Source organism: Rhinopithecus roxellana, chromosome 2, assembly GCF_007565055.1.
Source record: "Rhinopithecus roxellana isolate Shanxi Qingling chromosome 2, ASM756505v1, whole genome shotgun sequence".
Taxonomy (NCBI): Eukaryota; Metazoa; Chordata; class Mammalia; order Primates; family Cercopithecidae; genus Rhinopithecus; species Rhinopithecus roxellana.
Genome location: NC_044550.1, coordinates 26,327,251 through 26,471,429, shown reverse-complemented (window position 1 = coordinate 26,471,429; position 144,179 = coordinate 26,327,251). Strand labels below are relative to the sequence as shown.

General features: G+C 36.8%; 1 protein-coding gene across 3 annotated transcripts; it reads left to right on the top strand.

The window, feature by feature from the left end:
- Nucleotides 1-34,758: 34,758 nt before the first annotated feature.
- ARSJ (arylsulfatase family member J) lies at nucleotides 34,759-134,668 on the top strand. Of its 3 annotated transcripts, none has more exons than XR_749946.2 (4): nucleotides 34,759-35,125; nucleotides 35,503-36,158; nucleotides 109,068-110,723; nucleotides 134,600-134,668. XR_749946.2 is itself a non-coding variant. In XM_010381490.2 (4 exons), the coding sequence occupies exons 2-4, from the start codon at nucleotides 35,761-35,763 to the stop codon at nucleotides 110,554-110,556; spliced, it is 1,791 nt and encodes a 596-aa protein (XP_010379792.2). In that variant the 5' UTR covers nucleotides 34,759-35,125; nucleotides 35,503-35,760; the 3' UTR covers nucleotides 110,557-111,612. The 3 variants fall into 3 exon arrangements, 2 of the variants coding, with proteins under 2 accessions (XP_010379792.2, XP_030782002.1); XM_010381490.2 differs by lacking the exon at nucleotides 134,600-134,668 and having other exon boundaries at nucleotides 109,068-110,434; nucleotides 110,531-111,612; XM_030926142.1 differs by lacking the exon at nucleotides 134,600-134,668 and having other exon boundaries at nucleotides 35,512-36,158; nucleotides 109,068-111,612.
- Nucleotides 134,669-144,179: the final 9,511 nt, after the last annotated feature.

Sequence of the window (144,179 nt, the reverse complement as noted above, 5' to 3'; positions counted from 1 at the left end):
TTTGACAAGGCATTTCTAAGTGGCATTTCAGGATTCTTATCAATTATTTTATCGAATGTAAAATTACATTTAGTGACTTGCTTAGGCTTTCTCTGCAAATCAGGAGTTAAAATCAAATCCTTGCTGTACTTAATAATACTATTTCTGAACACCATAAAATTTTTCCAGTTATAAAAAGCACTATTTTATCTGTTATATGGTACAGCTATGGATTGTAGTAAAAACTACAGACTTTTTACCACTTTTCTTGATCCTGAAGGAAAGGAGACAGAAGATGTCCACGTCTGCTTCATAAAGCATTAGAAAAGGTGGTCTTATAGATGGAAAAACATTCAATTGAGATAATTGTAAAATTCAAGTCTAATTAAACCCTGGCATTGAGAGGTTTATTATTGCTGCTTCTTATTTAATGTATAATCATTGATAAAGAAATACCTCTAAAATGGACGTTTGAAAACTAACATGTGCTTACTTTTTCTGTAACAAAAAGGTGAGGGAACTTGAAAAGTTAGCTTCTTTATATGTTTATGTGTGTGTTTTGAATGTGTTTAATTTCCTGTTTATTTAGTTTTCTTTTATAATTTAATTTTGCTGCTTATTAAAATACTAAGTTATATAAAGTACTTAGAAAAGACATACAGATATTTTTAAATTATATACGTGTCATTAAATCCTCACGACAACCCTATGAGATAATAAATTATTATCCTTATTTAGTGAATTGAGAAACTGAAGCACAAAAATATGTAAATAACTTGTCCTGAACATTCTCATTTTATATTTCAACAGTATCACTGAAATTTGCTGTTCAAGTATCACAAGTAAACTATTCCTTGAAGGATTTTCATGTAATATAAAAATAACAGGCAAGGAAATTCTCCTTTCAATTGTTGATTTTTAAGTTAAAATGTAATTCCTGAGTTAATTTATTTGTCTTTCTTGAAGTTAGACAGCCAATGTGCATTTTTGTTTAGGACTGAATTCAAGCTAGGAATTTTCATAGAAATTAACATATACAAATATAAGTCATTATTTAAAAATATTTCTCCGCTATAAATAGAAAAGATTTTTAAATGAAGTAAGTAGATACATTAACTATCTTTCTTTTTCTTTCCCTCTAGATATTGATTTTTCTTTTTTCCAAACATAAGTATCTTTAAAAATTATATTTGTTTGGCCGGGCGCGGTGGCTCAAGCCTGTAATCCCAGCACTTTGGGAGGCCGAGACGGGCGGATCACGAGGTCAGCAGTTTGAGACCATCCTGGCTAACACGGTGAAACCCCGTCTCTACTAAAAAAATACAAAAAGCTAGCCGGGCGAGGTGGCTGGCGCCTGTAGTCCCAGCTACTCCGGAGGCTGAGGCAGTAGAATGGCGTAAACCCGGGAGGCGGAGCTTGCAGTGAGCTGAGATCCGGCCACTGCACTTCAGCCCGGTAGACAGAGCAAGACTCCGTCTCAAAAAAAAAAAAAAAAAAAAAATTATATTTGTTTATAATCACTGATTTTACTTCTTTATCAAATCCAAAGCGGGGGGAGGGGCATGGTGGAAAGATATCCAAATAGAAACAGCTCAGGTCTGCAGGTCTGCAGCTCCTAGTGAGACCAGTGCAGAAGGTGGGTGATTTCTGCATTTCCAACTGAGGTACCCAGTTCATCTCATTGGAACTAGTCAGACAGTGGGTTCAGCCCACAGAGGGTGACCGGAAGCAGGGTGGGGCATCCTCTCACCTGGGAAGTGCACGGGGTCAGGGGAACTCCCTCCCGTAGCCAGGAGAAGCCTTGAGCAACTGTGTCTTGAGGGAGGGCGCACTCCAGCCCAGATACTGTGCTTTTCCCATGGTCTTCTCAAACCACAGACCAGGAGATTCCCTCTGGTGCCTACACCACCAGGGCCCCGGGTTTCAAGCACAAAACTGAGCAGCCCTTTGGACAGACACCAAGGTGGATGCAGGCAGTTTTTCTTCATACCCTGGTGGTGTCTGGAATTCCAGTGAGACAGAACTATTCACTCCCTTGGAAAGGGGGCTGAAGCGAGTGAGTCGTGTGGTCTTGCTCAGCGGATCCCACCCCCACAGAGCCCAGCAAGCTAAGATCCACCGGCTTGAAATTCTCACTGCCAACACAGAAGTCTGAAGTCGACCTGGGATGGGATGCTTGAGCTTGGTGGGAGAGGGGCGTCTGCCATTACTGAAGCTAGAGTAGACGGTTTTCCCCAAATAGTGTAAACAAAGCCGCAGGGAAGTTCAAACTGAGTGCTGAACCCACTGCAGCTCGGCAAAGCCTCAGTAGCCAGACTGGCTCTCTAGATTCCTCTGCGGACAGGGCATCTCTGAAAGAAAGGCAGCAGCCCCAGTCAGGGGCTTATAGATCAAACTCCCATCTCCCTGGGACAGAGCACTGGGAGAAAGGAACAGCTGCGGGCACAGCTTCAGCAGACTTAAAGGTTCCTGCCTGCAGGCTCTGAAGAGAGCAGAGGATTTCCCAGCACAGCGCTCGAACTCTGCTAAGGGACAGACTGTCTCCTCAAGTGGGTCCCTGACCCCCACGTCTCCTGACTGGGACACACCTCCCAGCAGGGTTCCACAGACGCCTCATACAGGAGAGCTCTGGCTGGCATCTGGTAGGTGCCCCTCTGGGAGGAAGCTTCCAGAGGAATGAGCAGGCAGCAATCTTTGCTGTTCTGCAGCGTCCACTGGTGATACTCAGGCAAACAGGGTCTGGAGTGGACCTCCAGCAAACTCCAGCAGACCTACCAAAGAGGGGCCTGACTGTTAGAAGGAAAACTAACAAACAGAAAGCAATAGCATCAACATTAACAAAAAGGACACCTAGGCAAAAACCCCATCTGAAGGCCACCAACACCAAAGACCATAGGTGAATAAATCCACGAAAATGAGGAAAAACCAGTGCAAAAAGACTGAAAATTCCAAAAACGAGAATGCCTCTTCTCTAAAGGATCACCAGTCCTCACCAGCAAGGGAACAAAACTGGACGGAGAATGCGTTTGACAAATAGACAGAATTAGGTTTCAAAAGGTCGGTAATAACAAACTCCTCCAAACTAAAGAAGCATGTTCTAACCCAATTCCACGGAAGCTAAGAACCTTGATAGAAGGTTACAGGAACTGCTAACTCAAATAACCAGTTTAGAGAAGAATATAAATGACCTGATGGAGCTGAAAAACACAGCATAAGAACTTTGCAAAGCATACACAAGTATCAATAGCTGAATTGATCAAGTATATCAGAGGAAGAAAGGATATCAGAGATAGAAGATCAACTTAATGAAATAAAGTGTGAAGACATGATTAGAGAAAAAAGAATTAAAGGGAATGAACAAAGCCTCCAAGAAATACGGGACTATGTGAAGAGACCAAATCTATGTTTAACTGGTGTACCTGAAAGTGTTGGGGAGAATGGAACCAAGTTGGAAAACAAACTTAAGGATGTTATGCAGGAGAACTTTCCCAACCTAGGAAGACAGGACAATATTCAAGTTCAGGAAATACAGAGAACCTGACAAAGATACCACTTGAGAAGAGCAACCCCAAGACACAACATCGTCAGATTCACCAAGGGTGAAATGAAGGAAAAAAGTTAAGGGCAGCCAGAGACAAAGGTTGGGTTACCCACAAAGGAAAGCCCATCAGACTAACAGTGTATCTCATTGCAGAAACCCTACAAGCCAGAAGAGAGTGGGAGCCAATATTCAACATTTTTAAAGAAAAGAATTTTCAACCCAGAATTTCATATCCAGCCAAACTAAGCTTCATAAGTGAAGGAGACATAAAATCCTTTACAGTCAAGCAAATGCTAAGGGATTTTGTCAACACCAGGCCTCCCTTACAAGAGCTCCTGAAGGAAGCACTAAATATGGAAAGGAACAACCAGTACCAGCCACTGCAAAAACAAACAAAAATGTAAAGACCATCGACATTACGAAGAAATTGTATCAGCGAATGTCCAAAATAACCAGCTAGCATCATAATGACAGGATCAAATTCACACATAACAATGCTAACCTTAAATGTAAATGGGATAAAATGCCCCAATTAAAAGACACAGACTGGCAAATTGGATAAAGAATAAAGACCCATCAGCATGCTGTATTCACAAGACCAATCTCATGTGCAAAGACACACATAGGCTCAAAATAAAGGGATGGAGGAGTATTCACCAAGCAAATGGAAAGCATAAAAAAGCAAGGGTTGCAATCCTAGTCTCTGATAAAACAGACTTTAAACCAACAAAGATCAAAAAAGACAAAGAAGTGCATTACATAGTGGTAAAGGGATCAATGCAGCAAGAAGAGCTAACTATCCTAAATACATATGCACCCAATACAGGAGCACCCAGATTTATAAAGCAAGTCCTTAGAGGCCTACAAAGAGACTTAGACTCCCACACAATAATAGTGACACACTTTAACAAACCACTGTCAATATTAGACAGATCAATGAGACAGAAAATTTACAAGGCTATTCAGGACTTGAACTCAGCTCTGAACCAAATGGACCTAATTGACATCTACATAACTCTCCACCCTAAATCAACAGAATATACATTCTTCTCAGCACTACATAGCACTTATTCTAAAATTGACTACATAATTGGAAGTAAAACACTCCTCAGCAAATGCAAAACAACAGAAATCATAACAAGCAGTCTCTCATACCACAGTGCAATCAAATTAGAACTCAGGATGAAGAAATTCACTCAAAACCACACAACTACATGGAAACTGAATAACCTGCTCCTGAATGACTACTGGGTAAATAATGAAATTAAGCAGAAATAAGTAAGTTCTTTGAAACCAATGAGAACAAAGACACAACATACCAGAATCTCTGGGACACATTTAAAACAGTGTTTAGAGGGAAATTTATAGCACTAAATGCCCACAGGATAAAGCTGAAAAGATCTAAAATCAACACGCTAACATCACAATTAAAAGAAATAGAAAAGCAAGGGCAAATAAATTCAAAAGCTAGCAGAGGACGAGAAATAACTAAGATCAGAGCAGAACTGAAGGAGAGAGACACATGAAAAACCCTTGCAAAAAATCAATGAATACAGGAGCCAGTTTTTTGAAAAGATTAACAAAATAGACAGACAACTAGCCAGACTAATAAAGAAGAAAAGAGAGAAGAATCAAATAGACACAATAAAAAATGATAAAGGAGATATCACCACCGACCCCACAGAAATACAAACTACCATCAGAGAATACTATAAACACCTCTACACAAATAAACTAGAAAATCTAGAAGAAATGGATAAATTCCTGGACACATAAACCCTCCCAAGACTAAACCAGGAAGAAGTCGAATCCCTGAATTGGCCAGTTACAAGTTCTGAAATTGAGGCAGTAATTAATAGCCTACCAGCCAAAAAAAGCCCAGGACCAGACAGATTCACAGCTGAATTCTACCAGAGGTACAAAGAGGAGCTGGTACCATTCCTTCTGAAACTATTCCAAACAGTAGAAAAAGAGAGACTCCTCTCTAACTTGTTTTATGAGGCCAGCATCATCCTGATACCAAAACCTGGCAGAGACACAATAAAAAAAAGAAAATTTCAGGCCAATATCCCTGATGAACATAGATGCAAAAATCCTCAATAAAATACTGGTAAACCAAATACTGGCACATTAAAAAGCTTATCCACCATGATTAAGTCAGCTTCATCCCTGAGATGTAAGGCCGGTTGATACACAAATCAATAAATGTAATCCATCACATAAACAGAACCAATGACAAAAATCACATCATCATCTCAATAGATGCAGAAAAGGTCTTCAAAAAAATTCAACAACCTTCATGTTAAAAGCACTCAATAAACTAGGTATTGATGGAACATATCTCAAAATGATAAGAGCTATTTATGACAAACCCACAGCCAATAGCATACTGAATGGACAAAAGCTGGAAGCATTCCTTTTGAAAATCGGCACAAGACAAGAATGCCTTCCCTCACCACTCCTATTCAATGTAGTATTGGAAATTCTAGCCAGAGCAAGCAGGCAAGAGAAAGAAATAAAGGGTATTCACATAGGAAGAGAAGAAGTCAAATTGTCTCTGTTTGCAGATGACATGATTGTATATTTAGAAAACTCCATCATCTCAGCCCAAAAATTCTTTAAGCTGATAAGCAACTTAAGCAAAGTCTCAGGACACAAAATCAATGTGCAAAAATCACAAGCATTCATATACACTAATAATAGACAAACAAAAAGCCAAATCATGAGTGAACTCCCATTCACAATTGCTACAAAGAGAATAAAATACCTAGAAATACAACTTACAAGGGATGTGAAGGGCCTCTTCAAGGAGAACTATAAACCACTGCTCAAGGAAATAAGAGAGGATGCAACAAAATGAAAAAACATTACATGCTCATGGATAGAAAGAATCGAGAGTGTGAAAATGGCCATACAGCCCAAAGCAATTTATAGATTCAATGCTATTACCATCAAACTACCATTGGCTTTCTTCACAGAATTAAAAAATTCTTTAAATTTCATATGGAACCAAAAAAGAGCCCATATAGCTAAGACAATCCTAAGCAAAAAAAAAAAAAAAAAAAAAAAAAAAAAGGCTGGGGGCATCATGCTACCTGACTTCAAACTATACTACAAGGCCACAGTAACCAAAACAGCATGGTACTGGTACCAAAATAGATATATAACCCAACAGAACAGAACAGAAACCTCAGAAGTAATGCCACAGATCTACAACCATCTGATCTTTGACAAACCTAACAAAAACAAGCAATGGGAAAAGGATTTCCTATTTAATAAATGGTGTTGGGAAAACTGGCTACCCATATGCAGAAAACTGAAACTGGACCCCTTCCTTACACCTTATACAAAAATTAACTGAAGATAAATTAAAGCCTTAAATGTAAGACCTAAAACCATAAAAACCCTGAAGAAAACCTAGGCAATACCATGCAGGACATTGGCTTGGCAAAGACTTCATCACTTAAATACCAAAAACAATTGCAACAGAAGCCACAATGGACAAATGGGATCTAATCAAATCAAGTTTCTGCACAGCAAAAGAAACTATCATCAGAGTGAACAGGCACCCTACAGAATGGGAGAAAATTTTTTCAATCTATCTATGTGACAAAGGGCTAATATTCAGAATCTACAAGGAACTTAAGCAAATTTTAAGAAAAAAAAGTCCCATTGAAAAGTGGGCGAAGTATATGAACAGACACTTCTCAAAAGAAGACATTTATGTGGGCAAGAAACATATGAAAAAAAAATCATCACTGGTCATTAGAGAAATGCAAATCAAAACCACTGTGAGATACCATCTCACACCAGTTAGAATGGCAATCATTAAAAAGTCAGGAAACAAAAGATGCCGGAGAGGATGTGGAGGAATAAGAACGCTTTTACACTGTTGGTGGGAGTGTAAATTAGTTCAACCATTGTGGAAGACAGTGTGGCGATTTCTCAAGGATCTAGAACTAGAAATACCATTTGATCCAGCAATTCCATTACTGGGTATACACCCAAAGGATTATAAATCATTCTACTATAAAGACCATATGCACCTGTATGTTTATTACAGCACCATTTACAATAGCAAAGAATTGGAACCAACACAAACACCCATCAATGATAAACTGCATAAAGAAAATGTGGCACATACACACCATGGAATACCATGCAGCCATAAAAAAAAAAAAAAAAAAAAAAAAAAAAAAAAAATGAGTTCATGTCCTTTGCAGGGACATGGATGAAGCTGGAAACCATCATTCTCAGCAAACTAGCACAGGAACAGAAAACCAAACACCGCATGTTCTCACTTATAAGTGGGAATTGAACAATGAGAACATATGGACACATGGAGGGGAACGTCACACACCAGAGTCTCGCTGGGGATGTGGGGCAAGGGGAGGGATAGCATTAGGAGAAATACCTAATGTAGATGACGAGCTGATGGGTGCAGCAAACCAACATGGCACACATATACCTATGTAACAAACCTGGACGTCCTGCACATGTATCCCAGAACTTAAAGTATAACTTTAAAAAAAGAGAGAAACAAAAATAGAATTAATAGAACATAAAGTAAGAGATGCAGAAAGCATAGTCAAAATGTATAAATCTGTTTAATTGAAGTACTGGAAGGAAAGGAGAGAATAGGGCCAAAGCAATATTTAAGCTAAAATAGCCTGTTCCACAACCTTTTCTCTTTATTTCTGAATTCATTATTCTATCCTTCAATGACAATTTTTGCCTCAAGTGTGTTATCTGGTAAACATTCTCTTCTATTTTTGAATGCCTGCTGTGTGTATTGAGTAAATGGAAGAGCTGAGCTTGAAGGACAAGTCTTGCTGATGCTGGAGTTTAAGGATTGCCCTTTCTCCTGTACCATGCTGCATTCTTTACACCCTCTGGCCCCTGCTCCGATGCTATATTCTCTCTCAGCGATACTCTTTTCATCTATGCAAATAGAAAGACAACTTTTCATTTGCCACATTCCTTTCTTTTCTCTCAGGAATCACTGTCCTGTGCTGCCTGGTGTTCAAAATCTGAAAAACAGTGTTTTACATACTTTGTTTTTCTAATTGTTGCTTGAAATGATAAATCTGGTCCCTATTGTTTTATCCTGGTGGGAGCTGTTCAAGTCCATGCACATAATTTTTGTAACTACAAATGGTTGTTTATACTTTGTAAGGACTTCTTACAAATGGGATATTTCACATAAAGGCAGTTCATGAAAAAAAAGAAAAAATCCAAAAGATATTGAACTAGTACCTGTGAATAATTGTATAAGGCAATTTCTTGTTAGAGTGATCATGCTTAATAGGTATTACACAATCAGATAAGGTTTAGGTGAGCTTTTCACTCATCAGACTTAAAAGAACAGAGTCCTACTCAGGATGTTAGTGAAAGCACACCTCTCCACTCAGGTGTGGAGATTTCCTGAAAGAGGGCTTTAGATCATTCTTTGCTGGTGCTTCAGTGTTTTCTGGCAGTCTTTTCTATTTGCCTCCTCTACAGGGAACAGCAGAATTCCATGCATCTCACTCATAACTTTCAAGGTAGGTCTGCTTACCATTTGCAAAAAAAAAAGGGATTTTTTAAAAGCTACTGCCAAGAGTTTTAGAACATTTACTTAGAGCCGACTGTGAATCACAGGAAGTCATTTTGTGGCCAAAGGCTGACTCTAACAATCTAACTAGGTTAGTAGGTCATTGAAATTTTTTTCCTTCACTTGAAGCTGATCTTTTTGGTGGTGCCGGGTGGGGGGAAATGCCATAATCAAATGTCAACATGATTCATTTTTCATAATTAGCTAGGAAAGAGTTACAGTCCGTGAATTACATTTTAGAGTCTAAAAAGAAGCCCCCATTTGCCCATCTCTTTCAAGGTATGCTGCCAACAGTAGTGTGACTTAGGGCTCTTTTCCTAGCTCCTGTCTTCCCGTAACTTGCTGTCTTCACTGAACCAACTCACAACATAGGTAAATATATAGTCTCTACTTTTATTTTACCATGATAATGGTGAAAATTCCTTAATTTTCCCCTCAGTGCTTCTATGTTCATCTGCATGTTTTAGCACTGAGATGCATGTTCTTGGTTTTTCTATTTACACAATTCATTTTGACCAATTTAGTTTTTGTCACTTCAATTATTATTCACCCCAAATTTTTAAATGTGAAGTTACAATTATTTTGTTTCTTTCATTTTTAAGTAAAAGATAGAAGTGTTTAGAAGAGAGGAAAAGGCAGCAAAATGCAGTAGAAGTAGTAGCGGACAAGAGGGTAAGGGACCTGAGTGTAAAGCACACTCATTCATTCAGATATTCTGTAAGTGTTTCTATATCTCAAATTCTGTGCCAGATACTGGCAACAATAATTGTGTGCAATGCTTTCATGATCCCTGCCCTCATAACACTAACAGTCTGATGGGGAAGGCAAGAGGTAATCACATAATCACAAAATAAAAATGTAACTAAAAAATCTGATAAGGGCATTATAATGCAGAAGAACTTGAGAGAGGTTAAAGAATGCTTCCTGGAGGAAGTGTTATCTAACCAGAGATATGAGATATAAGGTGGGGTAGGGAGCAGGGAAGGCTGGTCCAGGCAGATGGAAGAGTTTAAGGAAAGGCCCTGAGCCAGTGGAGTGGTTTAAAGTAAGGATGAGAGTAGTTTAAAGTAGGTAAGGGGAATAGAGGTTCCAGAAGGGACAGGAGAAGTCAGATCTTGCAGGACCTAATGGGACTTCTTAGTGATTTTGGTCATAAAGCCAGCAGTATTTCAGAGGAATTGAATTGATGTGATTAGATTTTCATTTTGAAAGAATTCTTGTGCCCATTCTGTGGAGAATAAATTAGAAAGGTGCAAGAGCAGAAGCAGCAAAGAGACTTTGCAGGATTTCAGAATGTAGCCTGTGGTCCTTTAGGATTTCATGATGGATTATATGTAGTGAATGAGAGTGTCAGCTGAGACCTGCATCTTGCCATTAACTGAAATGAGGAACATCTTTGTAAGGGAATAGCATGGATTTGGGTTTAGACTATTAACACTTTAAATATCTTTGAATATCTTTGAAACTGAGACTTTCAGGGATTCACTTTCTGTATCTATAAAATGAGAAAGTGAATAAATCAGCCCTTAGATATTTCTTTTTGCTATCTACTTTGGCTTTATTCTGTCTCCTTTAATTCTTATCCATAGAAGAAACTGGGATACATTGCCTGATTATAACCAGAAAATTTTAGAATTGGAAAAGAAGGGACTTCATGCTAATATTGACCAAGTATATTTTCAAAGTTAGAGGAAAAGATGTTTGGGGTCCAAACTGTCAACTATAGTTTATTGTTCTTGTCTCTAAACTGAATACAGCATTAAATTCCCTATCTGATTTATTTGCCACCTGTTCTTATTCATTACAGGTCTCTTTTTCAAAGGAAGTGTGGGTATATTAGTTTGCTCTCACACTGCTAATAAAGACACACCTGAGACTGGGTAGTTTATAAAGGAAAAAGGTTTAGTTGACTATTTCACATGACTGGGGAAGCCTCACAATCATGGCAGAAGGCAAATGAGCAAAGACATGTCTTACATGGTGGAAGGCAAGAGAGCTTGTTCAAGGGAACTTCCATTTATAAAACCATCAGACCTCGTGAGACTTACTCACTACCACAAGAAAAGCATGGGGGAAACTGCCCCAGTGATTCAACTACCTCCACCTGGCCCCACCATTGACATGTGGGGATTATTACAATTCAAGGTGCGATTTGATTGGAGACACAGCGAAACCATATCAGTGGGAGAACCCCAGTTATACCAAAGAATTTTTTAAAAGAAAATGCCTTTAAAAAATAGTTAAAAGGTAGTCAATACACAAAAATAAAAGATCAATAAATAACTTTTAAGGTCAAGTCTACAAATGCATTCATTAATGGTGCATATATCTCAGAACATCTAAACCATCATTAGCTCAAGACAATACTGCATTTGCAATGATAATACAGGATTCTTCCTGAAAATAGTGGCAATTGCAGCCACCTACATGGGAATACTGAAAGTAGGAATTCAGCTAGTGTAGCAGGCAGCCTCTAAGATGGCCCCTAATGATCCTACCTCTTCTCATTTACACAGTTGAATGAGGGCTATACTTATTGACTCTCTTCTAACAAACAGAACATGTCAGAAGTGATGGAATGTCATTCCAGGATGCAGTCTTAAAATCTCAAGGGAACAGCAAAAAATGTTCCCATGCTACAATCTCTTCCAACTTCCACCTCAGGCAAGTCTTGAAACAACATTAAAAAATCAAAATCAAAAAATCAAAAGACCATAATTTCTTGAGAGACCTTGACCTACAGGCAACCAGCCAAGGCATGCTGGGATTTTGTACTCAGAAAGTGTGACAGAATACATGTTTATTGTTTTAAAACACTAAGTTTTAGAGTAATTTGTTATGCAGCAATAGATAGCTATTATAGCTACAGGAAATATTCACCAGACATCATTATAAAACACTAAATTAGATTCTTCAGTTAACTGTAGTAGAACCATGCCAGTTTGGCTCATGAAAAACAAAATTTTATTATTCCTAGTAACTCATTTTGCTGTACTAAGTCATCCTTGGTTGTATTAAACCATGAGTTTGTAGAATTCCCAAGCCATTTTTCTATAAGAAATGAAGAGGGGATGCAAATTTCTGAATCAGTTCTTGATTTCTTGGCTGACACTGACTGCCTACCAGTGGGCCATAAACTTTACTTAACACAAGAAATAAACAAAAAAACAAACACATTAATCTATATCATCTGTGCTTTCTTTAAAATAAATGCAAAGTGGAGAATCTTGGGCTGTGGAGATCAGTATCTTCTGATAAGATGATCACTTTTAGTTGGAGATTGAGTACAGTTTAGGAAGAACCAAATTAGTGTGTTTCCCCAGAGAGCAAGATAATATCAAATGGAAGTGAAGGAAAAGGGCCACACTTCCACTTAGGATGTATAAATATGCAAAAAGAGCATCACTCGCAATATAACAATGAGAAAAACCTGGATAATCTATTATGTAAAATAGTCATTTTAATTGAGAGCTTACATCTCAAGGCAATCAGGTGAACTCCATTCCAAAGCGTGCCAAGCCACTCAAGAGAAATAAGACACATGAACTGTTTACCTTTGGCAGAGTATGGGAAGAAGAGGTGACAGTCACAAAAGCAGTTAAGAAAAACTCTGCAAAAATTGTAACAAATTATTAAAAACTGAGGGTTGGCTAGCATGAGTATTTAGAATCTCTAGGAGCCCCAAACACAAGGAGAGTCCCTATCCATTCATTAGCTCCACAAACCTCCTTTAGGTGCTCAGAAGAAAGACTGGGGACAGGGCAGGAGACCTGAGAGATCCTCTCCTTGGTAGCGAAGTTTTAGTGCCTGCCAAAGATTGAGGGAAGAACAGGAATACCTAGAGAAGCCCATCCAAACTTCAGGTTCTGCTGCTGGGAGACAGAAACAAAACCCACCGATGCACCAAACTTTTCTCAGATATGAAGCAAGACTACGAGAAGAGCGAGAAATCCACTCATGCCCAGGATCTGACCATACTTTGACATGAGGCCAAAGGTGTTTGCAGCGGTTGTATGGGCATTCACACCTCTCTTCTTTAAAATCTGCTCTTACCAGATTTGCATTCCTTTCATGTTATTGAAGTTTTCACATTCTGGTTTTTTTTTTTTTTTTTTTTTTTTTGGTTTTACTTCCTCCATTAACTCCAGCAACTCTCCAATCTCTAGAGCTGTGTGCGATGTGTGGAGAAGCACTCCTTAAGCCCTTTCCCCTTCTCAACCATTCTCTCAGCATCTCTCAGATGCTGATATTCACCTTTGGCAGGAAGGAGCACTCTCCAGCCAGCCACCCAAGCAGGCTTCCAGCTTCCATCCTCTTTGTTAGGGTTGACATTCCCAAAGAAAACCTTGTCCCTTGGGGTTAGCCCTTAGCAACTTGCTTGGTAAGGTGTGCAATGGGAAGCAAATGCATTGTCTTCCACTGAAGCTGATTTGAACAGAACTTCACTGTAAGCTTCCAGAGGGAGATGGAAATTCTGCCATGTGGGTGGTAGGTTTTGTTTTATTTTTCCACATGGGCTCCACATTCCTAAAGAGAAAAGAACATCTGCTGTACCAGGAAAATTGCACATTAACTCTTAAAGCCACCCTTTCTGGAAAGGAAAAACAGTTCTCCAAGGCAAGACAACCTCTGATCAGGGAAGGTGGCCTGTGGGCCAAAGTGTAATTGCATTTTGCTACAATATTGCCATTGGTGAAAGAGGACTTGGCTAAAAAGTCAAAACTCTATTATCCTTTATTCTAGTGGATGGTGTGACATACTTCTTAAATGTTTGTCGAATAGAAATAGAAGAAAAAAATAATGAATACAAGAGTTATGTTATTTTAGTGTTCTTGTGAAAGGCGACAGCAATCATTTTTCAGCCAGACATTTGGTAGAATTTAGCAGCAAGAAATAGCAACAAGACTTTCCCAACTAAGCTTTCATTTCTAAAAGTGGGATAGTGGGGTTATTCAATGAGGCATTTTTAGAAGCTAAGAAGCAATAAGAAACATGCCAGAACTTTCATATTTGCTGAAGATACTTAGACAAGGTAGGAAGGACTCTGTTTCATGCAACATCAATTTCCATGGTCCCTTTTGATTCAGCTAATATTTATGAAGCACTTGCTATTGAACAAGCATGGTATTAGGCCCTGGGACTAGAATGGTGAACAAAAACTGACCTAGTCCTTACTCTAGTGTGTGTGCTGGCGGGGATGAGTAAGGACAGGAATTAATCAAATAACTACGCTATCTTTATACACTGAAATAAACATTGTGAAGAAAAGAAACATGGAGAAAATAAAGGGCAGAGCTGATGCATGGTCAAATATATGATTTTTTAAAAAATGTAATTGCTGATTATAGAAAATGGATTCGAGGAAAGTCAAATAATTACAGACCTCAGTAAGTAGTAAAATATTCTGATGTCATTTTGCAAGAGGATTGACTTTTATATTAGGTTAACAAAAATATACATAGAAGAAAACTCGTGCACTTGTCTGAAACTTTGTAAGACAAACTATATACTATGTGGGAAAGCAGTAAATTGGGCAGTGTTGATGCAGAGTTTTCCTATGTTCTTAGTGCTTTTGATGTGTTATTATATATTCTTTTCATGCATGTCTTAACTGGAATAGGGACTGAGTGGGTGGTAGGCAAATACCCTTTGTTAAAACTTGTTCTAATTATTTGCTCCAAAATACAGTTCCCAGTGAGACCAGATTCAACTAGTTGTTTGTTACTTCTGAATCAAAGAATTAGGTCAACAACATGAATCCTTAAAAGAAATCGCAATACAATATATACCCTATAAAATAGATTCCTCTAGCTATTTACTGAAAATAACATTGGTTTACAAAATGCAACTGATAGACATGATGTAGAAATGTTAAAACTAAAATAGTATATGAAAGTGTTATGCTTTTATTGAAAGTTATTTAAATAAAACATGTTTCAAAATGTATAATAAGACAGCTATCACATTTTTATCTTTCCATCTACAGTATTCTTTCAATTTTATCTTTTCCTATATAACCTAGAATTATTTAAAACATTTGCTTACCATTCCCTATCAGTCTTGAATTAAGAAGTCTTCAAGCATCACAAAGAATTTACTTATTTTCCTAGCACTTTGGTCTTTTACTGTTTCACAAGGTTTGAGCAAAAAAATTCTTTCATTTCAAACATCATCAAAGTTGACAGCAGTGCAAAAAAAAGAATAATTAACCAAAATCAAAATTTTCCACTTAATAGTTTATGAAATTGAAAAGCTCCCATCCCACTAGCAATACACATATAATTATTGATTATTTTATTTTAAATTCAAATACACGTAATTGGATGATTCCCCAAGGAGAGACTATATATTTAAATGTATATTTACATGTAAATTTTTTTGCTAAAACTATTAACATACCCTCATAAAGAAAGTACAGGTTTCTTAAATGATTTCACACAAAAAGAAATTCATGAAAGTTACAAAACTAGTTTCTGTGTGGCATTAAACTGAAAGAAACAGAAGAAATACATTCAGTTTATTCCCAAGAGTTTTGAAGGTGGATATTTTTAATTAAACTTAAGTCAGACTTTATGGCTCAGAATACTAAATATGCTGATAGAAACATCTGCAGAAAATCTGCTTTCTTATTTATTGTGGCAAGAAAACACAAGATAATCACAAGGGGAAACATTTCCCATAAATTTATTTCTATGAGCCAGATCTTTGATATTAAAAGGAAATTATATCAATTGCAATAATGTTTAAATCAATGGAGTAATCAACATATTTCTCATGAGATTATTTTAATATAAAAATTTGACAAGCCACATTTTAAAATATGAAATGCTGTTTTAAAAAGTATCTCTAAAACCTTATCGACGAAATAAGAATTCCCTCTTTTGGACAAGAAATGTTCTAAAACATCTGCTTTTGTTTTAGTATTGCCAAACCACAGTCTTATTGGTTCAGTTGACCCAGTGATTTAAGATTAAATGGTTCCTAAGAGGCTGGGGTGAGGGAAGGAACAGAGAAGGGAAGGAGGGGTACCCCCCAAGACTTTCATCATCATAGAAAGAATATTCCTTGAAAATTCGACTTGCTTTTTGTTGTTGTTTTTTTTTTTTTTTAATTTTTTTTTTTATTATACTTTAAGTTCTAGTGTACATGTGCATAACATGTAGGTTTGTTACATATGTATACTTGTGCCATGTTGGTGTGCTGCACCCATCAACTCGTCAGCACCCATCAATTCATCATTTATATCAGGTATAACTCCCAATGCAATCCCTCCCCCTTCCCCCCTCCCCATGATAGGCCCCGGTGTGTGATGTCAACTTGCTTTTTGAAAATTAAATTCCTTCTGAACTAAGTGTAAGAACTGACCTAATAATTTACCTATAAAATGTTGTGTTTTAAAAATTTTTCTAGATTAAACTCTTCTGGTTAATTTATAAAACAAGGAGGAAGACACATACTTTAAAATAATAATAATCAAGACAATGACATAATGAAAAAGCAAGCATGGAAGCCAAGGCAAGAGGCCCAGACTTTTATTATCACTTAGGCAATGGTTTGCTATGTACTTTGAGAAAGTCATATAACAATTCCTAGCCTGCCTTTGCTTATCCTGAAGCAGATATATGGAAATAGTTATCAGCTGTTTCCAGGTTTAATGAGCCTGGGTGGGGTCTTCCTATGTTACATAAATACACTCCTGCCGCTAGGCCTGGCCAGGCCTGTAGGTAGCAAAAAGGGATAGGCTCGATCACCACAGAGCAATGGTCCCAAGCCGGAAACCACACAGGATGGCGCCAGGCAGCTCAGGTGAGAGTGTGCAAAGATCGAGGCTGGGCATCCGGGGAGACAGACTCTCAGTCACCGCAGAATCATGAACAGAGAGGGCAAATATGGGCAAGGGACAAAAAGAAAAAGGCAGGGCACACAACCAGCACATTTTCAGCATCTGCTGTAAAGTGCAAATAGCAATAGTATCTTAGAGAGAAATTATGAGAATTGAATGATTTGACTTTTACTCATTAAAACTCTAGCAAATTCCTGAAATAAGAAATACTAAAACATTGTTGGTTTTTGAGGAGTGGCTTGGAAGCCACACTGACTGGGTTTAAATCCCTATTCCAATACATTAGCTGTGTAAATAACTTCCCTCTGGCTGAGATCCCTTCATTATAAACTGGAGGTAAAGATATTACCTACTCCTAGGGCTAATGCAAGGATTAAATGTGTTAATGCATACATAACACAAAGAAAACAGTCCCTGGCACCAACAAGCCATTCGATACTTGTTAGAGGTACAATGAGCACATCACATCTTGCCAGGTACTGTGAATGATGCTTTTACAACTGCATCTCATTCCCTATGCCCAATTAGTGTTCTCTGGGGGGAAAAAGGTGATATGGTAATTTGAACTCTCTCAAAGCAAGATATTATGAAGACTGCATAGTGTTTCCAACTCAAATAAATATGATATACAATATTTTTAAATGGAGACTATTGCACAATATACTATTACTAATCTTGGAGTATCCCAGTAGAAACATGTCCACTGAATTCACTTCTTTTCCACAAATATTTACTAAATAGCCACCATGTGGCAGATGTGGGCTGAAACTCCGTATATATCATATTAAAGGAATCTCTTTCTAAAAGGACCATTTTATTATTTTACAAAGATCAGAACAAACTTTCTTCCCAGTTCAGTATGTTATTACTTCCATTCCCAGAAGCCTTTTCTCTGGATGTGATTGTTCATTTGTCTTACAAGTTCTTCTTTTTGCATCTTCTTTCAAAGGAGTTTTGCATCTACTTTCAAAGAAACTATTCCACTCTATTTTCTCCTCACTCTGGTCCCTGGAATCAGTTCTCACTGGTCTTCCCATTCTCACCTCAGGAGGCTCCTCCTTTAGGACGAGCCTCCACTGATGCTGACCCTTTGCTGTCAGGTATGATGTCGGTGTCGTAACCTGGGCACAGCCAGAGCCAAACTTCCCACTCAGCAGGAGGACGGGTACTGAGTAACAACCCCACCCAAGCTGGGTAGCATAAAGCAACCACCAGTTTATATGGTGATTCTGTGAGTAAGCAGGGCAATTCTTCTACCCTGGGCCAACTTGCTAAATCTCTCTGGTCACCTAGTGACTCAGCTGGGATGATGATCTGGGGTGGCTTCATTCATAGCCATTAGCAGGCTGGCTAGGCCTAATGAACCTCATCTCTGAGACAAGGGACAGCTCATCTATGCCTCATGTTGTCTCTTATCCTCCCATAGGCTAGTCCTGGTTTCTACCCACAGTTGTCTCCAGATTCTGAAACACAAAAACAGAGAAGCCAAATCTCAAAGTACAAGCATGTTTTAAGCCTCTACTTGCAAGTTTACTCATGTCCCATCAGCCAAAATGAGTCAAATGGTCAAGCCCAGATTCAAGAAATGGAAAAATAAATGCCTTCTCCTGATGGGAGGAGTTTTGCAAAGGGTCTGCACACAGAGATGGGAAGACTTTACAACCAGTTTGCATGGGAGACAAAGCCAAAAAAAAAAAAAAAAAAAAAGACAAGATGTTACAAATCTTGAAGGGAAAATTAAATTTTTGATATTTGATATTTCAAAAAAGCATTAAAGTGGTTATAATGGGAAAATCTGCACTTAGCTGAATTTCCTTATACTTATGATGGCACAGTATCTTGATGTTTTAAATTATATGTGGAGCAAAGTTAGGCACAACTTCTTTTCATTACTTAGAAACTCTCTTTAGTTATCCTCCTCCTCTTCTCCCTCCTCCTCCCTCTTCCTTTTTTCCCTCTTCCTCCTCCTCCCCACTCCTCATTCTCTTCTTTCTTAGTATCCATAGTTGATACAGTTTTAGAAGAAGCAATTTCAGAGTAAACCTAAAACTTAACAGCTCATGCTAGTTTTACAGGTCAGTAATATTAACATGGATTCATGATACATTCTTAGTATTTTAGGGTCAGAAGCTCTAGCTCTATTGTATTATTTCATATAAGCATGAGTGGGTAAAAAAAAAGTATGTGTAAGCAATTTACACTAACTAAAACAATAAGAAAGTGATTGTAAAAGTCAGAATGGGGCCCAGTGTGGTGGCTCATGCCTATAATCCCAGTGCTTCAGGAGGCCAAGGTGGGAAGATCACTTGAGCCCAGGATTTCCAGGTTTCAGTGAGCTATGATTGTGCCATTGCTTTCCAGCCTGAGTGACAGAGTGAGACCCTATCTCTAAAAAACAAAAGCAAATCAGAATGCCAATTTATTATTTGGTAATGGATATATCTTTTCAGTAGCCAGACAGATTGCACTTTCTATTTGATATGGTTTGGCTGTGTCCCCACACAAATCTCATCTTGAATTGTAATCCCCATAATCCTCACGTGTCTAGGGAGAGAGCCTGGTGGGAGGTGACTGGATCATGGGAGCGGTTTCCTCATCTTGTTCTCGTGATAGGGAGTGAGTTCTCATGAGATCTGATGGTTTAATCAAGGACTCTTTCCCCTTCACTCTTCACTCTTCTCTCTCTTGCTGCCAAGTGAAGAAGGTCCTTGCTTCTCCTTTGTGTTCCACCATGATTGTAAGTTTCCTGAGGCCTCCCCATCCATGTGGAACTGTGAGTCAATTAAACCTCTTTCCTTTATAAATTACCCAGTCTTGGGTATTTCTTTATGGCGGCGTGAGAACAGACTAATACACTATTGAAGGTAACCGCTTTTTATTTTCCTTGTACTATGAATACTAACAAAAGGTCAATTTGCATGAAATAAATCAAGACAAACAGATGTGATGATTCTTAGGAGATATTTCACTAAGTATAGATAGAAGCTCAGAGTAGCAAGGCTCCAAAATGAAGAGAAAAACAAATCTATGTGTTTTCTTTATTAAATTTAGCTATATCTTTTTGGTATGAGATTAGCACATGCATATAAGCATGAATTATATCACAGCCTATCTTACGTTGATTACATTTTAGCCTTTCTTCTTTGTTTTTTTTAAGATGAAGTTTAGCTCTTGGTGCTCAGGCTGGAGTGCAATGGTGTGATCTCGGCTCACTGCAACCTCTGCCTCCCGGGTTCAAGCGATTCTCCTGCCTCAGCCTCCCGAGTAGCTGAGATTACAGGCATGCACCACCACACCCAGCTAATTTTGTATTTTTAGTAGAGACAGGGTTTCTCCATGTTGGTCAGGCTGGTCTCAAACTCCTGACCTCAGGTGATCTGCCCACCTTGGCCTTCCAAAGTGCTGCGATTACAGGGGTGAGCCACTGCCCCCCGCCTTAGCCTTTCTTTAGTTCTTTCTAAAGCTATGAGAGCGAACCTTCAAAATCATTAAGTAGCAAGGAAGACCCAGCTGTGATTGAGTAGCATTAAATCAAGGAACACACAGCAGCATGGAAACAAAAGTAAAGGAAATAGAGTTGTTTACCTAAAGTTGAGATGCAATTGCTCCCACATTACATTAAGATCCTGTTTTAGACTCTCATAGAACTATATACATCACCTTCACAGCACTCATCAGAATTGTTTCTAATCACCCAATATCCAGTATTGGTGTACAGTTTACCCCCAGTAAACTGTAATCTCCATGAAGGCATGGGCCATGTCTGTCTTCTGTCCTGCTGTATTTATCTCCAATGACTGACTCATGGTGGACCTTAAATGGAAATAGTAGAATGAAGGGCAAGGTAGGAGGAAGAAAAGAACAAAGTGAAGACAGAAGCGTATCTCAGAAATTGATTGAGAGAGTTTGGGGAGGGTGTGGCTGCATTGGGTGAACGCGTAGCAGAAAGGCCTGCCTGCATAAGTTAATAAAGGAAATGATCATCCACTGTTCTGACAGGAATGAAAGTAGAGGAAAGGCATGAGCAAAGATTTTTCATTTTGAGAGATTAGGAGGCCGAAAGTGAAACTGAGCCTAAGGGTGGTTAAAGTGGAGCTAAGTAGGAGCTTAAGCAATTAAACAGGTTAATCAATTAAGGATCCAGGAACAGGACTTCAGACTTGGGCAAGAGAGACACTCGCCCCATGTCCCACCCTTTAGAGGGGCTACTTTCTGTCCCTCCTCCAGTCCTGTTTCTCCACAGAGGACAAAGAGCACAGAGTACACATGCCCCCTTCAAAATCACATTTTCAATATCTGAGACTCCAATATTTTATACACAGTTCCCTTTTCCAGGTCTGTCCCCCTGAGAGGGACCACACAGCTATTGTCTGCTCCCTGGATCAAGAAGAGAACAAGAAAGGACTGTCTGGGGCAGGGATGGTGGGATGGTAGGAAAGTTTGGACATGTGGTTAGGTTATGTATGCCTTTGGATCCGAAGGCCTCAGGAGATGCAGAGCAGGGACGGAAAGAGAAAGAAGTGAGCTTGGGCTGTTGACCAACCACCTGTACCACCAACTCATGATGTGGAACTCCAGCAAGTCCAGGAATTTGAATCTTGAACCAGATCTCCAGATCATTCTGAAGGGAAATACAGCTTCCCTTTCTTCTAAACATACTATCTAATTCGAACTAGAATTTGAACCTGGTCTTCAACAACCCTTTTATTTTTCAATTAAGGAAATAAGTAATAGCTTTACAAAATGTGAAGGTTTCTGTTAACAAAACAAGGTATGTAAATGTAAGTGAATACATATATGTCCTTTTACCATGAGACTATGGTGTGTTAGTCTTTGAAAAGATCAATTTCTCAGTTGGCTTCTGTTTGAAATCTCTCTGACTTCATCAATGTAACTGGAGTCCAACTGGCTTCTGCCCTAGAAATCCTGCACTTTGCTTTATTAAGGGGAGAGAAAGGAATATAAAAGGAAATCAAAGAATATAATTTTAGGGCTGGAATTCAGTAACTCTTTATATTTACTTGAGGTCACTGAAGTTCAGAAAAGTAAAGTGAATCGCTGTGTATCTCAAAGAAATAAAATAGAGAGCTGGGCCATGAAACCACATCAGATTTAGAATTCTCAGGTTTCCCTTTTCTCTGTGTCCTGTGAAACAAACTTTACCCACCCCGTGAATTTTATTATCGTTTCCTTACTTTTATACCATCCACTATTCTGTTGAACACTGTCTCTGTCAATTATTCAAAATTACCAATTTGAAACTATATATATCTTATGTAGAAATAAATACATATGTCTTATATAATTAGCATATATTTAATATATGTTATAGTTCTGATATACAAAATATATTTTTCAGTTTCCACATGTATTACATTATAAGCATATTTTAGGTTTATTTATTCAAAATGATCACTTCTAATGGTCATAGCATCACATCAAATTCATTCATTTCCTATTATTTAATATTAAGGTTACTTCTTTTTTTTTCCTTCTTAATGTTTACCAAATATTAAGGTTATTTCTGTAGTTCTGTTATAGATGGTACAATAACGACCACATTCATGAATATACCTTTGAATTCCGCTGAATCATTTTCTTGAGGTAAATGTCAAAGGATGTTATTACTAAGCTAATGTGTAGAGATGTTTGTATTCTTTGTGATTATTGCTATGTTATTTTTAAAAGGACTGTATCAAACCAATGTTCTCAGTAAATTATCAGTTTCACTCCAATATTACCACTATTACATATCATACACCATTATTTCTACTAACTTAGTAGATATAAGTATATGCCATAAATTTGCTTATTTTATATTTCTTTAATCATAATAAGATACATATTTTTACTTTTTTATGCATTTCTATTTGCATTAATTGTTTGCTCAAGCTCTTTACATATTTATTATTGGTGGTTAAGATATTTTTCTTATAAATTTAAATGAATTTTTTAATGAAATGCATATTAAACTCTGTTAATTTCCTGGAAATATTTTTCTAGTTTATTTTCTTTTTTGGGTTTAGTTTTTAAATTAATTTTCATACAACTAAAAATTTTATCTAATTGTTACACTGAACAAGCACAACCAGTTACTCAAGCAACTTTGTTTTTATTTCTCAATGTCACACTGAATTCTGTGGGCCTGATTTCTCTGACCTCTGAGACTTCTGGAGTCACTTACCCAACAAATGATCTCATGAGTGCTGAACATCACAAAACCTGATCTCAATTTAGAATTCGGATGTCGAAAAAGACATTTTGTAAAAACTGTAGAGTTTGGTTAAAGTAAATCTTTTGTCCTTTTCCCAGGTCAGCACTACTTCAGTGTGGACAACTAGAGTATGTCTCCCTTTCTCTGCCTAGTATTGCTCCTCCTCATTCCCTAGCTTGACAGCCTCATGAGGAGCCAGCCAGCTTCTGTAACTGCCTCTCTTCCTCTGGTTCATCAGCAGCCAGTCCTGAGGCTTTCCTAGTATTTCCTAGCTTGTTAACTTGAACTTCTCCTCCTCCAGGATCAATGTGCAGACAGAGACAAAAGTTCTTAAATGACCAATATGGTGCAGTCTGGGGCTGGTAGGTGTACAAAGGTGATCTTTTGAATATAGGCTCCCCACCAACCTCTGAGCATCTCCTATTTACAGTTCCCTTGAAATGGGACAAGGTATCTCCAAGTATATTCTGTGGAGTCAACCCCTTAGAGTGGAGAACTACCCTTGATTCTCTTTATAGAGGGTTGTTCATGACTGCAAGAAGCCCTCCTGCACAGGACCAAGGGCAACCCCAGGCCAGCTTTTTTCATATGTGGCCCACACCTGGTTTCCAGGAAATACTCAAGTATCCTTCACCCCAACAAACTCGTGGAGAGCTAGCCAGCTTCTATAACCTCCTCCCTTCCTATGCTTCAGCAGCAGCCAGTCCTGAGGCTTTCCTAGGCAGAAGCCAGATGCCACTTGAATTTTATGGGTCAGGTCAGCACCTTCCATCTTGGACTATGTAGGCAAGTGTAGGTGTACTCAGGGCACATCAACTTTTAAAAAATGTCTCTCATAAATCTTCTGTGATGTGACCCTTTTATTACCTTGATATGGGTAGGAATTTTAAGAGTTGTCCAACTGGTTTTTAATAATCTTTGAAAATTGGCACCTTGTTCTGGCACACTTCTTTGGAAAATCACAGCACTGAATCTTGGCACCTCAGTTAAGACTTCTGATTTAATAGTCCGTTTAATGTATTTTATAATCAATCATGTGCTATTGAAATTTCTGTATCATTTAGAAACTGAAAATAGAACAGTTTACCCACATATCTTTCAATTAAGTTTTCTGTTGGGTTTCTTTAATTTAATATATTTTCATTTAGATTTCCAATTTCAGCTAGATATGTTTTTCTTTTGGCATGTGCTATAAGATGTGGATCAATTTTTTTAGGATAAGGTGTCTGGGAATGGCTAACTAATGCTTTTTTCTTATCTGTGAATTCACTGGCATTAACAAAGATACAGATCCAAAGTGTCAAAGTATTGATAAGTACAAATGATCTTGAAAAGAAAACAGGGTTTTACCTTGAAATCTGCACAATTATGCAACACATATCAACACATTTATTCAAATGTTGTGTTTATTACTCAGAATGCTTACCCTTTATTTCATTTTGAAAAGTTTATGTTGACATATTATTTTCTTATAGCATGAGATTTATTTTTTTGTCTCTCCTTTCTTTCATTAACCAGTATTTTTTATTCTTGTATAATATTATGTACTACTATATAATAAGGTTGGGACCTTCTTGTTACTGCTTTGAGATTACCATGTGTTAGGTTCCAAATTATTGTCATCAGATTGAGGTTTTGATGTACATGATGTTAAGCTATAAGTTAATTTATGAAGAATTATAATAGGAATAGCAAATTAAAACAAACATTAATAGTGCTTACAATAGACCTAGCACTGTCCTTATGTGTTTTTCACATATTAACTCATATAATTCTCAAAACAACCATGGTAGATGTAATTATCAGTCCCAATTCTTCCCTGTTTTCTATGTCCATAGCTTTTTTATAGCCTCTTCTGGGAGGTATGTATTTCCCATCTCTTGACGCTGGGCTTGGTCATGTGTTTTGCATTGGCCAATGGGATATAAGCAGATACTCTGAGTCTGATATGTGCTTCCTTGATGGGGCTTGCTCTCTTATACTTCAGCCATTGCCATGAAAGAACATGTGTCTACATCACTAATCTCAGGAGGACACAGGAAACACTTGGGGCCAAGCTGGCCCAATGCTTAGATTTGTAAGAATAAATTATTGTTGCTTTGAGTTTGGGGATGATTTGCTAAGCAGCATTATTTGGCAATAGCTAATGAGCATGACACACTATGAAGTAGACACTATTATTATCCCTATTTTAGAGATGAGACAAATGAGGCAAAGGGAGGCTAAATCACTTAGCTAGCAAGTGCAGAGGATGGCTTTAGAGTCTATGCTCTTAACTATCTTTATAATATTTAGTTCTTAGTTTTGAAAAAAGTTTATTCAAACAAGTTTATTCAAATTCTTTCATCTCCCTGTATAAACATATACTCTTATGAAATACATATTAAATTTGAGGTCACTGAAGCTCAGAAAAGTTAAGTGAATTGCCATATATCTCAAAGACATAAAAGGAAGAGCCATGCCATGAAACCACATGTCTCATCTTGTTTATTTTAATGTTTATATTTTTTGGTGGTTATCAGTTCTTTTATACAGATTTCAGGGTAAAACTTTGGTTTCTTTTCAAGCTAATTTCATTTATCAATACTTTAACACTTTAGAACTCTATCTGTCAATGCCAGTGAACTCCCACATAAGAAAAAGGCATTAGTTAGCTATTCACAGAGACCATATCTTTGTAAAGTAAAATCTGCTAGAATATGTGCCTTATGACACTGGTCTTCTCGATTACTCTTGACTCTATCAACCTCTCCCACTCCCTGGTGTGCTGGCTTACTGTCCCTTGGCTATATGATATCCTGCTCTCTTATGATGTTCCTATTCTGCCTCCTACTCTTTCTACAGTCACCTGGTGTAACTCAACCTTGATTTCCTCATATGTCCCTACCTGCATAGGGTGGTTACAAAGAGTGTGGGGATAGTTCACATAAAACCACTTAGCATAGTTTGGAACCATACCATTACTAAGTAAAGCTCAATAAATGCTGCTATCTTTACAGTTACGTTTCTCTCATGACTTCTTGTCTCCTTATGGACAACATGTCATCTTCCCTATCCTTAAAGAGTTATCTCCCAGACCCCGTTCTCACTACTTATTCTTCACCTTTCCCTGGAAATTTTGTCTAAACTATCTAGAGTCCAGCGGAATTCCTCGTCCTGCCCTCTTTCCTGAGGTGAAGGCCTATATATGCACCTCCCTACTGCACCCCTCTATTGGGATGGTTCATAGACCTCAAAATCAAAGTACTTTTTGTCCACCTATTCACCAAACCTGCTAAATTCCTTCAGGATTTCTACCATTATAAATGGCACCACTATTTATAGTTACCCAAACCAGAAACTAAGTATAATCATCTATTCCTCCCTCATTTTTATTCTCCAATCACCAAATTCTATTGATTTTATCACTGGGTATCTTATTAATTCACATTATTTTTTACTGCTTCCTGGATGCCACATCAGGCACTTACTCTTGTTGATTAGCCTGACCCTGGATTCCACATCTGTCTAGACCCATTGAAACTAGACAGCAGCCCACTTCAATCTCAAGAGGTCGGTACCTCCCACCTCTGGCCCATGCCACAAGGAGAATGCCAGGAATCTTGCCTAAAGACTTCACTTTGGAGGAGCTGGATTTATAATTTAGCTTGTTACCTGGTCTTTTGTTTAAATGTACTCTGAATCCAGCAATGCCTGCACGGACTGTTGCCTCTGGCATTCACCCACTTAGGCTTTAATGCCTCTCTATTCTTTTCTTGATCCTGGTGACTTGGCCATGTCTCAGCCTTGCTTCTTCCTGCCATCTGACAGAAATTAGGTGCTCAGCCCTCAGATGTTCCAACTCTAGACTTGCCCATTTGTTTTTCAGCTGTTTCCCATATTGCATTTGGTAAATGACTCCAACTTTACTGAGTAAGCAGTCCCATTAAAACTTTTTCATGATTTAGATTGTAAATCAGTGGTTTTCAAAACTCAACACACACAGGATCATCTGCAGCACTATCTGTAACGTAAATAGTTGCAGACTGTGGGTATTTTGATTTTGGTCTTAGGTATGGGAATTTTCTTTTTTAAAAAAAGATCCTTAGGCCAGGCATGGTGGCTCACTCCTGTAATCCCAACACTTTGGGAAGCTGAGGTGGGCAGATCACCTGAGGTCAGGAGTTTGAGACCAGCCTGGCCAACATGGTGAAACCCTCTATCTACTAAAAATACAAAGTTAGCTGAGCATGGTGGTGGGCACCTGTAATCCCAGCTGCTGGGGAGCCTGAGGCAGGAGAATCACATGAACCCAGGAGTTGGAGGTTGCAGTGAGCTGAGATCGCGCCATTGCACTCCAGCCTGGGCAACAAGAGCATAACTCTGTCTCAAAAAAAAAAAAAAAAAAAAAAATCCTTAATGGATTCTAATGGCCAGGTAATTTCAGGAATTGATAGTCTAAACAGAAAATTTCTATGTAAAGAATATAGAACTTTATTTACAATTTAAGTAATAGGAGTGGATTTTTAAAATGCAGAAATTTTAGGATTTTCTCATCATAAAAATTTTGTTTAAAAGTCTGCTTTTGGGTAAAGATGTTTGTTGAATGAAAGAAAGATCTTTTTGACAGTTTAAATTTTCTGAGTTTCTGATGTCAAAAACCTTGCTACTTTTGGGTAACTACATTTATACATGGTTGAAACTTTAATTCTCCCACATCATTCATCTTTTCTTGACAAATTATTACTGTTACTATTCAACAGAGACTTTCCAAAAGAAGGAAGCTGTATTAGTCTGTTCTCATGCTGTTAATAAAGACATACCTTAGGCTGGGTAATTCATAAAGGAAATAAGTTTAATGGACTCAGTTTCACATGGCTGGGGAGGCCTCACAATCATGGCAGAAGGCGAATGAGGAGCAAAGTTATGTCTTACATGACAGCAGGCAAGAGAGTGTATTCAGAGGAACTGCCCTTTGTAAAACCATCAGAGATCAGGAGACTAATTATTTACTGTCATGAGATAGCAGCACAGGAAAGACTTGCCCCCATGTTTCAATTACCTCCCACCAGGACCCTCCCTTGAAACATGGGAATTATGGGAGCTACAATTAACATGAGATTTGGGTGCAGACACAGCCAAATCATATCATTCCACCCCTGGCCCCTCCCAAATCTCATGTCCTCACATTTTAAAACCAATCATTCCTCCCAACAGCCCCCAAAAGTCTTAACTCATTTCAGCATTAACTCAAAAGTTCACAATTCAAACTCTCAACTGAGACAAGTCAAGTCCCTTCTGCCTATAAGCCTGTAAAATTGAAAGCAAGTTAGTTACTTCCAACATTCAATGGAGGTACAGGCATTGGGTAAATATAACAGTCCCAAATGGAAGAAATTGGCCAAAACAAAGAGGCTCTAGGCCCATGCAAGTCCAAATTCCAACAGGGCAGTCATTCCATCTTAAAGTTCCAAAATGATCTCATTTGACTCCATGTCTCACATCCAGAGCACATTTATGTAAGAGATGGGCTCCCATGCCCTTGGGTGACTCCACCCCTGTGGCTTTGCAGGGTACAGCCCCACTCCTGGCTGCTTTCACAGGTTAGTATCAAGTGTCTGCAGCTTTTCCAGGCACATGGTGCAAGCTCTCAGTGGATCTACCTGATCCACTGGGGTCTGGAGGATGGTGGTCCTCTTCTAACAGCTGCTCTAGGCAGTGCCCCAGTGGGGGCTCTGTGTGGGGGCTCCAACCCCACATTTCCCTTCCACACTGCCCTAGCAAAGGTTCTCCATGAGGGCTCTATGCCTGCAGCAAACTTCTGCCTGGACATTGAGGCATTTCCATACATCCTCTGAAATCTAGGTGGAGATTCCCAAAGCTCAATTCTTGACTTCTGTGCACCCACAGGCCCAACACCACGTGTAAGCCATCAAGGCTTGGGGTTTGCACTGTCTGTAGCAACAGTCTGAGCTGTATGTTGGCCCCTTTTAGCCACAGCTAGAGCTGATGCAGCTGGGACGTAGGACACCACGTCCTGAGGCTGCACGCAGAAAGGGGGCCTTGGGCCCAGCCCGGGAAACCATATTTTCCTCCTAGGCCTCCAGGCCTGTGATGAGAGGGGCTGCCCCAGAGGTCTCTGACATGCCCTGGAGACATTTCCCCCATTGTCTTGGTGATTAACATTCTACTCCTTGTTACTTGTGCAAATTTCTGCAGCAGGCTTGAATTTCTCCCCAGAAAATGAGTTTTACTTTTCTATTGCATAGACTGCAGATTTTCAAAACTTTAATGCTCTGCTTCCTCTTGAATGCTTTGTGGCTTAGAAATTTCATCCCCCAGATACCCTAAATCATCTTTCTCAAGTTCCAAGATACGCAGATCTCTAGGGTAGGGGCAAAATGCCGCCAGTCTCTTTGCATAGCAAGAGTGACCTTTACTCTGTTCCCAACAAGTTCCTCATCTCCGTCTGAGACCACCTCAATCTGGACTTCATTGCCTATATCACTATCAGCATTTTGGTCAAAACCATTCAACAAGTCTCTAGGAAGTTTCAAACTTTTCCACATTTTCATGTCTTCTTCAGAGTCCTCCAAACTGTTCCAACCTCTTCCTATTACCTAGTTCCATAGTTGCTTCCACATTTTCAGGTATCTTTACAGCAACATCCAACTTTTCTGGTGTCAATTTACTATATTAGTCTGTTCTCATGTTGCTAATAAAGACATACCTGAGACTGGGTAATTTATAAATGAAAGAGGTTTAATTGATTCACAGTTCCACATGGCTGGGTAGGCCTCACAGTCATGGTGGAAGACCAAGGAGGAGCAAAGTCATGTCTTACGTGACTGCAAGAAAGAGAGAATATGCAGGGGAACTCCCCTTTGTAAAACCATTAGATGTTGTGAGACTTATTCACTGTCATGAGAACAGCACGGGAAAGACCCTCCTCCATGATTCAATTATCTCCCACCAGGTCCCTTCCACGACACATGGGAATTATGGGAGTTACAATTCAAGATGAGATTTGGGTGAGCACACAGTCTAACCATATCAGAAGCAAACTCAACTTAACATTTACTAAACCAGAAAGTTAGCCATCCTACTTGGTCTTGGTCAGAAAGTGAATGTTGCTTGTGATAACTTAATGGCTCAAAGCAGCCTAAGTTCCATAGCCTAGTAAAGAGTTAATAATACTTAATAAGGAGTTTATTATATGTCATCCATGTCAAAACAATCATATTAGGGTAAACATCTGTTTTAGACTATTTGTGTATTAATTTAAACACAGTGACATTCCTTTATTTTCAGTAATGTACTTGTAAATGCAACCAAGCAGCAATTGGATTTTAAATCTTTTTAATAGTCCATAAATCTCTGGATTGGCTGTGTTCACTATTTTTAAACCTACACTTAGCCGTATCTTTTTGAAATTTGAGTATATGTTTAGTTGAAAATAAGTACCTACAGAAGAAACAGAAATGGTGTGGCAGGCATGCTGTCCTACTAGGCATCCCTTCAAATATTTTTTTAGGTTTATGAAATTCATAAGCTATTCAGTCCATGCATACTGGGAGGCTGTGGGAAATGTCATTTTAATGGTGAGATTTAACATGGATGTTTCAAAGAAATAGTGTTTAGCTACCCACTTTACTGCTTGCTTGTGATTTTCTTAGCTTTTATGTTGACTGACAGGCTCCCCATACCCAATCCTTCACTCCACCCTCCAACCTCTGGGCATCCAGTACCCTTTGTCCGCCTCTTGAGGAACCCCAGACACCCTGTGGTGCCTTAATCATACCATCCCTTTTTGTTGGCGGTCATTCTCCCAATTTAACCTATTCATTCTTTTTTATTATCCAGTCAAACAAGGTCCTATCTTGGGTCCCTTATTCTTTTGTCCATTTTGCCCCCCTCCTAGTTGATTAAATCTTTCTGAGTTTTTAATAAATGCTCTTCTCCCATCAGGTAACAAAACCAAAGCATAGTTTTTTAACCTAAGGAATATTTTGCTGCACAATTTTTACACACCGTGGCAGTTGTGTGATTCTAGTCTTTACTCCCTCAAGTCTCTCCCTGAAAATGCCCTGGGAATTCTTTTCCTATATTTTTCATCATGTCTTACTCTAATCAAGGAAAAAAAAAAAAAAAAAAAAAACAAAAAAAAAAACACTAAGAAGTCAATAGGTTCAGTACCCTCAGAGTAAAGTTACAACTCTTCAAACTTTGACGGACTGAAGCAGCTCATTTGTAACTTCTATCCCTATAAATCTATCCCAGAAATCACCTCACTAAAATAGTTTATCATGTTATATCCTACTCAAAGGATTTCATTCCTCCTAATGCCCTCAGAATCAAGTTCCAGCTCTTCATACTTTTCCAAAGTCTCTCAAATCTGGTGTCACCTGAACTTCCTAACATTTTTTTCCCATAATCTTCCAATCCAAATGTGTTCAGCAAAACTGGCTTTCTCTTTTCTTTAACTTGAAATGTCCTTCCTTTAACTTTCTCTCCTACTTCCAAATTTTTATCATACTTTAAGGCATAGCTTCATCTCACCTCCTGATTAACCCTCACTTGAAGACTCAATCCATATACATTTCATTTCTAGGCAGTTCTATTTTTCTTTTCTTTTTTTTCTGAATCAAATAACAGCTTAAATTTTTATATAATCACCCCACAACTAGAGTTTGTGTGTAATATAGGCATATTTAAGCTGAAATAAATCTAAGATGCACATCTGTAAGGCCAGCTGATGCCTGAATACTAAAATGCTGATTCTAAAATCAGGAAAGAACTAGTAAGTTACAGAGGGTCTTTAACTGGAGACTTCATGAGAATGCTAAAACTGTTGCTTAGAGCACATGAAACCCAATCCTATAATGAGAAATGCAAAGCATATGTACTCATAATACCAGTATATGCACTATAAAGCTTAGGGCATTCAATAGCCTCTGATGCCATTCTCCATGTCTTCCTTAGGGATGTGAAATAAGTCTTACCTACTGTGGGTAGGGCACTCAGCTGCCTTTGATTTTCCTCTTTGAGTCACATCTCATTTGGCCTACTGTGGCATGGCCATTCTTGTTTCTTGGCTCTTATTAGTAATTGTAAGTAGTTCTTAGTCTTTCTTAGTGTTAGTGCTGATTAATACTGAAATGGCCTTTTAGGACCTGACTTCTGTCCTTCTATCCTGAGCATAAAGTGTCTGCATGCCTCGTGTGGGGACTAGAATTCTAACTCTGGCAGCTGTTTTATCTCTGTGCTATGTGGCTGGCAAAGACTTTAAAGCCCATTTGTAGGAAGAATATCTTTTGTAAACCATCGGCTTTGAAATCAGATTTCTAAGTCTAACTTTTCTGTAGAAAGACAATGACAAAAAAAAAAAACATGTCCTCAGTTTAAAGATGACTCCCCTGAACCACCCCACCCAGTAGTTGTACCCAGTCTAAATTGTTTTTTGTGTTTTAAAATTTCTTTGAAAGTGTTCCTTTTTTCAGAATATTTGTATAGTAAGTAACATAGTACGTAACTATTGGAGTTGTAGGGTGATTCATTGATGAATGTATTTCTTCTCCACTCTGGTGTATATTTCAACAGAGCAGAGACTGATTTATTTCATCATTACCTTCCCGTCCTCTAGCATTGGCCCAGCTCCCCAAATACTTGTTGAATGGAAGAATGCCTCATAAGGTTGATACAGAAGGAAAATAAATAAACTGTATACAGCACTATATAAACAAACATACCCAGTCAGCCCTCCGTATTCCCAGGTTCTACATTATGGGACTCAACCAACTATAGACTGGAAACATTTGAGAAAAGAAGAAAACAATAAAAAATGACAATACAACAATAAAAATAATACACTCTAACAACTATTTTCATAGCATTTACATTGTATTAGGTATCATAAGTAATCTAGAGATGTTTTAAAGCATAGAAGATATATTAATATGTAGGTTATATACACATACTGTACCATTTTACATAAGGAACTTGAACGTCCATGAATTTTGGTATCCCTCAGGGTTCTGAAACTAATCCCTGATAGATGCAACTGTATATGTGTGTATGTGTCAGTATAGAGTGCTATGGTTAGTACATGTATTCCAAACATTTTGATTTATTATTATTATTATTGCTTGGAACCTCAACAGAAAATGTGCCTCCTTCTCACACAGAACATGGATACTTCTTGTGCTATGTCACAAGAAGTCACTATCTCCCCAAATAAAAGGCTAGATTGATCAGAATGTTTGCATCTTTCCCATTCAAGCACCTGGCTAGGTCCATTAAGCCTAGAGCCCTACCTCTCAGTGCCTTTCAATCCCCTGACACTCAGTACTCTCATTACATATTTAGTGACTTAATTTACAGAACTGCTAAACTCACCTTTCTGAACATGTCTTCTAAAACTGACTCTCTCTCCCCAGATTAGCCAGAAGGGCTACAGGGTAGAGCAGAGACTAGAAGGCCTACAGCAGCTAGCAAGGTTAACTTCAGGGAGCACCATCGCGCCTTTCAAAGTTCCCATTTCACAAAGTTTTGCCTGGGAACTCTGCAGGAACTTTAGCAACAGGAGAGAATTAAAAATAAATGACTAAATGAAACCTAGATTTATGTTTCAGTCAATTGAGAGAATCTGACATGGTAATGTGCCAGCCCACAGTAGGTGTTCAGTAAGTAACTGTTGAATAAATTTGGTGCTAGAAAAAATGTCTCAGTGGCTCTTGGAATCCATTGCCTCTTCTATAAAGAGAGACTGTACTAGACATCCCTCTCCTGCCTTTGAGCCGGGCTTTAAAACTGTGACTCTGGTAAAATCAAGAGTATTTTCACAACCAAGACAAGTTTTTACAATGGTTTTACTCCACACAGTAAAAAAGAAAGAAAGAAAAAAATGATGAAGCTCCCCGAATTACTGGATGGGAAACACTGGCTTCTTTAATGCAGGAATGCAGACTGGCTTTGTGGTTCTTGAAGGAGAAACGCATAACTCTTCCTCTCCACGCTCTTGGCTGGAGACACCCTGTGGGTAAGTTAGGGGAGAGGTAAGAGGGAGCAGGCAATTCCAGTATCTTCACGTAGGGAAAAGGTAACGAAGAATCAGGCTGTAAAAGCCAGCTATTGGGAGAGGAAATAAAACTTAAAATTTGTCATCGTTAGTCAAAAAAAAAAAAAAAAAAAAAAAAAAAAAAAAAAAAAAAAAAAAAAAGAGGTAGGGACAAAAGGAATAAGAAAATGATGGGGGTGGGGGAACTAGTAAAGGAAAACCTGAAAAGGAAGTTGGAAAGAGGAAAGAGTGTCCTACGCATTTTGTTTTTACTCCTGCTCCTTCTCTCTGACTCCCTCCAGAAGCTAGAAAAAGTTTGCAAGCGCAACTTTAGGGATAGGAGACAGGGCTCTTCACCAACAGACCCACGAAAAGAAGCGCTCGCTTCACCCTTCCCCATTCGTGCCGCCGTCCTTTCCCTCTCGCGGGGTGATGGGCAGGAGGCAACACTCTTGGGACGCGGTAGCTCAGGCGGATACCCCGGAATCCCGTCAGGCTCCAGCAGCACGCAGCTCTCCCTCTGGCAAAGCCTCCTCTGCCTTGGCCATCCACCTCCCGGAAAAGAAAAAGGAAAGATCGAGCCTCTAAACCGTCCTTTCCCCCTCCCCCTCTTCCCGGAGGAGCTAAGGAAGAAAGTACCGTTCTGTGATTCACTGGAGAGAAAAGAGGGAGGAGGCAAAAGAACTCGGAGTGCCAAAGCTAAATAAGTTAGCTGAGAAAACGCACGCAGCTTGCAGCGCCTGCGCCGGGTGCGCCAACTCCGCAAAGGCCAAACGGGCTCCGCGCTGGCCGGCGACGGGGCTAGGGACCCGGGTTTGGCCTTCAGGCTCCTCAGCAGCCGGGAAAAAGAATTGCTGCCCGGAGTTTCTGCAGAGGTGGAGGGAGATCAGGAAACGGTTTTTTCCTCACTTCGCCGCCTGGTGAGTGTTGGGGAGATTGGCAAACGCCTAGGAAAGGACTGGGGAAAATAGAGAGCCCTGGGAAAGTGGAGAAGGTGATCAGGAGGCCGGTCCACTACGGCAGTTTATCTGTCCGATGAGAGCCCGACGCGACGCGTCCACTTCGCAGTTCTTTCCAGGTGTGGGGACCGCAGGACAGACAGCCATTCCCACTGCCCTCCGTACCAGCACTCCCAGGACAGTCAGCCTTGCTCCCCAACGTCGAGGGCGCTCTGGCCACGAAAAGTTCCTGTCCAGTGTGATTCTCAATTCCTCGCTTGTTTTTTTTTCTCCAGAGAACTTTTGGGTGGAGATATTAACTTTTTTTTTTTTTTTTTTTTTTTTGTCCTTGGTGGAAGCTGCTCTAGGCAGTGAGGAGGAGGAGGAGAAAGTGAAATATGCTGGAGAAGAGCGAGCCCTCCTTGTTCTTCCGGAGTCCCATCCATTAAGCCATCACTTATGGAAGATTAAAGTTGTCGGACATGGTGACAGCTGAGAGGAGAGGAGGATTTCTTGCCAGGTGGAGAGTCTCCACTGTCTGTTGGGTGCATGTGTGCGCCCGCAGCGGCACGGGGCGCGTGGTTCTCCGCGTGGAGTCTCGCCTGGGACCCGAGTGAATGGCTCCCAGGGGCTGTGCGGGGCATCCGCCTCCGCCTTCTCCACAGGCCTGGGTCTGTCCTGGAAAGATGCTAGCAATGGGGGCGCTAGCAGGATTCTGGATCCTCTGCCTCCTCACTTATGGTTACCTGTCCTGGGGCCAGGGTTTAGAAGATGAGGAAGAAGGGGCCTTACTAGCTCAAGCTGGAGACAGACTAGAGCCCAGCACAACTTCCACCTCCCAGCCCCATCTCATTTTCATCCTAGCCGATGATCAGGGATTTAGAGATGTGGGTTACCACGGATCTGAGATTAAAACGCCCACTCTTGACAAGCTCGCTGCCGAAGGAGTTAAACTGGAGAACTACTATGTCCAGCCTATTTGCACACCATCCAGGAGTCAGTTTATTACTGGAAAGTAAGTGTTCCTACTTCTTATATTTATTCTTTGGAGAAATCTTAAGCATTTAATTAAGATCCAGCTCCAAACATAAGGGAGTAACAGAAAATATGGGGAACAACTGAATGAATGAATGATATATGGTATTGGGGTACCGTGTTAAAATGGATACAATGTTAATGATCTTAATTTTCTAGTCACTAGTGTAGTCTAGTTTTCCTTTTTACAGAGTCAATTGTAAGTTTTTAAATGAGATGAGAATGTATAAATACCCACCAACCAGAGATTTCCAGAAATGGTCTCCTATTCCAAATCTATTCTACTTTTGAGCATGCTCAGATTTTGTTTCAGATGTCATACTAGAAGTCACACTCACTATCACTGATAAGAAAGATCAAAATTTTATTTTACTCTTGGTGCATTTTTAAATCTAGAATTGAATTATCAGAGAAAATGAGCCAACGAAACAGATATAATGTAAAATATGACCAGTTTATGTACGACTCTGCTTTGGTCTTTGATGGGTCATTTTCTCTAATGAGACCCCCTAATGAAGGCCATATTTAATTACCAAAGCAGTTCTCAAAAGGCAAGGAAATACAATGGAAAGTGCTCAAGAGGAGTCAAAATTCATCTGCAGTTTTCTGCTGCTCTTCACAGGTCTGGAATTTTCTGACTAACCAACAGAAATCAGACTATTTGTATGCTTAAGTAAAGTGCTTTTCATATTGTTGCTGTTTTGCTAAATAGCTAAATCTTCTACTTAAAATTGTTCACACATTTTCATATTTTTACTCTATCCTATCAGAACATAGGCTACTGTAATTGATTTGGATGTACAAATTCGGCCTGTGGAACAAAGATAAACTAGGAAGGACAGGGGTTAAGCTGGACAGAGGTAGAAGAAAAACCTTAGCCATTTCAATCTATGTCTTGTGATTTCAGTTGCAGGACAGGGAACCCTTGCTTCTGTGAAGTTGTTCTTGGAATTGGATCCTATAAAAGTAGCCAGTATCCATTGGAAAAATAAAGACTATTTTGTAAGAATCTCTGTCTTGCAGAGACTTTTGCTTACAGCATGATTTCCACTGCTTAGCAAACTGTCAGAACTTAGCATCATTGCCAGAAAAGAAAAAAATTATTATCCTTCCCTCTCCTGAGAATGAGAAAAGTCTCACTGTACTTCAGAGTCATTTTAAAGGTTAATTGTGGCATCAGAAAATCAAGGGTATTTGATATTTATAAAGGAATAGATTATTGGCTGGAAAATAACAAGTCCATCTGGTGGCCTGGAGGTCAAGTTCTTCATGTTTAATCCCAAACACGCTTATATTTGGCTTATGAAATAAATGTCTCACAAAGCCTCACTGGACCTCTTCAAGTAACTTATAGAATATAGATTTACACAGATAGCCAACAGTGGTTGAAAATATGTAACTGAACTATATGAATTTATTTTTCATAATAAAGTGTATGTTCAAGACTTTTCACCAAACAAGAAAATTTGTTCTTAAACATTATCTTGCATTGAAACAATATGTAGGTTTTATCTTTTAACCATTAAGTTTACTTAATAAAATGAAACAGAAACTATGCTGAAAATATTTCCTAATTTTTTCTCTTTGGTGAAAGATTAACATCTCTGTAATTTCAATGCAATCAAACATCTGATGAGATTTCTTTTCTCATTAAAAATTTTTATTCAGTGCAACAGGTTGTATAACTTTTATAGACAAAAAGTACAAATAGCTACTGTGATTTGATTTAATTTCTATTTGAATTAAACATTTGAATACCCTTTCACTTGCAATTTCTCCTTTTAGACAAATTGCTGGAACCTTCCTTTAAATGAACACAGATGTAAGAAATATAGCGATTATGGAAGCCCATTTCTGGACTCATTAACCCATTTATGCCTGAGGTTGCAATTTTTTGAATTTTTGCAATCAGACTCTGGTAATGAAATTGAGCAGTAGTATATAAATAACTCCCACATGCTTAGAATTCCAATAATAGAACACTAGGCATAAATGAGTTAATAATGCAGGTCCCAGAGAATATGGTCATTTGTTCTCTCTGTGAACACATGTCTATGCCTTGTGGATCTTCTTTAAAAAAAGGAAGCAATACAAAATCTGAAACGAGCTAAACTATTTTAAGGGAAATAAAATGGGTTATGTGAAGTGTGACATGATTCAAATATCTTCACATGACAAAGAGTTTACATAATTGAAGCTGAAGTTACTTTTGATACTGTTAACAAAACAGCCCTCCCTTTATATTTTTCTGGAGTCAAAAATTAAAAATATATTTTCTTTTACTACACAAATCTATGACAAATTGCAGATTCCCTTAATAATTTACATCACACTAGTCTGGCAATATTGAATATCAGTCAGCCTATCAATAAGCATTCATATGTACAGACCCCTGCATTGGAGCTATGAAGAAAAAACAAGAAGTAAGCCCTAATCTCTGGATAGTAGTTCTCAAGCTGTAATGTGCAAAAAGAATCAGTCCAAATGCTAGTTAAAATGCAGATTTCTGGGCCCTTCAGCTTTGGTTAGGTCCAGGGTTGAGTCTAGAAATCAATAGTGATTTAATGAGCATATCAGGTTATTATGATGATGACATTATCAAAAATAAATTAAGACTGTTAGTATTAAATGTTACCATCTGCTGAGCAGTCACTGTGTTCGGGGTAATGAATTTTATATGCATTGTCTCATTTAATCCTTCCAACAACTTTAGATAGTTGCTATTGTTATGCCCATTTTATATTGATGTGGCAACAGATTCCAAGAGGAGTAGTAATGTAGGGATTCTATGCACTGGCCTTTGAGAAATAGCATTCTAGGTGTTCACAGTTGTCCTGATGAGATAAAAGGTTGATTGGGAAAGTGACTGCCTGTGTTTGATTTATTTCAAAGTAATTTACTCACTTTTGTTTTTACAGTTTTGCAAATAAAGATATGGATTAAAAATATCTTTCTTTTCTTAAAAGAGAATATAGTGAAGGCTTCATTAAGAGAATTATAAGTTTTGCAAAACCTAGACCTGTTTTATGCAGACTTTAGAGAAGGAAAGGTTGACAATCTGAATTGAATTCACATCTTTGATAGTAATTTTGTGTTTTTACTATTTTGTTACTCATTTATCCCACTTGAAATACCATGATGATCACTGTTAACAAATGCAAAGGTAACTCAAATAATGTTTATTTCTAATAGGATATTTGATAAATTTGCTGTGCTTAAAACAACCCCCTACCCAACTGGTATCCCTCACCATGGATAATCACTTTCCCAATTTCTCACACCTTAAATTAATTTTGCCTGGTTTTGAATTTTATATAAATTGAGTTACAGAGAGGATACTCTTCTATGTCTGGTTTCTTTTAGCATTATGTTTGTAAAATTTTTCAATGTTGTTTCCTGTATATATAAATTATTCACTATCACTGAATAGTATTCCTTTGCATAAGCATATTACAATTTATTTACCCATTCTACTGTTAATAGACATTTGGGTTGTTTCCATAGCTGGGTTATTATAAACTGTGCTACCATAAAAATACTTGTGTATGTTTTTTTGTGAACATAGGTATGCATTTCTTTTAGATATCTATCAAGAAGTGGAAATCCTGGGTTAAAGGGATATGTATGTTCAGTTTTGGTAGATACTGCTCAAGTTTCCCAAAGTGATTCTACCAGTTTATACTCTCACCAGTAATTGTATAGAAAGTTCTACTTGCTTCATATCTTTGTCAACATTTATTATTATCTTTTTTCATTTTAGTCACTCTGGTCATTATGCACTGCTACATCATTATGGTTTAAATTTGTGTTTTCCTGACAATTAATAAAGTTGAGCATCTTTTCACATTTTTATGAATCAATTTTATATCCCCTTTAAAGAAGTATTTATTCAAGTATTTTGCCTATTTTCTCTTTAGATGATTGTTTCTGCCTTATTAATTTGTGGTACTTATTTATATATTCTATTCCTTTGTTAGATATTTGTATTGCAAGTCTCTGTGGCTTGCTTCTTCATTCTCCTCAACAGTGTTTTGGTTTTTTAGTGTATTTTTTTTAGTGGTTGTGGTGTGTTTGGTTTCTGTAGTTTTTTTTGTTTGTTTGTTTGTTTTTGCTTTTTTTCTTTTTTTTTTTATTAACAGGAGGTTTTAATTTTCTGGTAATCCATGTTACAATCTTTTTCTTTTTATGTCCTATTGAAGACATTCTCTCTACCCCAAGATCATGACCATTGTCCCTAAGAGTTTTATTGTTTTGTTTTTATATTTAGATTATGATTCATCTGAAATTAGTTTTTAGTATGGTATAAATGAGAGTTCAAGATTAGTTTTTCCATGTTTATACCCATTTGACCTACACTGTTTATTAGAAAGACCATACCGTCTCCATTACACTGCAGCATCACTTTTTCATAAGTCAGATGAATGCACATGTTTGGTCTGTTTCTGCACTTTTCCATTCCAATTCTCATTGTTTTCACTGTTTAGCTATTGGTTTTGTCAATGCTATGTTCTCTTAACTACTATAGCTTTCTAATAAATATTAATACCTTGAATGTAAATCCTCCTGCCTGTTCTTCAAAATTGCCTTGGCTATTTTTTACCAGTTCATTAATTTTCCTAGGAAAGAAGAGACAGTATAGATATACAGATGCAAATAGCTTGGAAGATTTGGTTTTGAGACTCTGAAGTAGTTCTCTTCTGAATTATCCTACTTTCTAAGTAAAATAATAAATGAAGTAATTAGCTGAGAATGAAGATCTGAAGGTTTAACGAGTGAGGGAGAGAGATACAAAATATCTGCTAGGAGAGTGAGAAAGTGAATTGGGTAAAGAAAGGCAGTAAAAATACTGGGCTGTAATGAGAGCCCACTTGAGATTTGTGGTCATAAATTTTAACAGACATCAGGCATTTTTTGTTTGTTTTTCTCCCACCCTGCTTGGTGCTTGTGTGCAGAAGTACGGTTGAAGAGGTGGAATTAACTAGTTTTTGAGATTTGCCAAATAAATAGCATGGTGGATCATGGACTCTTTGCAAAGAAAGGGGGAATACTATAGGGGTTTATGTTTTCTTAAAAAGTGCTGGGGTCAATAAATTAACTGTCTGTATGTCATTGAAATGAGAACACTACAGTAAACTTAGAAAGTTGAAAACAGATAATAGTGATTGGGAAAGTGTATGCATGGGATCAAAATTTAGTTATGTAGTACAGGTTTTGAAAATTATAGGGTAATGAGTGCTAAGGTTGGATGGGGAAAACATCTTTGGAAGTAAGGAAGGCAAAGTATTTGAAGGACAGAGTTTTGAATAATCACTCCCATGGATATCTATTGAGAAATCACTGAAAACAAAAAGAGAAATAGTAGCAAAGAAGACAGCGAGCCAGTGCTGGGATCATCTATGAATGAGTGTCAGTGAGAAACTAAGATGGCACCCATACCTGCTCCAGGTTCTGTGAATATTGGGATGTGAGTAAAAACCCAACCCCAACTTGAAAATATGGCAGGGACAGTCAGCAATTAATTACAGCAAAAAGGTACAGGGGCTGTCCAGGGAAGAGATGAAGTTAAAGAGGATTTTGCTTTCAGACCAGACTGCACAACATAGTGAGACCCTGTCTCTAAAAATTAAAAATAATTAGCTATGTGTGGTGGCATGCACCTGTAGTCCCAGCTACTAGGGAGGCTGAGGTGGGAGGATCCCTTGAGCACAGGAATTTGAGGCTGCAAAGAGCTATGATTGGGCCACTGCACTCTAGCCTAGGTAACAGAGCAAGACCCCATCTCTTAGAAAACAAAAGTTTTGAGGAGGATTTTGCTAGGTAACAGTGGGGATATTGGAAAGTGTTAGGGAGTTGGGATGGGGAAAGGATTGAGTGAGAGTACAGGAGGGACATATACATATAGATGTTAGAATCTGAATGAAAGCAAATATATTGGAAAGTTTGGAGTTTTGGTAAAGACTTAAATAAACAGGGATGAAAAGCATGGTGGGATTTTTTTTCCCAGATAATCTCAGAAAGTGGTGAGTTTCTGGTTTTAATTATAGCCTCATTCTGGAGATTGACTCAGCTGGGCCTTGCCAGCTACAGCCACACTGTATAGTCAGCCACTCAGTTGGGAGCTCTGGTGGCCTAGTTTGGTCTAGGAAGATAGGATCCAGATAGGCCTCCTCTGTGGATGGCAGTGGCCTGTCAAGGCGGGGGAATGTTTCTTCCAGTTTATAAAATATTGCTTTTAGATATTAAATTTTCAAGTTAGAATTGTCCTAGTGTAGGAAATCCTGAAAAGGTAACTGAATTCTTTCAGCCACTCTGATAGGAGAAAGAGTCAAGTAAGCTTAGGGGAATAGAGTTTGATTATTTCATTTCATAGGCATATGTGTACACACACACTCATTTCCCATCAGCTTATTGTAAACATCACAGTCACGCATGCTTCCTCTTCCATCCACTTCTTTTATTCAAGGCCTAGTTTTAAGCAGCATGTTACACCCAGACAATACTCAATAAATATCAATTACATTAGTTATATGAGTTCAGTCATTACTTTCATAAATACTTAGTTGATACTTAAACATTTAGAAAAATTTACATGTTTACTGTTAGAAGTTCAGGAAAAACAAGTTTCCTTCAAGCCTTACTTTGACTCTGTAAAATGAATATAACAAGTGGAGAGGGTGGCTTTGACACCTCACACATCCATTTCAAAAAGAATGGCTCAATAGTCAAACCATTTGACAAAGAGCTGCCAATTCCTATTTGACCATATGGGTTTTCGGAGACTAGAATTGTAGTCAAGTAAACTATTGGCACACTCTTAAGCTCAAAGTCCATAATTTTCAAGAGTCTTTTAAAAAAGCCATTGAGTGAATCCCTATTCGGTAATTCTGTTGAGTTTCCTAAATAGCTGTACTTAAAGGTGGAAATTATCCAGGTGCAGAAGGCTGACAATATCTTGTGTCATCCAAATGACCTGTCTTAGAAATCAAAGATAGGAGGACTAAAAGACCTAGAGCCCCTGTTTTTAATATGAGCTCAGTATAAAAGTCTTTTTATTTCAAAGTTTGGTTTCGTTCAGTTTTTTCCTATAGCAATATTCTAAAATTAATTTTGATTTCTTCTTTTTCTGTAAGTACTTTATCTTGATGTAATTAGAGTTTGTTTCAGTGTTCTTTTATAATTCTAGATATATTCCCAGAAGCGTTACCTCATTGAGGCATTTTTTCCATGCCTTACTGTAAAACATAATAATAATGATAATGAAAGACTTTCTGCTTCTCATCTTTTAATCTCTCTCTCTTCTATTTTATGCTATTTATTTATTTATTTTTAGTGTGTTTTGAGATAGGGTCCTGCTGTGTCACCTAGGCTGGAGTGCAGTGGCATAATCATGGCTCACTGCAGCCTCAACCTCCCAGGCTCAAGTCATCCTCCTGCTTCAGCCTCCCAAGTACTTGGAGGACTATAGGTGTGTACCATCATGCCTGGCTAATTTTTGCATTTTTTGTAGAGACAGGGTTTCCCCACGTTGTCCAAGCTGGTCTCTAACTCCTGGGCTTAAGTGATCCCCCCACCTTGCCTTCCCAAAGTGCTGGAACTACAGGAATGAGCCACCTTGCCCAGCCCCTGTCTCCTCTAATTTACCCAACACATTTGATTTGCTAAAACTGACTCTCATGACATCACCATCCTCAGCAAACACCCTCCCTGTTCCCCCACTGACTCCAAAGAATAGGAAAATAAATAATTTTATACTGAAGGCCTTCTTGTGCCATTTGTTTTTCAGACATCCTGTTATTTGATCTTCACATTCACACTGAAGGTAAAAATTTTTTTATTTGAAAAATATTTCTCAAATATTTTACAAATGTCCACATTTTATGGATGGCATATGAACATTTTAGAGAAATCATATAAATTGATCATGGTCACACAGTTCCTTAAGCAGCAGAGCTATTTGAACCTAAACTTGTGTGACTTTATTATTTTTCATCACCACATTCTGCCTCCTATGAAAGTTATGAACACCTTAGTCCAGTTATTAAACAATATTTTTAGCCTTATCTTTCTCCTTCTACCTTCAAACTCTATGCCAGAGAAATGAATGCTTCACAATTTCTCAAGAACATCTCGATTTCCTCTCTTCTTTGGCTCATTCTGTTTTCACTCCTTGGAATTTACACGCTATCTTTCTTTGCCCAAATGCCAACCACTCATTAAGACTCACCTAAAATACCACTTTGCTTATACAGCTTTCCATGATTCCTTAGCCAGAAATAATTTATCTCAATGATGAGCTTTCGTATTCCTTTCTGTAACTGTCTCATTAGGCATGATTTTCCACTCCTTCACAGCTATTACTGAACCTCTTATTTCCCTTGCTGGTCCCCTAAGCAGCAAAGCTGATTTATAATCTCCATAAATCTCACAGCACCCAATCCAGTGTTTTGTACTAATAGGCACTAAGTAAATGTGTGAAGAATGAATGAATGAAAGAAAGAAAGAAAGAATGAATGAATGAATGAATGAATGAATAGATGAATAAATGATTATTTATTTACCCCTGGCAGTCAATATGATCAAGAAGAAGTAGCATATAATTTATATCAAGGAAATCTGAGTTACGGTACAGTGCTGATTCAACAAATTACTGACTTTGACCTTGAATAAATTTTTTGGTATTTCTGAGATGCATTGTTTTCATCTATAGAATCATAGTAATGATGTTATTTACTTACCAATCTTAAAAGTTATTCCGCTCATCAACTGACATAACATATGTGAAGGTACTTAGAGAATGTTACACATTATGTAATTTTAAAGTAAGCATTCTTTTAAATTTAGAGTTATGTCTCCATAATTGTAATCATATACAAACCTTACAAGAAGTGGCTTTTATTCTTTTTTAAAGCTTTCTGTAAATATAGTCATAGCTCTCATCCAACTTTAATCTGTTGCTTTAAAAAAGGGTTAAAATTAAACCCCATATGTTTTAATTTTAACATATTTTATCTGGCATGGTATTCTGCATGATATTGTTGGTTCTGAGATGTTCAAAAAGGTGACTGGGGTGTATTTTTTAAGGTCTCTGCACTTGCAAACTGTTTTAGTTGTTGGTTGTCATGCTTGGCAGAATCTATTGGAACCCTGCTAAGCCTGTGACAAGTGAGAGCAAATGTATATTTAAACAGTGATGTCAAAAGTATAACACTAAATGAGACATTGAAAATAGGGTAATGGAAAGGCCAGTAATTAATTACTTCAAATTCCTTCAATGAAAAATGTGAAGACATGTTATTGAATATTATTAATATATCTTGTCCAGCTTTGAATTCCAGCTCACCCTGGGACTACCAGTTAGAAGGTACACAATGGTTTTGAATTAATATATTGTTTTAGTTTTCATAGGGATTGAAACATCTGTGCTCTATGATCATTGTTTCAATAACCTCCTAAATTATTATATTGCTTACAGCATCTGAATCCACCTCTACAATAAGACCTAAGTAAAATTCCTACAATAGTCGAAATCATGACACTTCCCTGCTTAAAATTTTTAGAAGTTTCTACTACTTGGAGACCAAAGCATAATTTCTAAGCATTCCATATAAGGGCCTTCAAAATCTGGCCTCTGCTAAGGTTCTGCTGCAATCTCCCAACAATTTTCCGTTTATACCTTCTTTGGATTATCAGTGCCAGAGTACTTGTACTTTCCCACGAGGGCTGCATCCTCATACCACCCTGTTTCCTTCTAAGCAGGGCTTCCTTTGGTAGAATGTTCTTCATTCACCTCTGGGAAAACATCATTGCATCTTTCTAGACCCTCTACCACCCTCATCTCACCAATGCTTTTCTGATCATTTTCTCTCCCCACCTCAGGCAGAGTCAAGTGCATTCTGCCCTGTTCCTATCATCTTTTCTGCATTCCTCTGTTTCAGTTTTTATACTTAGTTACCTCTTTCCTCTTAATCCCTAAGTGTACAAGAATACACTAAATTGTAAACTTCATATAGTCTAATTAAAAAACACATAAATATTATATGTATATACAAATTTCTCACATATATGTATATATATATGTGTAATACACACACACATATATATATATCTCACAGTGATGAAAAGCAAAGAACTTATGTGACATCAGCCATATAACTTAAACTAGCTATCCTTCAGTTTTTTCATGGGAAAATGGGGATGATCATTATAGTACCTCATGGGGTTTATTATGAGGATTAAGTAGAATTGTGTACCTAAAGCATGTAGAATAGAGCCTGCCACATAGAAACCCATATAACCTGATAATCCTGGTTACCTCCAGGCTGGGAAACTTTAAGTTAACCCATAAATAGTTAATGAATGTTTGCTGATAAGCAGACTCTCAATAAACATTTATGCAATAATTAAACCAAGTGAGAAGCTCTGAATGAGAAAATATTCAAAAACTATGTTAAGTGTTTTATGACTGACATTGAAAATGTCAGAATGACATTTTATATTCATTCTGAATTTTAGGAGCTTTCATATTTTTCATCTGTTAGTACAATAGCTTAAAATTTAAGGGAATGTTTTCATTTAAAAATTGTTAACATCGTATTACCATTGCTCATCAACTGAGATATGATGCCGTATTTGATAGAGTTGGATTAACATAGATATTCAGATTGGTAGCAAACTTTAGTAATTGTTCAAACATAATTTCAAATTATATCACATTCAGAGAAAGCAGTTATTTTAAGTGGAAGTTATCTGAGAAGCAGGAGGCATAGGATTGGATACCTATGTCTAACCCCAGCTCTACACTTCAAGTGAAACCTTAGGTTACTTAAAGCCTGTAGATCTCCTCATCAAATGAGAGTAGTAGAATTTAACAGACCATTCGTTCTGGTATGTTTATCTTATTAAATAAGATCATAAGGGAGAAAATACATAGAGCATTACCTGGCATATAATAAATGCTCAATACATTCTAAGTTTTAGATTTAACTGAACTTTCAGGGAATTTATTTTGAATAGAAAGGGAAAAGTATTTTCAAAGTCTCAACTACTCTTATAAATTTTGTTCCAAATGGGCATATGTAGAATCCATATCAGAAATGACAGCATACTTACAAACCTTTTAGGTTTACCTTATGTAAGCTTTACACACTTTTTCTTGGGTATAATAAGATGTGGCAGCCAACAAAGAGTGATAGAATTTTTAGAGCTCAAAGAGATGTTGAATATTATTTTTCCCAAAACCTTCATTTTATAACAATGAATTCTCTCTCCACTGACTGAATATAATCAATAATAAAATTTCTCTATCCTATCACCAACACCAAATCTACAAACCAACTGGGCCTCTTAGGGAGACATGCCAGAAAATAATCACTAGGTCATTGTCCCCTTCTTGAGGAGATACCATGATATGCTTTTCTTAAAACTCAGTTATTCTCAAGCTTAGCAGAGAGGGTAAGGACCAGCCATAGATGAGAAAGAGGATGTGGCAACTGACTGGACCCCGCCAGAGTGCTGAATTGTTCCATGCACAAAGCCCAAATGGGCTTGACAGGCATGGTTTGGCAACATTCAGTGCCCAAGAAGGTCCAGCCAGCAGTTGGACACAGCAGCAAAAATTTGGGTGGCAACCAACCCTTGATTAAATTGAATTCATAACCACAAATCTAAAATAGGCACTAAAATATGCCAGCAGTTTTTTTTTACCTTCTTATATTATGTGTCCATTCTTCAGAGCTACTATTTCCAAATTTCTCATCTCCTCAAACTGCTAATATCCTTTCATCAGCTCATTGCCTTACTTAAAAATTCCATTGAGAATTAGAAGCAATAATAAATTAGCCCTTTCATTACCAACATCAAGTTTACCAACTTACCAGCATTGACAGCATATGTGCACCCTTCCTCTTCAAGTAGGCATTGAGGTACATGCATCAGTCAAAGACCCATGCCTCCCCAAGCCACTTTTTTTCTCCTCAAGGACTTAGTTTTTACAATTTTACATTCTTTCTTTGTCATTTTCTATCTCTACTAAAGCACTTCTACCATCACATAAATGAGTTTAAGTTCCTTCTATCTAAAAATAAACCAAAACAAAGTGCACAATGTACTTGACTAAATTTTTCTGCACTTCTACCTAGCAAAAATTCATAAATTATATATATACTAACTCCATTTCAATTATTAACCTATAATATATTAATACATACTGTAAATTTGATAGCATACCTGTATTATAATATTAATTCCTCTCTACTATAATCTATACTATAATTGAAAATTTTAAAATAAATTTATAATGTATTAGAAATTTATTTAAAACATTATCCCTAATCTTCAATCTGAAACCAAAGAATTTTTACATTGTTTTATCAGATTTTTAAAAATTACCTTTGGGGTTGAACATTATGAGGTTAAAGACTTTGAACACACCAGGTTCTTGCACAGGACAAGGTCATAATGAATGTATGTGAACGGAGTGGTTCAGACTCAAATTAAAATTTAATTTGGTTTAGATATTTTTTAAATAATTTTGAAAATTATTTTGAAGATTATTTTGAAAATGTAAACTCAAACATTTGAAATCAATTTTTTACTTTGTTCCTAGTTTGGCTATCTTTGTAACTCTGTAGTTTAATCATACATTTTTCCTAACTAAAAGATTTAGTTGAGCACAAAATCTTGTTAATAGCAATTTAACATTTATTTGGCATGTATGTGCTAAGAAATATACCTTATGTACATTACTCTCTAATATATATTCTTAGTACGTCTATCTCTAAAAAATATGTTTATCTCTCTATATATGTGTATATCTGTATCTGTGTCTCTTTTATATATTCTCCAAGTCTCACAACTCTAGAGTAATTATTATTATCCACATTTCACACTTGAAGAAATCAAGCTCAGAGAAGTAAGGTATCTTGGCCAAGGTCCCATGTAAGTAATGAAGCTAGGATTCCAAATCCAACACTATGATTTTTCTATGACATTATTCAGATGGCTGACAGGATGGGTTTGTTATCCCTGCACAGCTTTCTTTAGAGTAGAAAACAATAAATATCTTTCGTTATTAAAGTAAAGCAACAGCAGGCTAAGTAGATACAGTTATTCTAAAAACCAGATACTCTTATTCAAAATTATTTCCCATACTGTTTTGGGAAGTTGCAAGAAGTTCTTGTTCTTTATTTGTTTCATATATAAATTAATGATGTCAATATTACCTTTCAGAATTTCTAAGAATACTTAACCTATTAATCAAACTATGCTTTCTCTTGTTGAGAGATGAAATGAAGAACTTAAATATTTGATAACTGTAGATGCCACAAGGCATTTAAAATATAATACCAGTTCTATTTTAGTTACTGTGTTTTGAAGTAATGTCTAGTTCCTATACAATCTTTTGTTTAAATTTGACTGTGAAAAGTTTTTATAATGTTTTCCATATATATTGTTGATCCTAACAACCTCTCAAATATTAACAATTAGATATTTAGGACTGTAAGATGTATATAATAGAGCAATGTATAAGAATTACTCAGAGAACTTGTTAAAACCATATGCATATGCCTTTGGTCCTACTCTAATATTTCAGAAGGGCTAGGGTGGGGGTATTGGTTTTGCATTTCCAATAAGCTCCCTGGTGAAGGTGAAGTTGCTGGTCTGGGAACCATACTGAATAACACTGCAGTAGAGTTTTGATTTTTAATGCTCCATGGTGATTTATTGCCACCTTTGTCTCTTTTTTTTTCTCCCCACCATTTATTTAACACTTGCTATATGCATATGACTACTTAATTTAAGTGCTATCTTAGAATCAAGTCAATTGACTTGTGTTTTTCCTCCTAAAGTCTGCAATTGAAAGCTCATTTAAAGTCTCATAGAGTTGACTCTTGGAAGAAACATCCCTATTAATGTGTGTCTGTTCTCCCATAAAATAAGTGATATATTCTTATTTTAGGCTTAGTAATTGGTTCAAGACCAAAAAGCAACTGATAACTGAATAATTAGTTTCTGAGAACTGAATCATGAAAGTAAAGGTACTAGGAGATGTAAACGTTTTGGAGTATAGTCCTTTCTTATGGGCTCCTTTTCTAACACAGTGTGAACTTGAAGAAAACAAATGCTTATTTCAGTGTGCTGTTTAAATCAGGAAGCTATGAATTTTATCTGGTTTTCATCAGTTTCAGAGTATGTGCATATACCGTATATCATAATTTTCTAAAGTGTTGTAGCCATCTTAGCTAGGGAATTCACCGTCATTATCTCTAAAAGAAAATTGGGTCAATTGGATCAATAGTCTGAGATTTGCTACAATTAAAATAATTCAGTGTTTTGTTTCCAAGAATAGAGCTTTTTAGATCTGTTTTCTTTTCCACTGTGTCTCTGAATGATTCCAGATGTCAAAATAATAAAACAAAAAACAGAAGTAATTTAAAATAGTGTTTCAAGATCTATGTTAATACACTGGATTATGTCATTCAATCCTCACCTCAAACCTATGATGTAGCTGAGCGTGATTATTTCTTAATTACATAAAGGAAACTCCCAAGGTTAAATGTATACCTTTAGAAATTCTGAAAGGAAGAAAACTACTCATCAACTAATTTGTAACCCTTGTGACTCTCCATTACCAGCTAATGGTTCATTAGGTAATGGCCCTTAATTTAAGTGGTGTCGTTTTTATTTCCCTGAAATTCATCCGTCATTCATTCATCCATTCATTCAACATTGAGAACCTACTCTTTGCCAGGTGCTGTTCTAGACACTCAGTGATTATGGTTTGGCTTTGTTCCTACCCAAATCTCATCTTGAATTGTAGTTCTTATAATCCCTAAATGTCCTGGGAGGGACCGCACAGGAGGTAATTGAATCACGGTGGTGTTACCCCCATGCTGCTGTTCTCATGATAGTGAGTGAGTTCTCACAAGATCTGATGGTTTTATAAGGGGCTTTTCCCCCTTTTGCTTGGCACTTCTCCTTCCTGTCATCATGTGAAGAAGGACATGTTTGCTTCCCCTTTCCCCATGATTATAGGTTTCCTGAGGCCTCCCCAGCCGGGTGGAACTGTGAGTCAATTAAACCTCTTTCCTTTATAAATTACCCAGTCTTGGACAGTGCTTTATAGCAACATGAGGATGGACTAATACACTGGGAAACATATAAGTTGACAAACCTATAAAAATCCCTGTTTTCATGTTGTTCATATTCTAGTGCAAGAAGACACAAATAAGAAAACTATATAGTATGCTAGAGGGTGACATGCTCTAAGAAAGAAGATAAGGCAGGAAAGAGGATTGGGAGTTACAGAAATTGAGAGGAGAATATTACAAAGGTCACAGAAGGCCTTGATAAGAAGGGAGGCGAGGAAGGGGTCATTGTATGTAGCTTTTCCAGGCAGAAAGAAGAGTGAATGCATACGTGTTACGACAGGAACCCCCTTGGTATGTTCAAGTACCATTACAGGACAGCCCCACTAAGCTAGTTCAGAGACAGACCAGGAGAGAGTAAGAGGAAATGGGTTCAAAGTAGTTAAAGAAGCCAGATTCTGTAGTGTAATGTAGGCCTAGGCAGGGGCACTGACTTTCACTCGACTGAAATGGGAGCCACTGGGAGGCTTGGAGCAGAAGGGGAACCTGATCTAACTTCGTTTTCAACAGAACTGCTTTAGTGGCTGTGTTGAGGATAGATCATGCAGGTTGGATGGAGAGCAGGTGGATCTGTTAAAGAGACCATAGCATTAACCTATGTGACAGATAGTGGGATGGAGGGAGGGGTGATGGAAAGTGATGGATTCTGAGTATATTCTGCAGATAGAGCAGACAAGATTTTTTGATGAACTACAAATGCAACAGGAAGAAAAGGAGGAGTCAAGGACAAATTCAAGTTTATTCATTCAACTATTAGCAAAAAAAAAAAAAGGTGTTTGCTCAAGCAGACATGTATCACAAGTTACAGGAATCTCTCTGAGAATTACATTTCACATTTCAAAGCCTAACAATAAGTAATAGTCTTTGTTTCTCCCTTCTCTTTCTGACTCCCACAGGTTTTATATTTTGAAGGATTGCAGTTATAGATTTTTTTTCATTTATCATAGTAAGTGGTATCAGACGGTCTGCATCTGAGTTCTGGCTGAGCCACTTACTAACATTTCAAAAGAAAGAAAAAGCAGCATAGGTGAATATGGGGGAAGGGTGCTGCATTAGGGCAAGCATGCTTGTCTGGCCTTACGTCTGTCCCAGAGTAGAATGAACTGGGTGAATTCACCATTCTCCCTTACTTCATTACTTTGGACTTGTAGCCAAAACTCTGCACATTATTAGTGCATCCATATGGTCAGATGGTTGGTGATAAAAAGAAATCAACACAAAAAGCCAATGTATGAACTCAACTTCCCTATTTTCATCAAAATGAAAGTGTTCCTACTTCAGACTATTGATTGTATCAAATATCAAGTGTTTACACACACACACACACACACACACACACACACACACACACACACACAGAGAAAGAGAGAGAGAGAAACACAGCCACACATACATGTTTTTTTCCCTTTCTCTTGGATTAATGTCAAGGCAAAAGAGTCTGAACAATAGTTGGTGGTCCTGCACTTACATTTTTAGAATTATAATTTTTAAGGATTTACATCTGGCAAGATTTTTATTAAAACTTGAAGTCCACCTATTTTGCTTCTTATTTTAAAATGGCTAAAAATAGGTCATTTGATTTAATTTATAGAACATAGTCATTTATTACAACTTTTCCACATTGGTGATCTCTTCTTTTTGTTCTCCAAAAGCAAAGTACTCACTAAACAGTTTATGAGCCAGCCTGAATAAGTTGTATTACTGCTGGCTTTTGCTGCAGTTTTCTGGGCCAAAGAGTTAACAGCTGTGCAGACACTGGGAAAGATTTCATTGAGAGGAATGTTTGTTTTAATGCATTCACCTTAGTTACCACACATAGTATTGAAATCAAAACGTCCAACCTCCATCTGATGTAACATGTTAGCCCAAACATTCCCTTTCTTAGATTTTAAGAACAAGCACTACAGAACATATGCTGCAAAAGAACATTTGTGATTGTTTATTTTTTAAAGAACGCAGAGTCTAATAATCTTTTACAAGTTCAAATCCCTCCTCTAAGTCCCCTTATTTTAAATCTTAAAGTGTAAAACTTTAGGCAAGCCAGGTTGTGTTATCGGGTAAGTGCTATTTCACTTCCCACCTGCTGGAGGCCTCCTCCAGGTGTCATCAGAGTGTGCATGTCACATCTCCGTGGTGTCTGCTCAGGATCTGCACTGTAGTCTGTCTCTCCTGTTGCTGATTTTTCACCTAGAGGAGCTGCCCATTTCACATTACCTGTGTTTGCCATAGGTAAATTGGTTTATTTCCTTGTTGGACTTGAAACTTATTCTATAATTTTTCAGACATTTTTCACTGTGGCACTTTACAGTCAAATGAATTTCTTGATGGAAAAGAAGCCCAGCATATAAAACAAAAGAAAGTAGAGCTGCTAGTGCAGGTTCCAGCCTCAACCCCTTCCTTCTAAGGCAGGCTCGGGACACTTCTGCCAATCTCCAGGGCTCCTGGGTCATTGTTTGAAATACACTGGTCTATTCAATCTACTCTGAGGGAATTTTCTTAACATATCAAGAAAATAAGTTACTGATATAATGTTACAAATAAGTAATATGTTAATAAGGCAATCATTCTCAAGAAGTACCAGCATCAAGTCATAAAATGTAAAAATAATGACTCAGCAGCGGCACCAATAAAAAGCTACAGATCTATTAAACACATCTTTTATAAGAAAATTATTTGATTCTTTCTTTTCTACAAACTGTGGCTGTCATTCTGATGAATACACCAGAATCAATTATAGCTACTAAGGTTGAGGCAGTTCACTAATAATCCTGCAGTGTTATAACACTACCATGGAGGTGAGCATGAAATACTTTAACATCCAAACCAGGATACTGGAGGTACACAGAAAATAATCATAAAACAGCAATGTTTGTAAAGTAGAGAAGCTTTTTCAGATGATCTTGAACTCTCAAAATTTTCACTTCTCATCAAATTCAATAGCCCCGTAATGAGAAAAGCATATACGGAAACTATTATTCATAACTAAGTTGTAGTTAGGCATACCAGAACAGGTGTAGGGAACTACACATAAAATTTATTCTCCATCAGTGTGTATTTTGTAAAACGCCTACTACAACTCATTGTCAATGCCTCATTTTCTTATCATTTTATCATTACCTAATTGTTATTTTATCAATGTCTCATTATTATTTCTCTAACTCTAAAACAGGGAAACCAGTAGGAAACTGTCTGGATGAGAAACAAAATACTTAAAAAAACATAATGATAACACTAAGAATGGAAAGAGAACAATAATTCAAGAGAGAAACAATGATAGAAGATACATTACTTAATGCTCCAATGAACACAGGCTTGAAGACAAGAGAAACTAGAAGACTTTCAGAAAAACAAAATCTATTTGGGTGGCTGATAGATCACAGTAAAATACAAGGTGGGGAATATTCTGACTTCTAGCTGTGTCATTTGGTTCCATACTTTCATTCCATTTTTCAGAAACCAAATTCCATTTGATAATATGCAACTATGTAAACACATTCTGATGAAACAGTTAATCTCATGTTGATTATAGTTGCCAAATGTTCAAGAAAAAACATGTTTAATATACATAAAGTAAAACATACTGATTGTCTATGAAATGTGTATTTTAATGCTACACATGATCATTGCAATCTCTGTAAATAAAAAATGATAGAACAGAGGTTATCCTAATCAATGTTACAAATTCAGAAAAGATAAGACATGAAAACAGGGAAGTGCTGGTTCTCTCTTACCCAGTCTCTCATAACAGTTAAAAATTCTTTCTTGAGGCTGTGAAATTGTTCACAGGTTTATATATGTCCCTAAAGTTCAAACAGTGAAGTGTCTCCAGAGCTTTATTACTCTGACTCATGTTTGGCCAGATGACTCATTATTAGGGAATTGGTTTACTAAGTCAGATCTAGTGTGTGCATTTGAAACATTAAACAGAAAATTTTTGAAAGGAAATGTCATGCATATTTAGAGGCAGAGCTGTTAACGGGACAGAACACTGAACTGAGGGCAAACAGAAATTATCCCCCCAACAGTATGCTGTTGGCTTTTGAGGTTTCTGTTCTGTGTGAGCCATTCAGAAAAATGTCTACCACAACATGAAACAGATTACTTAATTTCACATTTGCCTGAAAAGAAATGTTCTCTTCAGACACCTCTAGTTATTACTTAAATTCTATCGTGCTTTTAAATTGCTATTTTAAGAAGAAAGTCATCATTTCTATCTTCCCACCCCCATCCCACTCCCAAAACACAAATGGTTTGATTCTGGAGAGCTTATCAAAAGGATTGGTAGAGTAGAAATGGCAAAAGTGGGTGTAGCCTGTGTGCAGGGTTTAACCTTGCAACAAAGGAGAGAGAAATGTTGTGGCAATTTAAAAACTGGCAGGTTCAAAGAGAGGATATTTTCAAGATAGAGACATATGCTTGAAGGTAAAGGCTGAGGATAAAATGTAGGGAAATTAGTGGAAAGTAGAAGATTAAAGAAATGGGAGAGGTAAATTTATACCCCAATCACCCTCTTCTCAGCCTATTTGAAATTTTATATTGAAATATTGAAATATTGAAATTTTATTTCTCTTCAAAGAGCTACATCAATGATACATCCTTCTCCCAACCTTCCATGCCTTAAGCTCTGTTATGTATCTATTTGTATATATATATCAGCTAAAGTCAAAATATGCAGGTTAATATCCATAGAGAATAATTTCAGAGAAATAACCAATCTATGATGTAGGAAAAATAACCAATCTATGATGTAGGAACCTAATCTTTATCAAAGTTAGGGGTTCAAAGGCCTTTGGTTATCATAGGTATCTAGTTTGGAGAACATAGTGCAAATAGAAAAATAATTAACAGATTCTTTCATTTTTCTACAAATAGGTGAACATTAGACATCATGCTGTCTTTAGTCATAATATTGATAATGCCTTTTGTGCTGTTGGTAACGCACTTAAATTTTTTAACATTAATTTTGTTTCTATATCTCTGTCCTTAATTCAGCTGAATTTTCATTGTACACTTTATGTAGAGCAACATTTAATAAGGAGGCTGATTTTTTCATCTCCTTTTTGCCAGACTGCCTAATTCAGTTCATGTTGCATCAGGCAGGAGAACTGGTGTTCAGCTTGCTTTTCCATGGTTTGTTTGGAAGGAGAGAGTAAGAGGAAATAGAGGCTCCAGGCAGTGGCAACAGCTGGAAGGCATCTCTAATTAGATTCCAAGCAAACTTGGGCTGCATTTATAACTTTCCATATGCTGGCTTACAGTTTCTTTTAAAATGCCTCCCGAAACAACATGCAAATTTAAAAAGATTTGCTGCACTTGTATATGTCACTCAATATGAAGTTGTTTTTCTTGAGCACCTTAGCATAGAACTCAGACTAGTAATCACTGAGTCCTAACTTTGAAGATGTTATCCAGACAAGATGGTCTCAGACGGTCTGTGTGCTTGACCAATTTTTTGTTTGTTGGTGAAAATTTTTAGACTGCCATTACATCATAACAATTAAGAGACGTTTTTAAGTCTTATAGATGAAATTCTGTCTCACTTTTAAGTTTGTTCCCACATAAGCAATTTGGAGTCTTTTTTGCAAGTTAATGTTACTTTTTTTAAATAAGCACAAAGGAAGCAAATCGTTATGTTCAGTACACAAATCAGTCACCATGAACTATGAAAATAAATGTTGTACCTTTGTAATTTTGGTTTTTGTGCTCAACAGTAGAGAGAGAGAGCTCAGAGTTGATAGGTTTTGTTTTTTAATGTTCTATCCTGGAAAGTTTGATTTAAGATTTGCCCACTCAATGTAACAAAAGACCATATTTGTTGCAGAAAAATGACTTTAAAGACTCACTTCCATTTTTAAATAAACAGTTCTCTGCTTATTTTTATATTTTTTCCCAATACAATGTATTGCTTATTAGTTTTGCAAACATAGTTTATCTTTCTATTTTTTCTCAGGAGAGGTCTCTGAAATGAACTTTTTTTAAAAGAAGAAGAAATCCCTAATATTTAAGGATGTTAATAGAGATATTTAAATAAAATAGTGGAAATACTTTTTGGAGAGCTAAAATTAAAAGAACTGTCCCCATCCTAAGACGTCGGACATCACATTGAAGGCTTCATTCCTATTAGCTTACTATATAATGAATCTTCCTCACGGCCTTCCTCCCCAAACCTATCCTTGCTTGAAAACATTTTATATTATGAACTGCCTGCAATTATTAATGGCATTGATTATTCTAAAATAAAATACACCCTCTAATTTAGGACCTATAATTCTATAGGCCCAGCTTGCTGCTACAACTGCAACTGCCTGTAAAATGCTGCATTGTCACCAGTCTCTTCTCATATTAAGCCGCTGGAATTGTCTTTCTAAATTGCACATTCCACGGTGCTACTGCCTGCCTGAAAAGCATAAGGCTATTGGCGCCCTGGAGCCTGTAAAGTCACTACACCTCGTTGTGTCATCAAAGACCCCTCACAAACCGGCCCCTGCAGTCTTTCAGACTCCTTTCTCACCACTCCTTCAAGTACCTGGTGATCTACTTGCAGTGATCATGTCACCATTTCATGAACTTAATCTCTTTCTCATACTTTCATGCCATTGCATGAGCTGCTCCTTTTCAAATGCATTTTACCCATTTCTCATCCTGTGAAGATACAATTTATCCTTCAGAACTCAAATGTAATTTTACTTCCCTTGCTTATTCCTGCAGACAAGTTTCTGCTTCTCAATTCAAACATTTTATTCATTGCTTTCTTCTCCATTGCACTGTGAGCTCTTCAAAAGGATAGGCTTTGTCTTATAAAATTTAAATTTCCCCAAGTATTTGGCATTATATGATATATAGTAAATGGCCAGTAAAGATTTATTAAGTGACTGTGTGGTCCCACTGATTTCTAGTTTATTTAAAACATTTCTTCCCATTTTTGCTTTTAATGTCTTAGAACCCCTTCTCCTATTCTTCCTGTTAAGTGATTAACAATTTACTCTTTATGTTCTAGGGGAATATATTAAATGTTCCCTATAAGGAGAGGTGGCTCTTTATTCTTATGGATTTAAACCCTAATCTATTTTATTCTAAGCACATGTTTCATAAAGTAGGCTTTATCTAGCTTGCTTTCCAAATCACTACAAACTCTCTGAAACCAGCCTGGGCAACATGACAAAACCCTGTCTCTACAAAAACTAGCCAGGCATGGTGGTGCATGTCTTTAGTCCCAGCTACTCAGGAGGCTGAGATGGAAGGATCACTTGAGCCAAGGAGGTTGAGGTTCACAAATGAACCAAATAACAGTTTTTAAATAGATTTCAATAATGTTTTCCAATGTTCGGTTTCCATACTACAAATAACTCAGAAATATGATCTCATAAAATATTAGCTACTGTGGCTGGAAGATACTAAAGGGCAACATTTTCTAAAAATTACATTAAGAGATATAATCACAACATTATTGTTGTTAAAATATTTTCAGAGAGGCACCACAAGGTAGCAGAAGCTCTGGATTTGGAATCAAAAAACTTCATTTTAGAGTTGAAATTTATGGTTTAAAACACTGTTTTTTTGCTGTATGCTCTTAACTAGATCACTTTACCTCCCTAAGCCTCGGTTTCCTGAGCTATAAATGAGGATTATAACAGTTATGAAGGTTAAACAAAGCAACATGTAGACCGGAAAGCACTCTACAGATGTTAGTAATTATTATTTGCATGGTATTTACTGAGTTCTACCCATATGGATTTGGTGCTTGGAAAAACCAGTCCGACAGCATCCTAATAGTAGTGCTTTTATAATAAAAACTATGGCACAGCCCCTGTAGATGGCATGGAACCTGGGCTTGAGTATTGCCACTGAATCTTTTTTTTTTTCCTAAATATCCTGATTGATTATACAGTCATTTGGATTACCATGAGTCCATGTAAATTTACGACCTAAAAGAAGCTGGCAAACGGAGTTAATATTTAAATAATAACCAATCTGTCCATTTATTTTGATATATTTTATTTAGAATTTGGGGTGAGGAGAAGGTAAGTGTATCTGCAATAACTGCTAATGGACTTTCTCAATCTAGATTTATGGCAGTGCCATTGGATCTATGGAAACTCTGAGAAGTGACTTTAGTTTACTCCTGACAGTGCCTCTGGTTTTCAGTTTTTGTTCTACCCTTTCATTATCTTCTGCTGATGTTAAAAGTGCCTTGATCTTCCTTTTCTCAGATTTCTCCAATAATTATTTTCATCCATCTGGCATAGGCTTGGAAACAGATGCTGTATGCTCACATATGTTCAAAAAAAAAAAAAAAAAAAAGAAAAAGAAAAAGAAAAGAAAAGAAAAGTCAAGAAATTGAGAGGGAGAAGAAAGAACATACTTCTGTTTACGGCAGGGACAGAAGGAACCAAAATAAGACAAGACAGATAACTGCAAAGAAAACAGCAAAGGGAAAGATATGACTATATTAGAAAAAATAAAAATTATCTCTAAGAGCTTCCAGACATCTGGCTCAGACTATAGGTTTAGAATGCCCATGGACATTTTAGAAACAACCTAACTTTTATAAGCTTCCATGTTCAGCAAGTAGGACGTTGTTCAGTTAGTCCCCAGTGTGAGCTGGGCTCATCTATCCTGCTGCTATGAGATAAATTATCACCAATTGGTTACTTGTGCATCAAAAAATGCCATAATAACTATGTACATCTTTGGGACAATTTGTGCGTCCAAGTTAAGGGAGAGAGATGTGAACTTTTAAAGGACACGTCTATGTTTAACCTTAAATAAAATTAGAATGAAATTTCAAGTTTTTTAAATACAGGGCTCTCCAAGTATTTGGATTGAGGCAGAATTTAAAACAAACATCCCATTTGTTTTTTCAAATATTTAAAATCTGTATTTTCAGAAATGGTGAAAACTCAAACAAATAATATGAATTATGGGTCTCTAGTCTATAAACCTGAAGTTGTTTTCTATTTCATATTCCCCGCAAATTACGTTTTTTCGATCAGAGAAATCTGCTAAGAAAACATTATCTATTAAGTTCAAGGAAAAAATTTGTATTAATTGCAAGGAAACTTTTATTTGTATTTGTTCTGGAAGAAGAAGACAAACAGGAGGGAGATCATTGTTAATAGGTTTAAACACATTGAAATATGTAATGGATATATTCAAACATGTGGTGAGATGTTGGTGACTTGAGGAAACCACAGGAAGTCCCATCGGAAGACCTAACATGGATTTTGATGGTAATATATTATTTTAATTACCTCTGTCTTGAGAAAAGCATTAGAAACCCAGAACAGGAAAACTATAAAGAACCATGCTTATTAGTACAGTACCCTAGCTTGTTTTAGAATGCTTCCAGTATGTTTAGAAATATTGCCTTTTGAAACTCAGATTTCTTGAGACAATTTTATTCAAACATCTATATACATCTTTGAAATCAGGGACCTTATTGCCTGAGCTATCTTGTGAATCATTTTTTGAACTTTCTCTTTACTTCCATTAAGTTATTTAAGGTTCAGTGCTTTTAAAATCCTTTTATTATGCTGCTACTGATCATTTTATCCCCGAATTCATTTACCTGTTCACCTAATATTTGTCTTTACAGATACTAAAACTGAAAATTATTTTACCCCCTATAAACATTTGCTCCCTTAACCACTTAATATGCATTTTTACCAGATAGACCTGGTGCCATGTTTATGTGGCCAATATTTGGGCCAAGAGGTGCAGATCCTATTGGAAATTCAAATTGTCACTGAGAATTTTCACTGTACTAAGTTTGTATTCATTACATATAACTTCTAAAAAGCCATGCATTATGTTTATGAAGTATTCATTTGCCTTGACTTGAAAGAAAATAAAATGTATTAATAGGATATATTTTGTTTGCGTGATCCTAAAAAAGCAGAATGAACTTCAAATCTGTGAAGGACTGATGAAATTTAATTACAGAAAATAGAAGCCTATGATAAGCGAGAAGATGTGTCTACTCTCCACAAATTCTAAGAGAGAGCGCCTTAGAGTTGAGGAGAAAATTGTTCCAAGCTTTTATAGAGCTCTCTTCCCAGAGTTCTAATTATTGAATCAGAATACAGTATTGTCCAGTCTTTCAGCATAGTGAGTACATGCCTTGCAGCTCAACTAATCTCTATTGAGATTCCAGTTCTGCCACTTACATTTCTTAAATCCTGTTCTTCAGTTTTCTTTTTGTGAAATGGGGAAAATATTACTTTCCAAAGCTTATTCCAAGAATGGGACATAATATTGGTTCATTGCTAGACATACAGTAGACAGTCAATAAATTGTAACGATTGTTGCTGAATTGATGCAATTTTGATCTTAACTTTGACTACAGATTTCAACCATGACACCAAGACTCCTGCTTCAAGGTCATTTTCTGGCATTGATATCAAACTTCCAAAAAACGTCGTCACTGATGTGTCTTCCAACTGAGTGCTGACTGGCTGATCTGTCTTGATTGCATTCCAGTTCTATCTCTGTCCTTATGTGAACCATATCTAAAGTGGAATTTCGGGGTAAACCTGAGAGTAGCCTCTTCTACAGAGGTCTAGCCTTCTCCAGCCTATCCTTCTCCAGCCTATCCTTCTCTTGGTCCTTCTAACCAGGGGTCGACCATTCCTGTACCTAGTTTTCAGCCCTCTATTTCCCTCTAGTGACTGCTTTCAGCATTACCTCACCCAGGGAGGGTGTATGGAAGTGCTTGGTTTCACGGGTTAACAGACTGTAAGAACAGCTAAATTGAGAACCCAGAGTGCATTACATTACGTGCCATATTTTAAATATTGATATGTGTATGAAAATATTTTAAAGCATGCATTGAAGACATCAGAATACTGAAAACATGTAGTATCTCAGTGTCAAAAAAGAGAGAAGTCTGGATTTTAGAAATAAAACTAATTAATAGGTTGATTATGGTTCCCTGATTTTAAAAAATCAAGTTGGCTGGGAAGTTGATTTTTATTCAGTAAGTTACTACAGGAATTGGTGATTATTAGAAGTGGCCTTAAATTGTTTGAAAATAATTCATGCCCAAATATATCACTTAAATTTCTTGCAGTGGTGCATGCCTATGGTCCCAGCTACTTGAGAGGCTGAGATGAGAGGATTGCTTGAGGCCAGGAGTTTAAGGCTGCCATACACTCTGAATGCACCTGTAAATGGTCACTGCACTCCAGCTTGGGCAATATAGTGAGACCCTATCTCTTAAAAAATGAAAAAGAAAAGTAATTTTCTTCCAGCATGCAAAATCTGGGGAGGTTATACATATGCTATATCTCAGTTTCAACAAGGCTTGTAGAAAAGACAACCCTTTTAATCAGAAAAAAATAAACTGAATGGTAAGTAAAATGTTGAATGTGCCATTCAAAGTGAATTGAGTAACAAATCAAAGTTAACCTAAGGTCAGTTATTCAATATCAATTTATAAAGCTTTGTTCTAAGTTAGTTCTGTCTCCTCAAACTCTTGAACACATGATTCAGATGACAACACATTTTTTACCAAAATTAACAGGAGGGATAGCTAACATATTGAAGGACAAAATTAAATATCTTCTAGATCTTTAAAGAGCAGGAACAATGAGAGAAAGCATCAAGAAACAAAGCATTCTCTCTGTAGATTCATAAAGTAAACTTCTCTTCTACAAGATAGAGGACAACTGGCTTAAGAATAGCGAATATGGAAAAAAAAAAAAAAACTCGGGGTTTTAGCTTCCTACAAGTTCACCGTGTGCCAACAGTATGACGTGCTGCCAAACAAGCTCGTGTGAGTCTTAATAAAGTGTCGACTTCATATCAAGAAAGGGAGTAGTCCCATTGAACTTTACACTGTCCAGACCACATCTGAAGGATTATGTTCAATTCAAAGTGCCAGATTGTAAGAGGGACATTGACACACTGAAGTGTGTGCCAAGGAGATCTGGCAACCAGAGAGCATGAGGATTGGCTGAAATAACTGAGACAACTCGGAAACATGGTAACTGTCTTCACATATTTGAAGACCATTAACATAGAAGAGATTCCAGATTTATTAAGATTCCAGACAAGAAGAGCCTGAATTAATCCAAATGAGAACGTTCTATTAGTAAACTCTTCAGAAATAAAATGAGCTGTCTGGTGATGTACTGAACTTCTCCCTACTGGAAGCATTTTTGACAGCTGTAGTACTAAGTAACAAGCACGGATCTTTGTAGCTGTACTACTCTGGGTTTCTGATGCCTTCTTGTAAATCTTTACCTTTTATGATTCTGGTTTCTTTTTCTCTTTTATATTTGTTTCTTCAAGCATTTTTAAAACTTCCATTTATTTCCTTTTATTTCCAATCCTTTCTCCCATTCTTAGTCTTGGACAGAGTCGGCAGTGTTTGGTGCCATAAACAGAAAGACAGGACACCACATCAGTATACCAGTGCTTCAAATGTATGCAAATTTCTTTAAGAATAGGGTGCTGTCTCATAACAAACTCCAGAGAAAATAATTCCCATTCTTATGCCTAGTCATGGTATAATCAGGAAAGCATACCCTCTTAATGTGCAAGACTTAATAGCTATAAAAATAAAAAGAATACAGTCACTTTAGCATAAATTTAAGGGACTGATGTGTAACATTTTAATATTCATATTACAGAACCAAATAGGATTTATATACCTCCAGAATTTGCAGGCCTTTTGAAGCAAAATTACTATGTCTCCCCTCTTCCTCTCCCTCTCTTTCTTCCCTTTCCTTCATCTCATATTCACCCATTTTCCCTCTTTCTCTCTTTCAAGATTTATCTCACAACTGTTGGATAATGTTTCTCAGTGAATAATTCAATGTCCCCTGCCCATGCTTCTCTTGAGCTGTTTCCTTATTACCAAACCAAACCTACTACCAGTTCCAGGGCTCATCTGGCTGGGGCTTCCTACATCTGCTGTGCTGGGAATAACTTTTCCCTTCACCAGTCAGCCAAAAAGCAATGATGAGGTTGCAGGAGGGGCAGGTATTAGGGGAACATAAAAGGAAGGGGGAGGGTTAGAATAGGACTGTAGGACTATTCTTTCTTTTCTATGATGGATTTCCTTCAGGCAGCTCTGGACAGCTGAAATCACTTCAAAAGGAGGGAAAGGGAGAAGCCGTTCTTTCAGAAGCAGGTTTCTCCTTTCAGACAGTCCCACATTATTAGTGCCATATAATCACTTTTCAGTACATTTTATTAGAACTTCATTTTATTTCCTGAGAAACCATATAGCTTACATCTGAATAGCATCCATTTCTATGAACCCGCAGAGCCTGGGCTTCTCCAGTGTCTGCCTCCATTTCCAGATTAAAAGTGGGGCGAAACTAGAGGAAATAACATCTCCCACACCTCTTTTATGTCCACCAAAGAGCTTTTAAAAGTAAGGAGAAGACAAACTGTGTGCCATAGCAATGGTCTTCTACTTCTCGAGGGTGTTGGAAGACATAAGGATCTAATAAAATACACTTGGAGTGGAGTACAGATCGCAAAAATGCGTTAACAGTGAAGAGATCATCAGTTTTCACTCTTTTTGCCTTTGTTTCTTCATATCTAAATGACACTAATATATCTATTCCATGGGGCAATGAGGAGCAAATAAGGAAAGGGAGGTTAAGTCCTTAGTACAGAGACTGGCATGGACTAAATCTTCAATAACACTTGGCTAGTAACATCATCTCCGTCTACGTTTCAGTTGGGCCTTAAGGGAGCCATCAGTAAATACCTATGGAATGATGAAAGGCTAGTTCTTGTTCACTGGGTGCAGTTTCTTTAACTTCTTTCGGAAATGGCAAGGTTCAGTGTCCACCACCTCAAGTTGTGTCCATGAGGCTTTTTTACCTCCTTTGATGAAAGTCAAGCATAGAGGAAAGAGTTTGTCTCTGGTACTCACCAGATCTTCAATTCTAGCCAGAAAAAAGTGCTAGGGAAGATGTAGCATATTTCATTTTGTTATTGTTGTTTTATTATTATTACTATACTTTAAGTTCTAGGATACATGTGCAGAACGTTCAGGTTTGTTACATTAGGTATACATGTGCCATGGTGGTTTGCTGCACTCATCAACCCGTCATCTACATTAGGTATTTCTCCTAATGCTATCCCTCCCCTAGCCCCTCACCCCCACCCCCCGCAGGCCTCAATGATGTTCCCCTCCCTGTACCCATATGTTCTCATTGTTCAACTCCCACTTATGGGTGAGAACATGTCGTGTTTGATTTTCTGTTCCTGTGTTAGTTTGCTGAGAGTGATGGTCTCCAGCTTCATCCATATCCCTGCAAAGGACATTAACTCATTCTTTTTTATAGCTGCATAGTATTCCATGGTGTATATGTGACATATTTTCTTTATCCAGTCTATCATTGATGTGCATTTGGGTTGGTTCCAAGTCTTTGCTATTGTGAAAAGGATGTAGTACATTTCTTAGAGGTGAACTTTAACAAACTCTTTGAGCATCTGTTGCAATGAAGCGATACAGAAAATTCTGAGAACAAAGCCAAATACCAAGAGGCCTAGAAGAGGATGTGGAATGGCTACAGCCAACTCCTCCATGTCACTGTGCTGGATTGTTTCCTTTAAGCTCCTGCACTAATATAATTGTTAGGTTTTCCAACATGTGCTATGAAACTTGGTTCTAAAGTATGATCACTTAGATATATACATATAGCTAAAATCAGTGAAGCATAATAAATAACTCGAGACTAATGATAACATTAACAATATGTCTGGAAAAAAAATTCTAGAATATAGCATGCTTGCAAATATTATTATAGCATAATAAAGGATAAGTGATTTAGTTTTAAAATAAATAAAGTTGCCTAGATACTATAAAATATGACACTTAATATACTTTTAGGGTTCCAGAGAATACTCAAATCTTTGTTAACTCTAAGGAAATTTCTGAAGAAGAGAATAACAATTTTAAAGTTTTTCCTGATTCAAATTTCCTGTTGATGTCAGTAAACCATTTAGATTTACTGATCTATAGTTATGAGTCAATATAAATTTCAACAGGTAATTTCCTACTCAGGATAATATAAATAAGACAGTGTGTTGAAGCTATAAATAACTCATAAGCCCATTACTTCCTAATATAATAAAGAAAATACTATGTTAATTTTTTTTAAGGCAGAATCTCGCTCTGTCACCTAGGCTGGAGTGCAGTGGCACAATCTTGGCTCACTGCAACCTCCACCTCCTGGATTCAAGCAATTCTTGTGCCTCAACCTCCCAAGTAGCTGGGACTACATGTGTGCACCACCACACTCTGCTAATTTTTGTATTTTTGTGAGAGATGGGGTTTCACCATGTTGCCCAGGCTGGTCTTGAACTCCTGGCCTCAAGTGATCCACCCGCCTTGGCCTCCCAAAGTGCTGAGATTATAGGCATGAGCCACCATGCCTGGCCAATGTATTTTGATTAAACGTTTAAAGACTTACTTTTGAAAATGCCATAATTAAATAAAATATCCATATTCAGACAAATTAGATAATATGTTTTACTGTAATACACTTAGAGAAGTATAAAATTTCTCAAGCTTAATGAACAAAAAAGGGTAAAATTTATGCAATAACTTATAAAACACAGTCCATATACTTTTTAAAATTTAATTGCTCAGGTAGACTATTCTCCACCCAATAAAGATAAAAGTTATTTTTCAATGTTTTCAATTTTTCAATTTTTTCCTTCCTTCCTTCCTTCCTTCCTTCCTTCCTTCCTTCCTTCCTTCCTTCCTTCCTTCCTACCTTCCTTCCTTCCTTCCTTCAGGCTTCTTTCCTCCCCTCCCCTCCACCCATCTTTCCTTCCCTTCCCTTCCCTTCCCTTCCTTCCCTTCCCTTCCCTTCCCTTCCCTTCCCTTCCCTTCCCTTCCCTTTTCCCTTCCCTTTTCCCTTCCCTTTTCCCTTCCCTTTTCCCTTCCCTTTTCCCTTCCCTTTTCCCTTCCCTTCCTCCCTTTTTCTGTCTTTTGAAACAGAATCTCATTCTGTTGCCCAGGCTGAAGTCCAGCTGCACCATCTCAGCTCGCTGCAACCTCCAACTGCCAAATTCAAATGATTCTCGTGCTTCAACCTCCCGAGCAGCTGGGATCACAGATGCATGCCAAGACACCCAGCTAATTTCTGTATTTTTAGTAGAAATGGGGTTTGCCATGTTGCCCAGACTGATCTCCAGCTCCTGGGTTGAAGTTATCCTCCTCCTTTGGCTTCCCAAAGTGCTGGGATTACAGATCTCAGCCGCCACATCTGGCCTATTTTTCAATTTTAAATCCCTATTGGAGGACCTAAATATCACAATTTAAAATATCTGAATATATATGTCTATATTACAAAATATCTTATTGACAAAAACTTAAAATAATGGTTTTTACCTAGTTTATGGAATTGAAGAGAGGTAATACTTACAATTATTTTTTAGTGAATCATCAAATATTGGATACATTGGATACCACTTCATTTTGCTGATGCCTCTTCTCCAATGTATGAAGGTTTAAAAATCATAACTTCCAAATTATATACATAAGCTGAACTATTATAATATCCTTAACATTTTTATAATTGATAAAGTAAACAAATTTTAGAAGAGAAAATAAGGAATTAGAAATCACTATAGAGAAAAACAAAACAGCTGTAATTCAAGTCACCAAAATAATTTTAATACTGCCTTTGTTTCCTCATGGAACAGCTACTGAGCTCAGTTATAATAACATGTGTGAAAATAAATTGTACAATTTATGCAAAATGTTATGGGTGCGTTATTACTATTATTGAGGTCAAGGAGAAATGTAGATTTATGTGCATTAAAATAGAAGTTGGAGAGTTTGGCATATCAAGTATATAAATCATATTTACTGATGTGTGTGTGTGTGTGTATGGTGTGTGTGTAAAACCACTTTTATTGATTTTTTTTTTCTTACTTTGAAATGCCCATTGTAGATAATGTGCAAAATTAGGGCTCCTAGTCCACTGTAAAACATGATGTTTTAAAATTATCTTTAAGATCTTAACATTCTTTTCTTTTAGGCACAATTTTTTATGCACCTAAAAATGCCATTTGACATGCAAAGGAGTCTACTTGGTGTGAAATTTCAATGTGTGCCTGCATCATTGTTTTCATGCATGGTGATTTGCAAGTCATTAAAAAATGGTGGCTACATTTAGGATTTCTTTTCATTTTAATTTTGGAGAGCAAGCACAGCCCCTATTGTCAACAGTTCAAGAAAAGCATAAAGCAGGCAGATGAAAAAGTGAAGCAAAAGACTAGAAAACGGTGGAGGGATAAACTCTGGCTTTCTTTTTACTTTGTTTCACCCAGCCAGGGGAACATAGCTAAAAGTGACTTACAGAAGTGACTCACATCCAAATAACCACAAAGCAAATTATTTTTATACCAAGAAGAAAAAGCAATTCTTAAGGAAAAAAAATATATATTTAAAGAGAAGGAAAGTATTTTATAAGAAATTGCTTTCCTAGATCACTCTGCCTGAAACTATGAACAAACTGACATTTGTAAGCCCCCAAGAATCCTGTCTACCACTAAGATTGTTGGTTCAAATCAGAAAATAAGTTTTGTGGAATTACTTGGGAGAATTATTTTTCTTTTCATCAGGAAGCAAGTGAGAAGAAATCAAAGGACAGACAAAATACAAGTATACAGCGTACTTCTAAACAATGGTTGTTATATCTATTTATATAAATGTCAGATACATAAAAGTAAACTGCATTGAGAATGTTAACATGTAAATGTAGCAATGGAATTTATGATAGCAGTTAAGCTGGTTTTCTCAGAGTTGTTTATAATGCCTTTTTTGAAATAATGAGCTCCCTCAGAAAAAATTCCTCTATAGCATGAATGTCTTAGGATCAATTCTATTTGTACTCAAATATTATCCATAACTCTACCAATCAATGTTGATCCCAACTATTAAAAGTTTACTTACTTCTGTCATCTCTTGTGTCATTGTCAGGAATTAGCATTTGAAGAGACACCACAAAAGGGCCAGGCATAGTGGCTCTTACTTGTAATTCCAGCACTTTAGGAGGCTGATGTGGGAGGATCACTTGAGCCCAGGAGTCTGATACTAGTCTAGGCAACATAGTGAGACCCCCTTGTTGCAAAAAATACAAACAATTAGCTGGGTGTGGTGGCACACACCTATAGTCCCAGCTTCTAGGAAGGCTGAGGTGGGAGGATTGCTTGAACCTAGGAGGTCAGTGAGCTATGATTTCACCATTGCACTCCAGCCTGGGTGACAGAGACCCTGTCTCTTAAAATATGTCTACATATTTTTAAAAAGAGACACCAGCAAAGAGCATACGAGTTTTCTACTTGAACTTCAAAAATATCTGCACTAATTTTACTCTTGTTAAAATGTAACTTCAAAAGGTAAATAAATTATTCTTATTCATATATAAACATGTCAAATATTTTATTTATTTAAGTCATTAATTAAGGACAGAACAATTAAGATGCCAATACAAATTCAAGTGGGAATTTGAAGACAGGTAGATAGACATACAGATATAGATATATAGATACATATATACACACACACACATATATATATGCAATCAGAAATGTTAAAATGAATTTGTTTATAATTATAAAATGTTAATAATCATAGGCAACAAAATATAATGTTAGGATTCATCTTTTCTAGAGGGTAGAAATCAGTTGTACCTTTCCTGAACAAAATTCATTTTCATTGCTATGGCAAAAATCATTGGTATTACTCTCAATCTTCTACCATTTAACTTCTACACCTATTAAGCTGTAAAACAGTCTAGTCAATCATAAGACTCACACCCCTATAGAGTTGATGATCCCCTGAGAGCTGTTAGAACACTCTACCTCCTGGCATTTTCCTGAAAGGAAACCCAGTTATCTCTTTGGCCTGTTTCTAGATCTTGGACAATATGTTCTCGACACTGCATATAATTTTATTGGACATGTTGTTTTAACTAATTTTATTTTAGTTAATGGATCTCTTTTGGTAACTAGATGAGTCTAAAATTATGAGATCATTTTTCTTGAGGAAACCTAAGATACCTGCCTACCTGACAGGGAACTATGAGATTAATGTAGTAGTCTCAAACTTTTAAGAGAGCTATTCATTTCTCTCTCTCTCTTTTTTTTTTTTTTCATCATTGGCTGAGTTGTTCAAATTGGAATCCCACATGTCATCCTGCCTCTTGTATATTCATCTTCCACATCCCAAACACATAGATCCATACAGATTCATAAATAAACACACACATATACACATGCATCCCTTATTTGGCCCTGTCACATCTACCTGCAAATTATTTCCTAAAGATCACTTCTCAGAGTCTCCTGGTTCAAAGCCACAGCCCAAACCACAAACATCACTTGCTTTTGCAGCAGCATTCATATTGTTTCTTCTTTGCTACCAAAATTCTATTCTCTCTAAGTCAACCAGAGAGATTTGTAAAACTTAAATTAGATCACATTTCTCCCCAAATTTTTAATGTCTTTGCCATTTCAATGAGAATAAAATACAAATTGCATGACTTGGCCTACAAGGTATGACATATTCTAATCCCTGCCTACCTCCCTGGCCTTGTTGCCTGCCATCTTCCCTAATTCTGTTCTCTAGCCTGTCTTTCTCTCTGTTCATGAACATACTGATCTGATTCCCAGCTCAGGATCCTTATGTCTACTATTCCTTCTGCTTGAATGACTTTTCCCATATCTGCCCTTGACTGACTCCATCTCATTATTCAGGTGTCAGCTCAAAAGCTACACCCTCAAAGAAGTCTCCCTTCCCACCTTTTTAAATATAACTGCCTTCTGTCACTCTCTGCCATTAGCTTATTTTGCTTTTTCCCATAGCAGTTATCACTAGCTGAATTTTCTTGGTTGCAAAGTGGTTTAATTTTTTTTATCATCTGGCTCCCCCTGTGGGAAGTGAGAAGCCCTGTCTCATCTATACTAGTACCTGGCACAAAGTAGTGTTCACTTAATAGTTTTTAAAAGAAAGGAGAGGTCAATCCCAGGAGAATGTATTTGAGATATTTACAGAGGAATTCTGCTCAGTTGGGGAATCCAAACTGCTTCCTGTCATGTGATGGAACATCACAGAATGGTACTCAGGGCAGTCATGATCCTAGGGCCCTGTGTCACAGGAGAGCAAGAAGTGTGGCAAGGATTCCTGCACAGGGCTGTGGCAGATAATATAGGAGTAGGAGACACAAGTCAGATCTTAAGATGTGAGCTAAGATATGAAGCACTGATTCAAGACCATATGATTCCCAAGAGGAAAAAGCAAGAGCAAAGAGGGTTGAAATTGGAGGCTATGGCACATGCTGGCTACTCTTAACTTTTAAAGTTGTCTAAGCAAGTTTCAGTCCACAGTGATGCACTTGGGCAAAAGGAGGTTAGTGGCTTCCATATACACCCTAACACTGATTGGGTTGAACTGTATTGGGATCCACCAAAGAGATTCAAAATCTACCTTTATGAATCAATATCTTGGAATTCTTAGTAGAAAGATGTTTTGCACTGCACGTTGTTACTTTTTTTTAATAACTAGGTAAATTTCTGTCTCATAAGGCAAGATATTTTCTTCACATATATCTATTAGCTGCGCCAAAGGGATAAGAATTATTCTTAGTTATGATAGAACATACATCATGTGTCCTATTTAGTAATTTTAAAAGAAACGTGTGGTAAATTTTCTTCATATTTTTTAAAATCACTTTTCCATTTTAAGAAAAACCTCTGAAATTCTAGCAGCACTGTTTGTTGTACATACGCCAAGTTAAAAAGGAAATCTGGAAAGATCACTCAGAACCACTGCATGCTGAAATTGAAGAACATTCCAAGTTCTTGTTGATTGTATTCTACCTTGTGCTTAAAGGGGAAAGGAAAGTCCATGACAGAGATGGCATTCGAAGCGGCCTGTAAATGTGGAAATGGTTCCAGATCAAAGATTTATTCCAACTAAAGTCCTAGGAGTGATATTGTTTGGGGTTTATTTGGAACAGAGAGGAAATGGGCATTTGTGACTTGGGTTTGCGAAAGGTTGCAGCCATAATTTCAAGAGTCTAGTGTTCTGAGATATCTATATTTTGGGTACTTTGTAGGTTAACTGGTTTTATTTAGTAGTAGGATTACATCATTGGGCTTTACTTATAAAATATTGATCTGGAAGCTGTTTGTTAAATTAATTTGAGCAGAAGGACATGGGAAATGAGAAGTAGGAGTGGAAACATAAATTTAGAGGCTATTAAGTTCTGCCATGATCTGACCTTTCGTTGCTTTTCCAACCTTTATCACTCACTAATCATTCTTAAAATTCCAGTTAAACTTGGCTGTTCTTGCACTCTTGGACTCTTCAAATTCACCTCATTTACTTAACAAGATTCCTTGTAACTGGAATCCAGTCTGCCTTCCTAGGTATCTTAACATTCTAAACAGTCTAGTCATACTTCAAGGATTTCAAGTTGTTGATACCTCTGTCACCTCCTCCACCCTCTACCCCTGAACCTCTGCTTTCTGGAAACATGTCCTTCTTACATGTTTTCACTTTCTAAAACTCCAATTTCTAATCTGTAATAATTAATGTTATCTGCCTCAGAATTCTGCTAAAGTAGATAATGAAAAGATTTTTAAGCATTCTTGTTTTGAATTGTTGCATCTTAACTTGGCAATATTAATTTAACATTTTGCCTTGCTGACAGTAATTTGCATATATAAATTAGTGATTTATCTAGATCATAATTTAATTAACATTGGAAATTATGTGTTTATTTCATTTCTACTGCAGAGTTTAGTTTGGTGCCTTATACATTATATATTTAATTCCTGTTTTGATTTTGAATTTAATGACATTTTGTAATTTGTAACAGCACATCTATCTTAAATTATTATTTTGATAATGTTCTTAAATGTTCTACAATGTTATTAAATTATGATTTTGGGGGGCTTCTTGGCAATACACTGATACTAGACACAAGTTGTTTGAGGGCATATAGCCATGCCTTCTCATCTTTGCATTATCCTATTAAATTCCTAGTAAATTTTCTTCCATGTGGTAGAAACCAAATAAACATTTTCTGAATCAAAACATGAACACAAAGAAGTGGCTCTTGTATCCTTTAAAATTACTGGAGGTACAAAAAAACTACACTTTGGATTGTTCATGTATATAACTGCAAAGTGTTTGTTTTGTTTTGCAACTTTGCAATGTCCTTAGAAACTGAAAAGTGCATTGTATTTTCAGAATATGGAGTGTATTCTCTTGTTGCTGCATATATCACACCTATCTAGAAAGAATTCATTCACCTTTTCTAGAAATATATTTGTAGCTTCTACAATGTTCCCAGGTCTGTGAAGAGTGCAGAAGTTTAGATATAGAACCAAATCAAAAGATCTATTTGCTCTCTGTCATAACTCTTTGAAGGCTACTCAGCTATCTGACCACCTTCTTATTCTCTGTAACCTGGAGGTTTACTTTAGAGAGGACATTGAAGAAAATGGAAGAGAATAAAGAAATCAGTTGTATAAAGGACCTCTAAGACCTTACCCTAAGAGTAATTTGCCTTAACATATATGCCCAGACTCCACAATGCATGTTGCCTGTAAAAAAAATTTGAATTCAAGATAAAAAAAATTATCTTATTTTAAAATTTTAACCCATTTTGAATTTACTCTTTAATGTAACTCTTCTTAGAGCCCGTTCTACACATAGTTTTAGAGTGGGTGAAATCCTATTTTGGTAGTTCCGCCTCCTTCTTTGGATACTCTGTCTTTATCCATTTTTTTTGTAAGTTCAAGGGTACATGTGCAGGATGTGCAGATTTGTTACATAGGTAAACGTGTGCCATGGTGGTTTGCTGCACCTGTCAAAACATCACCTAAATATTAAGCACAGCATGCATTAGCTATCTTTTCCTGTTGCTCTCCCTCCCCACAACCCCTACCCCCTACAGGCCCCAGTGTGTGTTGTTCCCCTCCTTATGTTCATGTGTTCCTATTGTTCAACTCCTACTTGTAAGTAAGAACATGCACTGTTTGGTTTTCTGTTCCTGCATTAGTTTGCTGAAGATAATGGTTTCCAGCTCCATCCATGTCCCTGCAAAGGACATGATCTCATTCCTTTTTAAGGCTGCATAGTATTCCATGGTGTATATGTACCACATTTTCTTTATCCAGTCTATCATGATGGTCATTTGGGTTGTTTCCATGTGTTTGCTATTGTGAAGAGTGCTGCAATGAACATATGCATGCATGTATCTTTATAACAGAATGATTTATATTCCTTTGGGTACAAGCCCAGCTATGAGATTGCTGGGGCAAGTGGTATTTTTGGTTCTAGGTCTTTGAGGAATCACCACCCTGTCTTCCACAATGGTTGAACTAATTTACATTTCCACCAGCCGTGTACAAGTGTTCTTATTTCTCCACAGCATCACCAGCATCTGTTGTTTCTTGATGTTTCAATAATTGCCATTCTGACTGGCATGAGATGGCATCTCATTGTGGTTTTAATTTGCATTTCTCTAATGATCAGTGATGTTGAGCTCTTTTCATATGTTTGTTGGCCACATAAACGTCTTCTTTTGAGGAATGTTTGTTCATCTACTTTACCCCATTTTAAATGGGGTAGTATTTTTTTTTTTTTTCCTTGTAAATTTGTTTAAATTCTTTGTAGATTCTGGATACCTCTGTAATCTACCTTTGTAGATTCTGGATATTACACCATTACAGATGGACAGATTGCAAACATTTTCTCACATTCTGTAGGTTGCCTGTACACTCTGATGATAGTTTCTTTTGCTGTGGAGAAGCTCTTTAGTTTAATTTGATTCCATTTGTCAATTTTTGCTTTTGCTGCAATTGTTTTTGATGTTTTCATCATGAAATCTTTGCCCATGCCTATGTCCTAAATGGCATTGCCTAGATTTTCTTCTAGGGTTTTTATGGTTTGGGGTTTTACACTTAAGTCTTTAATTGATCTTGAGTTAATTTTTGTATAAACTGTTCTAAGGAAGGGGTCCAGTTTCAATTTTCTGCATGTGGCTAGCCAGTTCTCCCAGCACCATTTATTACATAGGGAATCCTTTCCCCATTGCTTGCTTTTGTCAGGTTTTTTGAAGATCAGATAGTTGTAGATGTGTGGTCTTATTTCTGAGTTATCTATTCTGTTTCATCGGTTTGTGTCTGTTTTTGTACTAGTACCATGCTGTTTTGGTTACTGTATCCTCACAGTATAGTTTGAAGTCAGATAGCATGATACTTCCAGGTTCGTTCTTTTTGCTTAGGATTATTCACGGTATACCAGCTCTTCTTTGGTTCCATATGAATTCTAAAGTAGTTTTTCTAATTCTCTGAAGAATGTCAATGGTAATTTAATGGGAATACCATTGAATCTGCAAATTACTTATCAGCTTAAGTAACTTTTAGACTGAGATCATGGGACTTTCTAGATATAGGATCATGTCATTTGCAAACACAGACAATTTGACCTCCTCTGTTTCTATATGAATACACTTTATTTCTTTATCTTGCCTGATTGCCCGGTCAGAACTTCCAATACTATGTTGAATAGGAGTGGTGAGAAAGGGCATCCTTTTCTTGTGGCCATTTTAAGGAGAATGCTTCCAGCTTTTGCTAATTCAGTATGATATTGACTGTGGGTTTGTCATAAATGGCTCTCATTATTTTGAGGTATACTCCATCAATACCTACTTTATTATCCATATTTTCTAGGCATCTGGAGCTTTTCTGTGGCTTTGATTCAGTAGGATCTAATTCTTCCTAAGGATTCGTGTTCTTGTGTGTCACTACAGGATCATTAGCATGATTTGAACAATTATTCGTGGTCAAAAGTGGTGGAAAAAGTATAACATAAATAATGTGTGAACATTGAGAATCTCTGGCCCTTGCATAGAGCAGATATTGAAGGAAATGAATCTTCCCAGTACCACTGAAATTACAACCAGAATATGTTCATAATCAGTGAATATTACTTATTGAGTGAACACATTTATTAATAAATGATGGCATATGCTTTTCTATGTTGGTTAATTTTCTTTGAAAATAGTTTTGTGTATGTGTTGAATTTTACAAGATTGCGTGCTCTTAGCTGCAGTAATGTTCTTGTGTTCTCAGACTCAGTACAGTATAACGAAAAGCAAGGATATGAACATATGAACAGATGTTAAAGACACATTAATATTTTATCTGAAATAACCAAATGTTTATTGTATTCTCAGAGGTTATTTTTTTAATGTTTTGCTTCATGATTATTCTGCTTTTATGAGTTCCAAAATAAAAATACTTTGGTATTTGAGCTATAATAAAGTAGCATCACCTTTATGATTAATGACAGTGCCCTTCTAATTATTTTTAGATTAAGGAAAGCCTACGATGAATCTGATTCTGATTTGACAGGGAGGCATGCTGCCTTTTAAAATATTTTTAATAATTAATTTTGTGGTTAGATTATTTTAGTGTAGTAAAAAAGCAGAATTGAATTTTTTTAAAACTTAGTTCATTATTTTTCATTCTAGCTGTTAAAAATTTGTCTTCTTTACATAGCAACATTCTCTAGTCAAATCAAAATGTTTAATGAAAAAATATTTTTCTGTCTTGATGGGTTATAGTGGAGAAGATTATGTTGTCTTCATTTTATGAACATGAATTATAAACAAAATCTGTAATTTTTTATATTATTTTTCTGGTTTTTAGTACTTAAATTCCATATAGTATCCTGCCCAATGACACATAAACCATAAAAATTCAACAAATATCACTTATCAGTGATGAGTCTGTTTTTCAAGGCAAATTTACTTGTTTATAATAGTTAATTTTACTGTCTTATCCACTCTGCCATGCTTCTACATTAATGCTTTTACTAATGCTACACCATTTGAGTTACACTGTGCATCAGGCACTGTACAATACATCAACACAGTGATAAAGATGCCAAAAAAGGCCCTGGCTGCATGGAGCCTGACATCCTAGTGGGCAGTGAATGAGGGGCAAATAACAACAGTATGATCATTTTAGACTATGCTAAAATGGAAATGAACAGGCAGATTTGATGGCAAATACTATTTAAGATTCAACATTTACTTCTTGATGTATTTATACATTTATTTGTTGAATAGCTATTATGTACACCAGAAATTGCAAATTCAAGTGCCTATATATGAAGTGTGGGAAGCAGCTACCTAATGGAAGTCGTACATGTGTTTTTCAAGTAGTCTTCACTTCATATTTTACTGCTAACTGAGATTCTCCCTTGGAATACATCTGACCCACTTCTGGTTACCACAACATGCAAATGTCTTTTTTGGGGGGATAGCAGATACATCCTTTTTCTTTTGAATGGCAGTCTGTTCCATGGACATACATATACAGAAAATGCATTCATCTACTTATTTACTCATTCATTCAATGACCTTTTAAGTGACAATTTTATTTCAGAATGTATGTACAAAGGGGAGAGCCACAATGGTAAGACTCAGATACTACTCTTCACTAACTTACAAGCCACATGACATGAACCCTTTCCTTATTTTTCTGTCTAGTCAGCCAGAACTAGCTTCCTCCTCTTTAGAACACCCAAAGGGTTTTCTGTCTCTTGTACATTTCTATGTCTTGTCCTTCTTATTTAGCTCCTTTTTATATATCTTGCATGACGTTCCTCATGGCATCAAAAACTGTGCCTTACTCACCGAAGCTGCTCAATAAATGTTTACTATATGAATGAGGAAAAGATCAAACTAAGTCAGAGCTGTTGCCCATATGATCACAGTGCTTTTTGTAGGTTACAACATCATATTTTGCATTTATTTACATTGCAAATTATCATGAGGATATAACAGACAGTACCTTCTCCAATTATTTGGTTTTGACATTTAATTTCCTGACTAGCTATCCTTAGTTAATTACCTCAGTGTTGAAAGAATGTTTAAAATACATTTTAAAGTTTTATACAGACTTTCAGAAGGAAAGTAATTTGAAATCCAGACATTGCTAATTTCCATTTTAGGGAAAGTTTGAGAATCATAGTATATACTTAGGCTAAATGGGAAAGTAGAGAAATAATTGACCAGTCCATCAAATTAAGAAAATAGATTAATTTCTAATTCAGATTTGCACTGGAAAAGTGGCTTAGTTTGCTCTTATTTCTTGGGTCAATTCATATTCCAGTGTAGTAAAAGATAAATCCTAAGGTTTAGAATACACAATTTAAAATTATTAATTAAGAAATTTTTTGTTGATACCTAGTAGACATACGTATTTTCAGGGTGCATGTGAAATTATATTAAATTATCACATTTATGTTTATATTATATTTATATTAAATTATCACATGTAGCCTGAAAATATGCACATCTAATAGGTATCAATAAAATACACTCATATAATCCAATCAAAGTAAATGGGATATTCATCTTAAATATTCATCTTCATAATAGGTACATTCGAATTATTCTCTTCAGGTTATTTGGAAATGTACAATCAATTAATATTGACTACAGTCACCTTACTGACTTTACTGATGATCACCAATCTACTCTCAATCTACTTCAATCTCAAAGACATGATATTTTCTAGTTCCCATATATGAGTGGAAACATGCAAAATTTATCTTTCTGTGCCTGACCTCTTTTACTTAATATAAAGACCTCCAATTCCATCCATGTTGCTGGAAATGACATGAGTTAATTCTTTTTTATTGATGAATAATTCTCTTGTGTGTATCTACATACCACATTTTTTTTTATCTATTAATGAACATTTAGGTTGATTTCATATTTTGATTATTACAAATATTGCTGCAATAAACATGGGAGTGCAGATGTATCTTCAATATATTGAATATACACCCAGCTGTGGAATTTGCTGGATTACATGGTAGTTCTATTTTTAGTTGTTTGGGAAACCTCCATACTGTTTTCCATAGTGGGTGTACTAATTTATATTTCCACCAACAGTGTACAAAGTTCCCCAGCATCCGTTATTTACTGTCTTTTTGATACAAGTCATTTTAATTGGGGTGTATCTTAATTTTGTGTCCTGCAACTTTACTGAATTCCTTTATCAATTCCAACAGTTTTTTGGTAGTCTTCAGGCATTTCTAAATACAAGACCATGTTGTCTGCATGCAAGGTAAATTTGACTTCTTTTTTGCTAATTTGGATGCCTTTTCTTTCTTTCTCTTGCCGAATTGCTCTGGCCAGGACTTCCACTATTATGTTTAATAAACATAATTCTGTAAAAATGCTAAAAACAGGAATCCTTGTGCTGTTTCAGATCTTAGAGGAAAAGCTTTTAATTTTTCCTTGTTCAGTATGATGTTGACTATGGGTTTATCATATATATGGCTTTTATTATTTTAAAGTATGTTCCTTCATACCCAGTTTGGTGAAGGTTTGTCGTATGTTGAATTTTATCGGAAGTTTTTTCAGCATCTATTAAAATCATCATATGGGTTTTTTCCTTGCTTCTGTTAATGTGATATAATTTATTGTGATAATTGTTCTGTTAATATAATAAGTAATTCATTCATTTACTTATTTTGAGCCATCCTTGCATCCCTAGGATGAAATCCCACTTGATCATCGTGAAAACCTTTTCAATGAGGAGTTGAATTGAGTTTGCCAGGATTTGTTGATAATTTTTGCATCCCTGTTCATCACTGATATTAGCCTGTAGTTTTCCTCTTTTGTTGTGTGTCTGTATGGTTTTGGTATCAAAGCAACACTGGCCTGGTCGCATGAGCTTTAATGCATTCTCTTTTCTTCAATATTTTTTTTTTTTTTTTTGAAGATTTTTAGTAGAATTAGTAATGGTTTCTCTTTAAATGTTTGATAAAATTTACCAGTGAAGCCATGAGGGTTTTTCTTAGATGAGAGACATTTTATTAGAGTTTCAATCTCATTACCTATAGATTTGCTGAGATTTTCTGTTTCTTCATGGTTCTATTTTGGCAGGCTGTATGCATCTACCAATTTATCCATGTATTCTAGGTTTTCTAACTTGTTGGCATAAAGTTGTTTGTAATAGTGTCTAAAGATTCTTTGTATTACTGTGGTCTCAGTTGTTATGTCTCCTTTTTTGTTTCTGATTTTATTTATTTAGGTCTTCTCTGTTTTCTTTTTAGTTAGTCTAGCTTAAAAGTTTGTCAATTCTGTTTATCTCTTCAAAATACCCACTTTTCACTTAAGTGATCTTCTGTATTGTTTTGTTAGCTCAATTTTACTTATTTACAATCTGATCTTTAGTATTTCTTTTCTTCTACTAAGGTTGAGTTTAATTTGCTCTTGCTTTTCTATTTCTTAAGGTGCATCATTAGATTGTTTATTTGAAGTTTTTCTACTTTTTTTACATAGGCATTTATTGCTATAAACTTTCCTCTTCATACTGTTTTTGCTGTATTCCATACCATAGATTTGGGTATGTTATATATCAATTTTAATTTGTTTGGAGAAAATTTAAAGTTTTCTTCTTAATTTCTTCTTTGACCCACTGGTCATTCAGGAGCATGTGTTTGTGCAGTTTCCAAGGTCCCCCTTGCAGTTGATTTCTGGTTTCATTCCATATTGGTCAAAAAAGATATTTGATATGATTTCTACTGTATTGGATTTTTCGAGACTTGTTTTGTTGCCTAAGATATGGCCTACTCTGGAAAATGTTCCATTTGCTGATGAAAATAATATGTATTCTGGGTTAAACATTCTGTATATGTCAATTAGGGCTATTAGTCTAATGTCTAGTTTAACTTTTTGTTGTTGTTGTTGATTTTCTATCTGGATAATTTGTCTATTACTGAGACCAGGGTGTTGAAGTTCCCTACTGTGATTACATTACAGTTCATCACTGCCTTTAGATCTACTAATATTTGCTTTATATACATGGGAGCTCTGGTGTTCAGTGCATAGATATTTACAGTTGTAGTCTCTTGCTAAATTGGCCACTTTATCATTACACGGTGACCTTTTTTTGTCAGTTTTTACTATCTTTGATTTGTAGTCTATTTTTATCTTATATAAGTGTAGAAAGTATAGCTACTCCTGGTCTTTTTAAGTTTCTAGTTGCGTGGACTATCTTTTTCCATTCCTTTGCTTTCGGTTTATGTGGGTCATTATAGTTGAAGTCTTGGTTTCTTGCAAGCAGCATGGAAGTATACAATTCCAGCCATAGTTTGTTTATTTGTTATGAATTCTCATCATTCTTTACTGATTGGGATTAATTATTTCATTCCATCTGTGTTTACATTTTGGTTTATTTTGATTCAGGTATTAAAATTACATTTTAGTGTCTCCTGGATCGAGCTATTTCTTGTGTTTCCATTCGATTCTAATTGTTGTTATTATTTTTTATATCTATTATTTATTTGGTCTTGCAATTATTACCTTTTTCTTGCAAATACCCTGAGCCCCTTGACATGAGGTCCTGCCTGTATGTAAGGCTTGCTTGCTCAGAGGAGAAACATATTTAACCTCTCCAGATTCCAAAATAATTTAAAATGTATTTTTAATTATAACTGGTAAAAATAGTTTATTGAAGACATTCACTTTTATAGAAATACTAGTAACATAAAATGAGGCATGGAGTATGGGAGATTACATCTTCTTTGTTAAGGGTGGCATTACTCTACTGTAAGCAGATGGAAACAATGGCTGCTCCTTTCATAGCTCAAATAGCCTCCTTCTTCTGTACCCTTTGTGTTGTGGTTATCTCATTAATGCCTTTTCCTTCTTCTTTTCATTTAATCTTGGATCACAGTAGGTCCAAGAGGAGAGTAAAGTTGTTAATGAAGAGGAATATTCTATTCTTGTTTCTCTTCTTGCTTAAAATGTAGAATGTCAACCAAAGTAAAAGGGTAGCCTTTTATGTACATTTATTTGTACTTCAAAATTTTAGAATTAAGTTATAAAAAAAAAAAAAGGGTCACTTTCAAACTGGGGGCTGTAATAATTTACTAATAGTAAAAACTACCAATTATTAAATGCTTATTATGATGGTTAATATGAGGTGTCAATTTGATTGGATTGAAGGATACAAAATATTAATCCTGAGTGTGTCTGTGAGGGTGTTGCTAAAGGAGATTAACATTGGAGTCTGGCAACCCACCCTTAATCTGGTGAGCACAATCTAATCAGCTGGCAGCAAATATAAAGCAGGCAGAAAAACATGGAAAGGTGAGACTGGCCTAGCCTCCAAGCCTACATCACTCTCCCATGCTGGATGCCTCCTGTGCTCAAACATCAGACTCCAAGTCCTTCAGTTTTGGGACTCTGACTGACTCTCCTTGCTCCTCAGCTTGCAGACAGCCTATTGTGGGACCTTGTGATTGGGTAAGTTAATACTTACTAAACTCCCATTTCTATTAGTTCTGTCCCTCTAGAGAACCCTGACTATACAGATTTGGGTACCAGGGATGGTTCTAGAGGAATGGAATATTAAGGATAGAGTTCTTTCATTGGTTTTGGGGTTTCTGGAGTTGGCTCCTTAATTTGATTAGACCTAAAAATGCTAAGGACTCTACTTCTAATAGCATAGAGAACACTGATAGCCCTTGACATGAACTGTTTAGAGAGTTGTGCAAAATCAATGCATTTGACACTCCTGATTCACTCACTACTTGTGAGAGGCAAGGAGTTTAGTGACTTTATACATAATACCTTTGACCATATGTGGAGAACCAAGGAACATAATTAAGCTGGTTGGTTGTTCCTAAGTTCAGTTGACAAACTGATGAAAGAAAATGATGAACTAAGAGATTCTGTCCCATGGCTTCAGAAGTGGATACTGAGCCTCAACTCTGCTAAGATTGCCCTGAGCGAGAGTCTTATCTCCTGTAGAGAAAGAGCTGAAATTGTGGAAAAACAGATACAAACTCTTATCATGAGAGTGGCTGACATGCCAAAAAAGGTGCATGCAGAGCCTCACCAGGTGTCTACTATTAAAGTGAGGGCATTGATTGGAAAAGAATGGGACCCTACAACTTGGAATGGGGACGTGTGTGTGGACCCTGATAAAGCTGGGGACCACTGAGTTTGTAAACTCTGATGAACCTTTTTTGCTGAAAGGGACAACTTCCCCATCCCCAGTAGTGGCAACATCCCCCCCACCCACCCCGCCCCAACCCATGCTGCCAGCAGCCTTTCCACCTTTGTCTGAGGAGATAAACCCTGTGCTGCCTGAGGCAACAGTGATGGTCTCCCCTGAGGCAGTTGCCAGGCAAGATAATGATTCTCCTCAGGAGCCACCCCAACACCCCTGTTTCTTTCTAGACCTATAACTAGACTAAAGTCCCAGTGGGCCCCTAGAGGTGAGTTTCAGAGAGTAACCCATGAGTAGATGTGCTACACTCAAAAAGTACGTTTTGAGTTCTCTAATTTATATAAACAGCAATCTGGAGAAGAGGCATGGGAATGGATATTAAGGGTATTGGATAATGGTGGAAGAAACATAGAGTTGGATCAGGCTAAATTTCTTGACTTGGGACCACTAAGTAGGGACTCTGCTTTTAATGTTGCAGCTCGAGGAGTCAAAAAAGGTTCTAATTGTTTATTTGTTTGGTTAGCTAAATATGAATTTAAAGATGGTCCACTGTGAGCAAGGTGGAAATGCCTGATTTCCCCTGGTTTAATGTAGAGGAAGGGATCCAAAGGCTTAGGGAGATTGGGATGGTGGAGTGGACTTGTCACTTTAAACCTATTCATCCCAGCTGGGAGGGTCTAGAAGATATATCCTTGACCAATGCCTTGCAAAACAGATTTGTGAGGGCAGTACCTGCATCTTTGAAGAGCCCTGTAATTGCTCTTCTCTGTATGTCAGATCTAACAGTGGGAACCACAGTCACTCAACTACAAAATGTAAACACAATGGGAATAATTGGATCCTGAAGTGTCAGGGGCCAAGTGGCAGCACTCAACCATCAAAGGCAAGGTGGGTGTAGCCACCATAATGGACAGCAGAGACAAAGCAGCAATCAGAATGGCCTGACTCGTGTAGACCTCTAGCACTGGCTAATTCATCACAGTGTTCCTAGAAGTGAAATTGATAGGAAGCCTACTACATTCCTACTTAATTTATATAATGAGAAAACTTCTAGGTCGAATGGACAAAAGGCTATTTTGAATTCTAAAAACAGAGAATCACAGCTCCTCAATCAATTTCCAGACTTTATCCAGTTTACAGACCCCAAACCCCTTAATGAAGGGGAGGCTGGTTCCTCTTGAGCAAGGACCCCACTACATTACAGACATTTTTTGCAATGAATCTTTCTCCCATCCTTCCCTAAGGAGACCTCTGGCCTTTTACAAGGGTAACTGAGCATTGAGGAAAGGGAAATAATCAGACATTTCTGGGACTACTGGACACTGGCTCTGAGCTGACATTAATTTCAGGGAACCCAAAACATCCTGTGGTCCTCCAGTTAAAGTAGGGGCTTATGAAGGTCAGGTAATTAATGGGATTTTAGTTCAGGTCTGACTTACAGCAGGTCCAATGTGTCCCCAGACTCATTCTGTGGTCATTTCCCCAGTACCAGAATGCATAACTGGCATAGACATACTTAGCAGCTGGTAGAACCCACACACTGGCTTCCTGACTGATAGGGTAAGAGCTATTATGGTGGGAAAGGCCAAATGGGATCCATTAAAGCTGACTCTACCTAGAAAAATAGTAAGTCAAAAATAATATTGTGTCCCTGGATGGATTGCAGAGATTAGTGTCACCATCAAGGACTTGAAAGATGCAGGGGTGGTGATTCCCACCACATCCCCATTCAACTCTTCCATTTGGCCTGTGTAGAAGACAGATGGATCTTGGAGAATGACAATGATTCTCCTAAGCATAATCAAGTAGTCGATTCCAATTGCAGCTGCTGTACCAGATGTGGTTTCATTGCTTGACGAAATTAATACTTCTCCTGATACCTGGTATGCAACCACTGACTTGCCAAATGCCCTTTTCTCCATTCCTGTCCATAAGGTCCCCCAGAAGCAACTTTCCTTCAGCTGGCAAGGCCAGCAATATACCTTTACTGTCCTATGTCAGGGGTATATCAACTTTCCAGCTTTGTGTGATAATCTTATTCAGAGAGAACTTGATCACTTCTCGTTTCTGCAAGATATCACACTGGTCCATTACATTGATGACATTATGCTGATTGGATCCAGTGAACAAGAAGTAGCAAACACACTAAATTTATTGGTGAGACAGTTGTGTGTCAGATGATGGGAAATAAATCCAACTAAAATTCAGGGACCTTCTACCTCAGTAAAATTTCTATGGGTCCAGTGGTGTGGGCTCCAGTGGAGTGAGGTCTGTCATGATATTCCTTCTAAGGTGAAGGATAAGTTGCCACATTTGGCCCCTCCTACAAGCAAGAAAGAGACACAATGCCTAATGGATTTTTGAGGCAACACATTCCTCATTTAGGTGCATTACTCTGACCCTTTTATTGAATGACCCAAAAGGCTACAAGTTTTGAGTGGGGTCCGGAACAAGAGAACGCTCTGCAACAGGTCCAGGCTGCTGTGCAAGCTGCTCTGCCACTTGGACCATATGACCCAGCAGATTCAATGGAGTTTGGGGTGGCAGTGGCAGATAGGGATGCTGTTTGGAGCCTTTGGCAGGCTCCCATAAGTGAATCACAGCAGAAGCCTCTAAGATTTTGGAGCAGGACCCTGCCATCTTCTGCAGATAACTACTCTCCTTTTGAGAGACAGCTCTTGACCTGTTACTGGGCTTTGGTGGAAACTGAACGTTTGACTATGGGTCATCAAGTCACCATGTGACCTGAAGTGCCTATCATGAACTGGATGCTTTCTGACCCATCTACCAATAAAGTGGGTTGTGCACAGCAGCATTCCATCATCGAATGGAAGTGGTATGTACATGATCTAGCTCTAGTAGGTCCTGAAGGCACAAGTAAGTTACATGAGGAAGTGGCTCAAATACTAATGGTCTCCACTCCTGCCACCCTGCCTTCTCTCCCCCAGCATGCACCAATGGCCTTATGGGGAGTTCTCTGTGATCAGTTGATAAAGGAAGAGAAGACTAGGGTCTGGTTCATAGTGGGTCTGCACAATATGCAGACACCACCCAAAAGTGGACAACTGCAGCACTCCAGCCACTTTCTAGGACATCCCCAAAGGACAGAAGTGAAGGGAAATCTTCCAGTGGGCAGAAATTTGAGGAGTGCACCTGGTTGTGCACTTTGCATGGAAGGAGAAATGGCTGGATGTGCAATTATATACTGTTTCATGGGTTGTCGCCAATGGTTTGGATGGATGGTGAGGGACTTGGAAGAAGCATGATTGGAAAATTAGTGACAAATAAATTTGGGGAATAGGTATGTGGATGGACCTCTCTGAGTGGTCAAAAACTGTGAAGATATTTGTATCCCATGTGAGTGCTCACCAACAAGTGACCTCAGCAGAGGAGGATTTTAATAATCATGTGGATAGGGTAACCCGTTCTGTAGACACCACTCAGCCTCTTTCCACAGCCATCCCTGTCATTGCCCAATGGGCCCATGAACAAAGTGGCCAGGTTGGCAGGGATGGAGGTTATGCATGGGCTCAGCAACATAGACTTCCATGCACCAAGGCTGACCTGGCTATGGCCACTGTTGAGTGCCCAATTTGCCAGCAGCAGAGACCAACACTGAGCCCTCGATATGCTGATCAGCCAGCTACGTGGTGGCAGGTTGATTATATTGGACCTCTTGCATCATGTAAAGGGCAGAGGTTTGTCCTCACTGGAATAGACATTTACTCCAGATATGGGTTTGCCTTTCCTGCACACAATGCTTCTGCCAAGACTACCATCTGTGGGTTCATGGGATGCCTCATCCACTATCATGGTATTCCATACAGTATTGCCTCTGACAAAGGCACTCACTTTACAGCTAAAGCAGTGTGGCAGTGGACTCAACGGTCATGGAATTCATTGGTCTTACCCTGTTCCCTATCATCCTGAAGCAGCTAGATTGATAGAATGGTGGAATGGCCTTTTGAAATCACAATTACAACGCTAACTAGGTGACAATACTTTGCAGGGCTGGGGCAAAGTTCTCCAGAAGGCCGTGTATTCTCTGAATCAGTGTCCAATATATGGTACTGTGTCTCCCATAGCCAGGATTCACGGGTCCAGGAATCAAGGGGTGGGAGTGGAATAGGTACCATTCGCCATCACCCTTAGTGATCTACTAGCAAAATTTTTGCTCCCTGTTCCTGCAACATTACCTTCTGCTGGCCTAGAGATCTTACTTCTAGAGGGAGGAACGCTGCCACTAGGAGACTTAAAGATTCTATTAAACTGCAAGTTAAGATTGCCACCTGGACACTTTGGGTTCCTCCTACCTTTAAGTCAACAGGCTAAGAAGGGAGTTAGTGTTGGCTGGGGTGATTGACCCGGACTATCAAGATGAAATCAGTCTACTACTCCATAATGGAGGTAAGGAAGAGTATGCATGGATATAGGAGGTCCATTAGGTTGTCTCTTAGCATTACCATGCCCTGTGATTAAGGTCAATGGGAAACTACAACAGCCCAATCCAGGCAGGACTACAAATGTTCCAGACCCCTCAGGAATGAAGGTTTGGGTCAGTCCACCAGGAAAAAAAAAAAAAAAAAACACAAGCTGCTGAAGTGCTTGCAGAGGGCAAAGGTAATACAGACTGTGTAGTAGAAGAAGGTAGTCATCAATATCAGCTACAACCACGTGACCAGCTGCAGAAACAAGGACTGTAACTGTCATGAGTATTTCCTCCCTCTTTTGTTAAGAACATGTTTGTGCATGTATAACACCTATGCTAAGAAAATATCTTCATTTTCTTTTCTTTTCCTTTATCATGTGTCATAAGATTTATTGACTTTTAAGTATTGCTTTTTAAGCTTTTAAGTATTATTAAAACTTTATGTAATAGTGTTTGAGTGGGGATTGGTGCACTTCTGGTTGTATGAAGGATAGTTGTATTATGTTAGGTGTAATTATGACCTTATTATTGTCTTATTTGAAGATTATCAGGAGATGTGTATGGGTTCAAGTTGACAAGGGGTGGACTTGTGATGGTTAATAATGAGTGTCAACTTGATTGGATTGAAGGATACAAAGTATTGATCCTGGGTGTGTCTGTGAGGGTGTTGCTAAAGAGATTAACATTTCAGTCAGTAGGCTGGGAAAGACGGACCCACCCTTAATCTGGTGGGCACCATCTAATCACCTGCCAGTGAATATAAAGCAGGCAGAAAAACGTGAAAAGGAGAGACTGGCCTAGCCTCCCAGCCTAAATCTTTCTTCCATGCTGGATGCTTCCTGCCCTCGAACACTGGACTCCAAGTTCTTCAGTTTTGGGACTCTGACTGGCTCTCCTTGCTCCTCAGCTCGCAGACAGCCTATTGTGGAACCTTGTGATTGTGTAAGTTAATACTTAATAAATATATATATATACACATACACACATATATATATCCTATTAGCTCTGTCCCACTAGAAAACTCTAATACACTTATAAAATGTCAAGTGCATTACAAACATTATAATATTTAAATCTCAAGATAATCCAAGGTAACAAATTCTATTATTAGTATATTATCTATGAGAAAACAAAGCACAGAGAAGACAAATTCACTTCGATAATTAGCTCCAGAACTAAATTTGAACCTATGCAGTCTTATGCTAGAGAAATGTGATCCAAAAGAACTTTTATTTTATAGCAATTTTGTTTTTATGGAAATTTTATTTTAAAGGATCATTTTATTTTTGTAGGAATGTTCTACATTTTCACTATCCAATACAGTACCCACTAGCCACAAATGGCTATTGAACATCTGAAATATGGCTAATATAACTAAGAAACTGAATTTTCATTTTATTTAGTTAAATTACTTTTAACGTAAATAGCTGCTTGTAGGTAGTGCCTCCCATGTTCGACAGTGCAGCTCTGCAGCCTAATTCTAAATCACTGCATTCTACCACCTCCCTTAATTTTAAACATGGACAATGGCAGTGCAAATAGGATGCTGGAAAGGATGCTGGAAATATATACACCATTGACAATATTTGTTTACCAAGAAAATTTTAAAAGAAACTAAAGAACAAAAACTTTCCTGTTTACCATTTTATTGAGCAATAGAGAAAATCTAATGCTAATTAGAGAAACTTGTTTACAATTTTCAGTGTGAAATAAAACTTTTTTCCTCTTTCTTAATTTTTGTCTCATATTTTCTTCTGAAGAACAAGTAGAATTCAGTTTACTCTGATCTACATAGGCTGAAATCTAAGAGCTATTTTCCTCAAATTTTTGCTTCTATATTATTTTTTATTCCCTGAAAGTTCAAGAAATATCAAAGGCATTCAAGAATAATGTATTTCTAAGACACTTTAAAGGCATCTTTTATTATTCCAAGAAATAGTTTGCATTAGCCTTCTATAGAGAAAGAGAACAGCAGGATGTATATAAACAGATAAAAATAAATTTATTTTAAGGAATTGGCTCATGCAGCCATGGAAACTAGCAAGCCCAAAATCTACAGGATAGGCCGGCAGGCTGGAGACCCAGGGGAGGAAGACCCAATGCAGCAGTTCAAGTCCTAAGGCAACCTGCCGGCAGAATTCCATCTTCTTCAGGAGACATCAGTCTTTTTTTATTAAGGCCTTCCACTAATTCAGAGAGGCCCATCCACTTTATGGAGGGTAATCTGTTTTACTCAAAATCAACTGACTTAAATTATAATCTCATCTTTAAAAATACTTTTACAGAAACATCTAGAACAGTATCTGGTTACCATATCCTAGCCAAGTTAACATACAAAATTAAACTTTACATCCGTCATTTAACATTTCTGTATGCAGTACAACAAACTGCACTGTTCCATGGAGTACCCTGGAAAGAATCTGACTCATACTAAAGAAAATTGCTTTCATATAACCAAGCAAAATTGGCATGTTTAACAAATCACCAGATAGAGCATTCTAAATTGTTACATTGTTTCATATCACTCTAAAATCTGTTTGATGCTATCTAATTATCATCAAATAGCACTTTCTTGTTTTCTATAATGTATAAGTAAAAGCATGAAGACAGCTGTAAATATTGTCATTTTCCGGGTAGTGAAAATATAACAGTGATTGATCAGAGTTGAATCTACCATTACGTCCATCAACTATAGAACATGTCTAATATATTTGCGGGAAATATAGTGCATAGCAATAGAGCTGATGGGATGATATCATGTTAGACATTTCATAACTAAACATGGACCAATAGTAAATCATAAAGAATAATTAGAATATTTGTTAGTAATCCTCCTATTTACATATCAAATATGAAAATTAAGTGTTAAATTACATTTCTTTGTTGATTACAAACTCTTAGTAATTGAAGCTATTTAAAATTGAATAACAATGTTTGATTTGGGCTGGTCTGTAATTTCACACCATGAATTTCAGCACAGTACTTTTCTAACATATTATCTTTGACTAAGGCATGAGATTTTACTTAATCAGAAAATGTCTCTTGGGAAGAGAATTAGAGAGAGAAAGATACTTCCTTGATTTTTAAAACGTTCTTTCTTGTAGTAGACATTACTTCACATTCCTCACAAACTATGATGTTGATACTGCTTTCTTTCACATTCGTATGGGGAAGTTGGATCACAAGATAAGGAAACAACTGCCCTGTCCGTGTCATTCAAGCATGATGGCTATTATTTGATTTCTTCTTAGAACTATTTGAGAATTCCTTACAAATAGTCTAAACTATTTGCCCATTTATTTAGACTCACTGGCCACCTGAAGTTTTCACCAAGGTATTCCATTCTTGGTTGTTGTGCCCAGGTTGTCTGCATGTGGCTATTGTGAAAGATGAAATTGTATGTCATATTTGGCTGAGAAACTGCAAGATGTAGTCTTTATTTCAGTAGTTTGCAAAAAATAAAAAATAAAAATGAAAAAAGCTGGCCTCAAACTGCAGTAGCAATCTGACTAAGAAGAGAAGCTAGGCTATGTGACAAGTTGAATTAACACAAGGCTAGCGAGATTATTCCTAAAGTAATGGATGAATATTCACTAAGCTGGTGGCTTTGTTTACAGCCTGGGTAAATAAAATTCACCATAACAAGCCACTGAATCTAACTGGCTTTGTGATATCTAGAGCCCAGAGCCTTGGTTAAAAGTTACATTCCTTATGCTTTTAAATACATTTTGTAGTTTCAGGTGAATAACTTCGAGAGCCTTTGCCCCTTCTCAGTCAACGTTAAAACAGAAAAGCTATCATCCAAGATAATAAGAAAAAGAGCTTATATAAACAAAAAGAATCTTAACTAAGGAATCTTAACTAAGTCTTTTGCTAACACACATCCCACCCCAAAGTCCTAACAGACCTGTTCTTTGTACACTTCCTTCTGTTACTGAAATGAGTAATACTCAGCACAGTTTATGGAAGTTACAAAGCACATATGTCAGCAAGATTCTTTTCTCTCAAGGCTTGTAATCAATTTTTTATGGCCCATGGTTTTATTTAAGTTTGAAGCTTATGATTTTTAGTTCTTTATTTTGGTTTCACAGTTACAATAATTTGAAGTGTATGTATGTGTGTGTGTGTGTGTGTGTGTGTGTGTTTCAGGGAATTATAAACAATATACTTTACTGTCTCTTTGTTGGATGAATCTAAATCAACTCCATGCAGCACCTATACAGTCCAGCTATCTCATGTCATGTAGCAAGCTCAGCTTTAACATTCCAGGCTGTTATTATTAATGCCACTTCTCTTTATTTAATGTCTTCTAATGCTTGTCAGTGCTTCAGATTAAATTGTTCGAGAATATGAATGTGACATTTGTGGTTTCCTGGGCCTCATTGACACTTAAAACTTCTAAAACTTCATTTTTACTCTAAAATAGGATGATGTATATAAAATGCTTGCCAGATTGACTTTCTTATAGTTGACACTCAAAATAGACAATGCTCAGAACTCTTGTCCCCTCATGGACTTCAATAATAACTACATGTCACACTTCTGTCAGCCTCCAAAGAGACTTACAGCCTTCTGAATTCTTTATGATTTGTCTTTTTAAACAAATGTTTAATTTTAGGAGAATTTAGTCTATATTTCAGCTTTTAGTGGCTAATAAAAGTCATTGACTTACAGAATGTTAGAAGTGAAACCCCCTTGAGGCTCCCTAATTTCAGACTCCTTATTTAATAGAAGAAATTTTGTTAGTGTTTTGAAGAGTTTTCTTAATGTCGACTAGTATGCTTCTTTAAGGTATCACCAATAGTTATTTGGACTTGTTTCTGCGAACATATTATTGTCCACAACGTACAGGGATGTTGCAAAGTGATCTGAATGATTTTTGTTGTGTTTTATGAATGTGTGATTTGAGTCTGCTCATCTGTATCTATTACTTATTGATACTTTTCTATAGAATATTTTACATTTGAACACTCATGCGAACATGAATACTCTGTGGAAACCTTTTTAACCTCACCAAAATCATCTTGTATAAGAGATAGAGAACAATTATTATCTTTGGCAAAACAGTGTTTTTAATTTTTTTAACTCTCAGAAACTGTAACTGTCAGCTCTAAGTTCCTACTCCAACAAATATATGAAGGAATATTAATCAGTCCTCTCTTTTATTAAAATGTGAAGGGGTAGACAGCATGGTATACAATATACAAGAAGGAAGTGCTTTATTTCTATAGAAGTAGCTTATTTCTAGCTCCTGCCAAAAAAAAAAAAAAAAAAAATCTTTAATAAAACTTGACCATACTCACTTTACAAGCAGGGTTCCTGCTAGGTACAAAACTACTTCAACACCCAACATTTCTTAGCCTTTTTCAGGCTGCCCTCCTGCATTTACCTATCTTTCAGATTCCTCTCCTTGTCATGCTGAGTCATGAGCCCCTTGATTCGCAGCGCTTTTCTAAGGCATTACTAATTTTTCTATAAACATGGGGTTGCGTTGCATAGCAACAAGCTTCTGCCATCTCTTTGGCTCCCCACCTCACACACTGCCCCTTCCCAAAGCCCACACCATCACACATGTCCCTTCTACTTCATATGGATAGAGAAATCTAGGTTTAGAAAGAATAAGCGAAAGAGCCAAATGATGGAACGTGACCTGAAAGTCATGTGGTCTGACTACATTCGGGGCTCCTTTGGTTACTTTCACAATATCAACAATAACAGTTTGTTGAGCACGTTATAATTTATGTAGATATTTCATTTACATGAACACATGTAATCTTTTAAAACAAGCCTGTGAGGTAAGTAATATTGATCCACTTTATAGAATCAGATGTGAATATATAGAGAAGTGACTTACCTAAGTCTATGGTGTAACTTTGCTGTCACCTTGGTTTGGCCTTTTCTTTGAGATTTCACTATGTAAGACTGGTTTCTATTTCTAGTAGTCCAGTAGTCTTTCAGGGATTTCAGTTTATTATTAGGATTTCACAGCCTCATGATCACTTATTTCTGCAACTGAGCCCTTGGTCTCAGCTGAATATCATCTTCTAGTCTAGGACTACACATATCTCAGCTTCAGGGCAACCTAGATAGGAAAAAAAATGGTATTTATATATTTATTTATTTTTAACTTTTTGTAAAAACTAGAGCCAAATATTCTAAAAGTTGAAGAAAGCAATATGGAAAAATTTCACCACTGACATGAATGCCAGGATCAGCCTAATATTTTGGCATTAAAGATAATTTAAAGAAAAAATGTTCTGGGCATGGTGACATGTGCCTGTAGTACCAGCTACTCAGGAGGCAGAGGTGGGAGGATCACTTAAACCTGGGAGGTTGAGGTTGCACTGAACTGTGATCATGCCACTGCACTCCAGCCTGAGTGACAGAATGAGACCCTGTCTCAAAATAATAATAATAATTTTTTTATCTTACTACAGCATTAGTAATGGATTCAGTATTAGAATTGAAAATCCAAATCTCATATTCTTTTTACTGCAAAACACTGTATCATAAAATCATGTTATTTAGGTTTTATAATATGAGATTTTTAAAATCTAAAGAAAGAATGTTTGACATAAATTGGCATTAATATATCTATTCAGAAAATTTTCACCATAAAATAATTTAAAGAAATTTTAGACATTAGCAGTTCTCAAACTTTTTGGCATTAGGACCCATTTGTATTCTTACAAATCACTAAAGACCCCAAACAGCTTTTGTTTATCTGAGTTACATCTATTGATTTTTACCATAATATAAACTAAAACTGAAAAATTTTGAAAATTATTTATTCATTCAAAGTAATAACAAGTCTTTTACAGATAACATAAATATTTTATAATATAAAGATATTCTATAAAATAGAAGATGAGTACTGAAAAGTAGCATTATTTGTCATTTTTTCAAATCTCTTTAATGTTTGCTCTAATAGAAGATAGCTGGATTTCTCATTGCTATTTGTTGTTTCTGTTGAAGTATATGAGGACAATTCAGCCTCGTGGAGATATGTAGTTGGAAAAGGAAGGTGTGCCTGAGTCATGTTTTCTGATAATTGTGATATTCTTCTTTGTTACTGCACCAAAAGTTGACAAGTGGTGGTTTATTAGAGATTCTTACTACTCATTGGTTAGGTAAGAGCAGATAATAACCAATAGGTTGGGAAATGTGAGGTTGATAAAATTCTAACAACCATATGGAACTCTCTAAGTTTTTAAATATTGTGTTTCTATGTGTTAGGCATTATTCTGCATACCTCACATTTATTAGCTCATTTAATCCTCACGGTAACTCAGTGAGAAAAGTGTTATTATTAATCCCATTTAATGCAAATTAGGAAACTGAGACATAGAAATTCTTTGAAATGGTTTTGCCATTTTGATTTTCAGTTATATTGTTTTACAGGATAACAATTCAAAGTAAAATAAACCTAATATAAAGGATGCATAATAGAACTTCAGAGTTATTGGTAAGTATTCATATTGAAGAATCATATTGAAGATTCATAAGAATCATATTGAAGATTCTAATAATATGCTGGTAAATTTCAAAGGGAAATAATGTAATTCTCTTTTAGAAGGTCAAATCACTTATTATTCTCTTAATATTCCTCTAATTATATTGTGATGAATGATTTATTTTTAACTTGTATTCTAATACAATTTTTTCTGAATGTGACATATAAGAACTTCATTAATATGGCTTCTGAACATAATTTTTAGCTAATCATTGCAATTTTACATGCATTTTCACTTACATTATTATAAAATACCCTTAAATTAACTTTGAGAATCTGTGTCTCATATCTTGGTAAAAAGACAGCTAAAACAACATTTTGCTTTCCAGGTTTGCAAAAGCTCAATAATATGAAGGCGATAGTTTTGAATGTTATAACACAAATTTTGAAAGGAGGTGGCAGGCAAGGCATAGCATGAGGACACGTAATTCCTCTCATTGGTACAGGAAAGGGGGCAATGGGCACTAAGAGAAGCAACACTGTAAAAAACAGCTTTGACTGCAGTGAATTTTAATGGTACTTTCTGGGTGCTTCCCAGAATACAATCAGCCGAGAAACCTGTGGTCAAAAATGGGGAGGCTTTCCCAGGGTAATAGATGCAGTATTTGTATAATGTTTTGGGAACATATCTGTTATGATATGAGTAAAGAATAAGAAAAAAATTGGATGGAGTATCCCAGCTGAGATGTATCCATCAGTTGGTTTTTGAGTATAAGTAATTACAACTCAGCATACCATGAATTTTCCTTTAGGTTCAGCACCTATCCTCCTTATTACAAAATGTTTCTGTTCCACATATTTATTTTTTTGTAAAAATAAAGTTAATTGGCAAGTTAACTTGTGTCTCCCTCTAGAGCACTGTTAATTATTTATTTGCATTCCTCTATAGATATTTAAAGAACTGACACATTAGTCAAATAAAAGGAAAAACAGAAAGCAACTTCATGGGTTGAACTTCAGTTTGACAAGTGGAAATTCCAATCTGACTACTAGGAAAAAGAAAGAGAGTGGGCAAGATAGTATTTCATGAGACCCAAGCAATGGTATCATGTTTTGCTTTGGTTTAGTTTTGGTTTCACCACTTGCACACGATAGAGTAGAAGGGGGAGGAAGACATGGAGTTGAAGAGATGATGGACCAGAGGACAAAAGAAAAAAAGAGAGAACATGTAGTAACAATTAGTTATAACTAGCATTTTTATAAAATTTTGCAATTTGCAATATGTTTAATATATTTTATTTCATTTTATTATATACCTCACCAACCAAAAAGAAAAAGAAAATCCTGTGGCATTGGTGTGCTGCTGTCATTAATATCTCCCTTATAGATGAAAAAACTGAGGTTCAGGTTGAGCAACATGCTCAAGGTTACACAGCCTGTAGAGCAGAATTCAAATCCAGGCATTCTGATTTCTAATATTGTGGGTTCTCTCAATAGAAAAGGTCGCCGGATTGTTTCCACAATACATGCTGGAGAAATTCCTATGACGTCAAGTCATTAGGCAGATGTCCAGAGATAAAGTAAGCCCTCTAACAATCTCTCCACCCACCAGATTTATAATAAATATAAAATATTCATTTTCTCACATACCACCCAGGAAATACCCTGTGAGACATTGGGCTATGGATTCAACCCTGACCATGAGGGGCAAACTTTCTGCAGAAAATAAGACAGTTGCCAGAGAGCATGTGAGATTAAAACTGCGAGTTTTCCAGTTAGTGTCCTTTCCAGTCTATAAGCAGTGAACCCTCACTGGAGGAAAACGGTCTGCCTAGGCAGTGATCACTTCTCACTTGTAATTTTGGGATGTCTTTTCTGGGAACAAAAATATGATCTCTATTGTTGTAGAAAGAGTGCAGAGCATCTGCTTTTCATATTCAGTGATGACAGGAATGAGGCAAGTATTTTACCTGCAGCAGATGAAGGATAACTGTGATAAAGATGTTCTGATCCAGAGGTAGAGTGGGGAGAATTTCATCCTGGAGGCAACAGTTTTATTTATTAGAGATCTTCAGGGTGTATTTATTTTTTCTTTTTATTTCTGGTTTTAAAAATTATTATCTCTATAATATATTTCAAATAAAAACTCTGGGTAGTTTTCTACATAAAGGAGAAAATTAAATGAAAAGAATTATATAAATTAAGTCAGCTATAACCATGCTACTGTACATGTAATAGAGGAGGAAAGATGATCTATAATAAATATCAGGGCAAAGGGTCCATTTTAATTTGCTAATTTTCTTACTCTCATTTAAAGCTACTTATAAAGTTCACTTCAGAATATAAAATGTTAATTCCATATCTTGATCTGCCAGGACTAATTGCTTAATAATACTGCCATAATAATAAATCCTCAACTATTCAAAATAGCTCAATATCTGTATTAGAGACAGAGCCAATAACCATTAGTATTGGAATTTAGAAAAGATGCTAATAAAAGGGCAAAGTCACAGATAGATTACAAGTTCAGAGATTTATATTTTAGGGAAAATATCTAATATCTGTTAATTGAGCTTATATACTATTTTTAATGATACCTGTAGCCTACATTGATAGTATTAATCAGGTATCACTGTAGCCTACAATGATACCCAGATACCTCTAGCCTTGAGAGTCTGGTCATACCAAATTAATGCAGTGTTTACTCAATAATTCTCTTTATTTTCAGCTGAAACTGCTTTATAACACAGAATTATAAATGTCCTTTATAAATAATCAACGGACAGTACCACAAACTCAACTGTTTTGAAGAATAAGCAAATATATTATCTTCTCAACTTTCTCTAAATCATAAAATTTATTGTCTACTTTGGATATATAGTATGTCACAATGTTTCTTAAAGAGTTATTTGTCATAAACTCTCACTATTCTTTATGTTTCTCCACAGTACAGTGCCTGGAATAGTGTGGGTACTTAATAAATTTGTGATTTTTTTTCTGGAGACTACTCATTTTCTCTACTAAGTTATCCTGAATTTCAGTTTGTTGTCACATGGCTTGCAACTAAGACACTGATATGTCCATATGAGTTTGACATGAAATACTTTCATCTATGTGTGGCTAACTGCAGGTGCAAAGACACCTAACCATGGCTAAAAGAAAGCAATTCTGCTCAAGAATGGAAGAACATTATCACTTTTGTGTTGGGCTGTTTTCTGGAAGAGCCACCTGGTGAACATAATACGAAATTGTGATAATGTTTCTTTCTTCAAAGTCAAAGGTACAAAGAAAATGTTAAAATTCTTAAATATGGCAGTCCTGCCCATATGAGAATAACTAAATATTAATGGACCAATTCATATAAAGCAGAGTGAGAGATCATATTTTCAAAATATTTAAAAGGTTTTAGGCCGGGTGCGGTGGCTCACGCCTGTAATCCCAGCACTTTAGGAGGCTAAGGCGGGTGGATTACGAGGTCAGCAGTTCGAGACCAGCCTGGCCAACATGGTGAAACCCCATCTCTACTAAAAATACAAAAATTAGCCGGGCGTGGTGGTGGGCACCTGTAGTCCTAGCTACTCGGGAGGCTGAGGCAGGAGAATCGCTTGAACCTGGGAGGTGGAGGTTGCAGTGAGCTGAGACCACGCCATTGCACTCCAGCCTAGGCAAGAGAGCAAGACTCCATCTCAAAAACTAAATAAATAAAAATTATAAATGAAAGAATTTTAAATTCTCTTTAAGCAATCTATACCTTACATTGAGGATTCTAACTAATATTACTATGATATTTCTTAAGGATATCTTCCTTAACACATTCTGTCTATAGGGCAAAGTTAGTAGTATCAGGAATAGTTTCGTATTTAAGTTACTCCCCAGTCTGTTCATCTAAGTGCAATTTCTGCTTAGAATACAGGAGGTAAAAACTAGTACATTTCTTTAAAACTTAATTTTATATTATTCTGTGGACATATTGAAAATAGTAAGAAAAATATAAATATTATTTTGACAGTATGGGTCCACTTGCTTTATGGAGTGTATGTATACTTGAAACAGTCTCTGTAAATTAGATAATTTAAAAATGTACCCCTGGAGTTCACTCTTAAATTTTTTTCTGTAAGTAATTTTATAAATGAGAGATTCATTAATTACATAAGTGAATATTCATGTCAATAGGTACTTGGTAGTCTGTAACTTATATATTAAATCTTAATTTTTGAAGTATAGGTCTTCAAATAAATAATTCCAAAAAAGAGAAAAGAACATGAGATAATAAGAGTCAAAGAAAAGACCATCTAGTAGGAAAGAAACTTACTTTTGGATGAAAACTATTTCCAGAAAACAATCACATAGCGTGTTATTTGTAGCTATGTTTCCAAAGAGACCAGGAACATTGTAATCAATGTAGAAAAAGCTTTGGTGTCCTGAAGGTTCACCGACAATGGATGAGTAAAGCAATTGCAAAGACAAATAGCAGAGACTAGGAAAGATTATCCAAAGGCAGAAATTTTAAAAGTTACTTGACAAGTTTCCTCATCTGCTTGTGTAGTGAAAGGAGACATTTTCTCTGGATTTCAGGGGTAATTACAGAATTTATTTAGCTCATTCCATCCCCTTTTGTCTAGACCAAAGGTAATCTCCTGAGCAGATGTCCCTGCTAGGCAGAACAGGAGATGAGTGAATGTATCCATTCATTTGGCATTTAGATTTAATCTTTTTTATTTCAAATTAATTAGTTGCCTTGATACAATTAGTCTGAGTAGAATAAGCTATTGTTTTTGAAACCTAATCATCTAAATTTTATTTATTTATAAATTTACATAACAAGTTGAAAGCTTCTCTCCTCCCACAATTATTATGTTCCCAGAAATAATCATGTTCAACGGTTTGCTATATATGTTTACATTTTTCTTTATCTTTATCTCTTTATGAACACACACACACACATACACATTCTCATTTATTCATTCAACAATTGATGTGCTGTTATGAGCCATGTATTGTTTCAGGTGATATGGATATACCAGTGAACAAACTTCCTGCCCTCATGGAACCTATACATTTTTTATTGTAAAAATGTAATAATACAATAGATATTCTGCCATAGCTAGATGATCTTTTACTTAATAATACATCATAAACACTTTTCTACATCAGCACTTATCGTCCCACCATATTCTATTTTTTTTCCATCTATGTATCTTGAAATACTGTATGCTTACCATCTATACGTTTTCACTTTCCATTCATGTCTCAATCCACTATAATCCGGTTTCTTCCCACACCATTCTACTAGAGAATAGCTTATAAGGTCTGCATGCTTATTGCCAAATCCAGTTGCTCCTGTGCAATTCTCACTTTCCCTGGCTTCTCTATAGTAAGTGATGCAGTTGACTCTAAAACTCTTCTCCACTGCTCTAGCTCACAGGGTAGCTGATTTACCTCAGACTCTTTTAATGCTGCTCCTTGCTTTTCTTCTAAATGATGGTATCACCTGGGCTCCATGTATGGCCTTCTCCATTTTGTCTTTAGATGATGACATGAGTTCCTATGAATTCACCTACCGCCTAAAAGTTAATGAGTCTCAAATCTCTATTTCATAATTAAATTATTGCATTTTTTTTGTAACATTGCTTTCCACTATTTTTCATTAAGAAATACATATCATCTTAACTTTAATGCAGGTGAAAAACATTATGGTGACCTAATTTGACCACTATTTTCTTTTAAATAAATTTTATTGTGTATATTTAATGTATACAGTATGATATAATGGGCTATCCGTAACTACTAAATTAGTTACTATGGTGAAGCAAATTAACACATTCAGCATCTCACATAGTTACCCTTTTGTGCATGTGTGTGGCAGAAGCAGCTAAAATGTATTCATCAATTATTTATTTTACTTTATCCTATACATCTCCAAGTGGATATCTGACAGGTGCCTCTAGCTAAATGCAGGGCAGGAATCATTGTCTTCCTATTTATTCCTATCCCTTTTTTCTGGATTTCTTAACTCAATGTAAAGATTTCCCTTCACCCGGCTACCCAGACCAGACACTTTGGACTCATCTTTAACATTTCCTTCTCCCACACTTCCCACATATAGTCTGTAACCCTATCAAATGTCTCTCTTTATAATATCTAATCTTCCCTTTACTGCATCCTCACTGTAACAAATCTTAGTCTTGGATGTCACCCTTTATCTCTTAGATCAGGGCACATCTTCCTGCCTAGGTCTTGTTCCACTCCAATCCATTCTTCACACTACAACCAGAGTTGATTTTTCCAAAGCAAAGCTTCGATTGCATCATTCTCATTTCAAAAGTATTCTGTGACTTCTTGTGACCTTCACATTAAGTAAGAAAACCTTAGCACAGCTCTATCCTCTAATACAGCACCCTGTCATTGAACACCTACTTACCTCTATAGTCTCCCATCAAGATGTCTGAATCTCTACCCTTATGTTCTAATATTATAAATTGTTGAGCTACAGAGACCCAAATTCTCTCTCACTTTTTGCATTCAAACATTCTACACTTACTGAAACACTTTCCTTGTTTTCCCTTCAACTCTTCACCTGGATGGCTCCTCCTGCAAAAATCATATCAGATTCACCTTCCCTTGTGAATGCTCTTTTGTCCAAGTTGTTTCAGCTGCTCGCACTACCTGCTTTCATTCCACACTCACCCAAATACTCCTGAATGCACTAAAACTCAAATGAAACATGGCCCCTTCTGAGAGGTTTCCTGACTCTACTATGAGCACCCATAAAATGCTGTGGTTCTCTACTGTAACACTTAGTCCTATCATAATAATGCCCTAATGGCTTGTCTGTTTCTCCAATTACACTGAGTTCCTTGAGAGCAGAGACCATCTTATTCACCTCTTATAATCCCCAAAGCTAGCACAGTGTAGAAGGAGTGTTAAGCAATTAATTCACTAATTCATGAGATTAAACAACTAGGCATAGATTTGTTGTTGCCACAGCCTGCCCCTCTTTCACCCCTTTCCAGATGATATAATTAACTGAAAGATAAAATTAAGGCCCATAAATAGAATATATTTATAGACAAGAGAGTCTTTTGGAAGGCAGTCATAAGCAAACACCTTTCAGAATACGGAAAATTAGTTATATTCTTCCTACATAAATATCTGAGTGATATTTGATTTGTAAAGTATAGTCTCTTGCACTTATTTCCTTCCCTTCAAAATATGAATTTCTACTCCACTATTGGCCTATTTTTTACTCCCTAACCATTCTGGACTTTAAAGTCTGCATAAAACTATTAGTATTCATATTTTATCCCACTTACAAGAGTACACTAAATATGTAATTAGGTTAAAACAATAGCATTACCTTAGACAATATTTTCAGTCAAAGGAGAATTCATAGACTATAGTATCCAGCACCCAGTAATACAAATTAATATAAAAAATTATAAACCTTCACATATTCTAATGCCAAGCTGAAATGTGTACTTAGCATTTTTCTTTTAAGTTGGCAGTAAAGTTAGAATGATGGCGATTGCTTTTAACAGATTTGGCAACAACTCTAGGTTTACTATTATTCATATGGAATTTTCTTCACAAGGTAGACAGACTAAAAAAATCTACTAAATTTCAAAATTATTTTATTTTTTAGCAAAGGTAATGCAAGCATTTGAAATATATTATATAAAAATTCTGTTTTTAAACTAATTTCATCTTATACAAATAAATGTTAAATATATCATTGATATTTGTGGAATCTTCCCTATGAAATATCTGTAAATTATATTATAAACTTGGTATTGTGAAGCTGTTCTGATGTTAAATGGAGACCCTTTATTGGCACATTGAGCAATAGTCTTTGACTCATGGATTCTTACAGTTAGAAAGAAACTTAGAGGTGTAGTACTCTGTTCTCATGCTGCTATAAGGATATACCTGAGGCTGGGTAATTTATAAAGAAAAGATGTTTAACTGACTCACAGTTTCACAAGGCTGGGGAGGCCTGAGGAAACTTACAAACATGGCAGAAGGGAAAGCAAACACATCCTTCTTCACATGGCGGTAGGAGAGCGAAATGAGAGCCAAGCGAAGGCGGAAGCTCCTTATGAAACCACAGGATCTCCTGAGAAGTTACGCACTATCACGAGAATAGCATGAGGAAAACTGCCCCCATGATTCAATTACCTCTCACCAAGTCCATCTCACGACATGTGGGGATTATGGGAACTACAGGTCAAATGAGATTTGGGGGCACAGCCAAACCATATCAGAGGTCATCTAATACTTCATTTCTAATTCAAGAATCTCTTTTACAGAATCCTTGGCAAATGCTTATCTAGCCTGTTTACTATTTTTTTGTTTATTTTCTTTTTTAGAATGTTATTTTTCACATTGAGTTGAAATCAGCCTCTTTATAATATTGACCATTAGTCCTAATTCTATACTTTGAAATAAAACAGAGAGGAGTTGAACTACCCACCACTCTCCAGGTTATAAAAACAAATCTAGAAATCATTCCTAATTCCTTTCTTTTCCACTCCTTCTATCCTTCTCTCACTGATTTAATCATATCATTTCTAAATCCAAATATACATTTCATCCATCCACCTCTTTCCATTTTTACTGCCACTAGATGGTAGTCCAAGCCACCATCATCTTTGATCTAGACAAATCTAAACAATCTCTAAACAATCTCTTCTAAACAATTAGAAGAATTGTTTAGAAAAATTTTTCTCTAAACCATCTGTGTTTCAACTCTCATCTTTCTAAAATCTACTTTCTATACCAGTGGTCTCCAAATTGGAGTACATACACAAAGGGTAATGCAAGATGATTCATTAGGATGCAAAAAGAAATATAAGAAATTCTACTTACATTTATTTTTATCTCATCCCTTTTAATTTCTATTCTGTGTAAGTTTTATAATGTTCCTAAAATAATACAATATGCATGAGTGTAATTTATAAATAAGTAAATGTACATATATTGGGGTACATGCTTAAATATTGAATACTATTTTTCAGATGTGTTCTAATTAACATAAGAGGATTATTACTCATCAGAATTTACACACTGCCTTTATCTAATGTTAAGATTAATTATAATTATAGCTCTCATTTTTCTCTTTTGCTTTTTATTAAATTTGTAGTCTGATATACTTCTCAGATCCATTGATATAGTCTTATACAGTTAACATGCAAAAAGTTGATTTTTAAATAAAATATCTTTAATCTATCCCAGTTAGATTTTCTTACAACTTGTTTTAAATTTTGAGACAATCTTATAGAAAAATTGCAAGTACAGCACCAATAGCATTTTTCCTGAATTGAGAGTTAAGAGCCAACATGATGTCCTATCACCCTCAATACTTTAGTATTTCCTACAAACAAGAGTATTCTCCTATGTTAGCCACAAAACCATCAAAATCAGAAAACATTGTTATTCCATTTTAATCCCAAGACCCCATTTAAGTTTTGCCAGTTCTCTAAATACGTTCTTTATTGAAACTATTCCAATTCACAACCACATATTGCATTTAATTGTCATGTCTCTTTAGTCTCTTTCTTTTAACTCCTTACAGTTTTTCTTTTAGGTTCTAGGGTTTCATGTGCAGTTTTGTTACATGGGTAAATTGCATGTCACGGAGGTTTGGTGTACAGATTATTTCGTCACCCAGGTAGTGAGCATAGTACCTGATGGGTAGTTTTCCAGTCCTCACCTGTCTCCTACCCTCCATCGTCAAGTGGGTCCTGGTGTCTTTTGTTCCCTTCTTTGTGTTCATGTGCAAAGTTTAGCACTCACTTACAAGTGAGAACATGTGGTATTTGGTTTTATGTTCCTGTGTTAATTCCCTTAGGATAATGGCCTCCAGCTACATCCATGTTACCGCAAAGGACATGATTTTGTTCTTTGTTATGGCTGCATAGTATTCCGTGGATCATATGTATCATATTTTCTTTTTTTTTTTAATTTGGGAAATTTTTATTCTGTTTATAGGAAACAATGTTCACATACAGATATTGAGTTAGAAAAAATAGTGCATGCATAATCACTTTAAGCATCAATTATTTATGGGGATTTAGGTTGATTCCAGGTCTTGCTATTTTGAGTAATGCTGTGAGGACTTATTTTCTGAATTGTTTTTCTTTCTTTCCTTTTTTTCTGTTAAATGAAACACTCCTACCTGCTCCACAGAGTTGTGCATATCAGAGAAGAGCATATCAGTAAAAAAAAAATTCATATTATATTAACTTTCATTAAAGTGTAAGATTATCATTCTTATCTCCAACTACACTGCTAACATACAGTTGATTTTTCATTATTTTATTTAAAAAAAGAATAATGGGCAGCCCTTTCAAATGCTAAATCATTCCTAAGCTATTTACCTAATGCTGATCTTTTTTTAAAAAGACAATGAAGCTAACTTGGCAGGAGTATTCTTTTTTGACTTTGTCTCATTTGTTATTTTTGAAATGCTCACAAATCATGTACTTTAAAAAAATCATTCTCAAATTTTTCTGGGATCAACATAAGTCTCACTATCCAGTTTACACATCCTTCCTTTCTTTAATTGGAAAGTTAGAACAGATTTGCTTCTCAAGACTTCTGGCATCTTTCCTCTGCTCCTTGATTTTTCAAAAAGTACTGATATTAACTCTCAATAAGAACAGAAAGAACATCGGACTTTGCCACTGCTGATCAAGAATCAGTTTCACAACCTGATGGGGCAGGTTAAGGGTGCTGGGGAGAAAACCACAACTTCTCTACATCTCTATTTTCCCATCTATAAAATGAACTTAAGTTGGGGAGAAAACCACAATTTCTCTACATCTCTATTTTCCCATCTATAAAATGAACTTAAGTAATCTGACTTCTCACTGTTGTAATGAAACTTAAATGCAATAATGCATATGAATAAAAATCTATAAATTAAAAAGGATTATGCAAATGTTAGTGACACCCAATTCAGCACTCTGGGATAACTGTTAAAGCTATCACTGATTAAATGTACCCTCCTTACTAGACTCTGCTCCCTTCCAATGCTTGCAGCAACCCAATATGTATTATTATCCCTATTTTACAGATGAGGAAACTGAGGATCAGAGGGATTAAGTACTTCCCAAAACCAGAAAGATAATAAGCAGTGGAGCAAATTCAAACCCAGGTCTGTTTGATTCCAAAACCTACACCCTTAACTCACGCCCCAAATTATGTGAAATTTCCTCCTATTCCACCATAGAGGCTGGAACTCATTGAAACAGGAGCTGCCCTGAAAACCTCTTCCCTGTTATAAGCTGCTGTCAAACTTTTATATTGCTGGTTTTACATTTTCCAATTTAAAAACCATTCTACTTTCTACAGAAGACAGAAACAAACCTCATAGTTGATTAATAGCTCTGAACTCCTATTTATCTGCGAATGCTACACCATTTTCTGAAAGCAGCAAACCTCTTCTTGCCGTCTCTTTTATTTTCTGCACATGTTTCCTGTATTTTATGTTTTTCATAAGCCTCTTTTCCTGTTGCCTTTGTCAATAGGTGAGACAATGACCAATTTATTTAGAAATGCTTAATTGGTTTACTATTTGATAAATTGAATAGCCATTCCAGTCAAATCTATTTTCTGCATAACATAATTGTTTTATTAATAACTCATTCCCATAAATGATTCCCCAAAATTTTACCCATATAGATGTCTCCCTTTTTAATTTCCTCCAAGTTTCCATTAATGGGTATTTACTAATTTGTCATGTACTTGTGTAAAAAATTAGTTTTTTCTAATTTTAGAAAACATCCACTTGTGTCTAAAATTAGTTTTTTCACAAGTGAATGTTTTGGATCCTGGACTGGACCAAAACTTATAAAGAACAGGGCAGGTGGATCACCTGAGGTCAGAAGTTCGAAACCAGCCTGGCCAACATAATGAAACAGTATCTCTACTAAAAATACAAAAATTAGCCAGGTGTGGTGGTGTACACCTGTAATCCCAGCTACTCGAGTGGCTGAGGCAAGAGAATCATTTGAACCCGGGAGGCGGAGGTTGCAGTGAGCCAAGATCATGCCACTGCACTCCAGCCTGGGCGATAGAGTGAGACTCTGTCTGAAAAAAAAAAAAAAAAAAAAAAGATCAAGAACAGTAATAATGCCTTCTAAACTTGGTACTTATGATGTTTATGAAATGACTATTTCTTTGGGAGTTTCTTACATTTTAAATTACCACGACCATGACTATTGCAAAACTGACAGCTAAATAGATCAGCAGAGTAAATAGGGTCCACGTGAATGCTGCTTTGCAATAGTGATCAGACTTCACTCCAGCGCCCACAGAAACATCAGTGTGTGTTGCGATTAACACTTCAAAAAGCTCATAGTTTCATCATGCTATCATTAAAACATTAAATCCAAGGCATGTATAACATATTGGCCTTTCAGGTTAAATCCCTGTGAAAAAAATCGCTTTTGACCTCAATTTTTTTTTAATTTGATTCCAAGAATATCTACATATTTACCCTGACAACTTTCTGCAACCTTAATTTTATTTTCATTTTTATATATTCTATTTTAAAAGTGTTTTTGTACTTATAACTATAGAATCAATCAGTTTCAAAATGTCAGAAACTAACTGGTATGTCTTGGCCCAAGTGAAAATTCATACACTTGTGTAATAATAACCCCTTCTTGGAAAACCCCCTTTGCAAAATACTACTGGAAAGAGAAAAATGCAAGAAATTAACATTCACTTAATTTTTAACATATTAGAAAGTGTTATGCTTTCTTAGACTATAAGTGACTATAATTTTTTTAAAAAGAGACACTGTGGGAAATATACTCAAGGACTTATTACCTGTTATTTTTTGAAAAATATAATTTGTAGCACTAGCTAAAACATTTATTCTAAAATGATTTTTAAACAATAATGTATTGTTGAGAATACATTATTGTATTCTCAATTCTCAATTCTGAAATGAGAAAGAAACCTCTTTCTCATTTCAGAGATCTAACAGATTAGCTATTAAGAATGAACTATTGTTTGACAATCAAACAGGAGATTTTTCTATAATTTTTCCATGTATTTTTAGTAGTTCATAGTTAGCTTGAAATAAATGATTTCAGGAAACTATTTAGGAGCTAATGATTTAGAAGGCTCCTAGGTTAAAAGCAATAATAATAATAATACTCTGATTCTATATATCTTTTCTCCTATCTTGTCAGTTTTCAGTCATATAATTAAGAGATTAAAGTTTATTCAAATTAATTCCATTAAAAGAACTTTAAAAGACTTTGAGGCTGGGCACTGTGGCTTTGCGCCTGTAATCCCAGCACTTTGGGAGGCCAAGGCAGGTAGATCACTTGAGGTCAGGAGTTTGAGACCAGACTGGCCAACATGGTGAAACCCCGTCCCTACTAAAAACACAAAAAGGTTACCTGGGTGTGGTGGTGCATGCCTGTAATCCCAGCTACTGGGGAGACTGAGGCAGGAGAATCGCTTGAACCTAGGAGGTGAAGGTTGCAGTGAGCCCAGATCACGCCACTGCACTCCACCCTAGGCGACAACCAAGATTCGGTCTCAAAAAGACTTTGAGATAAGTGGCAAAAACTTAGTTTCAAAAGTACTGGTTTAGATTGAAATGTATTTCAAATGTTAAATAGGAAGATAATTAGAGTAAGACTTGTGAGTAAAGAGTAGAAATGCTGAATTGGTCATTTATCATTGGGGTCAATTATAATTTCACAATGATCCCCATAGAAACATTATTTAATTTAGGGATCACTGTTTTATGTACAATATCTCTTTTATCCTGCCCTGATAAAAATTTTCTCTTTTCTTAAGGTATCAGATACACACCGGACTTCAACATTCTATCATAAGACCTACCCAACCCAACTGTTTACCTCTGGACAATGCCACCCTACCTCAGAAACTGAAGGAGGTTGGATATTCAACGCATATGGTCGGAAAATGGCACTTGGGTTTTTACAGAAAAGAATGCATGCCCACCAAAAGAGGATTTGATACCTTTTTTGGTTCCCTTTTGGGAAGTGGGGATTACTATACACACTACAAATGTGACAGTCCTGGGATGTGTGGCTATGACTTGTATGAAAACGACAATGCTGCCTGGGACTATGACAATGGCATATACTCCACACAGATGTACACTCAGAGAGTACAGCAAATCTTAGCTTCCCATAACCCCACAAAGCCTATATTTTTATATATTGCCTATCAAGCTGTTCATTCACCACTGCAAGCTCCTGGCAGGTATTTTGAACACTACAGATCCATTATCAACATAAACAGGAGGAGATATGCTGCCATGCTTTCCTGCTTAGATGAAGCAATCAACAACGTGACACTGGCTCTAAAGACTTATGGTTTCTATAACAACAGCATCATCATTTACTCTTCAGATAATGGTGGCCAGCCTACAGCAGGAGGGAGTAACTGGCCTCTCAGAGGTAGCAAAGGAACATATTGGGAAGGAGGGATCCGGGCTGTAGGCTTTGTGCATAGCCCACTTCTGAAAAACAAGGGAACAGTGTGTAAGGAACTTGTGCATATCACTGACTGGTACCCCACTCTGATTTCACTGGCTGAAGGACAGATTGATGAGGATATTCAACTAGATGGCTATGATATCTGGGAGACCATAAGTGAGGGTCTTCGCTCACCCCGAGTAGATATTTTGCATAACATTGACCCCATATATACCAAGGCAAAAAATGGCTCCTGGGCAGCAGGCTATGGGATCTGGAACACTGCAATCCAGTCAGCCATCAGAGTGCAGCACTGGAAATTGCTCACAGGAAATCCTGGCTACAGCGACTGGGTGCCCCCTCAGTCTTTCAGCAACCTGGGACCGAACCGGTGGCACAATGAACGGATTACCTTGTCAACTGGCAAAAGTGTATGGCTTTTCAACATCACTGCCGACCCATATGAGAGGGTGGACCTATCTAACAGGTATCCGGGAATCGTGAAGAAGCTCCTACGGAGGCTCTCACAGTTCAACAAAACTGCAGTGCCGGTCAGGTATCCCCCCAAAGACCCCAGAAGTAACCCTCGGCTCAATGGAGGGGTCTGGGGACCATGGTATAAAGAAGAAACCAAGAAAAAGAAGCCAAACAAAAATCGGGCTGAGAAAAAGCAAAAGAAAAGCAAAATAAAGAAAAAGAAACAACAGAAAACAGTCTCAGGTTCAACTTGCCATTCAGGTGTTACTTGTGGATAAGCGCAAATATTTCCTGTTCGGTTAAACTTTAATCAGTTCTTATCTTTCATCTGTTTCCTAGGTAAACCAGCAAATTTGGCTCGATAATATCGCTGCCCTAAGCGTCAGGCTTGTTTTCATGCTGTGCCACTCCAGAGACTTCTGTCACCTGGCCGCCACACCGAAAACTGTTCTGCTCAGTGCCAAAGGTGCTACTCTTGCAAACCACGCTTAGAGTGGAGACGTTTGTTTCTCTTGCTCCTTTAGAAAACGTGGTGAGTCCTGAGTTCGACTGCTGTGCTTCAGTCAATTGACCAAACACTGCTTTAAATTATAGGAGGAGTACAATAACATACCATCCGCAAGCATGCTAATTTGATGGAAGTTACAGGGTAGCATGATTAAAACTACCTTTGATAAATTACAGTCAAAGATGTGTCACCTCAAAGGCCTTGACGAATATATTTTCTTTGTGAATTTTTGTATCTCTGTCATATGACACTTGGGTTTCTAAATTAATTCTATTTCATATATATATGTGTGTGTGTGTGTGTGTTTCTTTTCCTGTGAAAAGCTGTTTTTCTCACATGTGAACAGCTTGCACCTCACTTTATCATGCATGAGGGAATGGTAAATAAGAATGTTTGAGCACACTGCCCACAATGAATGTAACTATTTTCTAAACACTTTAATAGAACATTTCAGTATAAAAAAACCTAATTTATTTTTACAGAAAAATACTATTTTGTTGTCATAAAAAGTTATGCAAATGACTTTAATTATTTTATTTTTATTTCCTGCATACCATTAGAAGAGTTTTATTTCATTTCTTCAAATTACCAAGCACTGTAATACTATAAATTACTGTAATACTGTGCAAATTCATAGACTATAAAAACATCATTCAGAAAACATAATCATCATTGTTCAACCATGATTTTGAATGTAATAAGATGAATATATTCCTTACAAATTACTTGGAAATTCAATGTTTGTGCAGAGTTGAGACAACTTTATTGTTTCTATCATAAACTATTTATGTATCTTAATTATTAAAATGATTTATTTTATGGCACTAGAAAATTTACTGTGGCTTTTCTGATCTAACTTCTAGATAAAATTGTATCACTCATCCTAAAAAATAAAAATCTTTACTAATAGGCAGTTGAAGGAATGGTTTGCTAACAACCACAGTAATATGATTTTACAGATAGATGCTTCCACTTGGCTATGACATGGAGAAAGATGTTCCCATATTAATAAATAACATTTATATTAGGTTGGTGCAAAAGTAGTTGCGGTTTTTGCCATTAAAAGTAATAACCTTACTCTTATACAAAGTGGACACTGTGGGGAGATACAGAGAAATGGAATATATGGATCCTGCCTGGAGTAAGTTACCTTGTTTGGAAGCCACACATGCAAACGTCATGAGGATAATTAAAGGAGTATTATCAGTAATGAAGTTTATCATGGGTCATCAATGAGCATAGATTGGTGTGGTTCCTGTAGACCCTGGTGTGTTCTTTGAAGTGCCCTCTCCTAATACAGAGGCCTCGAAGCCTCACGGTATACACTTGAAAAGTCACAGATAAGCTAGAATTGTGATCTTTGAAGTTATAACTGTGATAAGAAAATGTGTGTGGTATGACAGCATACCATTAAACACATTTATATCACAGCTCAAAGGACTGATATAATACATTTATATCACAGCTCACAGTTTCTGAAAATGTATACAAGAATCTGTAATCTAGTACTGAAATTACTAAATTGGATAAGATGATTTAAAGGATTTTAATTTTAATGTTTTATTTCTAGAATATATGGCTCCAGTTTATTTTATAGTGTAAAGTTGTATTTCCTAAAGTTTGTGTTTTGTCGACAGTATCTTTTAAATGAGTCTTAAAAATAAAGGCATATTGTTCATGTTTTCCTTTCCCAGTGGCACATAAATAACGTCTTAAAATAGATGGTATCTTATACACTTTTAAAAAATAGACATCTTTACACTAAAAAAGAATTCTGAAGAAAGTAAGTTTGGGAGATGTTGGGTTAAAGAAAGTCAAAGGAGTCACTTCAATGCAGATTTTTCTTAGAATTTTTAAAATCTTAGCTTGCATTGTAACCCTGACAGAAGGAAAATGTTATACAGTATTTCATAATTTCACCACAAAACTGTTCTCTGTGGCATAATGCACAGGACTAGCATTCTGAGGAGCTATACTGTTATTGAAAACATAGTGTAAAAATAGAATCTTCTACAAGTTCCTAGAAAGATAAAAAAAGAAGCAAAGAGACAAATTAGGACTATGAAATACCAGTAGGTATCACCTATTGTGGTGTAATTCTAAGTTCTCTATAAATGATTATAATCTTCTCAGTGAAAATAATTTAGCCCACAGTGTTCTACTGGAAATGGCTTCATGGATGTTGATTACTGTTTTAGAGAGTACCTGCCACCTGCCCAGGGCTCTAGGCAGGATGTGGTTTACGAGAAGTCTCAGTGTCTTGCCCTCAAGAAATCAAAATCCTTTCTAATAGTCATATATAAGTCATGAACAAAAATATTTCTAAAAATGCTGTCAGCAAATCACTAGGAATTTCAAGATGGACAGGAAGGAAAACACTGTCCTTGAGTTTTGTGCCCTAATCACTGATGCCATGTTAATATGGGGAATTCATTCTCAGGTGTTAGTTTCCTAAACTGTGATCTTCAAGATGCGTTTCTAGGCTGCCTGTGGTTCTTTCAAGTGTAAACTGCACCTCTTTTAAACCTCTGATCTTTCTTAGGGTTTCAAAAGAAACTCTCATTAGCTTTGTCAGAAAATAATTTTTGACTATGGCTATGTTTCTGGGTTGAGAACGGATATAAAAACATTTTCTTCCAATGAAAACATCAACAATGAAAACATTTGTAGTGCCTTTCAGCCAGTGAAAACATCTACCCCAGGTCTGTCAACTGTCAAGTATAACTAAAGAACTTGTTTCATCTGTTTTTACATGCTCTTTCTTCATGAATGGATATTTTTGTTTTCTTGACCAGGCCCCTTTAAAAATTTTTAAGCACGGAGGAACACTGTCATTGATAGTTGAATAATTACACTTTTTTGTACTTTCAACATTCCTCTGTGAGAATATACCATATTAATGTGCACATCTCCACATTATTTCTTTATATTACTGAACAGTATTTTATTATATAGATATGCCATTTTTTATCCTTTCACATGTTAATGGACACTTGGGTTGTTTCCAGGTTAAGGCTAATATAACTAAAAATGCTATGTATTTTCATGTGCAGGTGTTTCTTGATTTTCTAAGGCACATGAATTTCACATCAGGATCAGCTTCCTAAGCATTTTATTCATACCATTTTTGAACATACAAATTGTGAATTTGTCAGTGGCAGAATGTGTGATGTTGGCAGGAAAAAGTTTCCTTGCCAAAAGCAGCACAATTCCTCTATGGTAAATTAATAGCTACTTTATTTCCTCATGCAATGACTTCATAGAATCCATTCACTCATTCAACAAATACATGCTGAATGTCACTCTCTCAGGCAATGTTCTAGGATCTTGGGATATATAAGTGTATGAAATGAATAAAAATTCTTACCCTTGGGCAGGTTATCTTCCAGCTGAGTGAAGCAGACAATAAATAATAAACACAACTAATTATAACATTATATACTATATAAAGTAGTGTGAAAAAAGAGTAGATCACGATAAGGGGAGGATTCACTCTACACCAAGTTTATCCATCCATTCATTCAGCATTTGTCAAGTGCCCCATGTAATGGTGTGCATGGGATGTGATGGCAAGTGACATCAGGCAGAGTCCTTGCCTTCGGGTGTGACCCTGCCTTCGGGTAGTGTACATTCTCCTAGAAGATGCAGCCATGAACCCAAAAACCAAACACCTCATCGCTACCATCCTCCCACCATGGCTACCCCACTTTCCAGCTTGATCTTTCTCATTAGCATTTAATATGCTTCAGATTTTACCCACAAGTTTTCCTTATTGTCTGTTTCGTTCCCCTAGAATGTAAGCTTCTTAAGAAAAGAGATTTCTGTAAGTTCTGTTTACATGTGCATGGCCAGTATATAAAATGATGCCCTACTCATACTTAGCACTCAATGTTTTTGAGTGAATAATTAAGATAATCACATTTATCCATATGTTCAGCCACATTTGCCTAAGTTTCCACTTTCTATTTCTGGTACAGGGATTTCATTGTTGAAAAATAGAACTTGGCCGGGCGCGGTGGCTCAAGCCTGTAATCCCAGCACTTTGGGAGGCCGAGACGGGCGGATCACGAGGTCAGGAGATCGAGACCATCCTGGCTAACACAGTGAAACCCCGTCTCTACTAAAAATACAAAAAACTAGCCGGGCGAGGTGGCGGGCGCCTGTAGTCCCAGCTACTCGGGAGGCTGAGGCGGGAGAATGGCGCAAACCCGGGAGGCGGAGCTTGCAGTGAGAAAAAAAAAAAAAAAAAAAAAAAAAAAAAAAAAAAAAAAAAAAAAAAAAAAAAAAAAAGAAAAATAGAACTAATCATCCTTAATACCTTTAGCAGCAATGATATGAAATGCAGAAATTTCTAACACTATAAAAAACCAACTCTAATATTGTATAGTTATAGGAACATGGTGTTACAGCAAGAGCAAAGCAAAAATTACACAAAATTGAGAGCAAATTTTATCTATCATCTTTATTACATAACAGGATTGAACATGATTATTCTAACGCTACTTGGAATATTACAGAATACATTAGCTTAAATGAGTTCCCAGAAAGAAGAGATGAGGGCTTAAATTGTCAATAATTTTTTGCACCAAATCATGAAAGGAAAAAAATATAATTAGCAAATAAACTTCTATGTCTTCATAGAATTATAAAGCCAAATGGAATATACCTCACATCCTTGGGTATTTTATTACAAACCTCTCCAATATGGCAAAGCCGAAATTCTGCTTTTTTAAAGATATATTTTTCTTAAATATTTTACTAGTCATAGCATCTCTATGAATTTGATTGATTCATTGGTTAAACATGGTATTATTTAAAGCACAGAACCTGAATGTTGCCTTTGGGCGTTAGGTAGATTTGAACGTATTTACCTAACTTTCAATTTCATATCTATGATTTGAAATTTCCTTATTTTCAAATTTACTGCAATCCTATAACATTTTTTGCCAGTTGGTTTATGCAGTTTCAGGTAAAATCAATCCGAATAATTGAAAAACAAACAACAGAATAGCAAAGGCATATTAGAAATGTCTACCCATCCACTCTTTGTAGAAATTCTTCAGCTGATAATTATAAATAGAGAGCATCTTATTGAACAATCAAACAAAAGTAAAATTTGCCTTTCAGTATAAAAATCCAAAAATCAGTTTTAATACCACTTCCATCATATTAATCTTTCTAGAAACAATGCTTTAAGAATTAAAGTCCTTCAACTCCAGGGTTGAACATGGAGGATGAACAGGGAATACCTTCAGCTGACCTTCTAAATCCTAAACAACTGTGAGGAAAAAAACTTTTTATAACCAAGGTTTTTTAAAAAGTCTTGATTTAATTTAGTATCTGAAATCATACTTTTTATGGCATCATCACCAGAATTTCCAGAAGCTTCCTTTGGGCAAACAGCGTTAAGTCTTCAGTCAGAGAGTTATTCTGTCTCTAAGGCAGATCCCACTAAAACTTCTCTATTTTTAGCTATTCCTGATTAAATAATCCCCTCTAGCACCTATGAGCCGGGGAATTACAAGCATAAAAAGTCCTGCAATTATTTTTACTATACAGTCAGACATAGTAGCAACAACACAATACAGTGTTTTATTAAACTTTTTTTTTTCTTTTCTTCAAGTTTTGCTCAAGATCCTAACAGTTAACGTAGTGTTTCAGAGATTAAGGTAACAGCTTCTGAGGAATCCTGCTCTCTCCCAGCTGGGAGCCATGGCGGCTGCAGTGGCAGCGGAGACTAGGTGAGGCGGGTGGGTGGAGAGGTTTTTCCCTTAGCTTTTTATTTGGTCCCCTTGCCTCTGCACTTCTCAGCATCCCGGCTGTGCTAGGGCTATTTCTTTCTGAACTCACATGCAACCATAACTCCGCATTCTACTTTCTTGGCACCCTTCTCCATACCCAAGTCCCACGTCCGTTTCTGCCACAGAACTAGGCACATTATAGCTATGTCCAACAACAACAGAGGTATCAACAAGTGAATTCCTCCCTTCCAAAGTTCTCCCAGCATAAAGGGATGAATGTGTAGAGCTATCTCAGCCTTCTGGTGACGAGAAGACCTGAGCCCCACCCCAACTCTTCAAGGAGCTGAGATCAGAGTGGGAGTGAGCAATCTGGAAGCCAACAAATTGTTCCCACCTGAGTAAGTGAGCCACCTCTCCCTTCAGGTCCAAGCAGTTTAGCAGCTGCAATGTCCAAAGCCGCTTCAGCTTTGGGAACTAATTAATGCTTTCTCTTTCTGCCCAGAAGAGAGAGCAGTGAATAAGGTAACTTCTACTTGGGACCCATCCAAAGCCTACCTTGGGTATTTCTTCTCTTCTTACATAGAGGAGCGAACAACATAGATTTCTAACATTCTCTACTCACCCACCAAAAGCCCAACGTTGGGAATTCCTGGACCCTTTCTTCTCTTGCTAGGAGAGGGCAAAAACTAAAAGCCTTCTCTAAAACCTAAAACCATCTGGGCTGCTTGTTCCAACCTACCCCCAGCCTTTGACCAACAATTGTCTTCCAATCCTTTCAAACTGTCTGCTATTGGCTCTTGCTGTCTTCTTTCAAATCCTGTTAGTTAGCCTGGAGGTCATCCTCTATCTCTTTCAGAAAACCACGTTTCAAACAGGATCCCATTCTTGTCAGTAAACTTGGTAAGTTTTTATGATCTGTATTTATTCCTTGTTATCCCGAATGCAACCATGAGGTTTCTGGAACTCAGAGTCATCACTGTTCATTACAGCAACGGCAGCAGTGTCGCATAGGTGATGCAAGGAGAGCCGCATGTTTAGCACTACATGTACAGGGGTTGCATCATAGGAACGGAAGCCTAAAATTATGAATCTGGAAATATATATATATACACACACATATATATCTATGTATGTGTATATATATATAAATAAAATGCCCTCCCTCTCCTCCCTTCCTGAGAGAGAAACATTTGCTCCCTGGTCTTTTACAGTCCTTTGGACTGTAAATAAATGTTCTGAAGAAAAGAGAGGGGAAAGTACCCCAAAATGCAAGCAGTTGGCTCTGACAGAAGTAAGTTTTATTACTCTTTAAGAGCAGATAATTCCCTGTTTAACACACTTCAACGTCCGAGCTTGTCCTTTGACCCAGGTGCCAGTAACATTTGTCAGAAAGTCCTAACTATGCAGAAACATGAGAATATTCACTTTCTGACATAGATCAGTGGTTGCAGATGGAAGTTGAAGCAGGGACTGACAGAAAACAGGTATGAGGGAAACTTCAGGGTGAAGGAGGTACCTTAACACTGAATCGTAGGGATGATTGTATAACTGCATGATATACTAAAAAAAAATCACTGAACAGTATAGTTACAATGGGCAACTGTATGACATGTAAATTTTTCCTCAAAAAAGCTGCTAAATGCAAGCCAGTAGCTAGAATAATTATTCACAATAAATATAACAACAAAAAGTCTCCAGAGTATTTAATGAACTCCTATAAATCAATAAGAGAAAATAATGGAAAGGGTCCTCACAAAAGATGACACACAAATGCACAGTCAATATATATGTGCTCAAAATCATTAGGCATTAGAGAAGTAAATTAAAATCAAAATGCTATGCCAGTACATTTATATCAGAAAGGCTAAAATGAAAAAGATAGTACCAGGTGTTGGTAAGCATGTGGAACAACTGAGTGGAAGTGTTGGTGAAAGTGTAAACTAATATAACCACATCAGAAAATGTTTTGGCTGTATCAGTGAAAGTTTAACATGTATATCCCTATAACCCAGCAATTTTATTCCTAGGAATATACCCTGGAGAAATGCGTGTATAGATATTCACCAAAAGTCATGTAAAGATATAATTCATGGAAGCACTATTTATAGTATCCTAACACTGAAAAGCACACTTAATTATTCATCAGCAAGAGAATGAGTAAACAAATTGTGATATTCTCATATAATGGAATGTTATTCTATTGAGGGGGACGTGTTGAGGGGTTACTAGAAGGGGCACAAGAGGGACTTCTGGGGTTCTGCTAATATTTTTTTCTCTGTGCTGCTTGTGGTTATATGTTCAGTTTCTAAAATTCATTAATCTATATAACTAGAGTTTATGTACTTCCCTGTGTTTGTTATACTTCTCACCACTACCAGAGTCTATGATATATATATATTTATATGATATATATATCATAGCAATTCCACTCCCAGATATTTGCCCAAATCCAGGAATAAAACTAATACATGCCTAGCAGAGTGTCTTGCACACTGTAATATTCAATTAACATGAAACACAGAACAAAAAGGCCTAATTTTACCCACCCTATTTTTTTTTTAATCATATTAACCAGCACGCAGAAATTTCTGGGACCTAAATATCCAGCCCTAATACATATTATAGATGACTACCACCAGGGGTCATGCTAGCAGGTTTGTTTCAATAGGTTGAAGCTGAATGTAATTAATTTTATAATTTTTAATAGTTCAAATCCAGTTTTTAAAAATTAAATTATGAAACAAAGGTGATGTGAATAATCATATTGAATGGTAAGTGCAATAAAATATGCATATGCATTGAATTCACAATTGAGTCATGTCCAATATTACAGTCTAACCTCAATTCCTATCAAATAATTTAAGTTAAAAAATAGTGGGTTCCATATTTATGGCTTTCTGATTATAGAGTCTTCTACTGAGGTAACATGATTCCCCTTGAATTCTTCTGTATTGTTCTTATCTTTGCAGTGACTATCCTTGTATTTCTCTGCATTGCTCCACTCCACCCCACCACTATTTCCTCTGCCTATTCATCTCTCCCTCCTTCTCTAGCTCTTTTCTCTTTGTCATCTTTATTTTCCCTTCTCCCTCTTTGTAATTATAATCTCTTTAATATTTTTAAAAACTAACCAAACTCATATGTTGCAATTTAATAAATTAGAGTCTGTGTACCTATCTTCAAAAAAATCTTTGGGCAAATTTTATACTAGGATGCATATTTCCACATAGCCACTTGTATTCCAGCCTTATCTAAGAGTGAAAATGACTGTTGACCAGAAATTAATACTTTTACTGATAGTCAAAAATAGTGATCATATTTCAACAATAGATAACTTTATTTACTATTGCCAGAAAGACTCATAATTATCTTTGTGTGTATATGTTTAATTATAATCACACTTGATTGAATTACAGTTTCCAAGAATTAATTATGGCTGTTAGTGGCTATTAAATAAGAAAATGTGTTTGCAGCTCAAACATTTGTCTTGTTATGTTTCCTAGTGGAAAAAGGCAAATACTGACAGGATATCAGTTTAAGTGAATTCATGTTACTACCCTGCACAATAAAATAATATACAGGGCTGTGCTTTGTGAATTGTGAGTTATATTAGTGAATATCATTTTCTGATTGCCTGCATCTTTCCTATTTTATATACATGTTTATTTTTGTAAGTCAAATGAATATAAAATTTAATTTGAATACTTGTGAATAAAGAGATGCAGCACTGTTTTCTATTAAACTACACTAATCCTCTCAAGCAAAAAGTAGTTTATTAAATCATATTCCATTAATTTTAAGGTGTTGATGCATTTGTCATATTACCTAATTAACACTGTGTTATGGGAGAATTTTTGTAGCATATATTTTGAATTACTTTCAATTGTCTTGAGATAACTGAATTTGAAGAAACAATAGCTATTTTGTTATCTAACTTCACTTGTAAATTTCACCTACTCATTCTTACTAAAAACAAAGTAAAAATTTTAATAAACTTCAGGTTATTAATATACTGTATTTCTCCTTTTCCCTCTAACCACCTTTTGACCATTATTTCTACTATAAATTATTTCATTTTCTTTACAATTCATAAACAAATCTTGCTTTTCATCAAGATTTATTTGTTGTGAACAATTCATTATGAAACAGTGAACACTGTGAAAAATGTTCTAATTTCCTTATAACTTGTCATTAATGCTAATTTACTCTATAATTTATTTAACCTTTAAAGCATCTTTCTTTGATATTTATCTTTAAAATCCCTTTCTAAGCAGCTGTTTACTGAGTTGAAGCATTTTATTAGCTTATTTGGATGCTGTACATGCTTATGAAATACTGACAAATAAATCCTTGAAAATTTACCCAGTAGTTGGCGTCTTTTCTCTTACACTAAAAAGTATTGTCTATACTATTTGCATGCAAAATATACATTTCTGAAACCTGACTTCTAAAGTCTGTCATTTCAATTAACTATTCTCAAATGATCTAACATGCCTTTATCCTAGAAAATGTACTGTTAGTAGTGTTCCTATTATTATTTATTTTTTCTTTAGAGAACTTTGAAGTATCCTTCAAGATACGATTCTACTATAGCTCTTAGAAATAATAGCAATAGGGTGAAATTTGCCCTATTTTAATCATTCACCTAGCTCTCACCTCACATTCACAGCATGAGTTGTCTTTGAAATTCTCTAGTAGCAGGGATTAAGCCAGCATTACAGAATGAACTCCATCTAATTGTGTGTGAAAAGAGAGAAAATGCCAATTACATAAAAACATCAATGACTTCATTTCATTTATTTTGCTCCCTTTCTCTGGATCAAACAGGCAATCTTGATATATAAGAGAAACCAAAATAGGTAGCTAGAGGCTTCACGTTGCTGGTGTGTATCCTCTACAGAGAAAAACAACAACAAAAAAACACCAATGTTTTATTAGTCAGACCAGATTTTTTGGGGTTTTTTTAAGATGAGAAAAATGACAACTTTGTAGGAAAGCTGTGATGCTCTTAGACCAGTCATTTGTACAGACTCTTTTCTACAAAAAGAGAGAGTTGGACTAAATCAAAACAAGGGAGCAAAAGGCAAAACTGATTTTTCACAAATCATAATGTTTAAAAATAGATGTCACTGATCCCCTCAAGCTTGATGCATCCCATCTGAGTCCCACCTGAGACTAACCTCATCCTTTGGCTATAGGTGGTTAACAGAGCAACAAAGAATAAAAAGCCTGAAATCAATCAAATGATTAGTTCAACCTTACTTCTCTCCTCTCAGTACCTCACACTTATTCTCCAGCCTGGAGAGACTCATAGGCAGGGAAATTGCTGTACCTATGTGTTTATAAAAATATAAAGTGATAAGTACGTAAGTGCAAGTAATGATAGAATATTATTGCTAATAATAGGAATATATTATTCTTATTTATGATAGTTAATGAAAGCACAATTGCTAACAGACATATTTAAACATATCATGTTAAACACATTGCTGTATAAGAGGCATTAGCTTAAAGTCATTAAAGCTCATGAGTAGATTAAAATGTTTTTAAAACTGCTATAAGTGACTAATCAATTAAAGTTACTGGGAGGCAAATTTCAGCTCAGAATAAGAAAGAACTTTCTAGCAAAAGTGCAGCTTTTGGTGGAATGTGGTGGCCTCTGAAGACAATGTGTTTCCTCATACTCAGAAATGGAATAGAAGTAGAATCATTGTAAGTCTGGAATATATCCAGTCTCCACGTGCAAATGAGAGCTAGAGAAGCATCCAGAGCACAGACTGCTGTGAGATCTTGAGTCAAAAGCCGCCTTTCACAAGCATCCAGAAAACAATGAGTTCCCGCTGTTTCCAAGTCCAAGGTTCCATTCCAGCAGTGATTCTAACTAATATACAGCAGTTGAGACAATATAAACATACATCTATGCAATCTATTTATTTTCCCCAACTTCAACTGAAATCAGTGGAAAAAAAGCAAAAGATTTGTGCCATATTCAGACACTCTTGAGTATAAGGCCCAATTTATCTCTTCTAAGTGCAACCCAACTGTTCTCTCTCATGACTTCATTTTTGTAGATGGCATAAACCTGCCCCAAACCCTTTTCCAGTTGTACCTCCAAGGGAGATCGGGCCACCTCTAATTACAGTTTACTTAATTTTCAAATGGTTTTTCCAATTATAATGTCAGCACAAGAAGATACCCCTGTTGCCAGGGCAACCTAAATGTACACTTCACTTCCTCAAAACCTAACTCTACCTGATCAAATTAATTCTATATTCTCAGATAATCTCACTTTTGTGTTATTAAAATGTAAGCATTCTGAAGCTTCCATCATCTTATGTTGCCTGTTTTTTCAACGTGTTGTAAATCTATCCTCTTTTCCTTTAGTTTGCTGACATTTTATTTTTCTTAACTAATTCCAATATAACTCTCACCTTGAAAGTCAGATATTTTTCTCATCATTTACATATGTCTGTGTCAAAATTATCATCTCCATTAAAAAAGAGAAATTGACTTCTATAAAGTATCTATAATTAATCAAAACTTTAGTGTATGTCTCAAATAATTTAGATTGTTCAATATATTGTGTATTTATATAAACACTGGAAACATACATGAGCATTCCAACCAGTGTGTGTGTGTGTGTTTGTGTGTGTATATGTGTGTGTGTGAATTTTTTTTTTTGTTTTGCTGGGAATTTCTTTTTCTTTTAAATTATACTTTAAGTTCTAGGATACATGTGCACCATGTGCAGGTTTGTTACCTATGTATACATGCGCCATGTTGGTTTGCTGCACCCATCAACTCGTCATTTACATTAGATATTTCTCCTAATGCCATCCCTCCTCCAGCTCCCAACTCCATGACAGGACCCGGTGTTGTGATGTTTCCCACCCTGTGTCCACGTGTTCTCATTGTTCAGTTCCCACCTATGAGTGAGAACATATGGTGTTTGGTTTTCTGTCTTTGTAATAGTTTGCTGAGAATGATGGTTTCCAGCTTCATCCATGTCCCTGCAAAGGACATGAACTCATCATTTTTTATAGCTGCATAGTATTCCATGGTGTATATGTGCCATATTTTCTTAACCCAATCTATCATTGATGGACATTTGGGTTGGTTCCAAGTCTTTGCTGTTGTGAATAATGCCACAATAAACATACGTGTGCATGTGTCCTTATGGCAGCATGCTTTATAATCTTTTGGGTATATGCCCACTAATAGGATTGCTGGGTCAAACGGTAATTCTAGGTCTAGATCCTTGAGGAATTGCCAAACTGTCTTCCACAATGGTTGAACCAATTTACACTCCCACCAACAGTGTAAAAGTGTTCCTATTTCTCCACATCCTCTCCAGCATCTGTTGTTTCCTGACTTTTTAATGATTGCCATTCTAACTGGCATGAGATGGTATCTCATTGTGGTTTTGATTTGCATTTCTCTGATGACCAGTGATGGTGAGCATTTTTTTCACGTGTCTGTTGGCTGCATAGATGTCTTTTTTTTTTTTTTTTTTTTTTTGAGATGGAGTCTTGCTCTGTCGCCCAGGCTGGAGTGCAGTGGCATGATCATGGCTCACTGCAAGCTCCGCCTCCCGAGTTCACACCATTCTCCTGCCTCAGCCTCCCTAGTAGCGGGGACTATAGGTGCCCACCACCATGCCTGGCTAACTTTTTGTATTTTTGGTAGAGATGGGGTTTCACAGTATTAACCAGGATGGTCTCGATCTCCTGACCTCATGATTCACCTGCCTCAGCCTCCCAAAGTGCTGGGATTATAGGTATGAGCCACCGCACCCAGCCAGATGTCTTCTTTTGAGAAGTGTCTGTTCATATCCTTTGCCAGTTTTTGATGGAGTTGTTTTTCTTCCTTGTAAATTTGTTTAAATTCTTTGTAGATTCTGAATATTAGCCCTTAGTCAGGTGGGTAATTGCAAAAAATTTTCTCCCATTCTGTAGGTTGCCTCTTCACTCTGATGGTAGTTTCTTTTGCTGTGCAGAAGCTTTTTAGTTTAATTAGATACCATTTGTCTAATTAGGCTTTTATTGCCATTGCTTTTGGTGTTTTAGTCATGAAGTCTTTCTTTGCCCATGCCTATGTCCTGAATAGTATTGCCTAGGTTTTCTTCTAGGGTTTTTATGGTTTTAGGTCTTACAGTTAAGTCTTTAATCCATCTGTTAATTTTTGTATAAAGTATAAGGAAGGGATCCACTTTCAGCTTTCTACATATGACTGGCCAGTTTTCCCAGCACCATTTATTAAATAGGGAATCCTTTCCCCATTTCTTGTTTTCTTGAGATTTGTCAAAGATTAGATGGTTGTAGATGGTGGGGTTATTTCTGAGGCCTCTGTTCTTTTACATTGGTCTTTATATCTGTTTTGGTACCAGTACTATGCTGTTTTGGTTACTGTAGGCTTTTACTATAGCTTGAAGTCAGGTAGTGTGATGCCTCCAGCTTTGTTCTTTTTGCTTAGGATTGTGTTATCTATGTGGGTTCTTTTTTGGTTCTGTGTGAACTTTAAAGTAGTTTTTTCCAATTCTGTGAAGAAAGTCATTGATAGCTTGATGGGGATGGCATTGAATCTAGAAATTACCTTAGGCATTATGGCCATTTTCACAATATTGGTTCTTCCTATCCATGAGCATGGAATGTTCTTCCATCTGTTTGTGTTCTCTTTTATTTCGTTGAGCAGTGGTTTGTAGTTCTCCTTGAAGAGGTCCTTCACATCCCTTGTAAGTTGGATTCCTAGGTATTTTATTCTCTTTGTAGCAATTGTGAATGGGTTTTCACTCACAAATTGGCAGTTTGTCTGTTATTGACGTATAGGAATGCTTGTGATTTCTGCACATTGATTGTGTATCCTGAGACTTTGCTGAAGTTGCTTACCAGCTTAAGGAGATTTGGGACTGAGACTATGGGGTTTTCTAAATATACAATCATGTCATCTGCAAACAGGGACAATTTGATGTCCTCTTTTCCTAATTTAATACTCTTTATTTATTTATCTTGCCTGATTGCCCAGGCCAAAACTTCCAACTCTATGTTGAATAGGTGTGGTGATAGAGGGCATCCTTGTCTTGTCTTGAAAGGGAAATCCCCTGACCCCTTGCGCTTCCCGGGTGAGGTGACACCCCAGCCTGTTTTGGCTCACCTTCCGTGGGCTGCACCCACTGTCCAACCAATCCCAACTAAATGAACCAGGAACCTCAGTTGGAAATGCAGAAATCACCCATCTTCTGCATCTGTTCTGGTCTTGTTTCAGTTTTCAAAGGGAATGCTTCCAGTTTTTGCCCATTCAGTATGATATTGGCTGTGGGTTTGTCATAAATAGCTCTTATTATTTTGAGATACATTCCATCAATACCTAGTTTTTTAAGACTTTTTAGCATGTAGAGCTGTTGAATTTTGTCGAAGGCCTTTTCTGCATCAATTGAGACAATCATGTGGTTTTTGTCATTGATTCTGTTCATGTGATGGATTACATTTATTGATTTGTGTATGTTGAACCAGCCTTGCATCCCAGGGATGAAGCAGACTTGATTGTGGTGGATAAGCTTTTTAATGTGCTGCTGTATTCGTTTTACCAGTATTTTATTGAGGATTTTTGCATTGATGTTCATCAGGGATATTGGTCTAAAATTCTCTTTTTTGTGTGTGTCTCTGCCAGGCTTTGGTATCAAGATGATTTTGGCCTCATAAAATGAGTTAGGGAGGATTCCCTCTTTTTCTATTGATTGGAATTGTTTCAGAAAAAAATGGTACCAGCTCCTCTTTCTACCTCTGGTAGAATTTGGCTGTGAATCCATCTGGTCCTGGACTTTTTTTGGTTAGTAGTCTATTAATTATTGCCTTAATTTCAGAACCTGTTATTAGTCTATTCAGAGATTCAACTTCTCCCTGATTTAGTCTTGGGAGAGTGTATGAGTCCAGGAATTTATCCATTTCTTCTAGATTTTCTAGTTTATTTGCATAGAGGTGTTTATAGTATTCTCTGATGGTAGTTTGTATTTCTGTGGGATCGGTGGTGATATCTCCTTCGTAAATTTTATTGCATCTATATGACTCTTGTCTCTTTTCTTCTTTATTAGTCATGCTAGCAGTCTATTTTGTTGATCTTTTGAAAAAAACAGCTCCTGGATTCACTGATTTTTTTGAATTTTTTTTTTTGTGTGTGTCTCGATCTCCTTCAGTTCTGCTCTGATCTTACTTATTTCTTGCCTTCCACTAGCTTTTCAATTTGTTTGCTCTTGCCTCTCTAGTTCTTTTAATTGTGATGTTAGAATGTCAATTTTAGATCTTTTCAGCTTTCTCCTGTAGTCATTTAGTGCTGTAAATTTCCCTATACACACTGCTTTAAATGTGTCCCAGAGATGCTGGTACATTGTGTCTTTGTTTTCATTGGTTTCAAAGAACATCTTTATTTCTGCCTTCATTTTGTTATTTACCCAATAGTCATTCAGGAGCAGGTTGTTTAGTTTCCATGTAGGTGTGAGGTTTTGAGTGAGTTTCTTAATCCTGAGTTCTAATTTGATTGCGCTGTGGTCTGAGAGACAGTTTGTTGTGATATCTGTTCTTTTACATTTGCTGAGGAGTGCTTTACTTCCAATTACATGGTCAATTTTAGAGTAAGTGTGATGTGATGCTGAGAAGAATGTATATTCTGTTAACTTGGGGTGGAGAGTTCTGTAGATGTCTATTAGGTCGGCTTGGTCCAGAGCTAAGTTCAAGTCCTAGATATCCTTGTTAACTTTCTGTCTTGTTGATCTGTCTGATATTGACAGTGGGTTGTTAAAGTCTCCCATGATTATTGTGTGGGAGTCTAAGTCTCTTTGTAGGTCCTTAAGGACTTGCTTTATGAATCTCTGGGCTCCTGTATTGAATGCATATATATTTAGGAATAGTTAGCTCTTCTTGTTGAATTGATCCCTTTACCATTATGTAATGGCTTTCTTTGTCTCTTTTGATCTTTGTTGGTTTAAAGTCTGTTTCATCAGAGACTAGGATTACAACCCCTGCTTTTTTATGCTTTCCATTTGCTTGGTAGATCGTCCCCCATCCCTTTATTTTGAGCATATCTGTGTCTCTGCATGTGAGTTGGGTCTCCTGAATATAGCACACTGTTGGGTCTTGACTCTTTATCCAATTTGTCAGTCTGTGTCTTTTAATTCTGTTGTTTACCCTATTTACATTTAAGGTGAATATTGTTATGTGTGAATTTGATCCTGTCATTATGATGTTAACTGGTTATTTTGCCTGTTGGTTGATGCAGTTTCTTCCTAGCATCAACGGTCTTTACAATTTGGCATGTTTTGCAGTGGCTGGTACTGGTTTTTCCTTTCCATATTTAGTGCTTCCTTCAGGACCTCTTGTAAGTCAGGCCTGGTGGTGACAAAATCTCTCAGCATTTGCTTGTCTGTGAAGGATTTTATTTCTCCTTCACTTATGAAGCTTGATTTGGCTTGATATGAAATTCTGGGTTGAAAATTCTTTTCTTTAAGAATGTTGAATATTAGTCCCCCACTCTCTTCTGGCATGTAGGGTTTCTGCCAAGAGATCTGCTGTTAGTCTGATGGGCTTCCCTTTGTGGGTAACCCGACATTTGTCTCTGGCTGCCCTTAACATTTTTTCCTTCATTTCAGCATTGGTGAATCTGACAATTATGTGTTTGGGGTTGCTCTTCTTGAGGAGTATCTTTGTGGTGTTCTCTGTAGTTCCTGAATTTGAATGTTGGCCTGCCTTGTTAGGCTGGGGAAGTTCTCCTGGATAATATCCTGAGGAGTGTTTTCTAACTTGGTTCCATTCTCTCTGTCACTTTCAGATTCACCAATCAAATGTAGACTTCGTCTTTTCACATAGTCCCATATTTCTTGGGGCTTTGTTCATTTCTTTTTAGTCTTTTTTTCTAATCTTGTCTTCTCCCTTTATTTCATTAATTTGATCTTCAATCACTGATATCCGTTCTTCCATTCGATCGAATCAGCTATTGAAGTTTGTGTATGTGTCACAAAGTTCTTATGCTGTGGTTTTTGGCTCCGTCAGGTCATTTAAGGTCATCTCTATGCTGTTGATTCTAGTCAGTCATTCATCTAACTTTTTTTCAAGGTTTTTAGCTTCTTTGCAATGGGTTAGAACATGTTCTTTTAGCTTGAAGAAGTTTATTATTACCGACCTTCTGAAGCCTACTTCTGCCAACTTGTCAAAGTCATTCTCCATTCAGTTTTGTTTGGTTGCTAGTGACGAGCTGCTATCCTTTGGAAAAGAGGTGCTCTGAATCTTGGAATTTTCAGCTTTTCTGCTCTTGTTTCTCCCTGTATTTGTGGTTTTATCTACCTTTAGTCTTTGATGTTGGTGACCTACAGATGGGATTTTGGTGTGGATGTCTTTTTTGTTGATGTTGATGCTATTCCTTTCTGTTTGTTAGTTTTCCTTCTAACAGTCAGGACCCTCAACTGCAGATCTGTTGGAGTTTGCTGGAGTTCCACTCCAGACCCTGTTTGAGTGGGTATTACCAGCAGAGGCCACAGAACAGCAAATATTGCAGAACAGCAAATATTGCTGCCTGATCCTTCCTCTGGAAGCTTTGTCCCAGAGGGGCACCCACATGTATGAAGTGCCTATTGGCTGCTACTGGGAGGTGTCTCCCAGTCAGGCTACACGGGGATCAGGGACCCACTTGAGGAGGCAGTCTGTCCATTCTCAGAGCTTGAATGTTGTGTTGGGAGAACCACTGCTCTCTTTAGAGCTCTCAGACAGGGACGTTTAAGTCTGCAGAAGTTGTCTGCTGCCTTTTGTTCAGCTATGCCCTGCCCGCAGAGATGGAGTCTGTAGAGGCAGTAGGCCATGCAGAGAGGCGAGCTCTGCCCAGTTTGAACTTCTGGGCCCCTTTGTTTACCTACTCAAGCCTCAGCAATGGTGGACGCCCCTCCCCCGACCAGGCTGCAGCCTTGCAGGTCGATCTCAGACTGCTGCACTAGCAGTGAGCAAGGTTCCATGGGCATGGGACCCTCTGAGCCAGGTACAGGAGGGAAACTCCTGATCTGCTGGTTGCTAAGACCTTGGGAAAAGTACAGTGGGAGTGTGGGAGTGTACCGTTGTTCCAGGTACAGTCAGTCATTTCTTCCCTTGGCTATGAAAGGGAAATCACCTGACCCCTTGCATTTCCCAGGTGAGGCAATGCCCCGCCCTGCTTCAGTTCACCCTCCCTGGGCTGCCCCCACTGTCCAACCAGTCCCAGTGAGATGAACCTGGTACCTCAGTTGAAAATGCATAAATCACCCATCTTCTACATCGATCTCACTGGAAGCTGCAGACTGGAGCTCTTCCTATTTGACCATATTGGAAACCCCAACCACTTTTTAATTTGAGCTTTTTCAGTTTTTTATGTGGTTTGGCTATGTCTCCACCCAAATCTCAACTTGAATTGTAGTTCCCATAATCCCTGTGTGTCATGGAAGGGATCAGGTGGGAGGTAATTGAATCATGGGAGCAGTTACCTCCATGCTGTTCTCATGATAGTGAGTGAATTCTCATGAGATCTGATGGCTTTATAAAAGTCTTTCCCCCCAACTTTGCTCTGTACTTTTCCTCACTGCTGCCATGTAAAGAAGGACACGTTTGCTTCCCCTTCTGCCATGATTGTAAGTTTCCTGAGGCTTCCCCAACCCTGCAGAACTGTGACTCAATTAAACCTCTATCCTTTATAAATTGTCCAGTTTAGGGTATTTCTTCATAGGAGTGTAAGAATGAACTAATACGGTTTCTGTTTTTGGGGTTGTTTTTCTTTTTTTCTTTTTTTTTTTTTTACAGAGTTTCACTTTTGTTGCCCAGGCTAGAGTGCAATGATGCAATCTCAGCCACTGCAACCTCTGCCTCCCAGGTTTAAGTGATTCTCCTGACTCAGCCTCCCAAGTAGCTGGAATTGCAGACACCCACCACCATGCCCAGCTAATTTTTATATTTTTAGCAGAGACAGGGTTTCACCATGTTGACCAGGCTGGTTTCAAACTCCTGACCTCAGGTGATCCACCCACCTCAGCCTCCCAAAGTGCTGGGATTACAGATGTGAGCCCTGGTGCCCCGCCTGATACAGTTTTACAATGGAATCATGTCTGCTTTAACAGACAACTTCTTTGAATTTAATTTGATCATTTTTATTTTCTTTTCTGATGTTACCTTATACACTGGGCCCTGAGAAGCCTTCTCACAGACCAGAGCCTCCTCCCCAGCCTTGCCCTTTTCCATATCACCTCTGATATTGCTGAAAGTATTCTTGATTTTGATAACATCAAGATATTTCAAGCCCATTCTTATTTATCTGATCTTAAAACATTGAGTCAGCTATACTTCAAAAAGCCCTGGTTTTTAGGAATAAAGAATATGAGAAACCATGATATTGACATTAGCTCATACATTAAACTCTTCCAAGACTATAGGTGGCAGGAAGAGGACACCAGATGACCCAACCAGTGTCTGCTTGAATCATTAAAGCATGTTGAACATTGGAATAGGAAAGTATGTTCACAAATAACATAATGATGTACAATATTTTAGCTTTTCCAAAACCATAAAAAATGAACAAAAGTAAACTTTTATGACAGTAATTTTTTAGCCTATTGAAATAAATTATGTACATCCACTAGAGTTTCCTGGAAAAGAAGAATAGGAAATCAGTTAACAATAGTGCTTGCCAAAAAAGAATTCTTCATTCTTCCTTTATATATTCAAACCCGAAGAATGCAACTTGAGGAACTTAAATTAAGATTTGTTTCTTTCCATGAATGATAGGGTTTTTAAATAGAAGGGTTAGGAAAGAGGTCCTATGCATTTTAATCATTAATTACGTTAGAAAAAAATGCAAAATTAATAATTGAGGGAACCAAAATCTCAGGTGACAATCTAAAATTCCGTGGTCATAAGTAATACCCCACCACAAAGATAAATCAACCCTTGTGTTTTTATCACCACACAATGGTTAAAATCTAAGCCTCTGTCACATCAATTATCTGGCCAAATAGCCAGTGGAAAAGTAAAAAGTCGAAGTAATTTGAAAAGAGTTTCACAAATGTTTGCTTCTGAATAATACACAAGGTAACAGGTAATTTCCTGGGAATGTATCTTGAATACACATTTCTTCCATAAAATAAAACTTTTAAAAATGATTTCTCTTTTTCAGGGTGTGGTTTTGCGGAATTGTGAAAAGTATTGCCCTTTGTTTTAACTTCATCTGGAAACTTCAGGAACAGACCAACTATTGCTAATCCAGCTGGAAGCAATTTATATGATATAGATATTTGTGATAAACCCTCCCCAGAGAGCTCCTTAAGTTGTTGCACCAGGCAAGAGTCATTCATAAACTTTAGCTGTGTTTTCAAGAGCTATTGTTTCTCCCAATTACAGCAACTACAGGCTTAATAAATTCATCCATAGATATATACTGAGCATTACATCAAAGTCAATCTTCACTTTGTTCTAACTACTCTTTGCTTTCCAATAATTGAGAATTTTGTCAAGAGATAAGGCTGTTGTCATAATTTTAAATTGGAATTTCTCAATTTCTTTCTGTTTTCTAAAGAAATATAATGGTTTTGAAAGATACTGGACTTGACATTAATGTTAGTAGTTCACCTATACATCAATCTTAAAAGACAAAAGTCTGAAATTAACTATTAGTATGAAATCAGTAAGAACTCATAAATAAATAAACATTAAGTAGAAACGAATCTTACTAAACTTTGGCCATCAGATGAGAAGACAAGAACTTAAATTGATTTTTTACTTAATTATACTTTTGGATCAATATTCTATGTGGAAGTAACTTGCCATTTTCTTATACTAATATATAGAAAGACTGGATTACAATACTTTGCATAGCTACCCAAAATTTATATTATCATTATACTAATCTGGTTAAGAAATAGAGAGACTAGAAATGAAAATGTAAAAAGAATTTTCCCTCTTAATTCAATGTAGTGTAAAGAATAGGATACATCTCAGAAGCACAAAATTGAATTTATAAAGGAAATTAACAACCCAGAATCTCTCAGTTTGAGTGGCTCTCTTCACAACTCATTCAGAACAATTGTGCAACTAGAATAATGATCTTGCCCATTGATATGATTTGGCTGTGTCCCCACCCAAATCTCACCTTGAATTGTAATAATTTTCATGTGTTAAAGGCAGGGCCAGGTGGACATAATTGAATCATGAGGGCGGTATCCTCCATTCTGTTCTCATGGTAGTGAGTAAGTCTCATGAGATTTGATGGTTTTTTAATGGAGAGTTTCCCTGCACAAGCTCCCTTGCCTGCTGCCATGTAAGATGTATCTTGTTTTCCTTTTGCCATGATTGTGAGGCTTCCTCAGCCATGTGGAAACTGTGAGCCAATTAAACCTCTTTCCTTCATAAATTACCCATCTTGGGTATGTCTTTATTAGCAGAATGAGAACAGACTAATACACCTATATTTAACTGCACAAGCCTTACCTTTATGGTTTATTTCTAATATTATTTATATTTTTATACTATCTCCAACAACCAGTTCTCCATTTTTTAAAACTTAAATTGTTTCATTACAAATGTTAGTTTTAATATGATACAGAGAATTCAATGATGTTAGTTATATGCTAATATTTATGCAAATGAAAATTTTTGTTCTTTGATGATAAGTTATGTCACTATTGTACTGTTGTAGAATACCAGTAGAAAAACTTCTTATTGTCCCCAAATTAAAGCCTAGAATCTACAGTCTAAAGTCAAATAATGCAAATGCATTTTCTCATTTTCCCAGAATTGAAAGAATCCAGTCTAATGTCAAGTAATGTCAAATTCTAAAGTCAAAAAACTACCAGCTGTGGGCTCAATCACATTCAAGAGAGACTTGCTAAGGGGCACTATTTCAGCACAGTTGGAGCTCTTCATTGTTCCAACCCTTTACTTCCTGACTTCCTCTGGACTACATAAAATGAAGGCAGGCTAGAAGTCATTATTGATGAGAATGAGAATTTGTGGAGCAGCTTCTCTTACTCCTCCCATTAGTGAGAAGCATCCATTATATTCTCTCTCATCCTACAAGATGGAGGATGCCAAAACCACTACCCCCTTCACTAAGTTGTGACTGCTGATCATCCGTTGTGTGAAATGTCCTAACTACTGAGCCGGCAGGATATCTGGTGTCCTAGACTTACAGCTGCTGATGAGAGAAAAGAAAGTCAAGAAAGATGATGAGGAGAGAAATCAGCAAGGAGAAGGTGGGGAGGTAACCTGTATGCCTGCTCTGTTGTATGGCAAGGATACAGATATTTCTGACAATCACCTTAGGTGTTGGTTAGAAATTAATTTATCAGGCTGGGCACAGTGGCTCATGTATGTAATTCCAGCACTGTTGGGGGGTGCCGAGGTGGCTGAATCACGAGGTCAGGAGTTCAAGACCAGCCTGGCCAAGATGGTGGAACCTCATCTCTACTAAAAATTAGCCGGGCATGGTGGCAGGTGCCTGTAATCCCAGCTACTCAGGAGGCTGAGGCAGAGAATTGCTTGAACCTGGGAGCCAAGATCATGTCACTGCACTACACTCCAGCCTGGGTGACAGAATGAGACTCTGTCAAAAAAAGAAAAGAAAAAAAAAGAAAAAAATTTATCAGTAAGATAAATTAATTCACCTCAAGAGAGCTACTAGAAGACAAAATTCTCAACACGAAGTAATAGAATGCCCCTTCCACAGCAGAAATGAGCAGATGGTGGTAGTCTCTAGTTACCTAGTACCTGGTTGGTGATTTAGAGAAGGGAGAATATCGGTATGGTGTGTTAGAGTTAATAAAGGAGGTGGCTGAAGGTAGAGATGGGATTGTTTGGCTTGCATATGAAAGGTATGTTCATAGGCAAGTTGTTTGCTATCTCTAGCAATTAGCTATCCTTGGAAGAGACAGTCTCTCCAAGATCAGCAAGACCCCAAGATGTCAAAGCATGATAAAATATAAAAATGCATAATTAATGTTGCAAGAAGACAGACAAGTATTAACATTTCCTTTGCAAGGGGGTTTTCCCTCAAGTTCAGTCACTGAAGGTGTTGCTGTCTGGGAAGAGCAGTCTCAGATTATTGAGGTTGTCTCTGATCCAGCCTTCTATGAAACTCAGGTTCATATTATTGGTGCTTTCTTTCCAGCCTCCATGGATGCAGGCAACCTTAAAATTCAGACTCAAGGTTACCAACTACTGGCAGATGCCGTCCAGGTAAACAGCACACACTGACTTCAACCTCATCTATTTTGGATTTGTGTTTTCTTGTCAGTTCTGCCCTCTGATGGTTTTTCTGAATTTATCATCTTTACCATTACTTTTGAAAAGATTTTCACTTTTAATCTATTACTGCAGATATGCCATGCTGGGAAGGGTTTATCTACTCAGCTTGTCAACCATTTTCCTAAAATAAAAGTCTTACATTTACATGTTTAATGTCTCTTTGCTTGTTAAAAAATTATTCGCAATGAACTCTATTAAAAGCAAGAAAAACAATCCTAAAATAGTATCTAATGAAATGTCAATCTGGATTTTCTAGCTTTCAGACAGTTTCCTACACTTTGAACAATTGCCATTAAAGTAAAAGTTACTTAAGATTTTTGACTAAATACTTTGTAATTTTTATGTTTTCTAAGAAATTTTAAACCTTTCCTGTTACACTCTGAAATCTAATTTTAAAATGTGACAATGTCAGTCTTCCCTTTTTGCTATTTAAACTATTTTTGTAAGGATGTGAATATTTCTTAATGTACAAATGTTATTTTCTAGTTCACTGATTTAGAGCATAGAAGCCATTGACCCTATCTTCAGAATATGCAATATCCTCTAAATGGACAGTACAAAAACATTTTAAAGGCCAACCAAAGAAGACTTAACTATGCATTAGACAAGAACATAAATGTGTAGTCCATAAATTGTATCAGAAAATAAAATTTGAATTGGATAGAATGTTACAATTAAAATATATTAATTTTATATTACGTTGCTTTCATTTTTGAGATCTGATACACAAAGAGAAACAAAATAATTAGATAATTCAATAATCCTAAACCAACCATTGATATGTAGACTTTTTTTTTCTTTTTTATACAGAGTCTTACTTTGTCACCCATGCAGGGTGGTACAATCATTGGTCACTGCAGCCTCAACCTTCTAAGCTCAAGCAATCCTCCCACCTCAGGGTCCCAACTACCTGGGACCACAGACATGCACCACCATGCCTAGCTAATTTTTAAAAAAATTTTTTGTAGAGACGATGTCTCTCTATGTTGCCCAGGCTGGTCTCAAACTCCTGGGCTCAAGCAATCCTCCCACCTTGGCCTCCCAAAGTGCTGGAATTACAGGTGTGAGCCACTGCACCCAGCTGACATCTATTTTTGATTATTCAGTAGATCAGTTTGAGTCTGACTTATTGTTTCATTTTAATTTTAGTTAAACTGGAATTTTATGAGCCATCTTAGCATGTTTTATGTCACCAAATAAACTTGGGAATTTAAATAACTACCATTAATTCATCATATTTCCATTGTCTTAGGAATCAAGTCAGGTTTGAGAACTAGCTGGTAATCAGGAAGCTTGGGAAAGGCCTGCATAACAAAAGAGATATGGACAAACATGTTTTGTATGTAATGACTACACCAAAGTCATTTGCCAGTTAAGTTATCTGCCTTGTGAGAATTATTCTCATCTGTTTATATGAAGAAAAACAGAGAAAAGAGGAAGAGTTTAGAATAAACAAATATTTATTTAATGAGTGTTGGTTCAATCTCAATACCAATCAAAATGAAACACAATTTGAAATAAGATATTTTTCAATTATCAGTAGTAATGAAAATGGTATCATAATAACCTTAGACAAGGGGGAAGTGAAATAGATGTTTCATGAACTGTTGGTTTAAATATAAATTACTATCAGTCATAGGAGGATGAATTGGCATTACATAGCATCAAAAATCTTTTATATATATATATATACACACACACACACTTTAGCCAACTAAACTTTCAGAACTCTTTTCTTTAAAAAAGTGCAAAGATGTAGGTATACACATGTTTATCACAATTTTACATATAATTGTGAAAATTTTGACAGGAGTGAGGGCCTTTACTAAAGACATGAGCTAAAGAATTTGCATAGTTCTGCTCCTTTAAGGAAGAATGCATCTTCAAGCCACCTCAAAGCAAAACCTTTCCTTACTAAGGACTCCCAGTAGCCTTCCTACACTGTGGTTGAGTTTTCTGACTTTACTAAACATTGACTTCTATGGTTCAGCACCTCAAAATTGACTTAAAATGTATTATTAACGTGTATAACATTTATTCCTAAGTTTTATTCTAATTTCATTATTCTTATATTTTGGATTTTCTGCCTCTCTCTTATTTTTCTTTAACTTAAATGGTGACTACTGCATTTTTAATAAAAAGAATTTGACTTTATTTGTACATTCTTAGAAACTACTTTTAGTCTTAATAATCTCATTCATAACTCTACTTTTTAGGTCTAGCTTTTTATATTGCACATATTTATTTTCAAACTTAATTGTTTTAAACTTAATTGCTTTTTCCATATTTTAAAATTAATATTTTATTTTTAGAATAAATTTTACCTTAAAATTATATTTTATTTCTGTTTTTTGTTTGTTTAGACTAATCTCTTTAATTGTCTGTTTTCAATTTCTTATTTTTAGTTTCTGTTTGGTTTTATTACTATTTTTTGACAGTTTCTTGCTCTATTACCCTTGACTTCTCAAACTCAAGTGATCCTCCTACCTCAGCCTCCCAAAAGTAACTACACCCAGCTAACTTTTTTCTTCTTTTTTTTCTTTTTTGTTTTTTGTGGAGACAGGGATCTCACTATGTTTCCTGGGCTAGTCTTGAGCTTCTGGCCTCAAGCTATCTTCCCACTGTGGCCTCCCATAGTGCTGGGATTATAGTCATGAGCCACTGTGTCCAGATGATTATTTTTAGTTTGCTCTTCTGTTGAACAACCTGATTCCATGACTCATATTCAAGACAAGAATCCTGGCCTGGCCCTGCCCACCAATGACTTCTACACCCATCTGAATGAAGAGGTTGGTTAGCTTTCTGTTCTTCTTAAACTCAATTTTCACAAGAAGTCAATTCTCCTTTTCAGTCCATTGAAACTTAACTGTGAATCAACTTGAAATCTAACTGGCAGCATGTTACAATTGCAATCTATTTATTAACAAAGGTACACTTTAAAGATGCATAATTGAGAACTGCCTAAAAGATAGGCAATCCTTCTAAGTCTCTCTAGGAGCTTCAACGTGAGTGCATGGGTTAAGCCAGATTATCAAAAATCTTGTACATGAATATATAGTGTTCTGACCCCACATAATATATAAAATTATGTTTTGGTGTTCATTTACCGGTCTAATTTAAAGAATCATATAAGAAATTGCCCTATGAAAAGTGCCTATATATTTACTGTGGAGAAATTACTAGTAACATAGTTTCTCTGGAGCAACTGGTTTGTTTTGATTTTGTGCTTATTGACATGATAAATTTTATCTTATTGACCCTCTGAACCCATTTTTTTTCCTTTTCAATTGGCTACTAAAGCACATTGAGTTGAAATCATGGCCCATGTCCAATAAGCACACAGTATCTCTTGGCAAGCAATTTACTACTCACTTCTAGTTTTATTTTATTTTCCTCATTTCGAGATATTTTCCTGAGTTATTTTCCTAGTTATATACTTTTAATTTATCTGGGCATATTATATGCATTGTTATACTACACCTTAAAGAATTTTGAAACAAATACTCTGAAAGAGAAACAAAGGTCCGCATTATAACCCCATTTTATGCTTAAGAAAAACAGGACAGTGTGATAATAATAGGCAGCCAGTCGGTAGTGAAACTAAAATTGGAACATCCATCTTTGAGTTACAAAATGACTTAAAACTCAAGAATCCAAAGTCATTAGACTGTGTTGCTCTGTTATTATTGCCAGACTCCTATCAACACTGGAGACAAAACAACAGTCAGAAATAATCAAATACATTGTGTTGAATTCTCTACTTTATTTTGAATAATATTAAAGTTCCAGAAATATATCAGCCCAGGCAAAGCCAGTTAGTGTAAGTAACTGAAAGCATTATCTCCCACCTCTTCACCATATGCTCAGAAAAATCTTAGACAAGTTCAACTGGATATTTTGTGAACCACCCATCCAGAAACACGGTAGCCTTTAGGAGGTGGGGTTTTGTGGCAACTTTAAGGTACACAAATTTAGTCAAGTGTATGCAGATTAGCATAACACAAAGATACATTTTACTGTGAAGATCCATTATTGCTATTAATATTTAATATTAAAATATTTAAATAATATTGATAAAATATTTCAAGTTGTATATAAAGTTATTCTGATGGGCCTTATTTCTTTTTTGGTTGTTTGTTTGTTTGTTTGAGATGGAGTTTCACTCTGTCACCCAGGCTGGAACACAGTGGCGCAATCTCTGCTCACTGGAACCTCCACCTCCCAGGTTCAAGCGATTCTCCTGCCTCAGCCTCCCGAGTAGCTGTGATTACAGGCACATGCCACCACGCCCAGCTAATTTTTTGTATTTTTAGTAGAGATGGGGTTTCACCATGTTGGCCAGCCTAGTCGTGAACTCCTGACGTCAGGTGATCCCCCTGCCTCGGCCTCCCAGAGTGCTGAGATTACAGGCATGAGCCCCCGTGCCTGGCCTGACAGGCACTATTTATAAGTCACAAATTTTAAAACTCAACCTCGCTCTATAGAACTTTATATTTGGAGCTCAATATTGTATTAATATCATCCAGAGATTTTTCTAAAGCCCTTCATGCTTTGTTTTGCTTTCTGATTATAAAGTAATTCTTCTCATTGTAGAAAACGAAGAAGTAAAAAGTATTTAAAAAGAAAATAAAAATCAAAACATTCTTCATATAAATGTTTAATGCCAACATTTATTAGGCATTTACTGCATGTGAGCACAAATCTGGGCATCTTATACATATTATCTCTGCCTCCCAGCAGCCCTACAAAGTAGATACATTATGTAACCCTATTTTATGCTGAAGAAATAAGGTGTGGTGAGACGAATTAAATGATTAAGTGAAATGATCACTAATAAAAGTTCTCAGTGGCATTGGATGCATTTCAGTTTTTATTTATTCATTTATGATAGAAAGAGAGAGAGAGTTATAGATCACAGGGTCTTTGGCTTCCCCTGTAATGGAAATTAACATAAGGTCAAGCAGATTTCCCAGACAAAGCTTTTATTTTGGGGCTTGTGCTGAAGTGCAAGGGAGACAGCAGAAGTGAGGTGTAAGAATCCTCTGGCTGGCTCCTTGAAAAAATCCAGTAGGGTTTTTGTTTGCTTGATTAGGCAAAGCACAGGAATTGACATCAGGGGTAAAGTATGCAGGCTGAGCTGGGCAAAGCACATGATAGGTAGGGTATGCAGGTCAGTGCATCTTGTTGCTATGGTTATCTTGAGTAATGGGCCACCTGGTGGTCTGACCAGCAACAACAAGGCTGTAAATCAATTGTTCAGTATTCATTCCCAAGGTGGGACACTCTGCAACTGTGGTTCAGTGTTAAGATTTCCTAAGGCCAACTTTTAGAATATTTTAAATAAAAGGTGTGGTTAAACATTATGACAGCACAGAAGAATGGCTATTTTCTATGTGTGACTAAAGCCTCAGGATTAGTGGGTATAGCATCAGCAAGATAGTGCTGTGGATTTTGTGAAGAGAATAAAGAAGAAAAAATACGTGAAGTGGGAGCCACATCCCACTCCTATTCTATTTCAATTCCCCCCTGAGAGATTATATTCTCCTTATTCTTAGAGAGGGTCAAAGATCTCATCTTCTGAAGCTACTTCCTACTGAATAGGATTGTCATCCCTGCCTAACCTTGGAAGGCATGGAAATTTTTCACTGACTGTTCTAAAGATTAGTAGGAACTAGGATCCTCCTGTGATGGTAAGGGTTGGACTCCTTGGGCCATCAGTAGCACGAGTTGGAATGGCTGAAGGCTGAAGACATAAACTTTAATTATCTGTACTGCTGTTGAATATAACAAATAATTATTTTAAAAATCAAATGGCACCCAGTGATTAACAAAATTCTTAAGCCCAGTTTAACAATGCTTATAAGAAGAGATCAGATGCCATTTGAAATGTAAGTGAATAGGCTGGAGAACCAACCTCCTGTTGTCAAACTATAAGACAGACTTTTAATAAGAGGCATTTACATGGAAACAGAAGAAAAACAAACATTAATCATGGGCATAATCTACCCAGACGTTAGACTCAAAGCATCTTTAGTTACAGAGGAGGAAGATGCTGGCAATCTGACACATTTTTCTTGCCTGTGTTATAAGAAATAAGTTTTAGTCTGTAGGGCCTTAGAAAAGAGATACTAGCAATTTTTTGCATTTAAGTCAGAAAAATGGAAGAAAAATTTGAAAATGTTAGTTTGGATACTCATTGCATGGAAAATAATATTTAAAAACTCAATAACAATGGACAAGACTAGAATCTAACAACATGTATATTACGGTCTTTTTATCTCCAGTTTAATTTTATCAAAGACAAATCATGGTAGTACTGATTTGGTTGCAAATAAGTTTTAGTCTTATACTTGGCCTGATTATTTGCATAAAGTACAGCAAGAATAATTATTTGTCATATAGAGTCTTGTTTGTTTTTATTGTGCTAGAACTTTGTTCTATAAGGAATCTTAGCTTAGACTTTTTAAAGCCTTGAGCCTAACCACTGATTTATCTGTCCCTACAAATACTTGTATGAATTGTGTGAATTCCTCCCCTCTTAAGGTCCCAACGTAACTTGGAGTTCCAGAACCTATTAGAGGGTGACATTTTTACTCTATACAGGGACTGCATAGACAAGGTATGAGGCAAGTTTCTCCAAGGGGCTTTTTATCAGCTTTATAAATCAACCTCAAATTTTAAAAGCAGTTGGAAGCATGCCATTTCAGTCAAACCCCTGGTAAAATACCCAGTGTCCCCAGTTGTGTTCTATTACAAAAGAAAACAGATTCTTATTGAACTTATGAAAATAACTATATTACCATACATTAAGAATAGACACAAATAGTTTCCAAATTCTGAAGAAATCAGGTAGAAAGAAAAATGCTCCAAATTTGCTTATAGGAATATATTGTACTCAATTGTTAAAAGCTATAATTAGTCCAACAGGAAAAAAGTTTTCTTGACTCTGCAAAACAAAACAAAAAGGATCAGCAGAATTTCAAGAAATTTATAAAAAGACTATTTCAATTTTTTATTAGTTTAGTCCATTCAATTAACTCTTGTTGCACTCAATATTTATTAACACATAACATCTCCAGGAAAGTCTTAGAAGTTTTTTCCTCTATTCTAATAGTCCAAACTCCAATGTTATCAGAGACCTGCTTTCAAGAGCACCTGTCAGAGTTCTATAGCTGGTTATAAAGTGCCTTTTGAAAATAATCGGGGTGGTTCCAAGATGGCTGAATAGGAACAGCTCCAGTCTACAGCTCCCAGCAGGAGTGACGCAAAAGATGGGGGGTTTCTGCATTTCCAGCTGAGGTACTGGGTTCATCTCAATGGGGCTTGCTGGACAGTGGGTGCAGGACAGTGGGTGCAGCCCACCAAGCATGAGCCAAAGCAGAGTGAGGCATCGCCTCACCTGTGAAGCACAAAGGGTCAGGGAATTCCCTTTCCTAGCCAAGGGAAGCTGTGAGAGATGGCACCTGGAATATCGGGTCACTCCCATCCTAATACTGCACTTTTCCAATGGTCTTAGCAAAGAGCACACCAGGAGATTATATCCTGAGCCTGACTTGGAGGGTCCCATGCCCATGGAGCCTTGCTCATTGCTAGCACAGCAGTCTGAGATTGAACTGCAAGGTGGCAGTGAGGCTGGGGGAGGGGCACCTCCCATTGCTGAGGCTTGAGTAGGTAAACAAAGCAGCCAAGAAGCTCAAACTGGGTGGAGCCCACCGCAGCTCAAGGAAGCCTGCCTGCCTCTGTAGACTCCACCTCTGGGGGCAGGGCATAGCCAAACAAAAGGCAGTAGAAACCTCTGCAGACTTACATGTCCCTGTCTGACAGCTTTGAAGAGAGTAGTGGTTCTCCCAGCACAGAGTTTGAGATCTAAGAATGGACAGACTGCCTCCTCAAGTGGGTCTCTGACCCCCAGGTAGCCTAACTGAGAGGCACCCCCCAGTAGGGGCCGACTGACACCTCACATGGCCGGGTACCCCTCTGAGGCGAAGCGTCCAGAGGAATGATCAGGCAGCAATATTTGCTGTTCAGCAATATTCACTGTTCTGTAGCCTCCACTGATGATACCCAGGAAAACAGGGTCTGGAGTGGACCTCCAGTAAACTCCAACATACCTGCAGCGGAGGGTCCTGAGTGTTAGAAGGAAAACTAACAATCAGAAAGGACGTCCACACCAAAACTCAATCTGTACGTCACCATCACCAAAGATCAAAGGTAGATAAAACCACAAAGATGGGAAAAAAACAGAGCAGAAAAGCTGGAAGTTCTAAAAATCAGAGTGCCTCTCCTCCTCCAAAAGAACGCAACTCCTTGCCAGCAATGGGACAAAGCTGGATGGATAATGACTTTGACGAGTCGAGAGAAGAAGGCTTCAGATGATCCAACTTCTCTGAGCTTAAGGAGGAAGTTCAAACACATCGCAAAGAAGCTAAAAACCTTGAAAAAAGAGTATACGAATGGTTAACTAGAATAACCAATGTAGAGAAGTCCTTAAATGGCCTGATGGAGCCGAGAACCATGGCACAAGAACTATGTGATGAATGCAGAAGCTTCAGTAGCCGATTTGATGAACTGGAAGAAAGGGTATCAGTGATTGAAGATCAAATGAATGAAATGAAGCGAGAAGAGAAGTTTAGAGAAAAAAGAGTAAAGAGAAATGAACAAAGCCTCCAAGAAATAAGGGACTATGTGAAAAGACCAAATCTACATCTGATTGGTGTACCTGAAAGTGATGGGGAGAATGGAACCCAGTTGGAAAACACTCTGCAGGATATTATCCAGGAGAACTTCCCCAACCTAACCAGGCAGGCCAACATTCAAATTCAGGAAATACAGAGAACACCACAAAGATACTCCTCGAGAAGAGCAGCTCCAAGAGACACATAATTGTCAGATTCACCAAAGTTGAAATAAAAGAAAAATGTTAAGGGCAGCCAGAGAGAAAGGTTGGGTTACCCACAAAGGGAAGCCCATCAGACTAACAGCAGATGTCTCAGCAGAAACTCTACAAGCCAGAAGAGAGTGGGGGCCAATATTCAACATTCTTTCAGACAAGAATTTTCAACCTGGAATTTCTTGTCCAGTCAAACTAAGCTTCATAAGTGAAGGAGAAATAAAATCGTTTACAGACAAGCAAATGCTGAGAGATTTTGTCACCACCAGGCCTGCCCTACAAGAGCTCCTAAAGGAAGCACTAAACATGGAAAGGAACAACTGGAACCAGCCACTGCAAAAACAGGCCAAATTGTAAAGACCATCGATGCTAGGAAGAAACTGCATCAACTAACAGGCAAAATAACCAGCTAACATCATAATGTCAGGATCAAATTCACACATAAAAATATTAACCTTAAATGTAAATGGACTAAATGCTCCAATTAAAAGACACAGACTGGCAAAGTTGGATAAAGAGTCAAGACTCATCAGTTTGCAGAATTCAGGGGACC

What these genes read in the sequence shown, in the direction of transcription:
- ARSJ (XM_030926142.1), top strand. Translation starts at nt 35,761, where the DNA reads ATGGCTCCCAGGGGCTGTGCGGGGCATCCGCCTCCGCCTTCTCCACAG. An exon ending in AGTCAGTTTATTACTGGAAA is followed by an intron (nt 36,159 to 109,067) that starts GTAAGTGTTCCT and finishes TCTTTTCTTAAG; the next exon opens with GTATCAGATACACACCGGAC.